This window comes from Pantherophis guttatus, chromosome 1, assembly GCF_059756535.1.
Source record: "Pantherophis guttatus breed Tessera chromosome 1, ASM5975653v1, whole genome shotgun sequence".
NCBI lineage: Eukaryota > Metazoa > Chordata > Lepidosauria > Squamata > Colubridae > Pantherophis > Pantherophis guttatus.
Window position 1 is genome coordinate 12,497,273 of NC_142063.1, and position 144,179 is coordinate 12,641,451.

The following is a 144,179-nucleotide window of genomic DNA, read 5'->3' on the forward strand; positions in this document are numbered from 1 at the left end:
GTGTGGGTTCACTGAATCCAGAGGAGCACTGAATGCGAAGAACAGGAAGAGGGGAAAAAAAAAAAAAAGAAATATATTTCTCGGACAGTCCTAAAAGGGATTTTTCATCCCTGCTAAGCTGCAAGGAAACCCCCAATTGTAGGACATTGAGTTCTCAGCTCAACCAACCAAGCATCGCTGCTTGATTCGCTCCGTCCACCACCCGGCGCTGGTCCCTAAAAGCAGATCCGGCCATCTTGTCATCACCGCTTCATTTTGGAGCTGGTTTTCCTTCCCTGTGACCTGGCGCCTCGCCTCTGCAAGCTCTCTTTTTTCCAGAGAGGCTCTCCAAGGTCTGTGGTGGGAGAGGCGTGAGACAACCATTGACCTTCCCCTTCAAAAGAAGCCGGGGAGGATGAAGGACGATTAACTCTGCGACTGGATCCAGAATGATTAAAAAAAATAAAAATAAAAACACTTCTGGCTTTCCCTCCTGCACCCATCTTCACTTCCCCCCAAAACATCTGGGGCAGAAACAGCCCCCAAACCAGCAGTGAAATCCAGTGAAGCCTGCTACCAGTTCGGTGAATCTGCTACCGACAGCGAGAGGGGGAGAATCCGCTGTGCCACATGATTTAGATTAGCTAGAAAGCAGGAAATCCAACGATTCTAGCTAATATAAATCGCGCGTCACAGCTGATCGTCGCCCAGCTGATTGTCGGAAATACTGATTCGCCCGAACCGGTAGCATTTTTTTTACTACCGGTTCGCCTGAACCTGTCCGAACCGGTAGCATTTCACCCCTGCCAGAAACGATGCGGTGATTGGATGGAAGCAAGGTAGGGGATTATGGGGCAAGGTGGTGTCCTCATTTCCCGTTTGTTTCCATTTTTACCTGTTCTAAGGCTCCAGTTGTACAAAATTGGGGAGAACGCAAAGCTTGGGCTGTCTCTTATCTCGTTGAATCGGGAGGGGAGTTCGGGTGTGGGTGGGGATGTTCTCTTTTGAGAGTATAAATGCAATACCCCCCCCTCTTTGGGACTTCGCGGTTTAAAAATTTTTAAAGGAAAAGGATCTGAAATGCAATCTGGAAACATTGTGGAGAAAAGAGCTGCGTGTATGGCACTGTCTTTGTCCTTGCTAATCCTGCCAACGTTTCGGAGTGGTCAGAACAACCAAGCTTGGAGAGGGTGGGTGGGTGAGAGAACTCCTCATGCTCCCCTTCCCTCTCTTACTCCTCTCTGCACTCCCCTCACCCACCCTCCAAGTCTCAGTTTGGCACACCGAAGAAGCAGCAGTGGTAGAACTGCTGCGAATGGAGTGGTAGGTCGTGAAAAATATCTCTCTTTAGCAAAAATAAAAGACAATAAAATCAGAGGGTGGGGTTTCCCTCCCCCCATCTTTCCCTTGCCTGAAATCACTCTGCTAAACATGGAATGTATGTTTTTGGGGTGTGTGGGTGTGTGTGAAGGGGGATGTAGATGCTGCTAGGCCGAATTCTCTCTCCTTACTCTTTTGTCTCCCTACTTGCACCGATTCTGCACTAAATGTGACTTTATCAGAAGTGGGAAAAATAAACCTCGTGAGCAATTCCTGTAGGGCAGTGTTCCTGAACTAGGGCAACTTTTAAGATGGGTGAACTTCAACTCCCAGAATTCCTCAGCCAGCATGGATGTCTGGGGGAATTCTGGGAGTTGAAGTCCACAAAAAGCCAGCTTGGGAATTCTGGGAGTTGAAGTTGCCAGGGTTGAGAAACATGAGGATCAGAGAGACGTGCCCCCCCCCGGACTGTTTTCTGCACCTGACTTCGAGGAAGTCCCCCCCTCCCCACCAGATAGAGGTCACAGGGAGGAGAAAACAGGACCCAACAGGGTTTCCACTCGCTCTAACCACACAGGGTCACAAAATTTGGCAACAAGTCGTCCCACGTACGCACGTGCCCGTGTGCGCATGTATAGCAACACACTCGGACGCTCTCACCCACCCACACCGAATCAGGTGTACGGAAAAGACCTGAACTAGCGGGAGGTACCAGTCCTGACATTGATGAAACTAAAATTCAGGTATTCTCTACCCTATTTTGCTCCGGTGATTAGGAACCCGATGCATTTTTACGCCTAGTTCCCGCGCTCCAGGAAACCTTGCATTCTACCCCCGTCCAGCCCCCTCCCTCTTCAAAGTGCTCGCGGCCAGCCTTCCTCCCTGCAGAGTGTCCGTTCTGGGGCCAAAGCGCCTTCCCCTGGCAATCTGAGGGGTTTGGCTGAATGTGGAGACGGCGGGTGGGGGGGAAGACTCGGTCTGTCCCGCATGGCTTTGAGGGGGTCCCCGTCCGTGATGACCCCATGGGGGTCACAGTTCCCTTCGGCCAGCTCCTGCGATAGGTGCACAGGAGATTGTGACGGAGGTGTTTGGTTTTGCTGGAGAGACACTGGAACTGCCAGGGGTGGGGTTGGCTGGCGGGGAACCGGCGCTCCTCGGATTTCGGAAGGGGAGAAGCAGCAGGTTTGTCACCGAGGACCAGGAAAAGATCATCATCGAGCCAAGATTTCTGATCTCTCGTCCCCTCGTCTCCCCCAGAATACGAGTCAGCTCCTGGCCTATAAAAGACCTCTTGATGGCCGCTGTCACTGAGACACTGAGTCTGAATGGGCTACGGGTGCCGGACAGGATTGTGGAGTGGTCAGGAGGCTATTGACTTCTCCAAGACCCAGGAGGCTGAAATCGGGGACAGCTAAGGACACTTGCGCAGGGGCCACCAACGTCTCTGGATCTCCCTCCAGTCCCGCGTGGCTGGAAATTAAAGGTAACCTTTCCGTGACGCTCTCGGGGAGTGGGGTGAAGTCCACGGTGATAGCTTCTCCCGAGCACTGCAAGGGCTCTTCCTGCTTGTCCGTCGCAGCCATCTGGTAGAATCCGGCTTCGGAGGGATTTGGTGGGTGCTGAAGGTACGTTGGGACACGGCTGGCGGGGGGCACCTCCTCGGGGGGGTCAAAGGAACAGTTTGTTTCTGAAGGCGTGCTGCACTCGTAGCCATGCCCGGATTCACTGGTGCTGCCGAGACTGCAGGCTGCGCTTTCAATGCTCAATGGATCTGCAGGGGATTGGGGGTGTAAGGAGGAGGGGAAAAATCCCAATTCATTCAATACCACTCATTAACTTGCATTTCATAAACTACCTTAAGCTTTTTCGGTCTGGTAGTTAAGCAATATAGATATGGCACTGGGCCAAGTTATCTGCGGGACCACATTAACAGTCCTTTGGGTCGGAGATGGAGAACACAATTCTTGTCCCTTTCCCTGAAACGTCTCAACAGTAGTAACTGTGAGAGGAATCTCGGACTCCTGGTATACAATCACTTAAATATGAGCCAGCAGTGTGTTGCAGCAGCCAAAAAAGCCAACACAGTCCTAGGTTGCATTAACAGAGGGATAGAATCAAGATCACGTGAAGTGTTAATACTGCTTTATAATGCCTTGGTAAGGCCACACTTGGAATTCTGCATCCAATTTTGGTCACCATGATGTAAAAAAGATGTTGAGACTCTAGAAAGAGTGCAGAGAAGAGCAACCAAGATGGTTAAGGGCCTGGAGACTGAAACATTTGAAGGACAGTTGCAGGAACTGGGTTATCTAGTGTAGTGAAAAGAAGAACTGGGGTGACATGATAGCAGTGTTTCAATATCTAAGAGGCTGCCAAGAGGAAGAGGGGTGGGTGGGGTGTCAACCTATTTTATTATTTATTTATTTATTTATTAGTTCAATTTATATGCCGCCCTTCTCCGAAGACTTAGAGCAGCTTACAATGCACTTATAGCAATAGCCTTCATTCTTTTGTATATACCTGCTTATTAGGGCTTTGGCCCCCCATAAGCGGTGTTTCTACAAAGTCAGCTGATTGCCCCCACAATCCAGCTCCTCAATTTACCTACCTTGGAAGGATGGAAGGCTGAGTCAAACTTGAGCCTGGTGAGATTTGAACTTGGACTAATTGCAGGCAGCTAAGTGCTACATAACAGCACTTAGTCCGCTGCACCACCAAGGCTCCTAAATTTTCCAAAGCAACTGAAGACCGAACAAGAAGCAATGGATGGAAACTAATATATTCAACCAAGAACTAAGGAGAAATTTCCTGACAGTGAGGACAAGTAATCAGTGGAACAACTTGCCTCCAGAAGTTGTAAATGCCCCAACATTGGAAGTTTATATATATATATATATATGTTTTTCTTCTAGCCAGGTTTTACTTGGTTCTGGGCTTTTTTCCTTTCTAACAGCTAGCAAGCTCTAACTGCTAGGTGGGAGACCTAAATAGATCCATTTCTAGCTCGTTTGCTTTCTTCAATAGGCCACACCCATATCTTATGTATCCTCCCTGTAAAGGTACAGTATCAATTTTCTTACTTCTTCATAGGGTTTATGTGTGTTTTTCTTCTAGCCAGGTTTTCCCTACGTAACCAAGGTTTTTTGTAGCTCCAGCTCAGTAGAATCACATCTACTCGGTTCTGGGCTTTTTTCCTTTCTAACAGCTAGCAAGCTCTAACTGCTAGGTGGGAGACCTAAATAGATCCATTTCTAGCTCGTTTGCTTTCTTCAGTAGGCCATACCCATATCTTATGTATCCTCCCTGTAAAGGTACAGTATCAATTTTCTTACTTCTTCGTAGGGTTTATGTGTTTTTTGTAGGTTACGTAGGGAAAACCTGGCTAGAAGAAAAACACACATAAACCCTACGAAGAAGTAAGAAAATGTAGAGAACACCAGCCTGAAGATGACGAATGAGACTTCGTCGAAACGTCGCCAAGACACTTCCAATTTTACGTGGGAGAAGACCCGAATAACCAAAGACCTACATACAAACACCCGCGAAAACCTGAGAAAACAAATATATATATATATATATATATATATATATAGATAGATAGATAGATAGATAGATAGATATAGATAGATATAGATATAGATATATAGATATATATAGATATAGATATATATATAGCTACAGTGTTTTCCCGAAAATAAGCCCTCCCCAAAAAATATTTAAACGCACGTGCAGCCGGTCCCCACCATTTCCTCTGCTTAGAGTTAGGGAGACAGAGCTGGATGCATCCACACGCAGGACTAACCAACCCCGTTTACTGGGATCGAGAAGACGTGCAAACCTTGTAAAAACGTACCTGCCGTCTCCATTGTTAAATGATCCGGATTGAAACAGGAGTCCAGGCAGCCAGCGGCCGACGCAATGGGCGGAGAGCTTCGCGCGCGGCTGGCGCTTTCCACTTCCCCGCCATCTAAAAAGTTATCCACGTAATCCCTACGGAGTTGGGAGAGACGGAAGGAGACAAAAGAGGGGCAAACATGTCGGTGGTTTTTCCATATGAACAAAGCAGTCTTCAGGTAGTTCTCGACTTACGACCACAATTGACTCGCCCCAAATTTATGTTGTTAAGTGAGACATCAATGAAGCGAGCTTTGCCCCATTTTACGACCTTTCTTGCCACAGTTGTTAAGTGAATCACTGCAGTTAATAATAAGTTAGTAACACGGTGGTTAAGTGAATCTGGCTTCCCCCGTTGATTTTACTTGACAGAAGGTCCGTAAAAAGGGATTGCAGAGACCGTCATAAATACGATCCAGCTGCCAAGCATCTGGATTTAGATCATGTTATTGTGCCTCTGCTGCGAAGATCATAACTGTGAAAGACGGTCGTAAGTCACTTTTTTCAGTGCCGCTGTAGACTTTGAATGGTCACTAAACGAAGCGTTGTAAGTCGAGGACTACCTGCAGTTTTCAGAGTCTTCCACACTCTGCAATCCTAGGAGACTTTGTAGGATTAAACCAAAGATTAAAAATTTCCATCTATGGCCATTTGATGCCCCCACATCCTTGTCCTTTGGCTGTCTCTGTCTGGCATGAGGTCAATTGGAAATTAGAAATCAAATGCAAATCACAGCAGTGCTTAGACTTATATACCGCTTCACAGTGCTTTTACAGCCCTCTCTAAGCGGTTTATAGAGTCATCCTCTTGCCCCCCAACAACCTGGGTCCTCATTCTACTGACCTCGGAAGGGTGGAAGGCTGAGCCAACCTTGAGCTGGTGAGGATCGAACTCCTGGCAGTGGGCAGAGCCACCCTGCAATAGTGCACTCTCACTACTGTGCCACCATGGTCCGTCCGTCCTTCCTTCCTTCCTTCCTTCCTTCCTTTCCTCCCTCCCTCCCTTCTCCCCTCATATTCCTTCCTTCTTTCCTCCCTCCTTTCCTTCCTTCTTCCCTCCTACTCCTTCCTTCCTCCTATTCTTTCCTTCCCTCCCTCCCTCCCTCCCTCTCTTCCCTCATACTCCTTTCCTTTCCTTTCTTTCTTTTTCTTTTCTTTTTTTCTTTCCTCCCTCCTTTCCTTCCTTTTTCCCTCCTACTCCTTCCTTCCCTCCCTCCCTTCCCTCATACTCCTTTCCTTTCCTTCTTTCTTTCTTTTTTTCTTTTTTTTTCTTTCCTCCCTCCTTTCCTTCCTTCTTCCCTCCTACTCCTTCCTTCCTCCTATTCTTTCCTTCCCTCCCTCCCTCTCTTCCCTCATACTCCTTTCCTTTCCTTTCTCTTTTTTTCTTTTCTTTCCTCCCTCCTTTCCTTCCTTCTTCCCTCCTACTCCTTCCTTCCTCCTATCTTTCCTTCCCTCCCTCCCTCCCTCCCTTCATACTCCTTTCCTTTCCTTTCCTTCTTTCTTTTTCTTTTTTTTTCTTTCCTCCCTCCTTTCCTTCCTTCTTCCCTCCTACTCCTTCCTTCCTCCTATTCTTTCCTTCCCTCCCTCCCTCTCTTCCCTCATACTCCTTTCCTTTCCTTTCTCTTTCTTTTTCTTTTCTTTCCTCCCTCCTTTCCTTCCTTCTTCCCTCCTACTCCTTCCTTCCTCCTATCTTTCCTTCCCTCCCTCTCTCCCTCCCTCCCGTTTAGTAACTTTAAAAGGTCACTAAACGGATGGTTGTAAGTCAAGGGCTACCTGTATTCTACCAAATTCTGACTTTACCAAGGGTGTGGGTGTGTTAATTTCCAGCTTTCAAATGCCCATATGCAGATTTCTGGACTCAAGCCACCTAAGGATTAGGGTCAAAAGCTCTGGGCGCAATTCCATGGGGATTCAATGCTTCGCCAACTACGGCCAGTGGCACCAGACATTACTCTCTAGCCAGCAAGTGGCTTCAGGAGGTAGGACGTACTTCTTCCTTCCAAACCGCGTCTGTTGGGTGAAGTAGTCGTACCGCTCCGATTTCTTCCATATGTAATAGTATTCCACGCATTCACCTACCGACCTGGTCCGGACCTACAAAAACCGGTAAAAAGGTGAAGCGTTATTTGAAAAGACGGGACAGCCACTTGTCTGAAATGGTATAGGGCAGGGGTGAAATCCAGCAGGTTCTGGAGAACCGGTAGCGGAAAGTTAGAGCAGTTCGGAGAACCGGTAGCGGAAAGTTAGAGCAGTTCGGAGAACCGGTAGTGGAAAGTTAGAGCAGTTCGGAGAACCGGTAGCGGAAAGTTTGAGTCCATGGCTGACTGGGGAATTCTGGGAGTTGAAGGCCACAAGTCTTAAACTTGCCAAGGTTGGGCAACCTTCGTCTAAATCAGGGGTCGGCAACCTTAAACACTCAAAGAGCCACAAAGGTCCTAACCGGAAGCCCCCCATTCAATTCTGGAGCCGACCGGAGGTCCAGTTCCACAACCATAGAGTCTCCTCCTAGCACGGCGTCCTTTTTCTTCTACCTGTCCTAACCGAAAACCCTATCAATTGTGAAGCCGACTGGCGACAGGGAGCCACAGCAGAGGGATGAAAGAGCCACATGCGGCTCCAGAGCTGCGGGTTGCTGACCTCTGGTCTCTAAATTGTCATCATGATGCCCAAACTTGCCAGGCCCTGCAAGAAGGTAAGAAGGGGAGTCAGCCTCCTGCCACCTAGACTTTTCCTCTGCACCTTTGCAATGGAGCCACAATCCTGCTTAGGATTCCCAGAGGACATTACAGGTACCTGGCTGGTTTTGAAAGTGGGTGACTTTAAAATTACCTTGTTGGCTTGAATAAGGTGGAAGTTTTTTCCATGCACCCGGAATCCATGTTCGAAGTTCCTGCATTCTTCTTCGCTCCAGGCACAGAGCTCATCTGTAAGGGGGAGAGAAGCAATCAGGAACAGAATGTCAGCCCTGCAAGGTAGGACAGGCCAGGTCAGGATATAAAGGCTACCAAAAATACTAGAATTCGACTTTATTGCTATAGGTTGTTAAGAGCAGAATCTTAAAAGCCATAAAAAAAAGAATCAAAGTAGGACAAACAAGCTTTTTTCTCTTATTTTCTTGTCCTAAAGTCACATTTTACTGACAGTAGATGCAGTCTGTCTCTATGGTCGTCTTCGTACAGGTAGTTCTCGACTTAGAACAGGTTTTTTTAGTGACCGTTCAAAGTTACGTCGGCACTGATAGAAGTGACTTATGGCCATTGTTCACACAACCATTGCAGCCTCCCCAGGGTCACGGGATCAAAAATTCAGACACTTGGCAAGTGACTCCTATTGCAGTGCCCTGGGGATCACGTGATCCCCTTTTGCGACCTTCTGACAAGCAAAGTCAATGGGGAAATGGATTAATTTAACAAGAATTCATTAATTAATTTAACAGCTGCAGTGATTCACTTAACAACTGGGGCCAGAAAGGTGATCAAATGCGGGCAAAACTCACTTAACAACTGTCTCTCTTAGGAAAAGAAATTCTGGGTTTAACTGTGGCCCTACTAGAAAGAAAGAAAGAAAGAAAGAAAGAAAGAAAGAAAGAAAGAAAGAAAGGAAGGCGGGAGGGAGGGAGGAAGGAAAGAGGGAGGGAGGGTGGAAGGAAGGAAAGAAAGAAAGAAAGAAAGAAAGAAAGAAAGGAAGGAAGGAAGGTGGAAGGAAGGAAGGGAAGAAGGAAGGAAGGAAAGTAAGAAAGTAAGAAAGGAGGGAGGGTGGAAGGAAGGAAGGAAAGAAGGAAGGAAGGAAGGAAGAAAGGAGGGAGGGAGGAAGGAAGTAAAGAAAGAAAGAAAGAAAAAGAAAGAAAGAGGGAGGATAGAAGGAAGGATATAAATATACATACATACATATATATCTTAGATAGATAGGTAGGTAGGTATAGATTGAAAGATAGATAGATAAGATAGATAAGATAGATAGATAGATAGATAGATAGATAGATAGATAGATAGATAATGAATGGATGATGGACGGATGGATGGATATCCTCTATAAATAAAAAATATTTTTCCTAAACTTTTAGAAATTAGAGCACTCCATGTAGATTTTTTTTAAGCTGTTCAATAACTGAAGCAGATTTTTTTTTTAAAAAAAAATTAAAGGAGAAATATGCTTCAATCTCCAAGCACTGACAGATATTTTTATCTGGTCTTGCCGGATCGTTCTGCAACGAGATCCTGACTTTATTGGAAGTGACTGCATTTAATTGTTGCATCGATCGCTGATCCACGATTCTTTCTTTCAAGGCAGGAGACGTAGGACTGCCTTGGAAACGCTCTGTTCTCTGACTTTCGCACAGAGTGCACGAGCTACGCAGGAACTGCTTAGCAAGACCTACTAAGAGGGAGAGGAGAGGGTGCGAGAATTCTAGCAACCGCATTACAGCAAGTCCTCGATTTACGACAAGCCCAAAATGTCTGTTGTTAAGCGAGACGCTTGTTTAGTTTTGCCCCATTTTACAACTTTTCTTGCCACAGTGGTTAAGTGAATCACTGCGGCTGTTAAGTTGGTAAGACGGTTGTTGAGTGAATCCAGCTTCCCCAATGACTTTGCTCGTCAGAAGGTCACAAAAGGGGGGGATCATGTGACTCCAGGACACTGCAACCGTCGTAAATATGAGCCGGTAGCCCAGGGTTCTGAATTTTGATCACGTGATCATGGGGAGGCGGCAATGGTCGTAAATGTGTAAATCGGTCATAGGTCGTTCTTTTCAATACTGTTGTACCTTTCAACATTCACTAACTGTTTTAAGTACACGTAGTCCTCGACTTGCAACAGTTTGCTTAGTGACCCTTTAAAGTTACAACGGCACTGAAAAAAGTGACTTATGATCATTTTTCACACTTATGACCGTTGCAGCATCCCCATAGTCATGTGATTTACATTCGGATGCTTGGCAACTGACTCACAGTTATGACGGTTGCAGTGTCCCGGGATCATGTGTTCCTCTTTTGCGACCTTCTGACGAGCAATGTTCATGGGGAAACCATATTCATTTAACAACCGTGTTACTAATTTAACAACTGCAGCGATTCACTTAACAAAGGTGGCAAGAAAAGTCGTAAAAAATGATTAAATATTTAATTTGATTAAATAATTTTATGGTACTACTCCCCATAAAAAAGGGGGTGTTATTAGCTAGTTTTTAGAAAATGCACTTTTCCCAAAAGGTTTCCACAATTTTGGCCACTACTGTATAAGTCTTCTTGCTATTAAGGGACTGGAGGCTTAAACAAAGAATGGTTTCTGGAATTGGGAATTCTAGTGGGGTCAAAAAGGAGAATTAGGGGGTGACATGATAGCAGTGTTCCAAAGTTTGAGGGGCGGCCAGAAAGAAGAGCAGGTCAAGCTATTGTTGTGGCCCGTCAGCGGCCTGTGAGGATTGTAGCTGATTCTGACAGTGAGGAGGCTGGTGTGGTGTTGTGCCAGCAGCTTGTGCAGCTAGCACTCGAGTCAGACAATGAGGAGGCTGGAGAAGATGTGGTGCCAGAGGTGGGGATTCAGCCAGGGCCTTCAGCACTTCCAGAAGCTCCCTTAAGTGAAGAGGACGAAGAGGAGAAGCCTCTTCTCGATGCACGGGCGCGCAGAGCTGCCAAAAGGCAGGAGTGTCTCCTCAGGAGGAGGTCTCCTCGAGAGTAAGGCTGGGGGCTAATTGGCCACTCCCTTAGCCTATTTAAGGAGGAACGCTAACTGAAGCAATTTGCAGGGAACAACTTTAGTTCATTCTCCTTCGCGTCTGGATTCTCTGCAAATTGCTTCTGGGCTTTCTGTCAACCTTAGTAAGATTGTGATTACTTTATCTTTGGCTTCTTGTAGGCTGTTAAGAAAGTTTATTAACAGCCTTTGTTTTGAAAAAGACTGAGTTATTTTAGTAAATTAAGTTTTGTACAAACTTTGTGCGTGCTGTGTTCTTTGGGATCCATAGCTGGGGCAGAACAGCTATTCTCCAAAGCACCCGAGGGCAAGGCAGGACAAGAAGCAACGGATGGAAACTAATCGAGGGGAGAAACAACCTAGAACTAAGGAGAAATTTCCTGACAGAACAATTCATCAATGGAACGACTTGCCACCAGAGGTTGTGGGTGCTCCAACACAGGAGGATTTTAAGAAGAGATTGGACAACCATTTGTCTGAAATGGTATAGGACCGTGATGGCGAACCTATGGCACGCCTGCCACAGGTGGCACACATAGCCATATCAGTGGGCATGAGAGCTCAGCTCCGGCGCTTCTTTCTGACCTGCTCCAGGGCCTCTCTAGGAGTCTGGGGAGGGCAAAAACGGCCTTCTCCACCCCCCCGGGATGTCCTACACAGGCCGAAAACGGCCCGAAAATGGTCCCACCAGAAGTTATCAAATGGGCCGTTTTCGTCCTCTGGAGGTCCTCCAGGGAGATGGGGAAGGCCGTTTTCACCCTCCCCAGACTCCTAGAGAGGCCCTGGAGCCAGGTGAGAAAGAAAAACAGGCCTACCGGGCCATCGCGTGCCAGGAGCTGGGGGAGGGGTCGCACGCGCGCACACACATGGCGCATAGAATTATGGGTGTGGCCATGTGCGCCCCCCCTCCTGGCACGTGATGGCAAAAAGATTAGCCATCACTGGTATAGGATTTCCTGCTTGAGCAGGGGGTTGGACTAGAAGACCTCCAAGCCCCTTCCAACTCTGTTATTCTGTCATATAGAAGCTGGAAGAGGAAATGGATAGCTGGAAGGGGGACGAGCCGCCGCCTCCTTTGCCCGCCCGGACCTCCGTCCTTCTCAGCCCTGCCTTCCGTGGGGGCTCCGGGGGCCCCGCGGTCGTCCAGCCGAGGGGAGCCTGGCACTAGCCTGCCAAGCGGAGTCCTCCTTCAGGCGGGGCAAGAAGACTTCCCGTTGGGATGAATGGATTTCCTCTGAGCGGGATGAAGATGGAGAAGCTGCCCGAGAGAGCGCTGGAAAGCACAATGGAGCCTGGATAGCTCAACAGACAGAGCTCTGTAATTTAACACCAGCTGTCTGCAATTAAAGTAAGATTGAATCTCGCCAGGCTCAAGGTTGACTCAGCCTTCCATCCTTTCTAAGGTAGGTAAAATGAGGACCCTGATTGTGGGGGCAATAAACTGACTTTGTATAAATATACAAAAGTATGAAGGCTATTGCTTAACGCACTGTAAGCAGCCCTCAGTCTCCAGAGAAGGACGGCATATAAATCAAAAAATTTTTTAAAAAAAATGTAAGTGCGGATTGAGCCTCCTTCAGACGTACACGATGATTTAGAGCAGTGTTTCTCAACCTTGGAAGCTTGAAGATGGGTGGACTTCAACTCCCAGAATCCCCCAGCCAGCAGCGCTGGCTGGGGATTCTGGGAGTTGAAGTCCACCCATCTTCAAGCTACCAAGGTTGAGAAACACTGATTTAGACGCTCTAAATCTAACACAAAGCATGGCTTGATAACGTGGCCAACATTCTCCATCTTAATCACTTTATCCTGGTTCGGATGACATCTCAGAGCTAAGTGTAATAAGGCTCCTTGAGATGTTCAAACCCTCCCTTAATTAATTCTTCATTAACTCTTGTCCCTGAATCCACTTGGATATTGGGGTTGTTAATCCAGCAGCCCTTCTCTTCACATTAAGGGCCGAGATTAAACTGGAGAGACCCAGGTTTAAAACTCTGCTCAGGGGTGAAATTGATCCATGGGTAACCTTTACCTTTAATCAACCTTTTTCTTTTCTTTTTTTCAATTCCCCTCCTCCCCCCCCATTTCCTTTCTATTTCTTTTCCTTTTAAAGGAATAGGTGGTAGTCCTCTACTTACAACAGTTCATTTAACGACCATTCGAAGTTACAGCATCACTGAAAAAAGTGACTTACATTGGTTTTTTTCCCCACACTATCATCATTGCAATATCCCCGTGGGTCAGGTGATCAAAGTTCAGACGCTTGTCAACTGACTCATATTTATGACGGTTGCAGCGTCCCAGGTGATTCCCCTTCTGACAAGCAAAGACAATGGGGAAGCCGGATTCACTTAACAACCGCGTGACTAACTTAACGACTGCAGTGATTTGCTTAAGAACTATGGCAAGAAAGGTCGTAAAATGGGGGCAAAACTCATTTAACGAATGTCTCACTTTAGCAACAGAAATGTCGGGCTCCAATGTGGGCATAAGTCGAGGACTACCTGTACCAATAGTAGTGTTACCAAGGAGCCTTGGTAGTACAGTGGTTTAATGCACCCTGTTATTAAACCTGTTATTAACACAGCTGCCTGCAATTACTGTAAGTTCGAATCTCTCCAAGGATCAAGGTTGACTCAGCCTTCCATCCTTTCTAAGGTAGATGAAATGAGGACCCAGTTTGTGGGGGCAATAAACTGACTTTCTATAAATATACAAAAGTATGAAGGCTATTGCTTAACGCATTGTAAGCTGCCCTGAGTCTCCGGAGAAGGGCGGCATATAAATCAAATAAATTTTTTTTTTAAAAAAAATTATTTATTTATTTAGTGTATGGCATAACGTACATGGACTAGCAATAGATATTAACATTTAATCCAGATTAACAGAACCCAATGCAAGTATAAATGCAAGCAACTATCAACTGCCTAGACAAATACAAATGTTCTTATAATATTAATAACTAGAGATTTCTAGCTAAAACCCAGAGATACGTACAATATCAGACCTCTGGACTTTTCGTCGGGCCCTGAAAACTTATTTATTTCACCTAGCCGGGCTGGCTTGATCCCATAGTTTTGGTTAATTTTAATTGATTTTAATTGGGTTTGTTTTAAATTATAGCCAAAAATATTTAATTATTTTTAAACTGTTTTTAAATTTTGTATGTTCTGTTTTATTCTGGCTGTTCACCGCCGTGAGTCCTGCTGGAGAAGGGCGGTATACAAATTAAAACAAATAAAATAAATAAAAATAAATAAAATGCCGCAGGAAACCGAGTTCTTTACATTTCAATAATCAATTCATGAGATAAGGAAATTCAAATTTGGTGGTATTTGCAAACACTTTGTTCATTTAGCGGCATTTTATTCTTTATCTACCAAGTCTCTTTACATCTTTTTTTTTTATTTCTTTTATGCTACTGTTCTTTAAATGTTGTAATAAGTACAGATAGTCCTCGACTTACGACCACAACGAAGCCCAAAATTTCTGTTGCTAAGCGAGACAGTTGCTAAGTGAGTTTTGCTCCATTTTACAACCTTTCTTGCTGCCGTTGTTAAGTGAATCCCTGCAGCTGTTAAGTTACGAACACGAGTAGTTGAAGGAATCAGGCTTCCCCATTGACCAGGTTTGAAAAGGTGAGCTTGGGGAATCTGGAGGGGAGAGAGGTTTTTTTCCAAGTGGGACTACAGAACTTCTGCCAAACAACAGAAAGGAGAGAAAGAAGAGAAAGATAGAAAGAAGAGAAAGGATAGAAAGAAGAGAAAGGAAGAAGAGAAAGATAGAAAGAAGAGAAAGGATAGAAAGAAGAGAAAGAAAGAAGAGAAAGATAGAAAGAAGAGAAAGGATAGAAAGAAGAGAAAGATAGAAAGAAGAGAAAGGATAGAAAGAAGAGAAAGATAGAAAGAAGAGAAAGGATAGAAAGAAGAGAAAGAAAGAAGAGAAAGGATAGAAAGAAGAGAAAGATAGAAAGAAGAGAAAGGATAGAAAGAAGAGAAATATAGAAAGAAGAGAAAGGATAGAAAGAAGAGAAAGATAGAAAGAAGAGAAAGATAGAAAGAAGAGAAAGGATAGAAAGAAGAGAAAGGATAGAAAGAAGAGAAAGATAGAAAGAAGAGAAAGGATAGAAAGAAGAGAAAGGATAGAAAGAAGAGAAATATAGAAAGAAGAGAAAGATGGAAAGAAGAGAAAGGATAGAAAGAAGAGAAAGGATAGAAAGAAGAGAAATATAGAAAGAAGAGAAAGGATAGAAAGAAGAGAAAGAAAGAAGAGAAAGATAGAAAGGATAGAAAGAAGAGAAAGAAAGAAGAGAAAGAAAGAAGAGAAAGGATAGAAAGAAGAGAAAGATAGAAAGAAGAGAAATATAGAAAGAAGAGAAAGGATAGAAAGAAGAGAAAGATAGAAAGAAGAGAAAGATGGAAAGAAGAGAAAGGATAGAAAGAAGAGAAAGGATAGAAAGAAGAGAAAGATAGAAAGAAGAGAAAGGATAGAAAGAAGAGAAAGGATAGAAAGAAGAGAAATATAGAAAGAAGAGAAAGATGGAAAGAAGAGAAAGGATAGAAAGAAGAGAAAGGATAGAAAGAAGAGAAATATAGAAAGAAGAGAAAGGATAGAAAGAAGAGAAAGAAAGAAGAGAAAGATAGAAAGAAGAGAAAGGATCGAAAGAAGAGAAAGAAAGAAGAGAAAGATAGAAAGAAGAGAAAGATAGAAAGAAGAGAAAGGATAGAAAGAAGAGAAAGGATAGAAAGAAGAGAAAGATAGAAAGAAGAGAAAGGATAGAAAGAAGAGAAAGGATAGAAAGAAGAGAAATATAGAAAGAAGAGAAAGATGGAAAGAAGAGAAAGGATAGAAAGAAGAGAAAGGATAGAAAGAAGAGAAATATAGAAAGAAGAGAAAGGATAGAAAGAAGAGAAAGAAAGAAGAGAAAGATAGAAAGGATAGAAAGAAGAGAAAGAAAGAAGAGAAAGAAAGAAGAGAAAGGATAGAAAGAAGAGAAAGATAGAAAGAAGAGAAATATAGAAAGAAGAGAAAGGATAGAAAGAAGAGAAAGATAGAAAGAAGAGAAAGAAAGAAGAGAAAGATAGAAAGAAGAGAAAGGATAGAAAGAAGAGAAAGGATAGAAAGAAGAGAAATATAGAAAGAAGAGAAAGATGGAAAGAAGAGAAAGGATAGAAAGAAGAGAAAGGATAGAAAGAAGAGAAATATAGAAAGAAGAGAAAGAAAGAAGAGAAAGATAGAAAGAAGAGAAAGGATCGAAAGAAGAGAAAGAAAGAAGAGAAAGATAGAAAGAAGAGAAAGATAGAAAGAAGAGAAAGGATAGAAAGAAGAGAAAGATAGAAAGAAGAGAAAGATAGAAAGGATAGAAAGAAGAGAAAGAAAGAAGAGAAAGATAGAAAGAAGAGAAAGGATAGAAAGAAGAGAAAGATAGAAAGAAGAGAAATATAGAAAGAAGAGAAAGATAGAAAGAAGAGAAATATAGAAAGAAGAGAAAGGATAGAAAGAAGAGAAAGAAAGAAGAGAAAGATAGAAAGAAGAGAAAGGATAGAAAGAAGAGAAAGGTAGAAAGAAGAGAAGAGAAAGATAGAAAGAAGAGAAAGGATAGAAAGAAAAGAAAGATAGAAAGAAGAGAAAGGATAGAAAGAAGAGAAATATAGAAAGAAGAGAAAGGATAGAAAGAAGAGAAATATAGAAAGAAGAGAAAGATAGAAAGAAGAGAAAGAAAGAAGAGAAAGATAGAAAGGATAGAAAGAAGAGAAAGAAAGAAGAGAAAGATAGAAAGAAGAGAAAGGATAGAAAGAAGAGAAAGAAAGAAGAGAAAGATAGAAAGAAGAGAAAGATAGAAAGAAGAGAAAGGATAGAAAGAACTGCCTTCTGACTCACCTCGAATGACCTTCACGTTGAACCGGAGTCGCCGCAAAGCTTCTTCTGCATTGAAGTTACATTTCACCAATTCGTAGAGGGCCTGTGGGAGACAGAAGCGCACAGGGAGGCGGATGATCAGAAAAGCAGCTTTGGCTACGGGGACAAGAAAGAGGAACCTGAGCAGGGAAAAGGGATGGGAAGAAGAAGCGAGACCTTGCCACTGTCTGTCACCGTGCACATAAGCTATGGGGTAACAATGGCTGAGGAGGGACCCAGCTCAGCTGCAGCGCGTTGTGAAGCAACGTGTGCAAGAAAACAACCAAGTTCAGGGAGCATCAAGGACCTCACAGTCGTTCTCCTCCATGTTCTCCTCTCCCTCTTCTCCACTCCCTCCTCCTCTCCTTCTCCATGTCCTCCTCTTCCACCACCACCTCCTCCTCTCCATGTCCTCCACCTCCTCCATGTCCTCCTCTCCATGTCCTCCTTCTCCACCACCTCCTTCTCTTCTCCATGTCCTTCACCACCTCTTCTCCTTCTCCATGTCCTCCTTCTCCACCACCTCCTCCTCCTCTCCATGTCATCCTCCTCCTCCATGTTCTCCACTTCCTCTCCTCCTCCATGTCCTCCTTTTTCACCTCCTCCTTCTCCTCCATGCCCTGCTTCTCCACCACCACCTCCTCCTCTCCATGTCCTCCACCTCCTCCACCTCCTTCTCCACCACCTCCTCCTCCTCTCCATGTCCTCCTTTTTCACCTCCTCCTCCTCCTCCATGCCCTGTTTCTCCACCACCACCTCCTCCTCCTCTCCATGTTCTCTACCACCTCCTCTCCTCCTCCATGTCCTCCTTCTCCACCACCTCCTCCTCTTCCCCATGTCCTTCACCACCTCTTCTCCTTCTCCATGTCCTCCTTCTCCACCACCTCCTCCTCCTCTCCATGTCCTCCACCTCCTCCTCTTCTCCTCCATGTCCTCCTTTTTCACCTCCTCCTCTCCATGTCCTCCACCTCCTCCTCTTCTCCTCCATGTCCTCCTTTTTCACCTCCTCCTCCTCCATGCCCTGTTTCTCCACCTCCACCTCCTCCTCTCCATGTCCTCCTCCATGTCCTCCACCTCCTTCTCCACCACCACCTCCACCTCTCCATGTCCTCCTCCTCCTCGTTCTCCACCTCCTCCTCTCCTCCTCCATGTCCTCCTTCTGCACCTCCTCACTTCCTCCTCCATGTTCTCCACCTCCTTCTCGTCCTCTCCATGTCGTCCTCCATGTCTTCCACCTCCTCCTCCTCCACCACCTCCCATTCCCTTCTAGCACTGATATCTTTGGGTAATGAAACATCTGCACGAAAACAAGCAAGCTGAGAGAGCACCATTGGCATCGTGATACTCAATGCTGAAGACCTTGACATGGCTTGGAACCATCCTTCTCTCCAAGAGAAGGGAATATATGTAGCTCAGGGTTAATCTGTGCAGTCCCTGGTGCTCTCTGAACTAGTTTATCTTTTTTTTTTGTTCTTTCCACTACCCAACTAGGTTAACATCTTCCCCAGCCAAGCACCTGCCAACTTTAGCATCCAGTAGCTAAAGCTTTGTCTGACCTGGGCATGTCTTTTGCACAAAGAAGTTAAGTTAAGAATCACTGTTAGGGCCGAAACACTTTTGCAAACAGGCTAATCTATTTTTTTTGGGGGGGGGGGGGTTGTTGCCCTAGTATCCTTCTCTGCTGAGGGGAGGTTTGAGGTGGCATCAGAATTTTTAAATTACCGTGTTTTTCAGAGTATAAGACACACTTTTTTTCCCCTCTAAGAGGGTGAAAATTTGGATGCGTCTTATACACTGAATGTAGCCAAAAACATGAGGCACAGAGGAGGCGATGGTCTATGGCAATCCCTGTACCCTGGACCAGCTGATTGGGGTATTCCGGGAGGCCGATCCACCCACCAATCAGCTGCTCGTGTTGAATCAGGCTGCAATAATGTCCTGAAGCTGACTTGGCTGTTCGCTATTTGCTGCAAGGAGTCTCAGAGTTTGCAGCAGCAAGCAAAACACAAGCAGAGGAGAGGAGTTTCAGTTTCAGTTTCAGAGATCAGCACAACATGCAGCTTTAGAACAATTGACCTAAGCCATGCCCAGGCTCCTTGCTGTTTCCTTCCTTGTTGCTCACATAGCAAATACTGTTTCAGTTTCCAAACAGTCTCACACACTGACAGGACGCTAGCCAGATGAATACCGATGGATGCTGGTAGGCAGAGGCAGATTTTTTTTTTCTTATTTTCCTCCCCCAAAACTAAGGTGCGTCTTATACTCCGGAGCGTCTTATACTCCAAAAAATACAGCAACTCATTAATTAATCTTCCTACCGTTCATAAGCATCTTCCTTGCAGCAATCTCACTCGTGATGGGGGAGCCTTAGCCACACAGAACTCACTTGTTCGTTATCCTTCACCATCTCTCCTTCAGGAAGCCTGGCGTTGGAGACTTCATCCCATCTCCTCTTGATAGCTCGGAAGAGGAATTCTTCCACCTCCCTCTCCGGAAGGATGTTTGGATCCCACAGCAACTGGTCATCATTTTCATAGACTAGGTGAAAAAAGAAAGAGTGAGTGAGTGTGAGAGAGAGAGAGACAGAGAGAAAGAGAGAGACTAAACCCAGAGTTTAGTGTGATGGTTAAAGTCCTGGCCTAGAAACCAGGAGATTGTGATTTCTAGTCCCACTTTAAGTATGAAAGCCGGCTGGGTGATGTCGGGCCAATCACAAGAGGTGATTGAGATCTAGTTCCACCATAGGCATGAAAATTGGCTGGATGATTTTAGGATCAATTACCAGGAGACGATGAATTCTAATCGCAGCTTAGGTATAGAAGCAGACTGGGAGACTTTGGGCCAATCACCAGGAGATTGCAAGCTCTAGTCCTGCCTTAGGCATGAAAGCCAATTGGGTGACTTTGGGCCAATCACCAGGAGACAATGAGTTTTAGTCCCGCCTTAGGCATGAAAGCCAACTGGGTGACTTTGGGCCAATCACCAGGAGACAATGAGTTCTAGTCCCGCCTTAGGCATGAAAGCAACTGGGTGACTTTGGGCCAATCACCAGGAGACGGTGAGTTCTAGTCCCACCTTAGGCATGAAAGCAACTGGGTGACTTTGGGCCAATCACCAGGAGACGGTGAGTTCTAGTCCCACCTTAGGCATGAAAGCAACTGGGTGACTTTGGGCCAATCACCAGGAGACGGTGAGTTCTAGTCCCACCTTAGGCATGAAAGCAACTGGGTGACTTTGGGCCAATCACCAGGAGACGGTGAGTTCTAGTCCCACCTTAGGCATGAAAGCAACTGGGTGACTTTGGGCCAATCACCAGGAGACGGTGAGTTCTAGTCCCACCTTAGGCATGAAAGACAGCTGGGTGACTTTAGGCCAACCACCAGGAGACTATGAATTCTAATCCCACTTTAGGCATAAAAACTGGCTGGGAGTGACTTTGGGCCAGTCCTTCTCTCTTAGCCCAACCCATCTCACAGGATTGTTGTGGGGAAAACAGGAGGAGGACGGAGTATTAAATATGCTTGCTGCCTTGAGTTATTTATAAGGTAAAAAAGGAGGGGTAAAAGTCTAATAAATAAGGAAATAAGCAAGCAAGCAATTTCTCCATTCCCATTACAAGGAATCTAGGAAACTGGGCTCAACCAAACTCACTCCTAGGCCCTGGTTGCACACATGACAATTGTGAGACCAACGTTCTGGTTGCACCCATCACAATTGTGTGACAAATGTTCAGCATTTTAACTCTGAGGTGAGAACCTCAATGAAAAACTCAAATACTGTAGGAGATTTGTGAAGAAGAAGACAAGGTGTTCAAGCAACAAGGCTTGTTCTTTTCATTGTCTGCAAAACACGGCAAATTTTCACTTTTTTTCCCCTCAGGGGCTATTTCTTTGTTTTTCCAAAACTCCGAAATCCTCAACTGGTGTTGTCTAAGGACAGCCCGATTTGCACAGCTCCTGGCCCTGAAGGTTAACTTCTAGAATGAGAAGATTAAAGACACCCATACAGCACTGCCGAAGGCTAAAACAACAAGGCTCCTCAGGAGAAAAATTGCTCACCTTTTTCGCCCTGCCGGTTCAAGTCCAAGAGAGGGACAATGGCCTGGTACTGAGGTCCCACCATGATCTCCTAAAAAAAGGGGGGGGGGGAGTAAAATGTGTAGATATTATAAGCGGAAGGACGCCATCTTTGAGGGCAGAGTGGCTAAATTCCATCTGCAAAAGGGATACTTGTTTCCTTGACTGAAATCTCTGCCTAAGAAGCTTCAAGGGTACAGGTAATCCTCAATTTACAATCCCAATTGAGCTCCAAATTTCTTTCTTTTTTTTTTTTTTGCAGTTTTTTTAATACAATTTTTAAAACACACAGACAAACATACAATACATCTTTTCGGAACACAGCATTGATCCGGTCATAAGTTTGTTCAGCTTTTTGTTTCATTTTTAACACAATTTTGTATGTTCTATTTTTGCCATAACATTTATTTCTTAATCTTGGCTCACATATCTCAACTATTACCATTTTATAGTAAGCTTACGCATATTAAGATAATCAAAACTATTACCCTTCTATTAATCCACCTTAAATCTTAATTCAAATAATACCTCATAATACATTTCACAATTCTTACCCTAAATTCTCACTATTAACAGTACAGTTCAAACATATTTATGCTTCTGAATCTTATTTCAATTTCTAAAACTTCCCTACATTTTATTATTACTTCATATACTATTCATTAATTCTTTATTTAATTATTACTTCATCAAATTTAAATCTTATCTCTGATCTTAAAAATATACCAATTGAGCTCCAAATTCCTGTTGCTAAGCAAGGCAATTGTTAAACAAGCCTCGTTCCTTTTTTTTTTTTTTTAAATTTGATTTATATGCCGCCCTTCTCCGGAGACTCAGGGTGGCTTACAGTGCGTTAAGCAAGAGCCTTCATCCTTTTGTATATTTATACAAAGTCACCTTATTGCCTCCACAACTGGGTCCTCAATTTACCTACCTTAGAAAGGATGGAAGGCTGAGTCAACCTTGAGCCTGGCGAGATTCAAACCTGCAGTAATTGCAGGCAGCTGTTCTTAATAACATTTTAACATTTTAGGACCTTTGTTGCCACAGCTGTTGCGCAAATCACTGCAGTTGTTCAGGGAATCATGTAGTTTTTAAGCGAATCTGGTGTCAACCGTGAAGTGGCCTAACTGTGGCCATTTGCTGCCCTTGTAGCCTTTCCTATGAGAGTTTTAGTTTTCACATTGCTGCAGGGCTGACACAGCCTGGAGCTGAGGGGCAGGGAGGGGGGGTATAGAGCAGTGGTGGGATTCAGCCGGTTCTCTCCGGATCACACAAACCGGTAGCAGTGACTGCGGGAGGCTTCACCCACCCGCCCGCACGTAATGCACGACTACTGTGCGTGCGCAGAAGGCCGTGCGCATGTGCAGAGACGGCGTGTGCGCTCACATTTGAGGACTGGTAGGGAAGGTAAGTGAATACCACCTCTGGTATAGATAGCTGGGGTGCTGTAGCCAAAATAAAATTCTTTCCCCTGGGAATCAAGGACGTTTCTGCAGGTGATCAGAAGGTGGAGACTGAGGTCACCTAGCAACTGGACTGTATGCTGATTGGGTCATGTGACTGGTGACTTATTTGAATTGGATGCAAAACCGGCGGGAATTTAAGAGCTGGTTTTCCACCAAGCTTGTGCCAATATGATATGTCCCAATAAAATGTTCTTTGAGGAATATGCCTGCCTCTGAGTTCTTATTGTTGGGGATGTATTACTTGGAACCTGTTGTGGCCCACCAGCGGATCTGGAAGCAGATTCGGACAGTGAGGAGGTTGGGGAGGAACATGGGCCAGTCCTGGAGCCTGGGGATGGCTCTGATGAGGGCTCTGCATCGGAGGCAGAGAGGGGGCCAGGGCCATATGCCAGTTATCATTTGCCTTCGGAGTCAGACATCAGTGAGGCAGACGAACAGCTGGGGCCTGTTCCCAGTGTGTGCATGCGCAGAGCTGCCAGGCAAAGGGAACAGCTAAGGAAGAAGGGTCGACTCAGGAGTAAAGCCACAGGTGGACAGTGAATGGGCCCCTCCCAGAGGGAATAAAAGGGGAGCAAAAGAGGAGGGGAATTTGCAGGAGACAATTAGTTCATTATTGCATTCTTGCCAAGTATTGTGGAGTCTGAAAGATATCGGCCTGGCCACTCTCCAAGCCTGATAAAGATCGGTAATTGTGAACTATCTTGAAAGACTTTGCTGGAGAGGAATTCACTGTCAATTAAATAAAAGTGGTTTATCGGGACGAGGATTTGGCTTCGTGCTGCAGGGGAAGCCTAGGTCAGGACAGAACCTTGACATCTGGCTTCTCCCACTGACTTTGCTTGTCGGAAGCCGGCTGGGAAGGTCGCAAATGGCGATCAGGTGACCTTGGGACAGTACAACCGTCACAAATTCATGCCAGTTGCCAAGCGGCCGAGTTTGGATCACGTGACTACGAGGAGGCTGCAACGGTCGTAAGGGTGAAAAACGGCTGTAAGTCACTTTTTCAAGTCTAAGTCAACACCGAGCCTGGTGAGATTTGAACTACCAAATTGCAGTCAGCCGGCAGTCAGCAGAAGTAGCCTGCAGTACCGCACTCTAACCACTACACCAATGCAGCTCATAGTTAGAATGCAATATTGCAGGCTATTTCTGCCGACTGCCAGCAGTTTAGCAGTTCGAATCTCACCTGGCTCAAGGTTGACTCAGCAGCCTTCCATCCTTCTGAGGTCTGTAAAATGAGGACCCAGATTGTTGGGGGCAAGATGCTGACTCTGTAAAACCGCTTAGAGAGGGCTGTGAAGCACTGTGAAGCGGTATATAAGTCTAAGCGTTATTCTTATTGCTATTCTGACGAGCAAAGTCACTGGAGAAGCCAGATTCACTTAATGACCATGTTACTATCTTAACAACTGCAGTGGTTCACTTAACAACTGAGGCAAGAAAGGTTGTAAAATGGGGCAAAATTCACTTAACAAATGTCTCACTTAATAACAGAAATTTTGGGCTGAATTGTGGTCGGACGTCGAGGACTACCTGTAATACAGACTTCCAACCCTAACCATAGTCAGAAGTCACCTCGCTCTGAAAAGGGGAACTTAAATCATGTGATATCACTTGCAGGATTTCCACTGTGACCATCCATGAATAGAATAGAAATAGAAATAGAAATAGAAATAGAAATAGAAATAGAAATAGAAATAGAAATAGAAATAGAAATAGAATAGAATAGAATAGAATAGAATAACAGAGTTGGAAGGGACCTTGGAGGTCTTCTAGTCCAACCCCCTGCTTAGGCAGGAAACCCTACACCACTTCAGACAAATGGTTGTCCAATCTCTTCTCAAAAACTTCCAGTGTTGGAGCATTCACAACTTCTGGAGGCAGGCAGTTCCACTGGTTAATTGTTCTAATTGTCAGGAAATTTCTCCTGTCTCTTTTACGGCTTCCTTCTGAGCTACCTGGGGATACCTGGCTGTCAGGAACAGAGATAGATGGGCCTCTTAAGCCAACTTCTGCTGGCTCCTGAAAACACCAACAGCTTGAGCCTCAAATCTTCTGCGTGGAGTCTAAGCCAGAAAGCAGAATTTGCTGGGCGCCTGTGCTAATAAGGGAGGACAATTATGGGATGCCAAAGCCTTACCTTCTTGCAGTCATTAGGAGCGATGGAATCTTCTTCGGAGTCTTCAGCTGAGAAGGAAGCACAAGGGGAGGAACAAGGAGCCTTGTCTCCATCTGCCACAAAATTAGCTTCGGGGGAAAGAAAAGACAAATGACCTCTTTCCGATTTAAATTGAGAAAATTGGTTTTTTGGGGGGTGGGGGTGGGGTCCTTGGTGGTCTCTGAGCTTGGTTGCTTTTTTTTTATTTTTATACAGATGTTTCATGACCCAACTAGGGTCATGAAGTGAGTGGGGTTTGCTGAGAGCATGGGAGCTGAGAACAAATCTTACTGCTTTCTAGCACTGATGATGTTACCTAATTGGGTTATGAGACGTCTGCAGGAAAACAACCAAGCTCAGAGACCACCAAGGACCTCACAGTTCAGCCCTGAGCTACACATTCGGTTTTGTCAACAATAAAGCAGAGAACAAGCAGAGGACACTTAACAACTGTTCTAAAGCCGATTAGCACAATTTGGAGTCAAACTGGATAATTATTTTGTCTACCGATGAAGTCACAAATATCGACTCTCTTTAGGTAGATATTATCTCTTTTTTTTAAAATCTTGATTTAGTCAGTTTGCAACTTGATGTTTCTTCCAATAACTTTCACCCTTGATTCTGTAACAGTTCTATAGCTAACTGTATTTATGGTACAGTTTTTATGTTTTAATATTTTACTTGCAGATTGCACACAGAGTTGCTTTGGGAAGGAAATGGGCTGTTTTTAACACATGCACACATAAACACACACAGCACACACACAAAACTGTAAGCAGCTGTAATATTTTCTGCTACATCCTAGAACTGTGATGGTGAACACGTGCTACAGGTTGCACGCGGAGCCATATCTCAGCTCCAGCGCACATGCGCGCCCTGGCCAGCTGATTTTTGGGCCTTCCAGGCCCACTGGATATCAGGAGGCCGTTTTTGTCCTCCCCAGGCTCTTAGAAAGGCTCTGGAGCCTGGGGAGGGCGAAAAATGGACCTTCCGGTCCCACCGTGTGCCAATAGCGGGGGTCGCGGGGTGTGTGTGTGTGTGTGTGTTGCACTCACATGCATGGGGGGGCGGGGCACATTGAATTATGGGCGCCGGCATGCATGTGTGTGACCCCCCCCTGCGTTCCCCCCGCTTTTGGCACACGATGGCAAAAAGGTTAGCCCTCACTGTCCTAGAATATAGAATATTCTACATACAGACGTATATTGAATTAACACTATAAAAAGGCAGATGAAGAAGTATATATCCAAAGCGTTCATCGTTTTTCTTTTATTAAAAAAAAAAGAGTATGCATCCCACTTTTAAAGCTTCCTCAACCCCAAATTTGCAAATTGTAGTTTTGGACTACAATTCCCATCCAACCGGCCACACAGGTTGGATATTCCTTGGAAAAGTGGTCCAATTCAGAAAACTTTGTCAGCGCCGTTTCTGTCAATGTTCTGCAATCTGGGTGACTTTCTTTCTATTATGTCTCATCCGTTACACATCTATAGGAGCACTTGGTTTGAAGCCTGCATATTACAGGTCTTTTCTCTCAAAGTACATGAAATCCTCAACTTACGACAGTTCGTTTAGTGACCGTTCAAAGTTACAACGGTGCTGGAAAAAAAAAAGGGACTTGTGGCTGTTTCCCACACTTACGTCCATCGCAGCATCCCCCAATGGTCACATGATCAAATTTCAGCTGCTTGACAACTGGTTCATATTTATGACGGTTGAAGTATCCCGGGGTCATGTTATATCCCCTTTGGTGACCTTCTGACAAGCAAAGTCAATGGGGGGAAAGCCAGATTTACTTAACAAGAGTGTTACAAGAGCCACGGTGGCCCAGTGGTTAGAATGCAGTACTGCAGGCTACTTTTGCTGACTGCCAGCTGCCTGCAGTTTGATTCTGACCAGCTCAAGGTTGACTCAGCCTTCCGTCCTTCCGAGGTGGGTAAAATGAGGACCCAGATTGTTGGGGGCAAGAGGCTGACTCTGTATACCGCTTAAAGAGGGCTGTAAAGCACTGTGAAGTGGTATATAAGTCTCCTTCCTTCCTCTCTCAAGAGTCCTGGTGGCACAGTGGTAAGAATGCAGCATTGCAGGCTGATTCTGCCCACTGCTAGCAGTTTGATCCTGACCGGCTCAAGGTGGACTCAGCCTTCCATCCTTCCGAGGTGGGTAAAATGAGGACCCGGATTGTTGGAAGGGCAAGAGGCTGACTCTGTAAACCGCTTAGAGAGGGCTGTAAAGCACCGTAAAGCGGTATATAAGTCTCCTTCCTTCCTTCCTTCCTCTCTCAAGAGTCCTGGTGGCACAGTGGTAAGAATGCAACATTGCAGGCTGATTCTGCCCACTGCTAGCAGTTTGATCCTGCACTACCTGCCTCTGTGGTCTCTTCCCCAAACCCCCCATAACTTTAACCTTAAACTGTCTACTGTTGACCTCAGCCCATTCCTAAGAGGTCTGTAAGGCAGCGTGCCTACCGTCCCTGTCCTAATATTCCTTTTTTACTTGCTCTTTTCATGTATCCAATCCATGTTTATACTTTTTTTTTTTTTTAATTTGATTTATATGCCGCCCTTCTCCAGAGACTCAGGGCGGCTTACAATGCGCTAAGCAATAGCCTTCCTACTTTTGTATATTTATACAAAGTCAGCTTATTGCCCCCACAAACTGGGTCCTCATTTTACCTACCTGTTGTGGCCCCGCCCTCTGAGCCTGTCCCATCGGAGGAAGAAAGCTCCGAGCATGAGGAAGAGGAGTCAGCCAGGCCTCCCTCTCCAGGCCCCTCCCCTCTGGCACTGTCTCAGGTGCCGGCCGAGGGAGAGGAGATTAGCAGGGAGATAGGTGGCTCGGATGAGAGCGAGGGAGAGACATCATTCCTGGACGCACGCCTCCAAAGGTGTGATAAACGATTGCAGCAGCTCAGGAGGCGTGCTAGGGATTAGAACTGAGTCACTGGACCACACCCCAGAGACTATATAAGAGAGGGTGGTGGCCAGTGATCCCTGTGACGAACAAAACTAACCTTGGATAGTCACTAAAGCCTCGTTTGGAACTGCTGGGAGGAATATTTATTGTTGTTGGACGTTTGGAAGCTGAGTATATTATCTTTCTGTTTTCTGTGGAAATAAAAGCACTTGGCAGACGGCGTGTATATCGCTGCCAAGTTGGAGATAAAGAGCTGGGTGTGTTCCAAGTGCTTCCTTAACCCTCGGCTGGCTGTGTTTGTGTGTGTGTGTGGACGGGGACAGATCACTACCTTAGAAAGGATGGAAGGCTGAGTCAACCTTGAGCCTGGTGAGAATTGAACTTGCAGTAATTGCAGGCAGCTGGTCTTAATAACAGGGTGCTTTAGACCCTGTTATACTTTATACTTATTACCTAATATGTTCTTGACAAATAAATAAATAAATAAATAAATAAATAAATAAATAAATAAATAAATAAATAAATAAATCGTGAGTATCTTGAGGGTCATTTGATCCCCTTTTGTGACCGTCTGACGAGCAAATTCAATGGGGGAAGCCAGATTAATTTAACAACCGTGTTACGTCCTTAGCAGTTGCGGTGATTCACTTAACAATCATGGTGGCAAGAAAGGTAATACAATGGAGCAACGGAACAAATGTTTCGCTTAGCAACGAAAATTTTGCTTGTTGGAAACTAGCCGGGAAGGTTGCCAGTGACATCTGGACAGTGCAACTGTCCTAATTATGGATAAATACGGATGAGGAGCAAAACGTCTTCAAAGAAAAGCGAAGGAAGTCCAGTTGCCTCTTGAAAAAGCACCTTACGTGAGCGTTGAGCTTTGTATTGCTTGTGTATTTTGTTACCTGTCCAGGATTTCTTTTATATAAGGTATAAATCTGTATGGAGATTCTCAGCCATCCAGGTCATGGTTGTCCGGAAGGTGCTTTTTTCAAGAGGCAACTGGACTTTCTGGTTTTTCTTTGAAGATGTTTCGCTTCTCCTCCAAGAAGCCTCTTCAGCTCTGACTGGATTGGGGTGGGGTGGGGAAACGGAAGGATTTAGATCCCTTTGCAGACAGTTGGTCATTTGCATCGTTTTAGAGAATCAGTGAGGCCACTTGGAGATTTATCTGTGTCTTCAGGGTCATCTGAGTGGTAGACTGGATACAGATGTCTACCCCCGACCACCCCAACGATGCCCTTGAAGTGATGTCCCAGTGCCTGGAGGCCGTACGGATCTGGATGGGGAGAAACAGGCTCAGGCTCAACCCATCCAAGACTGAGTGGCTGTGGTTTCCGACGTCCCGATATAGTCAGCTGGTGCCATTGCTGACTATTGGGGGCGAATCATTGGCCCCCACGGAGAGGGCTCGCAACTTGGGTGTCCTCCTGGACTCACGGCTGTCTTTAGAAGAGCATTTGACGGCTGTGACCGGGAGGATTTTTCATCAGGTTCGCCTAATTCGCCAGTTGCGTCCCTTTCTAGATCGGGACTCCTTACCACGGTCACTTATGCCCTCGTCACCTCCCGTCTGGACTATTGTAACGCTCTCTACATGGGGCTCCCCTTGAGGAGCACTCGGAGGCTCCAACTGGTGCAGAGTGCGGCTGCGCGGGTGGTGACGGGAGCGACGTGGCGCTCCCATGTAACACCTCTCCTGCGCGAGCTGCACTGGCTCCCGGTGGTCTTCCGGATGCGCTTCAAGGTTTTGGTTATCACCTTTAGAGCGCTCCATGGCTTAGGACCTGGTTATTTACAGGACCGCCTGCTACCACCAACCCCCTCCCACCGATCAGTACGCTCCCATAGACAGGGGCTCCTCCGGGTGCCGTCGGCCAAACAATGTCGACTGGTGGCCCCCAGGGGGAGGGCCTTCTCTGTGGGGGCACCTACTATCTGGAACGAGCTCCCACCGGAGATACGGAGGATCCCGGATCTGCGTACCTTCCGTCGCACGCTCAAGACCTTCCTATTTCATCAAGCCGGCCTGACCTAAGTCTTTCCCCTTTTTAAATGGAAATTTTAAATCTGGTTTTAAATTATTGGGGTTTTAAATTTGTTCAGCCAAATTATTTAATTCGTTTTAATCTATTTTAAATTTTGTATTTATATGTTTTATTCCATGGCTGTTCACCGCCCTGAGTCCTTCGGGAGTAGGGCGGTATACAAATTCAATAAAATAAAATAAAAATAAAAAAAGATGTCGTATCCCACCCCTCTGTTGAGAGAGGGTTGTTCAGTTTTGACATAGATGGCCTCTTCGATCCCTCTTTCAAACCAATCTCCAGATGGCCTCAACAACTCTCTAAAAAGGATGCAAATGACCAGCTGTCTGCAAGGAGTATCAATCCTTCCGTTCCCCACCATCCAGTCAGAGCTGAAGAAGCTTCTTGGATGAGAAACGAAACATCTTCAAAAGAAAAAACCAGAAAAGTCCAGTTGCCTCTTGAAAAAAGCACTTTTGTAACATATAAAATTTTCAGTTTAAAAAAAAAAAATCACAGCTGAAAGAAAAAAAAAAGATTTGTTTTTTCGGCTGAAGTAGAAACGAAACGGGAGGCATGCTGGAGACGTAAAGACGATTAATCCCAGGAAAGACGGAAACGGCCAATTTAGGCGAGATCATGAAGGGTAAGGATATTTCTATGACAACTGGGATCAGAAGAGTGAAAGCAATGGGTCTCCCTAGGAGCAACGCGTGGCTGCGAAAGCTGGACATTTAAGAAAGAATTAGAGGAGGAAGAAGACAGAACATCTCTGAATTATGGGTTACTAAGTTACCATGGACTTCAAGAAGAATCAATCAATGGGGCCAAGAGGAAATAAAGGCTGACCGTTATCCTGAGGAGACAATTAGCAAGCAGAATCTCACATATTATGGACATGTAATGCGAACAGATAACAGAAAATCTGCATCCAGTTTTGGTCGCCACGATGTAAAAAAGTTGTTGAGACTCTAGAAAGAGTGCAGAGAAGAGCAACCAAGATGCTTAGGGGACTGGAGGCTAAAACGTAGGAAGAATGGTTGCAGAAACTGGGAATGGCTAGTTTAATGAAAAGAAGGACCAGGGGAGACATGATAGCAGTCTTCCAATATCTCAGAGGCTGCCACAAAGAAGAGGGAGTCAAGCTATTCTCCAATAGGGTAGGACAAGAAGCAATGGGTGGAAACTAATCAAGGAGAGAAGCAACTTAGAACTAAGGAGAAATTTCCTGACAGTGAGAGCAATTAATCAGTGGAACAACTTGCCTCCAGAAGTTGTGAATGCTCCAACACTGGAAGTTTTTAAGAAGATGTTGGATAACCATTCGTCTGAAGTGGTGTAAGGTTTCCTGCCTAAGCAGGGGGTTGGACTAGAAGACCTCCAAGGTCCCTTCCGACTCTGTTATTCTATTCTATTCTATTCTATTCTATTCTATTCTATTCTATTCTATTCTATTCTATTCTATTCTATTCTATTCTATTCTACTCTACTCTACTCTACTCTACTCTACTCTACTCTACTCTATTCTAAAAACAGAGTTGGAAGGGACTTTGGAGGTCTTCTAGTCCAACTGCCAGCTCAGGAAGGAGACCTTACCATTCCAGATAAGCGCCTGTCCAATCTCTTCTTAAAAACCTCCAGTGTTGGAGCACCCATAACTTCTGGAGGAAAGCTGTTCCACTGAGTAGTTAGCTTCCACCCATTGCTTCTTCAGGTCCTTTGGAGAACAGGCTGACCTCCTCTTCTTTGTGGCAGCCCCTTAGATATTGGGTGGGTTAGAAAAATACAGCGGTGATTAACATGCTTGAATGAAGGAGAAAGAAGGACAAGACACTAAATAAGATGGGTGAAGAAGATCAGAGATTTCTCTGGAACGTTTTTCTGTCGTTGAGCGAGACAGTCGTTAAGTGAGTTTTGCGACTTGTCTTGCCACAGTTGTGAAGTGAATCAGTGCAGTTGAGAAGTGAGTAACCTGGTTGTTAAGCGAACCTGGCTTCCCCATTGACTTTGCTTGTTAGGAGGTCGCAAAAGCGGATCGCGTGACCCTGGGACACTGCAACCGTCACAAATATGAGTCAGTTGCCAAGCCGCCGAATTTTGCTCATGTGACCATAGGGATGTTGTAACTTTGAACGGTCACTAAATGAACTGTTGTAAGTCAAGGACTACCTGTTAAGACTACCGGAACAATCTTTGAGCCTGTTAAATAAGTTGCATGAATAAGGCCAGTACGGGTAGTCCTCGACCTACGACCACAAAATTCCTGTTACTAAACAAAGTACTTGTTAAGTGAGTTTCGCCTGATTTTATGACCAATTTTTATGACCTTAATCCAGTTACGCCACAGCAAATTACTGAATGACTGCAGTTGTTAAGTGAATCACATGGTCATTAAGCTAATCCAACTTCTCTCATTGATTTTGCCTGATGGAAGCCTGCAGGGAAAGTTGCAAATAGTGATCATGTGTCCCCCAGGATGCTGCAACCGTCATAAATGTCTATGGAGATTCTCAGTCATCCAGGACATGAATAGAATAGAATAGAATTGAATCGAATCGAATAAGAATAGAATAGAAGAATAGAATAGAATAGAATAGAATAAGAATAGAATAATAGAATAGAATCGAATAAGAATAGAATAGAAGAATAGAATAGAATAGAATAAAATAGAATAAGAATAGAAGAATAGAATAGAATAGAATAGAATTAGAATAGAATAATAGAATAGAATAAGAATAGAATAGAAAATGAATAGAATAGAATAGAATAGAAAATAGAATAGAATAGAAAATAGAAGAATAGAATAGAATAAGAAGAATAGAATAGAATAAGAATAGAATAGAAGAATAGAATAGAATAGAATTAGAATAGAATAGAATAAGAATAGAAAATAGAATAGAAAATGAATAGAATAGAATAGAAAATAGAATAGAATAGAAAATAGAATAATAGAATAGAATAGAAAATAGAATAGAATAGAATAGAATAGAATAGAATAGAATAGAATAGAATAGAATAGAATAGAATAACAGAGTTGAAAGGGACCTTGGAGATCTTCTAGTCCAGCCCCTTGCTCAAGCAGGAGAACCTATACCAGTGATGGGCAACCTTTTCCGGACTGAGTGCTCAAAGTATGTGTGTGTGTGCCCAAACCCCCAATGCACGCGCCCCTCCCCTCCGCGCATGCATGTACCCCCTGCACATGCCCCGCACCGCTGCACATGCGCGTGTGCCCCCCCACATGCCATCCACCCCCCCGCACAGCAGAGACCAGACAACCAGCTGGCTGGCGGGAGGCGCATGCGCAGCAAAGCTGAACTGGGGCGATGGCTGGCGTGCCCATAGACAGGGCGCTGCCATCACAGACCTATGCCATTTCAGACAAGAGAACTGTTAATAGTCTCTTCTTAAAAACCTCCAGGTTGTCCCAAAGGTGCTAGGCCCTTTGGGATGAACACCCTTCCAATGGTGTGGGAGTATGAACGGATTTCCAGAAAAACTGCAGAATACAGGAACCATCAGTTTGAGATGCAGCCAACAGAGGCTCATCCCCAACAGCCTGTTGTGGTCTGCCAGGAGCCTGCAGAGCTGGTAGTGGAGTTGGACAGTGAGGAGGCTGGGGAGGAACATGGGCCAGTCCTGGAGTCTGGGGAAGGTCTGGATGAGGGCTCTGCGTCAGAGGCAGAGATGGGGCCAGGGCCATCTGGGAGTGATGCACGGACTCTGGAGCCTCCAGAGTCAGATAGCAGAAAGGCAGAGGAACAGGAGGAGCCTGTTCCTAGGGCATGCATGCACAGAGCTGCCAGAAGGCACGAACAGTTAAAACAAAAGGGACGACTTGGGAGTAAGACCTGGAGATGATTGGCCCCTCCCATAAGGCTTAAAAGAGGAGCAAAGGCATGTGGGCCCTTTGCAGGAAAGCAACGTTGTTAATTCTGTTCCCAGTCGGCATCTCTGTTTGATTCTGGACTCTGTGTGGCTTTGCCAAGTAGTCTTTGGCAGAGTGTCAAGGGAGATAAAGGTTGGTGATTATCCCAAAGGACTTTTTGCAACTAATTGGGACCCAGCTGTGAATGAACATAATTCACAGCTGTTGCAATAAAAGAGGTTTGGGGACTATTCGTGTGTTTTAAAGACTCAGGAAGCCTAGGTCACAACACAGCCTCCGCCTGTCTTCAACAGTGAAGGGACATAGGGCAGAAAATATCCTGCAGCCAAGAAGGCTCCACACCCATTTGCACTACTCAGGTGACCCTGAGGACACAGATAAACCTCTAAGTGGCCTCAGCGGCTCTCTAAAAAGGATGCAAATGATCAGCTGTCTGCAAGGAATATAAATCCTTCCATTCCCCACTATCCTGTTGTGGAAGCTTCTTGGATGAGAAGCGAAACATCTTCAAAAGAAAAACAAGTAGCCTCCTGAAAAAGCACTTTTTGGGACAACCGTCATAAATTACACGCTGGTTGCCAGCGCCCAAATTTTGATCACATGACCATGGGGATGCTGCAATGAATGTAAATGTTGACGACTGGTTGTCAATCACTTCTTTGCAGGGCCTGCTCTAACTTCGAACAGTCGCTAAACGGATGGTTGTAAATCGAGGACGACCTGTGTGAAGAAGCGTGCTGGGGACAATCTCTTTTTTCGTGGTGTTGCAGCCGCCAATCTGCAGGCCTGACGTACCACAAAGAGCCGAACGACTCCATCTTTCCTTTTGCCCACCTCTGCAAGTGTAAGAGATGCTCTTAATCAAACTTACAGCCGGTCTGATTGGGGAAGAGGTCTGATGCATCGTGAGAAGTGACCGAAGGCGTCAGGTCATCTGCCGAAGATTGCGTCTCCTCCTCTTCTTCTCCAGAAAGTAGATCCTTTGCTATCTGCTCCTTCATTCAACAATCAGAAAAAGAGATTTATTTTTTTTAAAAAAAGCCAAGATTATGTAGAGTCAAAGATTGGGGTTGACGAGACTTAAAATCAAGGAGAAGGATGACACCGAATACTTTTTAACATGGGATTTGTTTTAGAATAGAATAGAATAGGAATACTTTATTGGCCAAGTGTGATTGGACACACCAGGAATTTGTCTTTGGTGCATATGCTCTCAGTGTACATAAAAGAAAAGATATATTCGTCAAGAATCATAAGGTACAACACTTAATGATAGTCATAGGGTACAAATAAGCAATCAAACCATACTAGGAAATGGTCAATATAAATCGTAAGGAGACCAGCAACAAGGTTACAGTCGTACAGTCATAAGTGGGAGGAGATGGGTGGTGGGAACGATGAGAAGATTAATAGTAGTGCAGACTTAGTCACTAGTTTGACAGTTTTGAGGGAATTATTTGTTTAGCAGAGTGATGCCGTTCGGGGAAAAACTGCAGCTATAGTTCCCTGCACCCGGAAACACGTGACAGAAAGTTCAGCTTTGAGGAATTTATCTCTTTGAATGGCCTGTGTATAAGGAAACCGTTCATTTGGTGATGGGGGATTTGACCAAATACAGGTAGTCCTCAACTTACAACAGTTCGCTTAGTGGCCGTTTGAAGTTACGACGGCACTGAAAAAAGTGACTTCTGACCACTTTTCACTTATGACCGTTGCAGCATGTATGATTTACGTTTGGATGCTTGACAATTGATTCAGATTTATGACGGTCGCAGGGTCCTGAGGTCACGTGGGATCCCCTTCTGACAAGCAAAGTCCATGGAGGAACCCAGATTCGCTTAACAACCCTGTTACTAATTTAACAACTGCAGTGATTCCCTTAACAAATGTGGCAAGATAAGTTGTAAATTGGGGCAAGATTCACTTAACAAATTTCTCACTTAACAACTTGTTTGTTTGTTTTGTTTTATTAAATTTATATAAACTTAAACTTTGGGCTCAACTGCGGTCATAAATTGAGGACTACTTGTAATTCTGCAGACCTAACAAGGTTAATCAAATCAGGCAGAACTGGTGCACGTTGGGTCTCCTTAATTAAACCAGGCCATCGGAAAGTCAGCCTTCTAAGTGATGGCAGGAGCCATGGTGACGCAGTGGTGAGAATGCAGTATTGCAGGCTAACTCTGCTCACTGCCAGGAGTTCGATCCTGACTGGCTGAAGGTTGACTCAGCCTTCCATCCTTCCAAAGTCGGTAAAATGAGGAGCCAGGTTGTTGGGGAGGCAAGATGCTGACTCTGTAAACTGCTAAGAGAGGGCTGTAAAGCACCGTGTAGCGATATATAAAGCCTAAGAGCTATTGCTATTGGTGGCACCTGCATTCCGGAGTATTTCCTCAGAAATCTTTATAGCATCCACCTTAAGGTCTTTAAGAGATGTGGTTGCTCAGTGGCTAAGACGCTGAGCTTGTCAATCAAAAGGTTGGCAGTTCAGCAGTTCGAATCCCTAGTGCCGCGTAACAGGGTGAGCTCCTGTTACTTGTCCAGCTTTTGCCAACCTAGCAGTTGCAAAAAATGCAAGTGGAAAAATAGAGACCACTTTTGGTGGGAAGGTAACAGAGTTCCGTGCGCCTTTGGCATTTAGTCATGCCGGCCACATGACCACGGAGACGTCTTCAGACAACGCTGGCTATTCGGCTTTGAAACGGAGATGAACACCGCCCCCTAGAGTCGGGAATGACTAGCACATATGTGCGAGGGGAACCTTTACTTTTACCTTACTAAGGTCTTTAAAAATTTGGGTGTTCTCCCAATCCTTGGAGTAGGCTGGTGGTGGACCTCAGTTGTTTGTTTATGATGATGTAGGTTTTTTTCTTTGTAATATTTTTTGCTTCTAGGTGTAAGCCGCCCAGAATTATTCTGGAGTCAGCCAGTCCCTAAATCTGTGTTTTTCAATCTTGGCAACTTTAAGACATGTGGACATGAGAACCGATGAAGCTTCTTGGATGAGAAACATCTTTATTTTATTTTCTTCCTTAAGAGGGAAACAAATCACAGTCCAATTGTCTTTTGAAAAAGCACTTTTGAGACAACTATGACCTGGATGATTGAGAATCTCCAGAGACAAGTGTGGACTTCAACTCCTAGAATTCCCCAGCCAGCACGGTTGACTGTGGAGTTCCGGGTATAAAACTGCACGCATCTTAAAATTGCCAAGGTTGCAAAACACTGATCTAAATACTTATATATTTATACTTTGTTTACTTGGCCAAGTGTGGTTAGACATAGAAGGAATTTTGTCTCTGGTACAGAAGCACTCGGCATACTTGCAAAATAACAGAATATAACACTAATACTAAAATGTACAACCAATAAAAGAGAGAGGTAAAAAATAACAAAAGGGATAAATAATAATACTGCAGTCATCCCCTAAAGATAAATATACATATGCATTAGACAAAAAACGTAGCAGTCACTGTATTTTATCAGCTGCGAAAGATTTAGCACGTAATAATAAATCTAAATCTAGCACATAACCATAAATGATAATACTGTAACAGACTACAGACAATGGCAGTGCAAAGTAGCAACAATTGGTGCATTGAAAGATCTGCAAGAAATACCATTTGCCTGCAAGCAAGAAGTGGTGGGACCATAAAACAGAGAAATAGAAAATGAAGACGCTAAAGTACTTTAGAATTCAGACTGAGAGACACCTGCCACAACAATACCCCAGACTTATCAACTGTCAATAAGAAAGTTTGAAAAGTGGACGTGGCAGTGCCTGGGGACAGCAGAAAAGTAGAGAACACCTGGAGAAGATAACAAAATACGAAGACCTGCAAATAGAAGCAGGGCAACTGTGGAAAAAGAAAGCAAAGGTAGGACCAATAGCGATAGGCATCTTGGGTGCAATCCCAAAACATCTGAAGCAGTATTTGAATACCATTGGCATTGATAAAATCTCCATCAGTCAACTGCAAAAGGCAGCTTGACTCGAACAGCTGACATCCTGCGAAGAGTCCTTTAAGACCATCAAATATCCACATCTGCCTATCTCAGGTCCTTGGGAAGGACTTGATAGGTGAATAAAAAATGCCAAGTCCAATATGAACATCTGGCTGACTGTGTGATGAACCATACTAATACTAATACTTACTGACTACTGGAGAGACCAAAACGGCCTACAAGAAAAACCAAATGAAGAACAGAATGGAGGCAAGAATGGAGACATTTAAAAAAAAAAACAGCAAGAAAAGCAGATAATAACAAGACCTGGCAATGGCTAAGAGCAGGGAAGTTGAAGAAAGAGACTTGAGGGAGTAATTTGGCTGCAGAAGACCAAGCCTTTTTTTTTTTTTTTTAAATATTTTTAAACAAACAATTCATCATTAATCAATCATTGAAACATCTTGGTACAAACTTTTTTGTGTCATCATATTCAACATTTATCATCATTTTCTTAGTCAGTACATATTTATCTTTCCTCTTACATTTAAATTTAATGTATTACAACATATTTTTTCCCATATTTCTTATTTTTACATTGCATATATTCTATTGTCTATATTCAGTCTCTATCCATTGATAAAATTGCCCCCCATATGTTGTAATATTCCGATTCTTCCTTCCCTCTAATTGCTAATGTTAATCTACTCATTTCTGCACATTCTAATATTTTCTTAATTAGCTCTCCCTTTGTAGGAATTTTTTTTTGCTTTCCAATTTTGTGCAAATACCATTCTTGCTGCCGTTATTACATGTATAATCAAATATGTATTTTTCTTTACACGTGAAAATAAAAATGACACAGCAACACATTGATCTTAAACTGGAACTGTTCCTGTTGAGGATCTTGCCGGAGAAATTTAGTAAAGACCGAGCCTTAAGGAGACAGGAATACAAAGCCAGAATGGAGAAGACAGCAACAGACAGCAAGTGCTGCCTATGCAAAGAAGCTGTGGACCACCTGGTAAGCTGCTGTAAGAAGATCGCACAGACCGACTACAAGCAGCGGCATGACAAAGTAGCAACAATGGTGCATTGGAAGATCTGCAAGAAATATCGTTTGCCTGCAAGCAAGAACTGGTGGGGCCATAAAATAGAGAAAGTCATAGAAAATGAAGAAGTTAGAATTGTTCTGGGACTTTAGAATTCAAACAGACCTGCCACATAACACCCCAGACTTAACAATTGTCGATAAGAAAGACAAAAAAGCTTGGATAGTGGACGTAAGAGACAGCAGAGTAGAAGAGAAATACAAAGACCTACAAATAGGAATAGAACAATTGTGGCAAAGGCAAGCAAGGGTAATGCCAATAGTAATAGGCGCCTTGGGTGCAATCCCAAAACAACTGGAGCACCCCTTGAACACCATTGGCATTGACAAATTTGCCATTAGTCAATTGCAGAAAGCGGTTTTACTTGGAAGAGCTTCCATCCTGCGATGATATCTGTAACACTGTCAAACACCCAGATCTGCCTATCCCAGGTCCATGGTAAGGATTCAATAGGTAGACAAAAATGCCCAACCCAGTCTGAACAGAATGTGCGATGATCAATAACAACAACAACAATAATAATAATAATAATTGAAGTTGAGCGATTGCGGAGGAAGAAATCAATGGTTTTACAATAGTAATAGGAGCCCTTGGAGCAATACCCAAAGGGCAGCCTAGATACATGAAAATTTTGAATTTATCATACCTGAATATCCTGACTTTGCAAAAAAAAAACCCACCTTACATGGAACTGCCTATATAGCCAGACGTTACCTTAACTGCTCTTCGGTTCTTGGTTAGGACTTGAACTGTTAAGTTTTTACCAGTCCCAGACTGTGAATCGAATTGAAGATTAAATCTTAAATAATAATAATAATAAAGTGCAGGCTTTTTTGTGCTCAAGTCTGCAAGTTATTCAAAACTATTAAGGAACACGTAAGCCTCGCCTACAAAAAGCAGAGACACCTCTTTACTGCTGGAGGACCGGCTTCTGAGTGCAGCAAATCCCAGTTTTCTTCTTGGCATCTCCGGGGAGCAAGTATCAGTTAGCAATCCACGAGAAAGATTTCCTCTTTATGAAATAACTGGAAAAAAAATTCTGCTTGTCTTTCGCTTTAACAAAGAAGCGATAGACTCAAGAATGTCAAAGGCAGACAGATGGCCCTGGAAGTTCATAACATTCAGTGAGGTGCTGGTGGGTTGGACCAACATGCTAGCCTAAGCTCAAATGGCTTTAAAGTAATCGGCAGCTCGGTGTATTGCGAGAAGCAGCTATGATGTTAAGCCACACTAACGGTTTACTACTTTGGGCACTGCATGCCATGTGAACACAGCAACTGTGTTGAGATAAGTTTAGGACGACTATTTAAGGAAGAGAGAGTCAGTCTGGTGTAGTGATTAAGGCACGAGGCTAGAAGCGGGAGACTGGAAGTTCTAGTCGCATCCTAGCCATGAAAGTCAACTGGGTGACTTTGGCCCAATCACCAGGAGACAGTGAGTTCCAGTCCTGCCTTAACCAGGAATGCCAGCTAGGTGACTTTGTGCAATATGAGTTCTAGTACTACCTTAGCCATGAAAGCTGGCTGGGTGACTTTGGGCCAATCACCAGGAGACAGTGAGTTCTAGTCCCACTGTAGCCAGGATAGCCAGCTAGGTGACTTTAGGCCAACCACCAGGAGGCGGTGAGTTCTAGTCCCACCGTAGCCACGAAAGTCAGCTAGGTGACGTTAGGCCAATCACCAGGAGATGGTGAGTTCTAGTCCCACCTTAGCCAGGAAAGCCAGCTGGGTGACTTTGGGCCAATCACCAGGAGACAGTGAGTTCTAGTCCCACCTTAGCCAGGAAAGCCAGCTGGGTGACTTTGGGCCAATCACCAGGAGACAGTGAGTTCTAGTCCCACCTTAGCCAGGATAGCCAGCTAGGTGACTTTAGGCCAATCACCAGGAGATGGTGAGTTCTAGTCCTACCTTAGCCAGGAAAGCCAACTGGGTGACTTTGGGCCAATCACCAGGAGACAGTGAGTTCTAGTCCCACCTTAGCCAGGAAAGCCAGTCGGGTGACTTTAGGCCAATCACCAGGAGTCAGTGAGTTCTAGTCCCACCTTAGCCAGGAAAGCCAGCTGGGGGACTTTGGGCCAATCACCAGGAGACAGTGAGTTCTAGTCCCACCTTAACCATGAAAGCTGGCTGGGAGACTTTGGGCCAATCACCAGGAGACAGTGAGTTCTAGTCCCACCTTAGCCAGGAAAGCCAGCTAGGTGACGTTAGGCCAATTACCAGGAGACAGTGAGTTCTAGTCCCACCTTAGCCAGGAAAGCCAGCTGGGTGACAGTGGGTCAGTCACACTCTCTCTCAATCCAACTTGCTTCACAGGGTTGTTGTTGTGGGGGAAATAGGAGGAGGACAGTCTGGTAGGTATGTTTGCCATCTTGAGTTATTTGTAAAAATAATAAAACGGGATAGAAATGACATAACAAATTAAAATCCAGGAGAATCAAATTCTACCACATCCGTCTCAACCTGGGCGCCCCACCGGACAAGTGTGGATCATCCCTTACCTTATCCAGGGTCATGTCTGGAAGGTTGGGCGTAGCATCGTTGCTCTCACTCTCCTGCTCAGAGATGGCGTCAGAAGCCTCATAGCCGTACAGGGCCAGCAGCTCTTCAAAGGGCATCTCACTGTTCTGAGCCACAAGACAAGAGTAATAATACTTACCTTCAGTTCTGGCAATGGGGAACTTGCAAATCAGCAGCACGACATATAGGAACATAAGAGGTAGCTCTTGATTTACAACCATTCGTTTAGTGACAGAAACTTTGGGCTCGATTGTGGTCGTAGGCCGAGGACTGCTTGTATTCAAATTATAGAAGATTATCTGAATTACCCGTGCTCTGTTACAAAACTATATGATCGGGCTTGATAAATCGACACTTAAGAATCCAGTCTCTCCTTGAAGGGTGATATAAAGCTCCCACAACTTCTGAAGGCAACTTCTGTTCCACTGGTTGATTGTTCTCGCTGTCAGAAAATTTCTCCTTATTTCCAGGTTGAATCTCTCCTTGATCAGTTTCCATTCATTATTCCTTGTCTGGCCTTCGGGTGCTTTGGAAAATAGCTTGACCCCCTTCCTCTCTGTGGCAGCCCCTCAAATATTGGAAGACTGCTATCCTGTCTCCCCTGGTCCTTCTCTTCACTAGACTAGCCATGCCCAGTTCCTGCAACCATTCTTCGTATGTTTTAGTCTCCAGTCCCCTCATCATCCTGGTTGCTCTTCTCTGCACTTTTTCTAGAGTCTCAACATCTTTTTTATAGTGTGGTGACCAAAACTGGATGCAGTACTCTAGGTGTAGTCTTACTAAGGCTTTATAGAGTGCTATTAGTACCTTACTTGATCTTGATTGTATCCCTCTGTTAATGCAATTTTAGGATTGTATTGGCTTTTTTGGCTGCCGCCACACACTGCTGCCTCATATTTAGCTGGTTATCCACTAAGACTCCAAGATCTCTCTCACAGTTACTGCTATTCAGTTACTGGCCTGAATAGGTTTTATGGGTTAGTTTTTTTAATTGTATAGCTTGGGGTTTTAAATTGGGAGGCCGATTAATTTAATTTATTTTTAGTTATCTTAACGTTTATATTGTATGTTATTTTAATTATCGGCTGTTCACCGCCCTGAGTCCCTTCGGGGAGAAGGGCGGGATATAAATTCAATAAATAATAAATAATAATAATATTCAGCCTGGTTTCTCCTAATCTATATTTGTACTTTTGGTTTTTCTTGCCTAACTGTAAGACTTTACTTTTCTCTACATTGAATTTCATTTTGTTAGTTAGGGCCCACTGTTCGAGTCTGTGTCAAGATCCATCTGGATCTTGAGTCTGTCATCTAGGGCCGTGATGGCGAGCCTATGGCACGCGTGCCCAAGGTGGCACACAGAGCCATCTTTCCAGGCACGCGAGCTGTCGCCCACTTCACCTGCAGCTGCGCATGTGCGCACGCCCCAGCTGGTGTCCAGGCCTCCGGTGCGCATGTGTGCAATTCAGGAGACCCAGTTGGTCTTCAGAGCTCTCCTGCGCATGAATTTGCGCATGCACATGAGAGTACTTGCACACAGCACGCACATGCGTAAATGGCGTTCACACGTGTGCATTGCCATGTGTGAAAACCACATGCATGCGCAGATGGTGCAATTGCGCGCAGAGCACACGGAGGGAGCCACGTGAAAGCCACACGCATGTGCAGATGGTGTGGTTGCGCACGCAGCGCAGGGGGCCGTGAAACCTGTGTGCAGGTGTAGATGGTGCGGTTGTGTGTGCAGCACACGGGGAGAAGCCGTGTGTTAGTGTGGGTAGCACGCGTGCGTGCGAAACACCTGAAGCGAGTATCTGTTCGGCACTTGGTGAGTAAAAGATTCGCCACCACTGATCTAGGGTGTGGGCTATTCCTGCCAGCTTAGTACCATCTGCAAATTTGGTAAGTTCCCCGTCTATTCCCTCGTCTAAGTCGTTTATGAAGAAGTTATTGAAGAGTAATGGGCGTCAACTCTGAAAACGACTCTAGCTGAAGCCATATTTCATTGCAGATGACGCTGAAGTCATTGCAGATGTCACCAAGCTGGCAGGAATAGCCAACACTCCAGAGGATAGGCTCAAGATACAGAAGGATCTTGACAGACTTGAACATTGGGCGCTATCTAACAACAGAGCCTGTAGTACAGTGGACTAAAGCACTGTTATTAACATCTATTAACATCAGCTGCCTGCAATTATTGGAAGTTCAAATCTCACCAGGCTCAAGGTTGACTCAGCCTTCCATCCTTTTGAAGGTAGGTAAAATGAGGACCCAGATTGTGGGGGCAATAAGCTGACTTTGTATAAATATACAAAAAGTATGAAGGCTATTGCTTAATGCATTGTAAGCCTCCCTGAGTCTCCGGAGAAGGGCGGCATATAAATTAAAGCCAAAAATAAAAATTAAAAAAAAAATGAAATTCAACGGTGAAAAAAGGAAGGTTCTACATTTAGGCAAGAAAAACAAAATGCACAGGTACTGTATATGTGGTACCTTGCTCAACAGTAATAACTGTGAAAGGGATCTTGGAGTCCTAGTGGACAACCATTTAGATATGAGCCAGCCGTGTGCTGCAGCTGCCAAAAAAGCCAACACAGTTCTGGGCTGCATCAACAGAGGGATAGAATCAAGATCAGGTGAAGTGTTAATACCACTTTATACTGGCTTGGTAAGGCCACACTTGGAATACTGCATTCAGTTTTGGTCGCCACGATGTAAAAAAGATGCTGAGACTTTAGAAAGAGTGCAGAGAAGAGCAGCGAAGAGTATTAGGGGACTGGAGGCTAAAACATATGAAGAACGGTTGCAGGAACTGGGTATGTCTAGTTTGATGAAGAGAAGGACCAGGGGAGACATGATAGCAGTGTTCCAATATCTCAGGGGCTGCCACAAAGAAGAGGGAGTCTAGCTATTCTCCAAAACACCCGAAGGCAGGACAAGAAGCAACTGGTGGAAACTAATCAAGGAGAGAAGCAATTTAGAACTAAGGAGAAATTTCTTGACAATTAGAACAATTAATAAGTGGAACAACTTGCCTGCAGAGGTTGTGAATGCCCCAACGTTGGAAGTTTTCAAGAAGATGTTGGATAACCATTTGTCTGAAGTGGTGTAGGGTTTCCTGCCTGGGCAGGGGGTTGGACTAGAAGACCTCCAAGGTCCCTTCCAACTCTGTTATTCTATTCTATTCATATTTTTCTTGCTTCGTTTCTGAGTTGCCATACATGGGGAGGGTTTGGGGGGGGGGAAGGAGGACTTATGGAATGTAGGATGCTTTCCTCCAACGTGCCAGACATAACAAAGATAAGGCTCCTGAGAACCAAGGTCAGATCGATGTGCCCTAGCAACAGCAGGAGGGAGTGCTGAGAAGTTCATCACCCGCTTGGTTGGCTTACGTGTGTGTGGACAGTATCTATTCTTTAATTATACCAAAAAAGCGGGAATTATTCAGTGTTGGTTTTACATTTGACCGTGCCGATATGATGTACCCAATAAACAGGGTTTTGGAGGTCTCAGAATCTCGAATTGGCATTACTCGGAACCACGACATTGGGCCTAAGACAGAACCTTGTGGTACCCTCCTTGCAGTCACATGACCACATTTTGAACACTTGGCAACCCTGTTGTGGTGGAATCCCCTGGCTAAAGAGAAAGGGGAATAAAGAGGTGGTCTACTTTACAGTCACTCATGGAAGAAAACAGCAGAGGCCAGACTACAGGTAGTCCTCAACTTATAACTACAACTGAGCCCAACATTTCTGTTGCTAATGGAAACATTGAATTTTGCCACCATTTCCCGACCTTTCTTTTCCACAGTTGTTAACTGAATCACTTTTCAGTTCAATCTAAAGTGGTATTCGAGCAGCCCCAATTTCCTAATTATCTTTATTCTCATTTTTTTCTGAGAAAAAATGATTTACGTCCATTTTTCAGAGTTACAACCTTTGTAGCATCCCCATGATCACGTGATCAAAATTCAGATGCTTGGCAACCGATTCATATTTACGACGGTTGCAGTGACCTGGGGTCATGGGATCCCCTTTTTGCGACCTTCTGATAAACAACGTCAATGGGGAAGCCGGATTCACTTTACAACTGAACCGACTTCAGGGTCGTAAAATGGGGCAAAACTCACTTAACAAATGTCTCACTTAACCCCAGAAATATTGAGGCTCAATTGTGGTCGTAAGTCGAGGACTACTTGCATACTATTGTGCAAAAGTAAAAAAGTCGAGGTTGTAAATATTATTATTGTCAGGGTTCCAAGTAACACACCGAACGAAAGAAGACTCCGAGGCTAGAAGTTCCTCAAAGTTTATTAGAGATGTCATATTGGCACATCTGGGAAAACCCGAATCTGAAAGCTTCCAGGTTTTCCCCACCCAAAGGAAAGTCCAAGTCCCTTCCCCCTGCACCCACATCTCCATCACGTGGCCCAATCGAAGCACCCTCCCAACTGGAGATGCCTCCCAGTCACACCACTCCAGATGGAGGGCAAGCTGTCCTTGACTCTCAAAGAAAAGAATGTTATTATGGCTAGATATCACTTCACTCCATACAATCCCCCCTCCCAGTTTCCCACAGCACTAAATGTAGCAGCCCTGAAGATCCAAAGAAAAAGATGGCTTCCAGGACTGACAATTATATTTTACTGTGCTATAAAGAGTTGAAAATTAATGCTTTTTTTTCCCCCTTCCTACCCCACATCGTCTCTTCTTCCCTTGGTCTCTCCCCTAGTTTTCCATAACTTTTGATTTTCCTTTGTATTTTATATTTTGATAAGCTAATAAAATTTGAAAAAACCGAAAGAAGATCATCACGGCTTATGGCGTTAATTGCCAGGCTCAATTATGGTCAGTTCGCCTATCTGAATAAGTCAGTAGGGCTACCTGTATAAGAACACACGTATGTTTTTGGAGGCTAAAACATACAATGTTTTCAACATGTTCAAAAACCTAAATCCTCTTGAAAAAAGCACCTTTGGGACAACCTTGACCTGGATGACTGAGAATCTCCATAGACCTTCCCTGGGTAAGCAAAGAATAGACCTCCAAGCCCCTTACCTGGGCGGCATTGAAACTCTTCTCTATCTCTTCCAAAGGCTTCGCTTTCTCCTCTGCGTGGTCTGGCTCCTCGTCGGCCTCCTCCGTTTTTTCCTGTACTCCGTAGTTCTGGGACAGGATCTCAGCCAGGTTGAATCGATGGTCAGCTGAGCCCATAGACACCACTGTGTGGATTTTGGGGTGGGGAGGGAGAGAAAGGGGAAAAAAGGCTACCGTTAGCCACTTGAGAACTGAATTTGATTTGCTTTTTTTTTTAAAATAAAGTTTATTTTCATTTTTAAAAATACAATACTTTACATATATACATACAAGGTTATTGCAACTAACGTACACAAATCTGCGCCTATAGCACTAATACAATCCATTGATTTGGAAAATTACAGAATGCGCAGAGGCAGACCGGTTAACGAAATTACTTAGGAACCAAAAAGATTCTGATTATTACAAATGTTGGAATTTATGGTATAATTGGGTGAAAGAAAAGAGACAGAAATGAAATGGATTGATTTGCTTATTTATAAAATTTATAGGGCGCACATCTTACCTCAAAGTGTAAACACCTGAATACACCTGAGATCCACCTAGATTTCATCACTTTATACCGGTAGCCTATGATCAAAATTTCCATTGCTAACGAAGACATTTGTTAAGTGAATTTTCTGCCATTTTCCGACCTTCCTTGCCACAGTTGTTAAGTGAATCGCTGCAGTTATTAAGATATTAACATGGCTGTTAAGTGAATCTGGCTTCCCCATTGACTTGGCTTTGTCACATGGGGATCACATGACACTGGGACATGCAACCGTCATAAATACATGCCAGTTGCTGAATTTTGATCACTTGACCATGGAGATGCTGCAATGGTCATAAGGGTGAGAAACATTGTAAGTCCCTTTTTTCAGTGCCACTGTAACTTTGAACGGTCACTAAAGGAATGGTTGTTAGTCGAGGACTAGCTGTAGAAGGATCATGAGGATGAAGCTAAACACAGCAATTGATAAAATACAGAAAGTATCTCATAAGTGATTACCAAAGATGGTGTAAGGGAAATTATGCATCTCTGGTAGATGGGAATCCTAAATTTGGGAGGCCACCAACAAAGATTATGTTTTTCTTGCTATCTATCAATCAACAGGTAGTCCTCAACTTACAACCATTCATTTAGCAACCATTCAAAGCTGCAAGAGTTTAGGACTGGTCCTCACACCTATGACCACAGCAGCATCCCGATGGACACGTGATTGCAATTTGCAACCTTCCCGGCTAGCTTCCAATGAGCAAAGTCAGTGGGGGAAGCCGGATTCGCTTAATGGCCATGTGATGCACTTAACAACTGCAACTGGTGTGCTTAAAAACTGTGGTTCAAAAAGGTCATAAAATCGGCTGTGACTCACTTAGCGAACACAATGCTTAGCAATGGAAATTCTGGTCTCCCAACTGTGGTCATAAGTCAAGGACTACCTGTAATTCTTACTTTTGGTGGAGATAAAAGCTGATTCTCTTTGGTTGGGCAGCTCCAAAGTAGATCAGCCCACATTTACAGCTAGCTCTAAAGGTACAAACCAGTAATTGCAGCAGATGTAGATTTGGTCTATAGCAGGGGTCTCCAACCTTGGCAACTTTAAGCCTGGAGGACTTCAACTCCTAGAATTCCCCAGCCAGCTTCTGAGAGTTGAAGTTTAATTTAATTTAATTTAATTAATTCAATTTATATGCCGCCCCTCTCCGAAGACTCAGGGCGGCTCACAATACATTTTAAAAATTCATTATAAAAAACGCTTAAAAATTAAAAACATTAAAAACTCATTTTTAAAGTCTGCCAAGCTTAAAGTTGCCAAGGCTGGAGACCCCTGGTCTATAGTGTTTTGGTATTTTTGGGTGGATTCACAGCAAGTTGGTTGCAGAGATGGAGAACCAAAGCATTTATCAGGAGAAGTATTAATGAACAATCGTAATTCAAAATTAATGAAGAACAATGATTCAAAAAAGACCAGCCTTAAGACTGGAAGGAGACCTCCTTACCTGCCGTGGTATGAAGATTGGATCGCCCAGAACATAAGTTATGTGCAGGATAAGACACGATCCTGGGGCTTTGCCTCCCAATCGAGGCCTTTAAAGGAAAAAAAAAAAAGAGTCATTTCACGAATCATATTTATATGATGTAGATTTACACTTTGCCTTTCTGTTAAAGAAAGAGATTGAGATTGTTTCCTAGCTCATGCTGTACTACATTTCTCAGCTGTGCTAGTCTTCATCTTCAAGATCAAAGCCTTAGTAAGACCACACTTGGAATTCAGCATCCAGTTTTGGTCACCACAATATAAAAAAAAGATGCAGAGACTTTGGAAAGAGTGCAGAGAAGAGCAACAAAGGAGACTACAGGCTAAAACATAGAAAGAACAATTGAAGGAATTGGGTGTGTCTAATTTTTTTTATTTTTATTTTTTAAATTAGATTTATATGCCGCCCTTCTCCGGAGACTCAGGGAGGCTTACAATGCGTTAAGCAATAGCCTTCATACTTTTGTATATTTATACAAAGTCAGCTTATTGCTCCCACAAACTGGGTCCTCATTTCACCTACCTTAGAAAGGATGGAAGGCTGAGTCAACCTTGAGCCTGGGGAGATTCGAACATGCAATAATTGCAGACAACTGAATGTTAATAACAGGCTTTTTTAGTCTGTTGAGCTATCCAGGCTCCTAATTTAATGAAAAGAAGGACCAGGGGCGACATGATAGCCGTCTTCCAGTATTTGAGGGACTGCCACAAAGAAGAGGGGGACAATCTATTCTCCAAAGCACCTGAAGCAATGGATGGAAAGTAATCGAGAGATCCAACCTAGAATTAAAGAGGAACTTCCTAAGGGTGAGGAGAATTAATCTGTGGAACTGCTTGCCTCCAGAAGTTGTGGGTGCTCCATCACTGGAGGTTTTTAAGAAGAGACTGGACAGCCACATGTCTGAAATGGTGTAGGGCAGTGATGGCTAATCTTTTTGCCGTCGTGTGCCAAAAGCAGGGGGAGCAGGGGGGTGTTGCGTGTGTGTGTGTGCCCCATAATTCAATGCCCCACCCGCGCTCCCCCAGCTTTTGGCACGTGATGGCAAAAAGGTTATCGGTGGGCCCAGCAGGCCTGTTTTTTGCCCTGAGGCTTTCTTGGAGCCTGGGGAGGGTGAAAACAGCCTTCCCCACCCAGCCTGGAGGCCGGAAACGGCCCATTTCCTGACTTCCGGTGGGCCTGGAAGGCCCGAAAATCAGCTGGCCAGCGCGCGCATGTGCACTGGAGCTGAGCTAGGGCAATGCTCGCGTGCCCACAGATACGGCTCCACGTGCCACCTGTGGCACGCGTGCCATAGGTTCGCCATCACGGGTATAGGGTCTCCTGCTTGAGCGGCGGGTTAGACTAGAAGACCTCCAAGGTCCCTTCCAATTCTTTTTATTTGTCTGGTGGACTATTGTTTTTCAATGGCATTCATCTAAATCTGAAGACCTCCGGATGATTTAAACTAAAGCAGGGATGTCAAACTAAAGGCCTGTGGTCTGGATTGGCCCTCGGGTTGATTAGTTCTGGCCGGTGGGGCTGCCCCGGAAACAGCAAAGGACTGGCCCGCGGTGCCTCTGGCAGCGAAAACAGAGCTTGGGGCGGGGGCACACGAGGAGGAGGTAAGCGCAGCCGGGCACCCCCTCAGGGAAGCGGGGCTGGGCTGTGGGGGTCCCATTGCCTTGGGAGCTCAAAGGCCAGGCCGGGTGCTTGCCCCCTCCTGCCTAGGGCTCTGGACGGCCTGCACCGCCATCCAAGGATCCTCCGCATGGCCTAAGAGGCATGGCGAAGCTCTTCTGGAGTACAAGGGATTGGCCCTGTCCCTGATTTCACCTTCCTCTACTGGAGACAATGGACCCGTCCCAGGCCACCACAGGCGCCCCTCCCCGACATGAGTGACGTCATGCCGACCACACCCATCCTGCCCACACCCACCATTGCCCCCCCCCCTCCGGAGGTCAAACACAACCCTGATGCGGCCCTCAATGAAATCGAGTTTGACACCCCCGAACTAGAGCTACCATCATTCCCAGCCACACAGCAGCCTCGGTGGTGCAGCGGACTAGAGTGCTGTTAAGTGCTAGCACTTAGCTGCCAGCTGCCTGCAATTAGTGCAAGTTCGAATCTCACCAGGCTCAAGGTTGACTCAGCCTTCCATCCTTCCGAGGTAGGTAAATTGAGGACCCGGATTGTGGGGGCAATAAGCCAAATTTGTATAGAACAAGACCGCTGGGGGGGGGGGGGGCGAAAGCCCTAATAAGCAGGTATATACAAAAAAGTATGCAGGCTATTGCTATAATGCAGTGTTTCCCAAACTTTTGACATATGTGTACCCTTTCTATAATTTTCGTAACGCTGAGTACCCCTCATAAAAAACATATGCTTTAATAAAAATCAAAATATATTTATTTTTTCTTTTTTTGGTACATACACAAAATAAACGAAAGTTATATTATAAAGAACATTTATTTGATTCAATGAGAAGGATGAAATTGTTTATGTTGAGATGACAGATCACGGTGCAGTGGATATTCCCATGTGATCCCCACCAAACTCCGGTGCAACGCGTACCCCCACCAAACTCTTCCCATACCCCTGGGGGTACGCGTACCACACTTTGGGAAACACTGCTATAATGCATTGTAAGCCGACCTGAGTCTACGGAGAAGGGCGGCATATAAATTGGACTAATAAAATAAATAAATGATAGGAACTGTGGTGCAATGTATTTATTTGGACCAGTTAATCTTTCTCAGCCCAACCCACCTCACAGGATTGTGGTTGTGGGGAAAATAGAAGGATGAAGGTGGATTGCTGCCTTTTGAGTTACACGTAAATATAATAAAGGCGAGGGTGCTCGCCCTCGTCTTACGACCCCAATTGGAGTCCAACACTTCTGTTGTTAAGTGAGACATTCGTTAAGTGAGTTTCCCCCCCCCCCATTTTACAACCTTTTTTTTTTGCCAGAGTTGTTCAGTGAACCACTGCAGTTGTTAAGATAGCCACACGGTTGTTAAGTGAATCTGGCTTCCCCCGTTGACTTTATTTATTTATTTATTTATTTATTTTGACATATTTATATGCTGCCCTTCTCCCGTAGGGCTCGTGGCGGCTCACAACAATAGAAAAACCCGACAATAAGTAAAAATTAAATAGTATTAAAACCAAATTAAAAATCCCCAGATACCCAAATTAAAATCCGCTGCAGATCAGGGAAGTTAATGGAAGAACCATGTCTTTAGGTCGGCGCAGAAGGTGCGGAAGTCGGGGGCCGTCCGGAGCTCGGTGGGCAACCCATTCCAGAGGGTCGGGCTTTGCTGGTCAGACGGTCGCAAAAGGGGATCATGTGACCCCGGGACACTGCGACCGTCATAAATATGAACCGGCTGCCAAGCGGCTGAATTTGATCATGTGATCATGAGGATGCTGCCAAGTGTAAAAAAATGGTCATAAGTCACTTTTTTCAGTGCCGCTGCAACTTTGAACGGTCACTAAATGAACTGTTGTAAGTTGAGGACTACCCAAGCTCATGGGTCTTTTAGGAAAATCTTTGTGAGGAAGATGCCTTCAACCTGTAGGCAGGAGCGCATGTGTTGTAATGCGTTATTCCCACGGGATTTACTGATTAGTAAATTGCGGATGTGCCCTCATTAGAGACTGCTTGTTAGCTTGGGAAAAGAATCTACTAAATGCCAGAAATGGAGGACAGAACCAATTCAAAATCCTCCACCAGTGGTTTAACGCGCCTACAGGGAGTCCTCGATTTACGACAGTTCATTTAGTGACGGTTCCAAATTCACAACGGCACTGAAAACACAGACTTGCGACCGTTTTTCACAGTTACGACCTTTGCAGCATCCCCGTTGGTTACGTGTTCGAAATTCAGGCGCTTGGCAACTGGTTCCTACTTATGACCGTTGCGGAGTCCCATAATCACGCGATCACCCTTTTGCGACCTTCTGACAAGCAAAGTCAATGGGGAAGCCGGATTCACTTAACGACTTATCCACCGCAGTGATTCGCTTAACGACTCTGGCAGGAAAGGTCGTAAAACGGGGCAAAGCCCACTTGACAAACTGCCTCACCTGACCACAGAAATTTTGCCCTGAATTGTGGTCGTAAATCGAGGACCGCCTGTACGCATATACATTTTGCCTTCCAATTTCTTTTGAATGGCAGCAAAGGCGATAGATGCCCAGAAACAGAGAATTTGGATGCCAATTCCTAGAAATCTTAAATAACCTTTTCAGATCGGTGCCAAAAAGAATTTTAAAAGCTGGCTCAGTTATTGTGGAGCGTAAAAGAAATCCGGAGCCAGAGCAGTTCAAATGAATGCAGGGTTATTGCATGCTAACAACTCTCTATAAGAATCTGAACTAATGACGGTCGAAGCAAATTGGGGATAGATAAGGGTCAAGGGAATTCAAGTTCTCCTATACGACACCAGCTGATCCTATACAGGTAGTCCTCGACATACAACAGTTCGTTTAGTGACCATTTAAAGTTGCAAGGGCACTGAAAAAAAAGTGATTTATGACCTTTTTTCAGAGTTACGACCTTTGCAGCATCCTCGTGGTCGTGCCTCAGTTGTTAAGTGAATCACAGCAGTGGATAAGTTAGTAACCCGGCTGTTAAGTGAATCTGCCTTCCCCCCCTTGACTTTGCTTGTCAGAAGGTCGCAAAAGGGGATGACCTCAGGACACAGCAACCGTCATAAATAGGAGTCAGTTGCCAACTGTCTGAATTCTGATGACATGACCACCACGACGAAACGCAATTAGTTCATATTTAGGACGGTTGGTGTGTCCTGAGGTCATGCGATCGCGTTTTGCGACCTTCTGACAAGCAAAGTCAAGGGGGAAGCCGGATTCACGTAATAACTGGGTTACTAACTTATGAACCGTGGTGGTTCACTTAACAACCGAGGCAAGAAAGTTCATAAAATGCGGCAAAACTCACTTAACAGATGTGTCACTTAAGCACAGAAAGTTTGGGCTCAATTGTGGTTGTAGGCCGAGGACTGCTTATATTCAAATGATAGAAGATGTCCAACTAAGGTAAAGGTAAAGGTTCCCCTCGCACATATGTTCTAGTCGTTCCCGACTCTAGGGGGCGGTGCTCATTTATGTTTCAAAGCCGAAGAGCCAGCACTGTCCAAAGACGTCTCCATGGTCATGTGGCTGACATGACTCAACACCAAAGGCGCACGGAACACTGTTACCTTCCCACCAAAGGTGGTCCCTATTTTTCTACTTGCCTTTTTTACGTGCTTTCGAACTGCTAGGTTGGCAGATGCTGGGACAAGTAATGGGAGCTCACCCTGTTACGCGGCACCAGGGATTCGAACTGCTGAACTGCTGACCTTTAGATCGACAAGCTCCGCGTCTTAGCCACTGAGCCACCACGTTGAATAGCTGCCCCCTAATGCACCCTTCTGAAGTCAGAGCTGTATTCCCCATACTGGCTGGGGAATTCTGGGAGTTGAAGCCCACCCGTCTTAAAGTTGCTGAAAGTTGGATACCTCCTGCTCTAAAGCTACTATTCTCTCAATGAGAATGAATTCTTTTTAAAACAGAAATAGGTGTTTTATTTTATTTTATTTATTTATTTATTTATTATTCTAATTTCTATACCGCCCTTCTCCTTTCGGACTCAGGGCGGTGAACAGCCAAAATAAAAACATTTATACATAAGTACGATTAAAAATAGATTTAAAATAATTAAATTTGGCCCATAGTTTAAAATTTATCAATTTAAAATCCATATCAAAATTTAAAACCAACCATAAAATCATAAAATCAAGAGAGACCGGCTAACTGAAAGAGATGAGTTTTTAGGGCCCGACAAAAAGTCCGGAGGTCGGAGATCACTCGTATCTCTGGGGGTAGATTGTTCCAAAGGGTAGGTGCCACCACAGAGAAGGCTCTCCTACTGGGGGTCGCCAGCCGGCATTGTCTGGCCGACGGCACCCTGAGGAGGCCCTCTCTGTGGGAGCGAACCGGCCGGTGGGAGGCTATTGGTGGCAGAAGGCGGTCCCGTAAGTACCCTGGCCCTAAGCCATGGAGCACTTTAAAGGTGATCACCAACACCTTGAAGCGCACCCGGAAGTCCACCGGAAGCCAATGCAGCTCGCGCAGGAGAGGAGTCACATGGGAGCGCCCAGTCGCTCCCATAATCTCCCGCGCGGCCGCATTCTGCACCAGTTGGAGCCTCCGGGTGTACCCCAAGGGGAGCCCCATGTAGAGAGCGTTACAATAGTCCAGACAAAAGGTGACGAGTGCTTGAGTGACTGTGCATAGGGTTTTGACTGCAGATTCTTACACCCTCATCCATTCCTGATTAAAATCCCTTTCTCGCCACCGCGTCCCTCTAATGTCTTAGTAGGTGGTAGCAACTAGCCAGCTGACCTTGCCTGGGGTTACAAGCTAATCAAGAGTTAGGCCTAGTCATACTTGGATGGGAGACCACTGAGAAATACAAGGCGTCAGTAGGTAGTCCTCAAGTTACAATAGTTCTTTAGTGACGGTTCAAAGCTACAAGGGCATGGAAAAAAGTGAGTTGTGACCGTTTGTCACAATTACAACCATTGCAGCATCCCCATAGTCATGTGATCAAAACTCAGATGCTTGGCACCGGACTCGTATTTATGACGGTTGCATTGCCCTGGGGTCACGTGATCCCCTTTTGCGACCCTCTGACAAGCAAAATCATTGGGGAAGCCCAATTCACTTAACAACCGTGTTACTAACTTAACAATTGCAGTGGTTCACTTACCGACTCAGGCAAGAAATGTCGTAAAACGGGGCAAAAATCCTTTAACAACTGTCTGTTTTAGCAACAGGAACTTTGGGCTCAATTTGTGGTCGTAAGATGAGGATTACCTGTATTAAGAAGAGACTGGATGTCTTCTAACAAAAATGCTATACTCAAATCCTAAAGATTCGCTATTTTAGAATAGAATAATAGAGTTGGAAGGGACCATGGAGGTCTTCTAGTCCAACCCCCTGCTTAGGCAGGAAACCCTACACCACTTCAGACAAATGATTATCCAATCTCTTCTTAAAAACTTCCAGTGTTGGAGCATTCACAACTTCTGGAGGCAAGTTGTTCCACTGGTTAATTGTTCTAAATGTCAGGACATTTCTGCTTAGTTCTAGGTTGCTTCTCTCCTTGATTTGTTTGCTTCTTGTCCTGCCCTCAGGGGCTTTGGAGAATAGCTTGACTCCCTCTTCTTTGTGGCAGCCCCTCAGATATTGGAAGACTGCTATCACGTCTCCCCTGGTCCTTCTCTTCATTAAACTAGACATACCCAATTCCTGCAACCGTTCTTCATATGTTTTAGCCTCCAGTCCCCTAATCATCTTGGTTGCTCTTCTCTGCACTCTTTCTAGAGTCTAGTTTTTGACCATGTTACTAATGAAGAAGTGCTCCAAAACAGTTTCTCTTGCAAATTCTAGGTAGTCCTCAACTTATGACCACAATTGAGCCCAGAATTTTTGCATGGTGGCCGAATCACCGCGGGACAACTGTGTCAAGAAAGGTCTAAAGTGGGGCAAAATTCACTTAACAAATGTCTCACATAGCAATAGAAAATTTGGGTTCCATTGTGATCGTAAGTCGAGGACTAGCTGGGGTGCTGTTGGAGATGGCAATGGCAACCAGTTTCCACACTGTTGACAAGAAGAAGAAAAATACAAGGGTACCCACAGCCTCAACAGCAACTGAACTTTACTTTACTTGTAAAGAAAATAATACGGTAGCATCGCTCTATATATCAAAGAGACCATAATATCAAACAAATCCATAAATCTCAAAAGGGATCAAATTCTTCACAGAATAAATAGGAGTGGCAATACCTCATAATGATTTATTATCAGGGACGTGTGACTGTAACCAAAACACCTTTATATGCGGAAGGAAACTAGGGAAGTATCCAAAGGAGGAAATGACACGGTCATGGGTGACTAGTTACAGATAGTACTCGACTTACGACCACAACTTAGCCCCAATTATTTTGTTTAATGAGACATTTGTTAAGTGTACTCCAGTAATATTGTACTGCAAACTAGGGCATACAAAACCTTTGCTAGACCAATTCTCAAATAAAGCTCATCTGCCTGGAACCCACACTGCATATCGGACATTAATACAATTGAGTGAGTCCAGAGATATTTCACGAGAAGAGTCCTCCACTCCTCCGCTCGCAACAGAATACCTTATGCCACCAGACTTGAAATTTTGGGCTTAGACAACTTAGAACTACGCCGCCTTCGGTCCAACCTAAGCGTAGTACACAAAATTATCTGCTACAACGTCCTACCTGTCAAGGACTACTTCAGCTTCAACCGCAATAATACATGAGCACACTATAGATACAAACTCAAGGCAAACCGCTCCAAACTCGATTGCAGGAAATACGACTTCAGCAACAGAGCGGTCAATGCCTGGAATGCACTACCTGCCTCTGTGGTCTCTTCCCCAAACACCCATAATTTTAATCTTAGACTGTCTACTGTTATTATTATTATTATTATTATTATTAATTTAATTTATATACCGCCCTTCTCCCAGAGGGACTCAGGGCGGTGTACAGCCAACTTAAAACACACAAATATAAAATTTAAAAGCAATGTTAAAAGATATTAAATATTTTGGCCCACATCAGATTAAAATGAAACTACCCCATTAAAACATTTAAAATTACGAATTAACAATTAAAATTAAAAAAATTGAAAAATTTGAAAAATTAGGCCAGCCCGGCTCGATGAAATAAAAGCATCTTGAGGTCCCGGCGGAAGGTGCGCAAGTCGGGAATCCTCCGTATCTTGGGGGGGCAATTCGTTCCAGAGGGCAGGAGCCCCCACAGAGAAGGCTCTCCCCCTGGGGGTTGCCAGCCGACATTGCTTGGCCGACGGCACTCGGAGGAGCCCCTCTCTGTGGGAGCGAATTGGCCAGTGGGAGGCTATTGGTAACAGTAGGCGGTCTTGTAAATACCCAGGTCCTAAGCCATGGAGCGCTCTAAAGGTGGTAACCAATACCTTGAATTGCACCCGGAGGACCACCGGGAGCCAGTGCAGCTCGCGCAGGAGAGATGTTACATGGGAGCGCCATGACGCTCCCATAACCACCCGCGCGGCCGCATTCTGGACCAGTTGGAGCCTCCGGGTGCTCTTCAAGGGGAGCCCCATGTAGAGAGCATTACAATAGACCTCACCCCATTCCTAAGAGGTCTGTAGGGGGCATGCATAAGTGCACCAGCATGCTTACCGTCCCTGTCCTACTGTCCCCATTTATTCGTATCTATTTCTTGTATTCATAATCATGTTTATACTTATTTATTTATCTTATACGTGTTTGACAAATAAATAAATAAATAAAAATAAAAGCTTCAAGGTGTTGGTTATCACCTTTAAAGCGCTCCATGGCATAGGGCCTAGCTATCTGCGAGACCGCCTGCTGCTACCGACGACCTCCCAGCGACCCGTGCGCTCCCACAGAGAGGGCCTCCTCGGGGTGCCATCAGCCAAACAATGTAGGCTGGTGACCCCCAGGGGGAGGGCCTTCTCTGTGGGGGCACCTACCCTCTGGAATCAGCTGCCCCCGAGATAAGGAGAATCCAAGACCTCGGTGCCTTCCGCCGTGCCCTTAAAACCCATTTTTTCCAGCAAGCCAGGCTGGTTTAGGAAGAAATTTTTACATTTTTAAAATGTTTTAATTAGTTTGTGATTTTTAAATTTTTGGGCCAAATTTATATATATTTTAATTGTTTTTAATATTTGTATTTCATGTTCTTAATTCTGGCTGTGCACCGCCCTGAGTCCTCAGGGAGAAGGGCGGTATATAAATTGAAAAATAAAATAAAATAAATAAAAATAAAAGTGAAACTTCCCCATTTTATTATATTTATTAAGTGAATCACTTGCAGTTCTTTAAGTTAGTAACACGGTTGTCAATCCTGAAGTGTACCTGGCTGAGGCCATCTTGGAAGTTTCAGGGTTGCCACAAAGCAGAAGAAGGGACCAGTGGGAGGGGGGGAATAGCTAGATGGGGTTTTGTAGCCAAAACAAAAAAATAAGTTTCCTGTGGGAACCAAGGACATTCTCACCGGCGGCTGGCCAGAGGAGGAGTGAAGTAACCAAGCAACCAGCCAGCACCTTGATTGGACAGTATGACCAGTGACCTGGAGGGAAAGGGGGAACTTTTACTTTTTAATTAAGTGAACGCTGCGGGAACTTTCAGAGTCGGCTTTCACCAGTTGTGTCAATAGGATGTATCCAATAAATTGTTTTTAAGGAATCTACCTGCATCAGAGTTCTGCTTTCTATGGGTGCATTACTTGGACAACGATTGTTAAGTGATTCCCCGTTTTAATACATTTGTTAAGTGAATCACTGCAGTTCTTAAGTTAGTCACACGGCTGTTAAGTGAATCTGGCTTCCCCATTGGCTTTGCTTGTCAGGTCGTCGCAAAAGGGGATCACATGACCCCGGGACATTGCAACCGTCATAAATATGAATCGGTTGCCAAGCATCTGAATTTTGATCACATGATCACAGGAATACTGCAACGATTGTAAGTATGAAAAATGGACATAAGTGACTTTTTTCACTGCTGTTGTAACTTCGAACGGCCACCGAACGAACCGTTGTAAGTCAAGGAGTAACTCTATATGTTCAAGGATGGGATGAATCCACATTCCACTCACGAGACAGAAGTAAGTACCAGTTTTACAGAGTTGAAGCCTTAAATCTCGCCTGAGAGACCCAGGTGTCACTGATCCAACTGGAAGTGTTGACACAGAGCCAACCGGATTCAATTTATGCACAAGTGGAAATTTATTTTTCAGGAAGCCCAATCCGCTCCCATCCCTTCTAGGCAGGAGTAGAAAGCTCCCGAAATTGAGGGGACTGCTTTAAAAGCAGTTGAAAAGGAAAGTTGAAGGGATCAAATCACTTCAGGATGCTTGAGGGTGGGGGGGGGGGGAGGTGTTCCTGAAAAAAATCACATTCATAGACCATTTACTGCAGGTCAAGTAAGGTACTTGAGTTCAAGAGCTCTCTCCAAAATGATTAATTAGCATTGTCAAAGAAGCTATTAGAGAAAATGGAAAAGTTGCCAAAATGAACAAGAAAGGAAGGAAGGAAGGAAGGAAGGAAGGAAGGAAGGAAGGAAGGAAGGAAGGAAAGGAAAGGAAAGGAAAGGAAAGGAAGGAAGGAAGGAAGGAAGGAAGGAAGGAAGAAAGAAAGAAAGAAAGAAAGAAAGAAAGAAAGAAAGAATCCATACGTGTGCTAAACAAAAAATCCAAAAATCTAAACTAATAATGAGGGGGAGGAATTATTATTATTTTTTTTAGCAACCTCAAGCACTAATACTGTATAAGGATAATTATCCAGCATGGTGGAAAGCATTTACTAAGACAAAATGATAAAGTCTATGCAAAGGCAATTCTTCTTTTTAAAAAAAAACAAAAAACACCACCACCAACAACCACGGAATAAACATATCTTCCCAATGAAACTCAGGAACAGGAAGTGTTTATGAATCAATAAAAACAAAAGAAGAAATAGAACGTTCTTGCACCCAAAGGTGCTTTTTCAAAAGCCAACTGGACTTCTTGGATGAGAAGCAAAATGTTCTCAAAGAAAAATAAAAACCCAAAGGAAGTCCAGTTGCCTTTTGGAAAAACACATTTGGGACAACTGTGACCCGGATGACTGAGAATCTCCATAGACAATACAGAACCTTCTTACAATACTGTACAGCAACCCAAAACAGTGAAGTCTGCAGTTAAACATATTTAAAACGGATGCTTTTCAACTTGTTCATAAATTGCCTAAGTTGAGGGGATTCATTGGCTGATGGCACCCAGTTATTTATGAAAGTTAAAAGAAGTTAATTTGATGAACATTGGAATGAAATAGCTTAGCTTCAAAGAGACCTTAACAGGAACCGTGCTAATAGTAATCAGACTGGATGGGAATATTGGAAAGGGGATAAAGGGCTTCATGAAAATATCAACGGGAAACCTGCTTTTAAAAAGGCCTATTGTACAAATCGGATCACTGGGAAAAAAAAAGAACGACCAGGAAAGGACCAATATATTACCGTAACCTACTCTGTATGGGGATGTCTTGGAAAAAAGATTCAGGTGCTTTCATTGGTCGAAAATGCAACAGCTTGTCTTGCTAAACAAAAATACAGGCTTAGTAGCTATATTACACCTAAAGATGCTACGTTGGTTTTAAAAGAGTCCAGTCTCTCATCCAATTCAAAATATAAATGCTGGTAAAAAATATAAACATGTGCCTTTGAGTCAGTCTTTCTGGTAGCTACCTGAACCAGCCCATGAACTGTAACCATTAACTTTAAAGCCAGTATATGGTTTGGTGCCTGAAAAATTGCAAGAAGATTATTTCCCACCCAGGTTTGACCTGTCCTATACAGGGGGAGGGGGCATGCTGAAGTATCTCACTCCTTGTGCTTCCCTGGTATATCAATAGGTGGTTAGTAAGAGGATCAAGAGAGACAGCCTGGTATAGTGGTAATGCCTGGGAATTCTAGTCCTGCCTCAGGAATGAAAGTCAATAGGATGACTTTGGTCCAATCACCAGGAGACTGTGACTTCTAGTCCTGCCTTAGGCATGAAAGCTGGCAGGGTAATTTTGAGCCAATCACCAGGAGCCTGTGAGTTGTAGTCCTGCCTTAGGAATAAGAGGCAGCTGGGTGACATTGGTCCAATCACCAAGAGACTGAGAGTGTATTTATTATTTATTACAGTAGTTCCCAACCTGTGGTCCGTGCACCACTGGGGGAGGCCCCCGATGTCATCACAAGGGGCCCCGTGAAGGCTTTAAGAAATGTTGATTTAAATCTTGAGTTAAACCTTGGGGGTGCGTGGCCATGGTCCGGGGCCACAAAAGGTATTTAAAGGTCCGTGGTGAAGAAAAGGTTGATTTATCTGATTTATCACATTTCTATAAATACATAAATACATGATAAATAAAAATAATAAAGCCTTCTTGGTTACTTTGGGCCAGAGTAACTGGGGACTGAGAGTTCTAGTTCTGCCTTGGATACGAAGCCAGCTTGGTGACCTTGGGCCAGTCACTTTGTCTCAACCCTAGGAAGGAGGCAATGGCAAACCACTTCTGAAAAGCCTTGCCAAGAAAACTGCAGGGACTTGACCAGGCGCCTCCAACAACCTGACACTACTGAAGGGAAGCAAAAAAAAACAAAAAACCCCCACCAAAAATTGAGTCAAGAATCACATCCTAACAAACCTAAATAGAGCGGCTACAGTAAATATATCTAGTTATCCAAACTAATGCCAAGCCCCTAGCAGCTAATCATCATGAAGAAATTGAGACTGTCAAAAGAGACTTTTAAATCAAATTTAATTGGAAGGGGGTGGGGGTTAGGTTACAAAGTCTTGGCCTCTTGATAAGTTTACTTTAGCACTCCATTTATCTGCAAGTTCTCTGGAGCCAGTGCTTGGATTCCTCAATCCTCTTGATGACCATCTACAGTGGTTATCCATTTTCTTGATAAAGGATGTATACAGATGTTTTCAACCAGCGTTTTCCCAGGTAATTTCTTCAACAAGGCATTGTTCTAATGTTAAGGTTCTACATTTAGGCAAGAAAAACCAAATGCACGGCTACAGTATATGTGGTACCTGACTCAATAGGTAGTAGTAACTGTGAGAGAGTCCTAGTGGACAATCACTTAAAAATGAGCCAGCCGTGTGCTGCAGCTGCCAAAAAAGCCAACACAGTTCTAGGCTGCATCAACAGAGAGATAGAATCAAGATCACACAAAGTGTTAGTACCACTTTATAATGCTTTTGTAAGGCCACACTTGGAATACTGCATTCAGTTTTGGTCGCCATGATGTAAAAAAAGATGTGGAGACTCTAGAAAGAGTGCAAAGAAGAGCAACAAAGATGATTAGGGGATTGGAGGCTAAAACATATGAAGAATAGTTGCTGGAATTGAGTATGTCTAGTTTAATGAAAAGAAGGACTAGGGGTGACAAGATAGCAGTGTTCCGGTATCTCAGAGGTTGCCACAAAAAAGAGGGGGACAATCTATTCTCCAAAGCACCTGATTAGATTTGGTTTCATATAGAAACAGATGAAATATATAACATGATAGCAGTGTTCCAATATTTGAGGGGCTGCCACAAAGAAGAGGGGCTTTGACTTATTCTCCAAAGCACCTGAAGGCAGGACAAGAAGCAACGGGTGGAAACTAATCAAGGAGAGAAGCAACCTAAAACTAAGGAGAAACTTCCTGACAAATCTGATGGCTAGAGAACATAGGAAATACAGGTGAGTCCTTCCTTTTCTCAAAAGTGCCTCCAATCCCCTGAGTTACTGTATAATAATTCACAACTAAAAAATAAATAAATCACCCTCTGCTTTTTGCTACCCAAATGAAAGAAGCCAATATTTCAGAAATTCTATTACACAACAAATTACAGACAGGAAGACTTCATAATATTATTAACCACACTTTTATATTGCTGGAGTATAAACCTTACATTTATAAAGCACCTAAGGGTACGCTTGATGCGTTATTACTCGGTAATTCTGCATGGTTAAAAGTCTTTGAGGCTTACAAGGAAAATACAGATGAACCAAACATGGGAGTTAGACTCTGAATTTAGAGGCAAGACTTTAAATTTTACTGGACAACCCTTTGGTGCAAATCAGATGGAAAGTATGACTTGGCTACCTCGCCACTCGTTTGCATGCTTCAGAGCAACCTGGAATTATGGAGAAACTTCCTAACAGTGAGAACAATTAACCAGTGTATCAGCTTGCCTGCAGAAGTTGTGGGTGCTTCATCACTGGAGGTTTTTAAGAAGAAACTGGACAGTCATTTCTCTGAAACACCCTAGGGTCTCCTGCTTGAGCAGGGGGTTGGACTAGAAGACCTTCAAGATCCCTTCCAGTTCTATTCTGATTAATAATCAAGGAAGAACAGGAACATTAGGAATTCTTCTAACAGTATTAAGTCGTAGCAGACATCCATATCTTAATGCATATTTTAGTTAAACCTTGGAGCTCACAGCTGCTAACTAAACTCAAGGATTTTGTCCTTGAGAAGATAGTTCAGCTATTGGGGGGGGGGGAACCCAAATAAATTACTCCTTATCCCAGTTTTCAGACTGCACCCAGAAGTGCTCCAAGCAAAGAAACTTATGCCATTGGTTTGAGCTCCGAGCTTGGCAATTTGTCAGCGACGATGTCTCCTCGAATGGTGGCGAAACGTTTGCAGCCAAATTGCCAAGCTCGGAGCTCAAACCAACAGCCTAGCTACCAACCCAAGCTACTAATAGTCAAACACATTTCAAAGAAACTTATTCTGGATCTTCCAAACTATATTTCGGACAACTGTGTGAACACTATCATTGAGTCCGATAGCGATCTACATGTTGTTCGCCGTGAATTCTCCGTAGAATCTGGTATGGTTGACCACAAAATGTGAATAACTTTAAGGGGAAGTAGTCTACTTCAGAAAGCTGTGCTGTTTTAAAAATTTTGTTGACTTCCATTAATCTAGAAGGGTGCTTGATCATTGTCACCACTGAACATCTAAAATTGGCAGCAAAAACGAACTAAAGATTATTTCCAATTTTTGGAACTTCTTTTCAAGGGAAGACCAAGCTAAATCCATTTTTGTTATTCTTTCCCCCGTTTTAATCTCTTTATTGAAAAGAAATCAGACAAGTTTTGGCAGCTCAACCTGACTTTTTTAAAAAAAACTGAAACACATTTTAATCAGTGTTTATTTATTTTTGGTGCTGTCCTATTTTAAACAGATTTTGTCTGCATGTATATAAAATATAAAACCTATTTTACTCGTTATTTTATTACCGTGGGCTTCCTGAGCATTGCATTTGATGGAAAAAGAGCATACATTTAATATAAATAAGTAAAATCAAGGAGGCATTGAGAAGCCCGAGGATGGTTCTCAAAGTCTATTTTCCTATTCAGAGCTGTCTCAAAAACGGCAGCTGCTTCCTTAAACAAATTACCAACATCGGGTCAGCAATGGATAATATTGAAAAAGCAGAGTTGGGAGTGGGGACAAAATAGGCAGCGATACTCTACTTCATATCCTCAATTTCATGCCTCCAGAAGTGCTGGACATCACCTTTCATCATTCAACAGGCAATTTCAGCAATGCCCCTTGAGAATTCTATGAGTTCAACACACCTCGGAACCAAGTTGCGGAAAAATGTGTTCTAGAATGAGGTCATACTTCATGAGACACCAAGACCTGATGCCTCTGGTTTCCTTGGGGACATCAAATTTCAGTCGAAAACTGATAATTTAAATCAGGATTTGATATATTCGCCCTAAGACGCTAACCCAAACAAAAGGCAGCACAAGAGTGTTTCAAATAAAATAAATAAAATGATTATCCGCCCACAGTACCGCTTCACAGTCACAATCCAATTTCACAGTCCATACAGAACCTGACAGCTGTGAACATGTGAATTTCCCCCCTTAAATTGGCACACCGATCTTTCTTCTTTATAGCCTAGAGGTTACACGCATTAACATCTGGAACAAGGATAGACTTATTCATTATTTATTTATTTTAAATATTCCTAGTTTCCCATCTACCTAGGAGGACTAGGGGTGACATGATAGCAGTCTTCCGATATCTCAGGGGTTGCCACAAAGAAGAGGGAGTCAAGCTATTCTCCAAAGCACCTGAGGGTAGGACAAGAAGCAACGGATGGAAACTAACCAGGGAGAAAAGCAACCTAGAACTAAGGAGAAATTTCCTGACAGTGAGAACAATTAACCAGTGGAACGACTGGCCTCCAGAAGTTGTGGATGCTCCAACACTGGAAGTTTTTAAGGAGAGATTGGACAACCATTTGTCTGAAATAGTATAGGGTTTGCTGCTTTGAGCAGGCATTTGGTCCCTTCCAACTCTTTGTTATTCTGTTAGCCACGCTCATGGAAATTATAATTTAAAATGCAATAAAAACACAAAAAGCAATAAAAAGGTATACATACTAAAATATAAACCAGCAACCATGAATAATGTTGTTTTACCATTCTGACATTTCAAAAGTCAAAATGTTGAGGGGTTTCAGGATTAAGTCATGAATTGACTCCATAAAGTAATTGATGTCTATTTTTGGTACCATGCAGAAGCTGGAAGAAAGTTGGGATGGTTTAAGAAACAGCAGAGAGGTATTGCTGCACTTGTGTGAGATCTAAAATCTTTCCTCCAAACCATCCTTGAAGTATACACATATTTAATTGACAACATCTGAAATAAAATAACTACATTTGACACACCCAGAGGTCTATTTCCTATTTTTAAAATTCAGATCCTACACTCCTACATAATCTCACCAAATTCAAAAAAAGCTCAAGGTAAAGACTAAAACATTAATGAACAATCTCATCGAAGGAGCAACTGGAAGGAACTAGAAGACCTCCAAGGTCCCTTCTGACTTTGTTATTCTGTTAAGTTAGATGCACAAATGTTACAGAAATGAAGACCTCCTTTTCACCAGTTCTCTTTTTCTCTCTCTCGTTTCCAAGTTCTTCTTTTCACATTCCCTCACACAGCTCCTTATCTTCTTGTCCTTCATCTTCAGCCCACCCAAATTCCAGCTGCCTCCACCTTATCTCACTCGTTTCCAATTATTTTTCTTTATTCAAAACCTCTACCAAGGCCATCATGAAGCAGATGTAATCTTTAAAGAATTCCCTTACTTTAACTCCCCAATGGTCTGTGGACATGCATCATCCCCTTTCAGAAAATCACAACTTTTCATTTTGGCCATTGGATGACTCAAGATTTTGGTGTGAGTTTTTTTGGTCTCTTCAAATGGCCAAAAAATCCCCCAAACTGACCCTCTCGAGATCTTTAGATGGGATGTTCAAACCTTCTGCATGTCTCCAATATTTGTCAGATTTAAAGCTTGTTGCTCTCCAAAGCCAGATGTTAGTTTCTAAACAAATACAGCTACATCATCTCTTTCCTTCCAAGTGCAGTCATTTCCACCAAGTGTAACCTTGAACATGGACTACACCAATTTGTCAGCAGCTCCAAGTCCTTCTCCCCAAATATCCTAAATGTATTTTTCCAATATTCCCTACTCTTTTATCATTCCCTGAAACCTGAATCAAGCTTCTTAGAATTTCTGGCTTTTTTCCCCTCAGTGGATACACCATTTCTAGCTCGATTTTCCAAATTTCAGTTGTGCTCCCGTGTCCATAGAAGGTCACCCCTTCCTCCATTTTGCAAATTCAAAACATAACCCTCCAGGTACTTTATATTTATCACGCCAAAACCTTACACCCTTGGAGATGAACTCTCCCAATTAGAAGCATGCCAACCACACCACTTCCCACCTGTACCATTTGACACACAACATTCACATCCATTCCCCGGACTCCTTAATTTTGGGAGCGACTTCATCCTGAGAACACCCCCATTCATTTGTGGCCATCAAGAGGCAAACCTGAAGCGATTCCCATCTCCCCCCAAAAATAACCCCCAACTCTGCAGAAGTGCCCTAACCCCCAATTTTTCTCAAATTCCTTGAAACACAACTGTTTCCCAATGAAACACCCCCAACCCTCAACATTTAAACCCCTGGAAAAAGTCACAAACCGAGCATCCACAAACCCCCTCAAAAGACGTATTTATAAAATAATCCCCTCCCCAAATCTTTGCAAACGCCAAAGAATCCCAGTTGTTTTGCAACACCTGCCCCCTAAATCAATAATCCTGCACCCCCCCATTCTAAGGGCAACCACTCCTGCGGCACACTCCCCCCTGCACCCCAAATCTTCGCAGAGAGCCCCACCTCAGGCCAATCCCTCATCAGCTCCCTGCCCCTCCCCACCCAGAAGGCCTCAGCACTCCCACCTTCAGCTCTGCACCCCCAAATCCTCCTCCTCCTCCTCCGCTCCCCAAGTTTGACCCCCCTCCATCCCCATGGTATGAACCTGCCCATCCTTGCTGAGCGCCCCCCAAAAAGTCCCTCCAGAAGTTTTAGAGACCCTCCCGAAGTCCCCCCACCCTCGGCCACACCTTCCCACCTGCCCTGCCCCCCCCCCATAACTCTGACCCCTTGGAGACTCCTCCGCCCTGCCCCTCCGACCCCTGGCGCTGCACCCCCAGCGAAGTCCCAACTCCTCCATCCTCGCCTCTCCGGCCCGTTCATCCCCCCACCACCACCACACACGGGACCCCCCCCCACCCCACATCCCCCCCCCACCCAGGAACTCTCACCTGCCGCCCTGTAAGTCCCACCTGCTCCCCCCCTCCTCCCCCCAAAAAGCCCCTCGCCTGGCTCCCCACTTCCTGCTACCCCCCAAAAAACCCCCGCAAGCCCCGCCCCCCATAGGGTGCCCCCTTCTCTTCGGAGGGGGGGAGGGGAGGAGGGGGGAGGGGGACTTTCTCCTCCCCCCACCACTCTCTCTCTCTCTCTCTCACACACACACTCACCTCCGCCATAGCCGAGAGTGAGAACGGCGGCGGGGGGGGGGGCTGGGGGAGGCAGGAGAGCCCCGGATGTGGAGGCGCGCGCGGATTGGCTGCCGCGCACGGGAGCGGAGCGGGAGGGGACGGCCGCGCGTGAGAGAGGGAGAGAGGTGGTGGTGGGGGGGGAAAGACTGCGAGGCGGAGAGGGAGGGGGGGGTTCGCGCGCGTGCGGGGGGTCGTCGATGCGGGGGGGGGGGCGACCCGAGTCGCGCGAGGAGGGCTCTGAGGTAAAATGTTTGGGGGGGGGGGAGGAAAGAAGGGCGTGGAAAGCTGAGGGGGGGGGGGAAACGTCGAAGGGCGGCGGAGAGGAAAAGGGGACAGGTGAGGCAGGTGAGGGGCTCGGAGCTCAGGGACAACCTGGAGGGAGCGGGGAGGCAGCGCTGGCGACCCGCTGGGGAGGGAGAGAAACGCGGGCGAAGGGAGAAGCTGAGGTAAAAAAAATAATAATAGGGGGTGGGGGGGAGCGGAGGGAATTGGGGAGAGGAGGACGCCGGGGTGAGGGCGGGCAGTGATGCTAAAGGGGAGAGCTGAGGGGGGCTTCCTGGGGAAGGAAAGGGTGAAGTCGGGGGAGAGGGCTGAGGCAAGTGGAGTGCAAGGAAGTGAACCTGGGTGGGGGGTGGAAAGGGAAAGAATTAGAATTAGAATTAGAATGAATAGAATAGAATAGAATAGAATAGAATAGAATAGAATAAAATAGAATAAATATAGGGAATGGAATGGAATGGAATAGAAAATAGAAATAATAGAAATAGAAATAGAAATAGAACAGAACAGAAAGAATAGAATAAACAGAGTTGGAAGGGACCTTGGAGGTCTTCTAGTCCAACCCCCTGCTTAGGCAGGAGACCCTGTAGTACCACTTCAGACAAACCGTTGTCCAACCTCTGCTTAAAAATTCCCAGTGTTGGAGCATTCACAACTTCTGGAGGCAAGTTGTTCCACTGGTTAATTGTTAAAAAAAAAAAAAGAACGGAGGTAAACCGGTAAAAGAGTTCACATAACATAGAATAACTATGGTGTGAATGAGTTTTAATGTTTTTGATTCTTAGATGTTTTCTATAATGGTTTTAAAAGCATTGTGAGCCGCCCTGAGTCTTCGGAGAGAGGCGGCATACAAATTGAATGAATGAATGAAGGAATGAAGGAATGAATGAATAAATAAACTAGAGTTGGAAGGGACCTTAGAGGTCATCTAGTTAGTCCAAACCTCCTGCTCAAGCAGGAAACCCTAAACCATTTCAGATAACAGATAATCCTCGATTTACGATGGCCCATTTAGCGACCTTTCAAAGTTAACAACTGAAAAAAAGTGACTTGGGACCGTTTTTTCACATGTATGACATGTATTGGGACATCCCCGTGGTCCTGCGATCAAAATTCGGACTCTTGGCAACGGACTCATATTTGTGACAGCTGCGGTGTCTCCGAGAGGTGGGTGGTGGGTGGGATGGTGATCCCCTTTTGCAACCTTCTGACCAGCAAAGTCGATGGGGAAACTAGATTTGGCTGTGTTACTAACGTAACACCTGCAGCGATTCACTTAACAACTATGGCAATAAAAGTCATAAAACGGAGTAAAACTCACTTAGCAAATGTCTCACTTAGCAACAAATTTTGGGCTCAAGTGGGGTCGTAAGTCAAGGACTACCTGTAAATGCCTGTCCAGTCTTTTTTTTAAAAAGCCTCCAGTGATGGAGCACCCACAATTTCTGGAGACAAGTCGTTCCACTGATTAATTGTTCTAACTGTCAGGAAATTTCTCCTTAGTTCTAAATTGGTCCTCTCCTTTCCATCCATTGCTTCTTGTCCTGCCCTCAGGTGCTTTGGAGAATAAGTTGACTCCCTCTTCTTTGTGGCAACCCCTGAGATATTGGAAGACTGATATCATGTCCTCCCTGGTCCTTCTTTTCATTAAACTAGACATATCCAATTCCTACAACTGTTCTTTATATGTTTTAGCCTCCAGCCCCCTAATCATTTCAATCATTTGCTCTTCTCTGCACTCTTTCCAGAGTCTCAGCACCTTTTTTATATTGGGGTGACCAAAACTGGATGCAGTTTTCCAAGTGTCGAAAGGAGACATGGGAGGGCATCCTGGAGCAGGGATAGGTAGCCTATGAGGGTATCAGTCTCTGGGGAAGCTAAAGCGGGAGGAATGGGACTGGGGGAGAAATGTGGGGTGTTAATGTTAGGTGATGTGGGGGGCTAGGAAGATCTGACCATCCTTAGCTCCTGGTGACTTTGGGGTGTGTAGCCATCCTTGCACTTCTTGAGATGGCAAATTTGAGGAAAACTGGGATGGGAATGTAACTAGATTTAAGAATTATTTATATCCTACCCTTATTTTTACAAATAACTTAAAGTGATGAACATATCCAACATATCTTCCTCCTCCTATTTTCTCCACAACAACAATCCTGTGGGGTGAGTTGGGCTGATTGGGAGTGATTGGCCCATTATCACCCAGCCAGTTTTCATGCCTAAGGTGGAACTAGAATTCACAATCAACTGGTAATTGACTCAAAGTCACCCAGCCAACTTTCACACCTAAGGTGGGACTATAACTCACGGTCTCCTGGTGAGTGACCCAAAGACACCGGGCTGGCTTTTGTGGCTAAGGGCAGGACTGGAACTTACCATCTCCTAGTAATTGGCCCAAAATTACCTAGCCAGCTTTCACAGCTAAGGTGGGACTAGAAGTTATAGTCTCCTGCTTTCTAGCCTGGCAGTTTCCTGCTTTCTAGCCTTAACCACTATACCCAACTGACTCTCTTTTTCTTAATAGTCATCCTAAACTTGGATTAACTCAACACTGTTCACATGCAAATGCCCAAAGTAGTAAACCAGGCAGGACTACAACTCACGGGGTCCTGGTTTCCAGCCTGGTGCCTTCACCATTAGACCAAGCTATGCTAAAAATACGGTTAGACAGTTTGTGAGTCCACATATTGCAGGATCTCTAATTTTGCTTCAGCATTTTATGTCACCTGCTCCATCATCTTAAGACAGAGTTTTTCAAATTTAGGAACTTTTAAGATATGTGGAGTTGAATTCCACATATTTTTGGAAAACACTGGCTTATTCCAGAAAGTGGCTTATTTTCCTGGACATCACTTTTTATTTAATAATTTAATTTTTTAATAGTGCCATATTCGAAAGACACTCCCAACAGTTTATACATAAACTAAAATACCACCAACCAATTGTTTAAAAGGTTAAAGCATAAATTAATAGACAAGAGCCACTTGTGCCCAATCCCAATAATAACAGTCACATATCACATCTCATCAGGTCAAGTGGCAACTGAATCTCTAGTGGGAGTCTGCTTCAAATGGAAGGATCTTCAAAAGTGAAAATGCCTTCAACCCCCCAATCCCTTAAATGGATACCTTAAGAATCCCTTCCCAGTATGAGTTTATAGGACAGACTATTTCCATTTGAAGGAGATACTTGGTGGTGGTGGGGTATTTTGAAATTTACCCAGAAACTTACTGATAACCTACGCAGCACCTGCAAATCTGTTTTATTTTGTTATAACAGCTCTCAAGAGGAGAAAGGAATCTGTATTTAGTACCAATTGCAGTTTCAAAGTAGCTTTCAAAGGCAGCCCCATAAATGAACACTGAAATGTAATCCAGTTTTAATGCATAAGAATGTGAATTATTGTGAATACCCAGTGGAGAAAAGAATGGCTATGAGGATTAAATTAAAAAAATAGGCAAATTGTAGGCCACTTAAGAGAAATAATGATAAAGGACAAAATGAAAAGTGAATACCAAAAAAGTAAGTGGAATAGAACATAAGGCAGAATTTTAACAGGCAGGAGAATAAGGAACATCACTGGGCAACATTAAAGTATGTTGAGTGTGCAAAATGTGATGCAGTTCACATGATCAAAGTTGAATGTGGGAAAATTAGTATGTATGATATATGAAAGTAGTCAAAATCCAGATCTATCTATCTATCTGGACCCATACCAGTTGGGCTTCAGGCAGGGGTACAGCACTGAAACGGCATTGGTCGCGTTGGTGGATGATCTCTGGAGGGCTCGGGACAGGGGTTGCTCCTCTGTCCTGGTCCTGTTAGATCTCTCAGCGGCTTTTGATATCATCGACCATGGTATCATGCTGCAGCGGTTGAGGGGGTTGGGAATAGGGGACACCGTTTTGTGGTGGTTCTCCTTCCTCTCCGACTGCTCATTCGTGTTGATGGGGGCAGAGGTTGACTTCGAGGCACCTTGCATGGGGAGTGCCGCAGGGGTCGGTCCTCTCACCCTTTCTGTTCAACATTTATGTGAAGCCGCTGGGTGAGATCATCCGTGGTTTTGGGGTGAGAGTCCATCTGTATGCTGGTGATACTCAGCTGGACATCTCCACCCCAGACCACCCCAACAATGCCCTTGATGTGATGTCTCGCTGCCTGGAGGCCATGCGGGTCTGAATGGGGAGAAATAGGCTCAGACTCAACCTCTCAAGACTGAGTGGCTATGGTTCCCAGCGTCGTGATATAGTCAGCTGGTGCCATCGCTGACTATTGGGGGTGAGTCTTTACCCCCCACAGAGAGGGCTCGCAATCTGGGTGTCCTCCTGGACGCACAACTGTCTTTAGAAGAACATATGATGACCGTGGCCAGGGGGGCTTTTTATCAGGTTCGCCTGATCCACCAGTTGCAGCCCTTTCTGGATCGCAACGCCTTGCGCACAGTCACTCACGCCCTTGTCACCTCCTGACTGGACTACTGCAATGCTCTCTACATGGGACTCCCCTTGAAAAGCACCCGGAGGCTCCAACTGGTCCAGAATGCGGCCGTGCGGGTGGTTATGGGCGCATCTCGTTGTGCCCACGTGACACCCCTCCTGCGCGAGCTGCACTGGCTCCCAGTGGTCTTCCGGGTGCGATTCAAGGTGTTGGTTACCACCTTTAAAGCGCTCCATGGCATTGGACCTGGGTACCTTCGAGACCGTCTTCTGCCACCAGTAGCCTCCCACCGGCCAGTCCGCTCCCACAGAGAGGGTCTCCTCAGGGTGCCATCGGCCAAATTATGTCGGCTGGCGACACCCAGGGGGAGGGCCTTCTCTGTGGGAACCCCTGCCCTTTGGAATGAACTGCCCCAGAAATTCGTAAAATCTCTGATCTCCGTGTATTTCGCTGTGCCCTCAAAACCTTGTTGTTCTGCCAGGCTGGGTTATCAAGGTAAAGATTTTAATTGGTTTTTAAAAATGGGATTTTAAATTTGGGGTTTTAAATTGAGCCTATCATTTAATAATTTTAATTATTTTTAAATTTTGTCTGTCTTTGTGCTTTTAATCAGGCTGTACACCGCCCTGAGTCCTTCGGGAGAAGGGCGGTATAGAAATAAAATAAATAAATAAATAAATAAATAAAAAATAAAATGAGCTAGGGGTTAAAAGAATGTAGTGAAAGAACAGGGACAAGAAATGAATAGTGGAGTAAAGAGTGAAAGAACTGTAAAAATTAACAGGAAAGAGTACAAAGAGGACTAAGTAATGTAAAGGATGAATATCATGACATGATGTTTCCAGGTATCTATAGGCTTTTTTCATCGAGAATCTCATAGAGCCAGACTGCCTGGTATTTTTGTGATTCAATTTATCATCTTTAGTCTATGAGATATTATTTGGGTTCATCCATGGTTTAATTTGGTTATGAATTCACTTATTATATTTTATTTAATGCATAAACCATACAATGCAATATGTGAAATCAGTCGCTGTATTGTGCTGAAAAGGAGCAAGCAATGAAGCAAAAGTTAAGATTCTAAGATTAAAAAATTGGAGATACAGAAATAGTGATAGAAGTATCTGAATGGAAAAGTTTCATTGTCCACACACAATTCAGCAAAATAAGGTATAAAATAATTGAATAAATCATTTCATAATTTACTTTGGAGCAGGGACAGGTAGACTTCAAGCTTATAGAACCTAATTTATTAATAGAGAAAATCCTGAGGTCCTTCAACAAACGGAAAAAATAGTGTAGTTCTAATGGTTCATCAGAGGAATTTGTTTTAAATATAGGTAAATACACTTCTTTTTCACACAAAAATTATTCCCATTTTCTTTATTTCAGCAGCTGGATTCAACAAGTAAAAGACTATTTTGGTAATTTTTATTATATTAGTTGAAATTAATTATTAACAAGTCACATGCTGAGATGGGCAGCACTATAAATTGAATGAATGAATGCATAAATAAATAACATTAAAAACGCTGTTTGATCTACCCGAAATCATCCATCTTCTGCTTATCTTTGGTTTAAAGTTTGCTGTGTTGACTACATTGACTGCATAAGATCATGCCTGCCCGAAGCATACTTTCTGATATATGTCCTTTTCCCCAAACTGTCCATATGTGGTCCCCAGGCTCTCTTACACAATTTGTAGAACTGTCAAAGTGGATGGAACCAAACATTTCGACTCATATTTTTTTGTATTTTATGAATTTGGGAAAGTTAAGGAGCAAAACTGGTTTTCTAAGCTTTATAGATACTAAAAGCATTCTTTCCATCCTTTAAATCCTTCTCTGCACTTCTTCCAAATTGATCGTTGTGCAGTTCACTTTGGAGAGAACAGTTCTAGATAAGTTGCATCAAGCCTAGGGTAGCCTTCAAAAGTTGCACACTTGAACCTAAACTAAGAATTAATGTTATTCAGGAATGAAGGAATGGCACTTGTAAGTTGCTCACAGGTATTTAACTGTCTACTGTTTAAAGTTAATAGAAACAATGTTCTTATTTCTTACCAGTATTACCTGAGCTGTTGGAAAATTTCAAATTTGATTCTAAACATAAACGTAAACCAACGTATCATTGTAAATATGGCATTTTGAAACAGAATACACAGAACTGTTAAGTTTATATGATGTATATATTAATCAGCTATTAGATAAAAAGGACATCATGAGAGGCACTATTCCTAAAAGCACTAATATGTTTAGTAAAAGAAAGGAAATAGTGTTAATGGAAATTTCAAATATTTAAAAACATATCTGATGTAACAAAACACAAATGTGTTTGCTTTGTTCAAGTGTAGGACAAGAAAGAATACAATTTTAAATTCTGGGGGTGTAGGTTCTGTTTGTTTTAGTGCAGTATGAAAGATTTGGATTTTAATGCTTTTGTAATAGAGTCTAGGCCTAATATGTTTTTTCTTGCTTGCTTATCTTTAGTTGTAAAAATAAATTGCCCATATATAATAGTTGGAGGATTTGTTATGTTCTTAACAAGTGGAAAAAAATATAATTTGTGCATATTCTACATTTCAAGATAAGGTATTGAAACATGTATCTCAGCCAGAATCTGATTGGCTTAAGCAAGGATTTTTGTGATCTATGATGTTACTTGATTCCAAAGAACCAGCAATGTTTCCGGGAGATGGAATTGTGCTGGAAATCAAGATGAGCAGAATCTGTTTGAGTTAAGGTCATCAGGCAGAAATAGCAGAGGACTAACCAGAGATTCACTGATGCTGTATATGATATGAGGTTTACAGTTGCAAAATCCTTTAATTGGTTTCCCAAATAATACAGAAGCGAGGAAAACCAACATCTACATAATTCAAATTATTTTTCCTCGTACTCTTGCTGGACGACTAATTTCAATAATGCGAGGAGAAGGATTGTAATTGAGAGCAGCCTTGGAAACTTTGTATGGGTCGTGCTCTTCAAAAATATAGATCCGGGGTCTGGAGAGTTGTGTTAATTTTTCTGCTGTAGGAAGAGAACGGCGTCTTTTATGTGACTCTGCAAAAAGAAACCCAGGAGAAGGAAGCGTTAAAGGCTAAACTGACCATGATCAATGTTTCTAAAAAAATACAAAGATAAACTAAAATTCCTCAAATAAGATTTCAAATTCCTCAAATAAGATTTCAAATATTCAGTAGTTTTAAGGAATTGACTTTATACCCTGTTTCCCCTAAAATAAGACATCCCCTGATAATAAGCCCAATCAGGCTTTTGAGCGCATGCACTAAAATAAGCCCCCCCCAAATAAGCCTTCCCTGAAAACCCTCCTCGAAAATATTTAAACGCATGCGTAGCCAGTCCCTGCCATTTCCTCTGGTTAGGATTAGGGAGACTTAGATGGAAATCAAGTAAGATGGCAAGAGTGGCCCCATCTTGCTCCATGCGCCCCAAAATAATAAGACATCCCTGAAAATAAGGCCAAACGCTTATTTTAGGGTTCAAAAAAATATAAGACGGTCTTATTTTCGGGGAAACACGGTAAATGCAACTTTCCTCTCATGAGGTACCTTAGATGCTAGAAAGAGTTGGATCGAAGGGTTTACATCTGTCCAGCAGTTTAGCAAAGAAAGCAACTCTGCTGTTTTCTCCCACTTCATTATATAGATTACAAGTCAAGAAGAGGTGGGGTTTTTTGCATGCTTGCTCTTATGTGTGAGTTGGGCGCCAACTTTTTGGCTATTGGATTTCAACATTATGAGATGAATTAATAATATCAAGGTTTTAGTCAAAATTTTAGAAATTGCAATACACTACAGGTCTCCTGCATGAGCAAGGGATTGGATTAGATGACCTCCAAGGTTCCTTCCAACTCTGTTACTGTTACTAAAGGGTATACTTAATACCAAGGAAGCAGAATGAGAGAGCAAATCATTATAATAAGTCATATTGAATTGTCCCGGTACTAGTGATTTTGTTAAGGATGCAGTCAGACATGCATCTTCCAGGATACCTTCATTCTGGTCCCTGTCCCACCCTAACGGCTTGCTGCAGCACTGTTCTATGGACCTTCCCACTGCTATGGTAAAGTGTTCATTCATCCTTGAAATCAACAAAAAATGTACTAGTAGGAAATTTACTGTCCCTAGTATGCCTCTCTCACCTCTGTTTCAGGTCATTGCATTTACAAATGGGGAAAGCCCCTATGTCCACTGAGAGTGGACCCTTTGGGTTTAATCACTGAACCACCTCTGGAAGACGGACCAATATTATATCAGAGCCAAGAATGAGAGAATCCTTGGCTTAAAGTTGGATACTGTAGGTTATGGCTATAATGATCAGAATTGAAGACTTTCAAAACCAAGCTGGCAAGTTATTGTTCTTTAAAAATGTTGCAGTAAGAATGTTAGAAGAATTATTTCTTATGATACCGACATTTATTTAACCTCATCTTGGCTTTGGATCAAACTATTTTATCAAGGATTTATTCAGTTAGCACTTTGCAATCAATTACATTCTTAACAGTTGCAATGTATATGATACAAGTGCAATAAAACAATGACAAAGAATAGATAAGTAGTTATATCAAGTAGCTTTACAAATTACAGTGAAAAAAACAAACCAGAGCTCATCTGAGTTACCGTAAGCATTCTGTGGTTAGCAGATTTCAGAATGTTAATATTAGTGGACAAGTTTGCAGGAAGATTGTTCCACCACATATTGGTGATTGCTGAAAAACAAACCCTTGTAAATCATCCATGTGATCATCCACAGCAGTGGGTCACAAGCAGTTTTCCTGACATGCATGAATCAGATGAGTCAGTTATAACTGAGTAGCCAAGCTATGTAAAGCCAAGCACCTTGAATTGCACCTAGAAGAAAATAGGTTAGTCCAAATCCTGAAGCATCAGTGCAACACACTGATGGCGATGAACACGCCCCCCCCAATTAATCCACTGCCTTTTGAAATGAAATTTGGGGTGGTGTTCAAAGGCAGCGCTGTGTTGAATGAAGTCTGATAGTCCATGCACTTAGTGTTGAAAAAGTGAATTACTGTCACTAGGGTCTCTTGTTTTAGGAAGGACTACAGCTAGTGAACTAGCTAGATTGGCAAAAGCCTTCTGCACACAGCTTCCATCTGAAGCTATGTAGCAGTAACTATGAGCCTCAATTTGCAGTCTGCTCCTCTGGGATTGTACCACTCAGTCAATAGGCGACACCAGAGCTATCAGAGCATCTTTTACAAATAAGGAACTCTGGCTTGCTGAAGTTCTACTTCCGTGTATTTCATCCTGACCAGACCTAGGCAGCCTTTTAGAAATAAATAAAAGACATTAACAGCATCTCTTGCATTATTGAAGTTAGTAATGTTCAATCTATATTCTGATAACACCTTACTCTGAGTCACATCCAAAGATTGACTTTCCTCAGCAGTTTCATGTAAGGCACCTTATTTCCATCAAGATCCCAACAAAGACTATCGACAAGAGCAATCAGTGCTGTCTTTGTCCCATACACTGGCCTGCCCCTTTTGAAACAGACACAGATTATCTGCTTTCTCTGAAGGTGCTTCTAAAAGCTAAACCGTATCCAGCAAGGTTGAACATTTGGTCCCTTACATGTGTTGGTTTGAGATTACCTGGACCACCTTCATGGCTACTATGGAATCCATAAATTCCTGAGTTCTTCCTCATGAGATTGGAGGCACCCAACAATAAAAGAGGACTACAAAACCAGCTCGGAGATTAAGGTGAGTAACCCAGAAAGGGATCCTGCGAGGTATACAATAGGATGGAAGGTACATCAACAGGATACCCAGATTGCCCAATGTAATATATCTTGTCCTTTTAAAGTGCAGAGTCCATGATCACTTCACAGGTGAAGTGTCTTTAAAGACCAAGAACATTATTTCTCTCTGGTTTTTAGGTCCTGAAAGATTAAAAACCAAGGAGGACAGATTTCTGGCAAGATATCATCTCTACTTACGGATCTGGCTATCTGAGACTCTAGAAAGAGTGCAGAGAAGAGCAACAAAGATGATTAGGGGACTGGAGGCTAAAACATGAAGAATGGTTGCTGGAACTGGGTATGTCTAGTTTAATGAAAAGAAGGACTAGGGGAGACATGATGTCAGGGGCTGCCACAAAGCACCTGAGGGCAGGACAAGAAGCAACGGGTGGCAACTAATCAAGGAGAGAAGCAACCTAGAACTAAGGAGAAATTTCCTGACAGTTAGAACAATTAATCAGTGGAACAACAGAAGTTGTGAATGCTCCAACACTGGAAGTTTTTTAGAAGATGTTGGATAATCATTTGTAGGGTTTCCTGCCTAAGCAGGGGGTTGGACTAGAAGATCTCCAAAGTCCCTTCCAACTCTGTTATTCTATTCTATATCCACCCACTACTAAATCATAGATGATTGAGGTTTTACTAGATATGGTGTTCACCATTAGCATCTAAAAGTAACCCAACTGAAAATGGAGATTAGATTTTTAAATCTAATTTATCAGATTTTTAATCCTTCCATAATGGTCATACTAACCTGCTATAATCCCCTTGACTTTTCACAACCAGGATACACCTGCCAACCCTCTTAATTACATGATACATATTTCCCAACATATTAAACAACTGCAATTTGGTGCAGCCAATTCCATTTCCAAATTCTCAGAAAGCCCTGAAACTCCCAAGTACTCATTCTAATCTCAATACCTTCAGAGGTTTAATCTTGAGCTGTCCCACCTGTTCCTCAACTGGCCTGCCTCATAGTAGTGGAAACTGCTTATGTCCTGGCACTCAGCCAGTCAGTGAAGATCTATTGGGGGTCCTCTGCATCACACAGACAGGTCTAAACCAGTGGTTCTCAACCTTCCTAATGCCGCGACCCTTTAATACAGTTCCTCATGTTGTGGTGACCCCCAACCATAAAATTATTCCTAAAACCATTGAAAATATGTCTTTTCCGATGGTCTTAGGCGACCCCTGTGAAAAGGGGTTGCAGCCCACAGGTTGAGAACCACCGATCTAAACTGTCAAAGAAGAGGATTTGGTAGCAGTGATCTGTTCTACTGAGCCTACTACTTTCTTCCTCCTAGCTCTTTCAAGTAAAGGGTATATGGGGTACTGAGTAACTGGATTCCTTTTTGAGGGTTTTTGCCAGATATTTTGATGGAGAAGATGATGTGGCTTTTCTTGAAGTGATCTAGCTGTTTTGGATGACTTTCTTTTAGGGAAGGTTGTTGAGAAGCTAATGGGCCTTCAGTCGGAACTGAAGCAGCTTTTTGGAGGAAAAAACGAACCATCTTCAAGAAAGTCCTATTGCCTTTTGAGAAAACACTTTTGGGATAACCATGTCCTGGATGACTGAGAATCTCCATACTCTCTTGAATTGATGGCATTCTATATGCTCAACAATAGTGTTAAGATAGAAAGTGCTGTTCTGCAATGATTCTACTTCTCTCTCTTAAGTGAGTGATGCTAGTCAGTTTTGGGGAGGAAGAGGGATTGGCCTGATTGATATTCCCAGGGGTGGGCCACAGAGTTTGTTTGACTTACGGTACCTCTGTTTTATAACACTGCAGGGTTATAAATGTCAATTTAGGATACAGTATCATTAGTATGCTGATGATGTCCAGATGAATATCTATAGCTTGAGTTAGGCCAAAGATGCTGTAGAATTCTTGACTTACAAGAATTGTGAGACGACACAGAAACAGTCCTACCAAGACATTGTTTCTGCTTGTGCAGTAATGGTTTCTTTTTATGTTCCAGTCAGCTCTAGAGTGGGTTTTGCTCTCCAGCGAGTTTACAACTTGATAGTCCTGGAGTAAGTTCCTGCTGGTTTCACAGATAGAAACAGGGTATGGCCAGAGGAACTTTTTCTCAAATTCAGCCAGTGTAGCAGTTCCTACTTGCAGCAAAAGGTCTTGATGACATGATTCAAAATCTTCTCATTAATGGATTAAACAGATGCAACAGGTTTGACATCAAACTGCCTTTGAATTCTATTCTGAAATATAACTGGCGTAAAATGTAGCAAACCAGCCTAGTTGGCAGGAACAAACAAATCCCTTCTTTTCAAAGTTTGTTTACATAAATCAGCAATCAACCTAGTTTATATAATTTGTAATTTGCATCAGTTTACATGTTTTGTGTAATGTAATGCTCTATTTTTATTTGGAGCAATTTAATTTGGAATTAATAGACATTCAGATTTAATGGACACCTTTCTCCCAAAATGGTGTACTAAATCAAGATTTTACAGGTAGCCCTTAACAATGTTAACAACTGTTAACAATAGTATGATGGCTTCAAAAATAGTGACCTGTCTTCAGAGTAATGACTGTCCCATCATCCCCATGATCACAATTGGGGCCATTGCCAACTGACTCCCATTTATGACTTGTAGACTATCTTGTAGTCATGCGATTGTGATTTGTGACCTTCCCATCCAGCTTATGAGAGGCAAAATCAATTGGGGAAGCCAGAGTCATTTAATGACTGCATGATTCACTTAACCATGCAATTTGCTTAATAACCACAGTAAAAATAATTGTAAAATTGGGTCCACTCATATGATGACTCGCTTAATAACTACATCACTTGGCAACTTAAAATCCAATCCTAATTGTCATAAGTCGAGGACAACCTGTACAGTATTAGCTGAAGATATAGTTGAGCGTTTTACATGCAGTTGACACATTGTAAGACTACATTTCCAGTTTTCTTTCCTTAATATAAAATTTAAGCACCATATTTAGTTATTCTCACTATTGTAGATATGATAAAATCTCCAGCTAGTGTGTGTATGTGTGTGTGTGAAGAGAGGGCACAGAAAGTGGCACAGACAGGCCTTACCTCTCTCAAATTCCCTGAAGCTTTTATCTGACCGTTCCCAAGAGAATCATTCTGGCCAGATTCTTGTAACTACAACAATATTTACAGTTATTCTTCATTGTTGTAATGCCTGACAGGGAGCCTAGTTCCTTATGCCTTGACAGTAAATAAAATTGGAAGCCACTGGATTGAAATAGTGGTAAGTTAAGGGCTTGAGGTTTCAGATGGCATCTAGCAATCTTTGTTTTGACGAAATTGACTGTAGTCAGTTTTTTTTCCCAATCAGTTAATTTAAATTCTAGAAAGTGGCTTGCAATTGGCACAGATTTGAGACAGTGGTTTAGAATTTCTAAGAGCAGTAGTCAGCAATCCTTTCAGGCAACAAATGCCAAAAGTTAAAAACAATTGCAATCTCATGGAATTTCAATGACCGGTTCCCCAAGATCTTACACATTCATGCTTAAAATTGCAAATGGCTTCAATATGCTTGCCTCAAATTGACATCCTTCTGGGAGTTCAGCCATTTTTAATAATGATAAAAAAGATTAATATAATTTTGAGGTTCCATGAGATGTTATAAACACCCTGGTAGTCATAAGTGCCGCATAGCTTACCCAGCCTTAGAGTATCCAAAATTAAGTGAATGTCATTAAAATTGAGTTATAAAGTAGTTCTCCCCATTTTTATTGCATCATAATACACTATTCAAAAAAGTCAATGGCAAGGACATCTAAATGAGTTTTTCAATACTCAAATTCCAATTAACTATTGGGAAATATGGGTTTAATTTTCTATTGCTTTCATTGGAATATATTTGGTTTTGATAATTGGCTGGAATAAAAAGTTTTAAAATTCAGTTCCTTTTTGGGGGCTAAATCTGTAGATAATTATTTGACCACTAAAAGCTAAGCAGTGAGGATTTTTATTTGTTTGGAGATCTATTTCATTATAGTTGTATATTAATTATTATATTAATCTATTGAATTATAGTTAATCCTTCTATAGTTGGATAGTGACTCAAAGCCATAGCTTTAATTCTTTTACTCTCAAGAAGCTTAGTTTAAAAATAATTTAGAAAACTTTGGGGTAGCCTTTGGACTTCACATTGAGTCATTGTCACCATGACTCAATGTATCTTAACTTTTTAATACTTAATAGCTGAGTTTAATTAACTTCAAAGTATTTTGTGAGAATACATTTATTTCAACACTAATTATCTAAACATTTGGTCTTGATGCCAAAAGTGGTTTTAATAGTTACATTATGGCATTTCAAAATATTTATTGTAAACACTGAAAAATCTTTTGTTTGATCTTAAAATGAAATCAATGTTAACAAAAATGTGCTTAACATCTACAAGTAATCCTTGATTTATAACTGTAATTGAGCCCAGGCTGCATAATATCTTGGTTTACGTAGGTAGAACCTGGCTAAAGAGAAATACACATAAAACCTACCAAAAAGAAAGAAAAACAAATATTGTACCTTTACAGGGAGGATACATGAGATGAGGGTGTGGCTAACTGATGAGGCCTTATAAGGCCGAAATAGATCTATCTTAGTCTCCCAATGGGCGGCAAAGGGTCTGCTGGCTGCCAGAAGAAGAAAAAACGCCCAGAAACTAGTGAATTGTGATTTCACTGAACTAGGGCTGCATAATATCTTGGTTTACGTAGGTAGAACCTGGCTAAAGATATATATATATATATATATATATATATATATATATATATATTTGTCTTCTTAAGTTTTCGCGGGTGTGCATATGTCAGCAGCAGCAAATATAGATAAACTACAGCTCCGACCTCGCAACAGAAAACCCATAGCTTCTAAACGAAACAAGAGCCTGAAGATGACAGGGTTGTGAGCCTGTCGAAATGTTGCTATAAAAAAAAACTTTTAAAGTCACTGGTAGGATTTTAGCTGAGGTTTTAAAGGACCTTGCAGAGTGCTCTGTAAGGATTTTTAGAAGATTTTAAGCTGGGATTTTAACCAGAATTTTAAACATTTTAACCAACTTATTTACAATGACGCGGGAAAACACCCGAGATTTTAATTTTTTGCGTGTGTGTGTGTGTGTGTGTGTGTGTGTGTGTGTGTAGGTCGGTCTTTGGTTATTCACGTTTTCTCCCACGTAAAATTGGAAGTGTCTTGGCGACATTTCGATGAAGTCTCATTCGTCATCTTCAGGCTGGTGTTTTCGGCTTTGTCCTTCTAGGAGCAATGTGTGATCGCAGCTGTTTCTTCCTTTTAACTACCAGTGGGGGTGTGAACTGATTGGGTGGGAGCTTGGCTGTGTTCCCACCCAATCAGTTCACACCCCCACTGGCAGTTAAAAGGAAGAAACAGCTGCGATCACACATTGCTCCTAGAAGCACGAAGCCGAAAACACCAGCCTGAAGATGACGAATGAGACTTCGTCGAAACGTCGCCAAGACACTTCCAATTTTACGCGGGAGAAAACCCGAATAACCAAAGACCTACATACAAATACCCGCGAAAACCTCAGAAAACATATATATAAGCAGTTTCTAACTTGTGAGCTGTGTTTGTAAGAGGTATTATTTTTCATTTGATATATGGCCAGGATATGCTGAAATATGGATCAGAATAGTCATTTCTTTATATATATTCTTTATATATGTTCCTTTTCTTTTCCTTAATCAAGAAAAATGTTTGTAGAGGAGAGGGAATTGATGTCTGTGATTTGATCATCTTCATCCAGCTTTCCTTATGGGAAAGTGGGGGACCATTCCTGCACTGTAGAGCTGTGGGAAGGGAATCTCAGGAGCTATAGGGAGTAATTCAGCCAATGCACAGAGGCACCTATGTTTGTACAGCTCTATTCTCCTGTTACTAATCTTCTAAAAATTGGAAGGAGATTTATTATTTAGTAAGCAGTGTAACACAACTCCCCCTCCCCTGTAACTAAGAGCCCCCAGAGGATATGCAACTAAACTGGTGCAAAGAGCAAGCTTATCTTGTCAGTAAAAGGAAGGGTAGGAGCAGATTACATAACCCCGCACCTGGAATACTGCATCCAGTTTTGGTTACCACGTTACAAAACAGATGTTGAGACTTTGGAAAAAGTGCGAAGAGCAACTAAGACAATTAAAGACCCGGAGACTAAAACATATGAAGAACTGTCACAGGAACTGAGTACGCCTACCCTAGAGAAAAGAAGGACTGGGGGAGGGTGGGCGACATGATAGCAGTATTCCAGTATTTGAGGGGCTGCCACAAAAAAGAGGGGGTCAATTTATTTTCCAAAGCAGGCAAGATAAGAAACAATGGATGGGAATTAATCAAGGAGAGAAGCAACCTGGAATTAAGGAGAAACTTGCTAACAGTGAGAACAATTAATCGGTGGAAAGCTTGCCTTCAGAAGTTGTGGGAGCTTCATCACTGGAGGTTTTTAACAAGAGACTGGATAGCTACCTGTCTGAAATGGTAAAGAGTCTCCTGCTTGAGCAGGGGGTTGGACTAGAAGACCTCCAAGGTCCCTTCCAGCTCTAGTCTGATTACTTACTCTCTGAAGTTGTGGGAATGCACTTTGGTTTGGCTAGAGCAATTATCCGTGGTGTGGGAACTGCAGTTAAGGCTCCTTTTCTCACCTAAAGAGAAGAAACAAAACTGTTCTTTTCCACGAATGAATTTAAATGTCCCCTATCACCGTGTCCAAACTGGGAACAAGTACAAATTAGCATGAAGATGCTGCCAATCAAATTTCACCACAGCTTAACCATCACTCTTCTGGATCAGATTAAAAACCCATGAGCTGCGTTTACAGGCTTAACCATCAAAGATCTATGAACTGTGTTCCTACCACATGCTTAACCTCAGTGGTGGGTTTCAAATTTTTTTTACTACCAGTTCTGTGGGTGTGGCTTGGTGGGCATGGCATGGGAAGGATACTGTAAAATCTCCATTCCCTCCCCAATCCAGGGGAAGGTTACTGCAAAATCCCAATTTCCTCCCGATCAGCTGGGACTCAGGAGGCAGAGAATAGATGGGGACGGGACCAGTCAGAATGTTTACTACTGGTTCTCCAAACTATTCAAAATTTCCGCTACCAGTTCTCCAGAACTGGTCAGAACCTACTGAAACCCACCTTTGCTTAAACTGATGCACCCCCACATGAGGGGGGGGGGGGAAAGTCCATTCACATAATAAGGGATACAAGACAAGCAACGTAAATTTACACATTTTTCAAGACAAAGTTCCCACAATTTGAGCAGTCACAACTGACCTAGCCTGTTGTGTCTGCTCTTGGAGACAGCCTGTCATTATTAGAAACTGCTGATGTTCCCACTCGCCATGAGCTCGTCCCATGCCACTTTTCAAGCCATGTCACTCTATAATTATAACTTGTGGCAGCCACTGTGTAGGTTTAGTATGTGAAAACAGCTTCCTTTTTGGGGATCTAAATCTTCTATTGTTCAACATTGTTGGATGACCCAGGATGTTATACAGATAGTCCTTGACTCACAACAATTCGTTTAGTGACCGGTTAAAGTAGCCTCGGTACTGAAAAAAGTGACATGACCATTTTTCACACAACCTTTGTAGCATCACCATGATCATGTGATCAAAATTCAGATGCTGGGCAACTGTTCATACTTGTGACCGTTTTTGTGTCCCAAGGTCACGTGATCCCCTTTTGTAATCTTTTGACAAGCAAAGTCAGTGGGGAAGCCATAGTCATTTAATAACCATGTTACTAACTTATCAACAACTGTAGGAAGAAAGGACATAAAATGGGGCAAAACTCACTAAACAAATTCCTCGCTTAACAACAGAAATGTTAGGCTCAATTGTAGTCTTAAATTGACGATTACCTGTACTATTTTGAGGCAGAAAAGTTTTGCCTAATTCCATGTTTTTAAGTCATGGTTGTGACTCTCCCTCCTTTACATTTTTCTGCACCCTTCCCTTTACCCTTTTGGCACTTCTAAATCCTTTCATTTAGCCATTTTTGAAGTTGGTTTCCTGTTTCTGAAGCATGTAAAGAGACCTTGTTGGTTTTGATAGTTTTCAGGGTGTGTTCAAGATTTTTATTTTTTGTATGCTGGGTGAATCTTATGTTCATTTATTTATTAAATTTATATGCTGCCCATCGCACTATCGAGCGACTCTGGATGGCTTACAAGGGTGTTCCTTTGTGTTCTCATTTGGACACCTTCTCTTGCAGTGCCTTAGCAAAATGGATTTTGCTCCTCCTTAGGAACTGACTGTTCTGTTTAAGAATGTACAAGGAATTATTGCGAAACTAGTGGGAAAATAACTACAATTCAGCTTCTGTCTTGAAAGTAACAACAACATTTTTAGAAGAGCCTGTAGTGCAGTGGACTAAGCACTGTGATTAACATCTGCTGCTTGCAATTACTGTAAGTTCGAAACTCACCAGGCTCAAGGTTGACTCAGCCATCCATCCTTTCAAAGGTAGGTGAAATGAGGACCCAGATTGTGGGGGCAATAAGCTGACTTTGTATAAATATACAAAAGTATGAAGGCTATTGCTTAACGCATTGTAAGCCACCCTGAGTCTCCGGAGAAGGGTGGCATATAAATTAAAAAAAAGCAAAAGCAATTTAAGATCTGTCTAACTTATTTTCAGGTCTGTGAATGCTGCATGGCAGCTTAGTTCTATGGGGAATATATTCTCTTGGGGTATAAGTGAACAAGAAAGTAAGGACGGAGAGAAGAGAACAAAGGAGACTAACACGCTACAAAAACCCTGGAAGCAGGTATGGGGAGACAGAGGGCCACATACATAGAACACACTTGACTGAGGGTACTAATTTCTGGGGTTCACAATAAATTAAATTGCATTAGGACTGACTTCACATAAATTGGTAAACTGCTAGAAAACCCTGACCTGGGTTAAAACTCACCTACAGCAGCATAAAAAAGCCAACAAAGGATGGTGTGATGCATATCAGGGGCATATCATGTTGTGGCCCATCAGCGGCCTGTGCAGCTAGTAGCTGATTCCGACAGCAAGGAGGCTGGTGTGGTGCTGCGCCAGCAGCCTGTGCAGCTGGCGCTCAAGTTGGACAGTGAGGAGGCTGGAGATGTGGTGCCAGAGGCAGGGATTCAGCCAGGGCCTTCAGAACCTCCAGAAGCTCCTTTAAGTGAAGAGGACGAAGAGGAGGAGCCTCTTCTCGATGCACGGGCGCGCAGAGCTGCCAAAAGGCAGGAGTGGCTCCTCAGGAGGAGGTCTCCTTGAGAGTAAGGCTTGGGGCTAATTGGCCACTCCCTTAGCCTATTTAAGGAGGAACACCGCTTGCAGCAAGCTGTAGGGAACAACTTTAGTTCACTCTCCTTCTGGGCTTTCTGTCAACTCTAGCAAGACTGTGATTACCTTATCTTAGAATTCTTGTAGGCTGTTAAGACAGTTTATTAACAGCCTTCGGTTGAGAAAGACTGAATTATTTGAATAAAATAAGCTTTGTATAGAGTTTGTGTGTGCTGCGTTCTTTGGGATCTGTAGCTGGGACAGAACATATCAAGGACCATACTCCAAAAGAATAGATAAGATCACAATGAAAAAATACATTAGATTCTGTTCAATCTATATCTTTCAAATATAGCTAGGAGTTTGCAGAACTGTTCAAAATCAATGCAGTCACTTTGAATTCAAAATGTATTGTTCCACCCTACGCTGTTTCAACCACTACAGAAAGGTGTTAAGTTTGAAATTGGTGTTTTGTACTTGACCCAACCATTTTGCACTCAGAACATTTCCACAACGGTCGAAACCGTGTCAAAACACTTCTGGTAAAGTGCTCTAAAGCCCAGCAGTTTTGAGCCTAGAATATTGAACAGGATATTATAATCTTGAAAGGAATGTTTGAGTGCGAAACATTTTGAATTCAAAATGTTGTGCACCGTTAATTAATATGCCGTCCTTTGGGGGAGACAGACAGCTACATAAATTTGAGTAATAAATAAATAAGAAATAAATGTAATATGTCATCTTAAAAGTAGTTTTGTGACATTGCTAAGGAAAGCTGTCATGGTGAGTGCATTCATACAATAAGTTAGATGAGTCTAATATGGAATCATTTGTGGTTCACTGTGTTGTGGCCAGAACTCAACTACAGGTAGTCCTCGTATTATGACTACAATTGAACTCAGAATTTATGCTTCTAAGCAAGACAATTGTTAAGTGAGTTGTGCTCCATTTTACGACCTTTCTTTCCACAACTGTTAAGTGAATCGCTGCAGTTGTTAAGTCAATCTGGCTTCCCCATTGACTTGGCTTGTCAGAAGATCGCCAAAGGTGATCACATGACCTTGGACACTTGAAACGTCATAAATATGAGTCAGTTGCAAAGCGTCCAATTTTGATCATGTGGGGATGCTGCAACAGTCATAAGTATGAAAATGGTCATAAGTGACTTTTTTCAGTGCCATGTAACTTTGAATAATCACTAAGCAAATTGTTGTAAATCAAGGACTTTCTGTATGGTCTCAGCATGTCATGCGGTCGAGGCTCTTATATTAAGTCACAATTTATTTGTTTAGGTTCAGCGTGTTCTCTGAACACGGCGGTTATTTTCAGGATTTAACTTGTGTGAACCTGCTATTAAATCATTCTGTTGCTCCATCTGCTTCTATGCTGGCTGTACTGACTGATAGTGGACTTTCAGGTTCTGGAAAAAAAATTCTACCAGTCTATTCTGAAGTTGCAGAGACCACATCAGAAGAGAAACAAACATCTTGAGGTGTCCTTCAGAACACATAAGCACATACATACGTTCCACGTTGTAGTATCATCAGATTGAATTAATTTATCCTGACAAGTCATGATGGGCTTTGACTTAGAACATTGTATAAAACTAGCTATTCAGGTTCATAAACTATGGTTAATATGGATCCGGCTGTTTTGGCTAACTACCGTCCGGTCTCCAACCTTCCCTTCGTGGCGAAGGTTGTTGAGAGTCTGATGGCGCGACAGCTTCCTGGGTACCTGGATGAAGCTGTCTATCTGGATCCGCTCCAGTCCGGCTTCAGACCTGGACACAGCACGAAACGGCATTGGTTGCGTTAGTGGATGATCTCTGGAGGGCTCGGGATAGGGGTTGTTCCTCTATCCTGGTCCTGTTAGATCTCTCAGCGGCTTTTGAAACCATCGACCATGATATCATGCTGCGCCGGTTGGAGGGGTTGGGAGTGGGGGGCACCGTTCTGCGGTGGTTTTCTTCCTATCTCTCCGACCGGATGCAGTCGGTGTTGGCAGGGGGGCAGAGGTCGACCCCGAGGCGCCTTGTTTGTGGAGTGCCGCAGGGGCGGTCCTCTTGCCCCTTCTGTTCAACATTTATGTGAAGCCACTGGGCGAGATCATCCGTGGCTTTGGGGTGGAGTTCCATCAGTAGGCTGACGATACTCAGTTGTACATCTCCACCCCAGACCATCCCAATGATGCCTTTGAAGTAATGTCCCGGTGCCTGGAGGCCGTGCGGATCTGGATGGGGAGTTACAGGCTTCGACTCAACCCTTCCAAGACCGAGTGGCTGTGGCTTCCGGTGTCCCGATATAGCCAGCTAGTGCCATCGCTGGCTCTTGGGGGCGAGTTATTGGCCCCCACGGAGAGGGTTCGCAACTTGGGCGTCCTCCTGGATGCATGTCTGTCTTTAGAAGAGCATATGACGGCCGTGGCCAAGGGGGCTTTTCATCAGGTTTGCCTGATTCGCCAGTTGCGTCCCTTTCTGGGTGGGGGATTATGGGAGCGATGGGCCGCTCCCATGTGACTCCTCTCCTGCGTGAGCTGCATTGGCTTCCGGTGGTCTTCCGGGTGCGCTTCAAGGTGTTGATTACCACCTTGCTGTTATAATTGTTTTCAATTATTTTGGATTGTTGGTGTTGATTTTAAATCTACTTTAAACCCATTCGCAAGATGGGCATCCACCTTAATTGTTTAAATATGGTAGCTAAATAAATACTGGCTAGAGCTAAACACCAATCTTTCCAAATTGTCCATCCAACTGATGGATATGAGATGGAAAATTCCCCCAAATTTCTCCAGGGATGAAAAGGAGATTCTTTAATAATTTCTCAAGGGCAAGAGTCCCCTTAGAGTGACAACTGTAGCATCATTGTTTTAAAAAAAATCGCATGGGAAGAGTTCCCTCTTCAGGGATTGAAAGGAAGCTTGTAGAGCTAAGAAAGCTGTAGAATATTGGCAAGATTACTGAACGATTAAAGACAGGATATTTACACAAGGTCCTTGGCCACCTCATTGCTAATTAGATGCATTCCCAAACCCTGAGAAAATCCTCTTCTCCTTGGAGGGAAAAAGCAAATCCTCTTTCTTTTTTTCTATCTATGGATGGATAGAAAAAATACAGTAGTACCTGAGCATTGGTAGGGTAAGGCTATGACTTAATAAAAGATGTACTAGATCTTCTGATCCCACTATGGCAAATATATATATTATGTGAACAGGAATGGAAGCAGTTTGGTAAAAGTTGTCCATACCATAAACCAGTTAAGATTATTTAACTCCGAGATATCCGTTACGGGCCGTGGCTGTGACAAATTTGTTAATCTGGGCGATGCCACCACATTCAGAGCTGTGGGTGTTACTGGCGTCTCAGCAAAAAATCTAGTTTGGCATAAAAAAAGAAGTAAGAAGAAAGAAAAACCAATTAAGAAAACCAAAAAGAAAACATGCAAAGTTCATTGTGCCAATCCTATTCTAATCATAGTGTAATTTATTTGACTGATTGTTACTTGTTTATGGTATAACTTATTTGACAGTGTGAATTTATTAATTTGACGTGTGTTACAAATCCAATCACTGTCAATTGAATTCTATTCCATTGCATTCCATTCTCTTCCCATTCCATTTATTATTATATCTCATCTCAGTCACTTTGCTATAGCAGTGATAGAAATCACTACTGAATTCTAATCCTGACAGCTGGATGACTGAGCCAGTCCTTTTCTCACAGTCTTAGGAAGAAGGCAGTGACCAACGAAATCCAAAAACGTTGCCAAAAACACCACATGGATTTGTCCTGGCAATCCACCAGGAGTAAAGAATGATTCAAAACTCACACACACTCACACATTCACACTCACACACACACATTCAAGCAATATAGATGGCTGCTTATCTCACAGCAGTAACTCTGGGTGGTGTATAAATTTAAGAAGACAGGAGCCTTGGTAGTACAAGGGTTTAAGGCACCCTGTTATTAAGCTTATTAAGACCAGCTGCCTGCAATTACTGCAGAGTTCGAATCTCGCCAAGGCTCAAGGTTGACTCAGCCTTCCATCCTTTCTAAGGTAGGTGAAATGAGGACCCAGTTTGTGGGGGCAATAAGCTGACTTTGTATAAATATACAAAAGGATGAAGGCTATTGCTGAGCACATTGTAAGCCACCCTGAGTCTTCGGAGAAGGGCGGCATATAAATCAAATAAAAAAAAAAATCAGAGATAAACCATCCAAATAATAAATGCCCCAGGTCACAAACAGCGAATTCCAACTTACACTAAAACCAACATGAGCTGACCAAGTTCACTTAAACTCCTAACCCAAATGTCTGGGGAAGAGCCATGCCATGCATGCCTTATGAAAACAAGCAGGACTTTATGTTGTTAAAGCAGCCAATTGTTATTTAATAAGAAGCCATGATGAAACCAACCATGGTTTAGGAAGGGCAGAGTTTCACTCCTCATCACCCTAGTTTTCAGCCTCAGGGGAATATGGTGATGTCAACGAGGTTCCTATGCCTGATTTTTATTTAGCCTGCTTTTATTTTTTTAAATTAAAATTTATAGATTGGAGAGACTTTGAAATAAAATAGAAGGTTGTGAAAACTATGTGGCCAGGTCTGAATACCCTACTGGGAGTAAAATGGACAATCACAGGCACCATGGGAATTTTTTAATAACCTGTAAATTATCCACCTGATATGTAGATCATACAGGAAAGATACAAATACCAGAACTGGGATGCAAATTTCTACGCAGCTGCTAGATGACAGGTTTGATGTTTCTATATATCTCTTTGCCATCAACTTGTCATCTAGAGTTTTACAGATTGGTTATATTTTGTTTATGCATTTATTAATTTATATCCCGCCTTTATTACTTTTTACAAATAACTGAAGGCAGCGAACACACACCTTCTCCTATTTTCTCCACAACAACTCTGAGTTGGGATGGGCTGAGAGGAGAGGAACTGGCCCAAAGTCACCCAGTTGGCTTTCATGCCTAAGGCAGGACTAGAACTTGCCATCTCCTGGTGATTAGCCCAAAGTCATTGAGCCCAGAGTCATTCCTAAGGGAGGACTAGAACTCAAAGTCTCCTGGTCTGTAGTCCAGCATCTTTATCTACACCAAACTGGTTCTATGAATCCAGTCAACTCCACGTTGTTCAGGGAGATCTGGCTAATTAAACAATGACCATTAAAAGTGCTTGAATAAAATCCACTATTAAACAGTTTATTTCCCCAAACTATAACAGAATAACATAGTTGGAAGGGACCTTGGAGGTCTTCTAGTCCAACCCCCTGCTAAGGCATGAAACCTTATACCCTTTCAAACAAATAGTACTCCAATCTCTTCTTAAAAACCTCCAGTGTTGGAGCATCCACAACTTCTGGAGGCAAGCTGTTCCACTGATTAATTGTTCTAACTTGTCAGGAAATGCCTCCTTAGTTCCATGTTGCTTCTCTCCTTGATTAGTTTCCATCCATTCCTTCTTGTCCTGCCTTCAGCTGCTTTGGAGAATAACTTGACTCCCTCTTCTTTATGGCAGTTCCTCAAATACTGCTATCATGTCATCCCTAGTCCTTCTTTTCATTAAACTAGACGTACCCAATCCCAGCAACCATTCTTTGTATGTTTTAGCCTCCAGTCCCCTAATCATCTTTGTTGTTCTTCTCTGTACTCTTTCTAGAGTCTCAACATCAACTACACATGACCAAATTAATTTTCTCTTTTCCCACCAAGTCAATGCTTGGCAGAGTCTTCAGATTAGCTCACTTCCCCCCCACCTGTTATATTGGTAGCCTGGATGGACCATCTTGAATTCAGACAACTCTTCCTGCCTGGAAGTCATAACTGCAAAAGAGAGTCAGGAGGGGAAGTGAGAAACAGTGCAGGTTAGACTAACATTCCCAGGATGTGATGCCCTTCATTTATATTCACTGCAGTCATTCCTACTAAAAATGTTTGTGATTTCAATTCATTTTTTAAAAAAATTCTGAATGTTTCACTGTATTTCTTTCTAGTACTTTTGACATTTTTTTATGACCATCACGTCTGACATAATGTTCCTTCTTTGTTATGGCAATTCCAATGTTTATTATTACAATATATGATTTATCATTTTGGCAGCTGGTGAAGTTATATATCATTTATGTCAATTTAGCTTGGAGTAAATTTAATTGGCTTTTTCTGTAACTCTTCTCATTGATCCATCGTGATTACATCTTTGAAATTTTCCTTCCCTTTTATTACACAATTTTTTAATTTGCTCTGTCTTTATATTTCAGTAAAGATTTTATAGATACAGCCTAATAAACGAACTCAGTTTTGTATGTATTGAGATTCACCTTTGGCAAGATGAGTACTATATAAGTTTAATACACAAATAAGTATATAAATAATTTTACCATCTTTTTCAAGGTCCTTCCTTTTTTTTGATCCCTTTTTATATGTTAAAAGTTAAAGTTAAAACTTTATCTTTCTAAGTATTTGCTGATACATTAGCTATGATAGATTCCTTCTCTCATGGGTTCTTGTTGTGTTGTTTATCTGTTTCTTAAATCCAAAAGCGTCATGTTGACACATCTCATTAAATCTTTCTTACTTAGAGAAAGTAAGAAAGTAGATGCCTTTAGAATAACAAGCTTTTGGCAGCCATGCTGATGGTGAAATGCTGGCTGGGGAATTCTGGGAGTTGAAGTCCACACAATTTAGAATTGCTAACGCTGAGAAACACTGTCCTAGTGAAACCTAATGCTCAGTAGGTGTGGTGGACTTGAGTTCCCATAACTGTGGGAAATTATCATCTACATAGGGTTGAGGAAAATGAGCAATATTCTTGTGTCCGCTTAAAAATAAACGAGATTGCTGGATAAATTATTGAGGATCCGGATTGTGGGGGCAATAAGCCAGCTTTGTATAGAACAACACCACTTAGTGGGGGTCCGAAAGCCATAATAAGCAGGTATATACATAAAAGTATGCAGGTTATTGCTATAATGCATTGTAAGCCGCCCTGAGTCTACGGAGAAGGGCGGCATATAAATTGGACTAATACTAATATTAATACTAATAAATGGCCAATGATATATCACGATGCCATGAAGTCACTAGAAAGAGCCGGGGGCAAAACTTTCAGCCCCCATTGTGTCCTTCATAAAGGATTGAAAATGTTGGCCCATCAGGTATATTATATACCCTACAGGTATTTTACGAGCTGTCAAAAGGGTGCAGATCACAATCCGGGCACTTTTGCTCTGGAACATAAATTCTGACTAACTTGCCTGGAATTGTGTATCTTGGCTGCTCTTTGGGTATTTTATCTACCCAGTATACAGAAGGTCTGCAGGGAGAAAAAAGAGAAACCAAATTAATCTAAATTAATCCTCAGAATTTCTATCTCCATAGCCTTCTTCTGACTCCTAACCTATTGGCAGTCTCAAGGATTATTCATCTCTTTTGTCCTCATCACAGGATATCACAAGAAAAGCCCTGAAAATGCTAAATGTTAAAAGGAGATATATTTATCTAGTCCAAGATCTGTTGTCTTAAGAAGGCTTGAGCTGCAAACGTGGCTCAATCTGTGGCTTGCTAAATTTCACGGCAGTATAAAGCAACACCTTTATAGATGAGGGCAGACATTTCATTCATTACCCAAACTAGGTAACGTTCATTAGTGCACTGATGATGAGCATGACTGATAGATAGATGCATGACTGATTCAGACAGGTTTCATCCTGTAAAAAGGTCAACCTTCAAAATTAAGAAAAATCCTGAATGCTGCCAGCAAATTTCATAACTATAGCAAAAAGGAAATTTATTTACAGGAAGTGATTTATGAGGAAAGGCAATTAAACCTGAACGATATGCCCTCTGTTGCCCCTTGTGGTCAGGAGATGCCATTGCATTTGGATCTCCAACACCTCGGTTTTGCTCAGATCAAGATACAGAATAACAGGAGTTGGAAGGTGAAGCGCGCCCACAAAGAGAACCGGTAGTAAAGCTGGTTAGAACCCACTCCTGGACCTCTTAGTGACTTAGTCCAACCCCCCACCCAAGCACAAGACCCTATCCCATTTCTGACAGATGGCAGTCCGGTCTCTTCTTGAAAGCTTCCAGTGATGAAGCTCCCACAACTTCTGAAGGCAACGTCTGTTCCATGGGTTGATTGCTCTCGCTGTCAGAAAATTTCTCCTTATTTCCAGGTTGAATATCTCTCTTTATTCAGTTTCCACCCATTATTCCTTGTCTGACCTTCAGGTGCTTTGGAAAATAGGTTGACCCCTTCCTTTCTGTGGCAGCCCCTCAAATATTGGAAGACTGCTATCATGTCTCCCCGGTCCTTTTCTTCACTAGACTAGCCATGTCCAGTTCCTGCAACCGTTTTTCATGTTTTAGCCTCCAGTCCCCTAATCATCTTTGTTGCTCTTCTCTGCACTCTTTCTAGAGTCTCAACATCTTTTTTATAGTGTGGTGACCAAAACTGGATGCAGTATTCTAGGTGTGGTCTTACTAAGGCTTTATAGAGTGGTATCAACAGCTCATGTGATCTTGATTGAATCCCTCTGATAATGCAATTTAGGATTGCATTGGCTTTTTGGCTGCCGCCGCACACTGTTGGCTCATATTTAATTAGTTGCCCACTAAGACTCCTCTCATATTGACTGCTATTAAGCCTGGTTTCTCCCAATCTGCATCTACAGTACACATACACACATTCTATAAGCCAGCTGTGCACAGCAAGGCTGAGAAAAATGCACCCAATGGATGAATTCAGAAGACTGGCATAGGTTGCCTCACCTCTTCCCATACTCAAGGCAGAGAAACAGAGATATTTTCACTGCCTCTTCATTTCACCTGTGAAATATGCTTTAAATCCAGGGAGTTTTGAGAAAATAGGAATTCTGACCTGGAGAGTAGAACTTGGTGGTTGACTTTTGGCCGGGCAAGGATGCTGAGCCGATTCTGCATGGGCCCCCATTCTGAAGACATCAGTTACCAGAACAGCCAGCTGTGCAGGCTTATGGAGGAGAGGCAAACTGAAGTGATGCTTCCAAGTGAGCAAATGGTGATGAAAACTCACATCTGTTGAATAGGACCTAGATGTCTCAGAGATGTTCTGGCAACAGGAAAAACATGTGAGGGTTAGGAGTGGTCACTTCGAATGGTCACTAAATGAACTGTTGTAAGTTGAGGACTACCTGTTTAGGTAGTTCTTGACTTACAACTATTCATTTAGTGACCAAAGTTACAATGGCACTGAAAAAAGTGACAACCAGCCCTTGCGTTTCCAACCATTGCAGCTGTCAGGCCTGGAAGCCATCTTTTTCCAGCCTGCCACATTTATGACTGTGGGAAAATGGGAGGGGGGATTGTATGGAGCCAGGGTGATATGTAGTCATAATAACATTCCTTTCTCAGAAAGTCAAGGACATCTTGCCCTGCACCTGGATGGCTGGAACTGGGAGGCATCTCCAGTTGGGACGGTGCTGGGATTGGACCATGTGATGGACTTGTGGGTGTTGGGCAGGGATTTGAACTTTCCTTTGGGTGGGGAAAACCTGGAAACTTTCAGATTCGGGTTTTCCCAGATGTGCCAATGTGACATCTCTAATAAAATGGAACTTTGAGGAAACTCAAGCCTCGGAGTTTTCTTTCATTAGAGGTGACAGCAGCATCCCCACAGTCACGTGATCAAAATTCAGTCACTTGGCAACCAGCATTTAACAACGGATTCACTTAAGAACCGCATGATGCCCTTAACTGCAGTTATTTGCTTAACAAACGTGGCAAAAATAGTTGTAAAAAAACGTATAGCTGCCTTGATTAACCACAGAAATTCCAATTATGATTATAGGTTAAGCACTGATTGATTCTACCCATATCCATTTCTTTCTTGGATTCTGTATTCAGTTCCCAACCAAGTCCAGATTTCTGCCCAATTTGTTTGTTTCCTATCTTTCATTGCCCTAATTAGTTTCCACCCCAACCAACCTGTTATTGTACTTCAGAAGGGACTTTTGTTCTCTTAAAGCCCAGTGAGTCAGATAATTAGTTGGGTCTATTTTCTAAAATTTATAATTCACCATTTCTTCAGAAAGAAATCAAGGCAGCCTGAATTCCTCTCCTTTCTCCAGATTTTACCACCACAAGAAGTTTGTGAGGTAGGCTTGGTTGAGGGGCAAGGACCAGGCCAAAACTGAGCTTCTATGATTGTTGGGAACTTCCTAATCTAGCTCCTTCAGTACTCAGTCATGCTATCTTTTATTTTACTTGTATTGCCTACTTGTATTGACACAGACTTGTATTGCCTACTTGTATTGACTCAGACACAGACTTCAGAGGATAGTTAGAACTGCAGAAAAAACAATGGCTACCAACCTGCCTTCCATTGAGGACTTGTATACTGCACGAGTCAAGAAGAGGGCTGCGAAAATATTTACAGACCCCTCACATCCTGGACATAAACTGTTTCAACTCCTACCTTCAAAACGAAACTATAGAGCACTGCACACCAGAACAACTAGACACAAGAACAATTTTTTCCCAAACGCCATCACTCTGCTAAACAAATAATTCCCTCAACACTGTCAAACTATTCACTAAGTCTGCATTACTATTACTATTAATCTTCTCATCGTTCCCATCACCCATCTCCTCCCACTTATGGCTGTATGACTGTAACCTTGTTGCTGGTATCCTTACGATTTATATTGACTGTTTCTTAATATGATTTGATTGCTTATTTGTACCCTATGACTATCATTAAGTGTTGTACCTTATGATTCTTGATGAACGTATCTTTTATGTACACTGAGAGCATATGCACCAAGACAAATTCCTTGTGTGTCCAATCACACTTGGTCAATAAAATTCTATTGTATTCTATTGTATTCTATTGTATTCTATTGTATTCTATTGTATTCTATTCTATTCTATTCTATTCTATTTCATGACATTTCTTGACACAATTCTTAAGTGAATTATTGCAGTTGTTAAGTTAGTAATGCAGTTGTTAAGTGAATCTGGCTTCCCCATTGACTTGTCAGAAGTTTGCAAAAAATGATCACATGACCCCCAGGACACTGTAACCGTCACAAATATGAACCGGTTGCCAAGCAACTGAATGTAAATCACGTAACCATAGGGATTCTGCAACAGTGTGAAAAATAGTCATAAGTAGCTTTTTTTCAGTGCTGTTGTAACTTTGAATGGTCACTAAACTAACTGTTGTCAGTCAAGGATTACCTGTACTAAGGTACAGCTCCAGAAATCATATTGACATCATTTTTGGGGGGGATTTTTTTTTAAACCAACATAAAACCATCTTCAATTACAAACAAAGAAACAGTGTGTCCGTTGGTTTCAAGTCATTTGTGCATCTTCACCATATTCATAGCTTACAGTTTACCTAATTTCTCATATTTATCGATCTAATATAACAAAATAATCTAAGATTTGAGTTAATTTAGATTATAACATTCATTTCATCATCCTAAATCACTCCAATAATAATACATCTTTATGTTATATTTTATATAATTCTAGAATTCTTGTATTATAAACATCTCAACCATATTTCATTTCCATATTTTTTTATCTAGCCATTGGTAAAATAGGTCCCATATCTTATAATATTGTTTATCTTCTTGTTCTCTGATTTCAAATGTCAATTTGCTCATTTCAGCACATTCCATTATTTTCTTAATAACTTGATCTTGCATTGGTATTTTCTCATCTTTTCAATTTTTAGCAGACATCATTTTTTAAAAAAAAGATAATATCAATTGTCACCACATGAGGGTAGCCTTGCTTCAGAAAATGGTGATATTTACTTATGTGAAAGTTTGAAGAGAAAGTGGAAATAGAGACACCTGAACAATTAGAGGTGCTTCAGGAAATAAATAGATAGATAGATAGATAGATAGATAGATAGATAGATAGATAGATAGGGTTAGAGTTAGAGTTAAGAGTTAGATTTTTTTATTGGCCAAGTGTGATTGGACACACAAGGAATTTGTCTTTGGTGCATATGCTCTCAGTGTACATATAAAGAAAAGATACATTTGTTAAGAATCATAAGGTACAACACTTAATGATAGTCATAGGGTACAAATAAGTAATCAAATTGTACTAGGAAACAATATAAATTGTAAGAATTCAAGGAACAAAGTTGCAGTCATACAGTCATAAGTGGGAGGAGATGGGTGATAGGAACAATGAGAAGACTAATAGTAATGCAGACTTAGTGAATAGATAGATAGATAGATAGATAGATAGATAGATAGATATATGATAGAAAGAAAGATAGAATCAAATTGATACATTTGGGGTGACATGATAGCTGTCTTCAAGTACTTGAGGGGCTGCTACAGAGAAGAAGGAATTGACTTAGTCTCTAGGGCACCAGAGGGGAGGACAAGAAGTAATGGACGGAAGCTTGTTAAAGAGAGATCCAATCTGGAACTAAGAAGAAATTGTCTCACAGAATCAGGTGAAAAGTTTGAACAGACAGGACAACATTTGAGCAGGTAGATAGAAGGTCTCCTGTTTTGAGCAAGGTGTTGGACTAGAAGACTCTATTTCAGGGGTGTCAAACTCACGTTGTCATGACGGTGTCATGTGACATATCGGGACTTTTCCACCCTTTGCTAAACCAGGCAGGGCCGGGGCCAGCCTGCGGGCCGCGAATTTGACACCCCTGCTCTAGTTGGACCAGATGCAAAAAAGTTATTGAGACTCTAGAAAGAGTGCAGAGAAGAGCAACAAAGATGATTAGGGGACTGGAGACTAAAACATACAAAGAATGGTTGCTGGAATTGGGTAGGTTGGATTTGATGAAAAGGAAGACTGTGGGTGACATGATAGCAGGGTTCCAAATTCCAATATCTCAAGGGTTGCTACAAAGAAGAGGGAGTCAAGCTATTTTCCAAAGCACCTGAAGGCAAGATGAGAAACAATGGGTGGAAACTAATTAAGGAGAGAAACAACCTGGAACTAAGGAGAAATTTCCTGACTGTTAGAACAATTAATCGGTGGAACAACTTGCTTCCAGAAGTTGTGAATGCTTCAACACTCACTGGAGGTTTTTAAGAAGAGATTGGATAACTATTTGTCTGAAATGGTATAGAGCAGGAGTCAGCAACCTGCGGCTCTGGAGCCGCATGTGGCTCTTTCACCTCTCTGCTGTGGCTCCCCATGACTCAAAATATGTGTCACCCACCGACATGTGATTTATTGAGCTTTTTAACCCCTGGAAGGCCAACCATGGATAAATGCAAGAAAAGAAAAGTTTCAGAAGAAAACAGAACATTTAATTCAACTACATATGCTAGTTTTGTGGCCACTCAAGATATAGTCAGTCACAGGAAGGGTTTTGTGGCTCCCGGTGTTTTCTTTTCTGTGGGAAACGGGTCCAAATGGCTCTTTGAGTGTTTAAGGTTGCAGACCCCTGGTATAGATTTTCCTGCCTAAACAGGGGATTGGACTAGAAGACCTCAAAAGTCCCTTCCAACTCTGTTATTCTATACTTCCATGGTCCCTTCCAGGTTCCAGCCCTATGATTCTATGTTCTATTTCATATTATTGTTCACTAGAATCTAATGTATGACTGGCTCAGGAATTCTGGGAGTTGAAGTCCACAAGCATAAAGAGGCCATAGTTGCTCACCCATGCTCCATTAACTGAAAATTAAAGGAATTTGTTTAAACATGTGGACCCAATATATTTAATCAGAGGCCAGTTTGGGGAAAAATACTAAAATGTGATTTCAGCAGTGAATGGCTAGAATTCTTCATCCTTTTCTAGACTACTTAAAACAGCTAATGGGCGATTTGGAATTTAGATACTTTGTGTGTGAGAAAGCTGAATAATTGCTTCGAGACCAGGTGATGTTTTCTCCAATCTGCTACCACCTTCCCAAATTTTGCAATCAAGAAGTGCAAAATTGTTGCCATAGCATCCTTGCTGCTATGTGGACAAAATCCATGCTTAGTTAGTGTGTTTTGGTGCCCGGGAGCAGAAACAGAAGCAAATAGTACCCACAGAAGTTGTATCCACAAAACTAACAGGTCTAGATTAAATTGGGAGCAGGTCTTTTGTAGGTCAGCAAATTTTGGCAACTTAGCTGTTGGTTGATTCTCACCTTCAACATTCTTTACTAAGTTTGGTAGTTGTCATGAAAGAGGCTGAATAATTCTTTTTTTCCCCCCCCACAATGAAGATTTCCTGCAAGTCCCTAAACCAACACGGAACTTGGGCAGCATATAAATCTGATAAATTATTATTATACATACTTAAGCTTCTTAAAAATGTATTTTAAGCCCCTTAAAATACAGCCCAGTTATGGAGACACAATTGCTAAGAATGTCTGTTTTGTGTCATTTTGAGGAATGGACCCCTAAGATAGGCTTCATGTAATTGAAATAAGCAAGTCTTACAGAATACAGAATAACAGAGTTGGAAGGGATCTTGGAGGTCTTCTAGTCCAACCTCCTGCCAAGCAGGAGACTCAATAACATTCTGAACAAATGGCTGTTCAGCCTTTTCTTAAAAATTTCCAGTGATGAAGCATCCACAACTTCTGGAGGCAAGCTGATGCACTGGTTAATTAGTTCTCAGTGTCAGGAAATTTCTCCTTAGTTCTAGGAACTTAAAAAGGTAAAGGTAAAGGTTCCCCTCGCACATATGTGCTAGTTGTTCCTGACTCTAGGGGGCGGTGCTCAACTCCGTTTCAAAGCCGAAGAGCCAGCGCTGTCCGAAGACGCCTCCGTGGTCATGTGGCCGGCATGACTCAACGTCAAAGGCACACGGAGCACTGTTACCTTCCAAAGGTGGTCCCTATTTTCTACTTGCATTTTTTACGTGCTTTCAAACTGCTAGGTTGGCAGAAGCTGGGACAAGTCACGGGAGCTCACCCCATTACGTGGCACTAGGGATTCGAACCGCTGAACTGCCAACCTTTCAATCGACAAGCTCAGTGTCTTAACCACTGAGCCACCGTGTCCCACGGAACTTAAATACCACCTTAAAAAGATGGGACTGGCCAATTCTACCTGCCTCTGTGTTATTTTTCCCACCACTTTGCTTCCTTCCCCAATCCCCTGTCTTCCCAAAGTAACTCATCCTGGTTCTATCAACAGCCAGCCTGAAGCCCTAGAAATTTTCCTGACTGGATAAAAAAGTAGAGACACCTTCAAGTTGAGTCACCTTGAGTGATTTCATACCCAGTTGTCTTGGCAATAGTTTGGTGAGGTGTGATCAACAAAGTCAAAATAATGGCTACAGCTAGTCCTTGACTTACAACCACTTGTTTAGCGACTGACGTTATATAACATCACTGAAAAAAAAAGACTTATGACCAGTTCTTGCACTTACAACCATCACAGCATTTCAATGGTCAAATTTGGGCACTTGGCAACGAGCATGCATTTATGATGGTTGCAGTGTCCCGGAGTCATGTGACCCCCCCATTTGTGACCTTCCCAGCTGGTTTCCGACAAGCAAAATCAATGGGGGAAGCCAGATTCACTTAATGACCATGTGATTTGCTTAATGAACAAAGTGATTCGCCTAACTGTGACAAAAAGGTTGTAAAATGGGGCAAAACTCATTTAACAACTGCCTTGCTTAGGGATGGAAATTCTGATTCGAATTGTGTTTGTGAGTTGAGGACAATCTTTGATCAAAACTCTGCCTGTTATTTGCAGATCAAAACAGGCAGAGCTGTGATGCACTATCATGGCCCAATATTAAAACCCTCTGCAGATATTTCTGTTCCAGGATTTTTGTTTTACTTCCCTATTCATCTAGTTACGAGACCCATGATACCACTTTATAATGCCTTGGTAAGACCACACCAGGAATATTCCATCCAGTTTTGGACACCATGATATAAAACAGAGGTTGAGACTCTAGAAAGACTGTAGAAAAGAGCAGCAAAATGATTAAGGGGCTGGAGGCCAAAACATATGAAGAACGGTTCCAGGAACTGGGTATGTCTAGTTTAATGAAAAGAACGACCAGAGGTGACATGAAAGCAATCTTCCAATATCTCGGGTTGCCACAAAAAAGAGGGAGTCCAGCTATTTTCTAAAGCACATGAGAGCAGGACAAGAAACTATGGATGGAAACTAATCAAGGAGAGAAGCAACCTGGAATTAAGGAGGAATTTCCTGACAGTGAGAACAATAAACCAGTGGAATGGTTCACCTTCAGAAATTGTGGATGCTCCAACACTGGAGGCTTTTAAAAGAGCCTGGACAGCTACTTGTCTGGAATGGCATAGGGTGCCATTGAGCAGGGGGTTGGACTAGAAGACCTCCAAGGTCCCTTCCGATTCTGTTATTCTGTTATCCTAGTGCTCTTCCACTCATTGACTTTACTTGGATATTGAGAATGAGACAAGGCTTATTACTGCTGCCTGGAAGTATGCCAATGTGCATAGCACAAGAAGACATTATTATTATATTTTCTAGAAATTTAAAATTTGGTAAACTAAACTGGGGGTAGTATGCAATTAACATCCTTAATTGTGTGTAGGAGGAGCTCAGCTCACCTAGTTCTCCTGACTCTTTGAGTCTTGTTGGTGATGAGGTTTCATCCTCTACAGTTGGGTGTGTTTAAACACACTTAACTCCTGCAATTAATCCATTTTTTTTTCTAACTTTGGACACTACACTGAGCTTTAAATGAGCCAAAAGAGATTTGCACAACGTGCTAAGACACCCATCCATACACGCCCACAGAACCTAGCCATGGTGTGTGAATCTGGTTGACTGATCAGTAAATTGTCTAGTAGTTGAACTTGTGTGAACTCAGCTACTATATAAACTATACTATACTATATTGTTCCATTAGGTGGGATTATTTGCCCAAATAGCTTCCTTGAGAGCTCTGACCAAAGACATTTATGGATGGGCAACCGTGAAGACTAGGTGGAAAAAAACCTCAACCAGAAACAACTCTACTTGAGTCAGTACTTGGAGCCAGCGGGAGCAGCTTCCTAAGCTCCTGTGCCTTGAGTTATTTTCCTTCCTGGACCTTTTCCTAATGTCGCTCTTACCCCCTGTGGGTACCAACCTGTCTTGAGTCTCTGCATGGCTTAAGCAATCAGAGTAAAGCGAGCGATGTTGCCAGGGAGACTATGACCGCATCTTCCGTTGCCTGGGGAACCTCTTTGGACCGAACGCCTCGGATGCATTCCGAGAAAGGCCAGTGGGACAGAAGAACATTCGAAGGGATCTGTTGGGTACGATAACATCAAACTCCTGGCTTAGAAGACCCTTTCGCTCTTTTAAGGGCCATGCCACCTTCATCCAAACCTTTCAGTGTTTGTAAGCAATGCAGATTTTTACTTTCAGCACATACTGTGTGTCCTGAACTCTTTGTTTTGGCAATAGTTGGGGCCCCATCCCCACCCAGCAGTTAACTAAAATCGGAGGCATAGTCTGCTGGCTTCCCAAAGTTGGAACACACAAAAAAGTGTTGTGTAATAAACCTTAAAATGAGATTGAGGTGGTTATTTTTAAAGAAAAGCCGACAAACACTCAAAAACACACCATAAATTCGAGGGGCGGGAGGGAAGCCGAACATCTGGACTGCAGCTATGTGTGCGACATGGCAGTCCCTCCTCTATATTTTTATATCCTTCTCCTCCTCAAATACGAGGGAAATGTTGACTCTTCCAGGCACCATCACAGCACTGCCTTGCCTCAGTTTGTACAAGATTACGGACAATCCTTGACTTACGGCCACAATTAGGATCAGAATTGCTGTTGCTAAGCAAAAGTGGGTGGAGCCTGCTGCTGGTTTTACTACCGGTTCTTATGAACCGGTCCGAACCGGGAGCAACCCACCACTGCATAATACTCTTTACTCCTTCCATTTCCCCCACAATAACAACGCTGAGAGATGGGGTAGGCTGAGAGAGAGAGAGACTGGCCCAAAGTCACCCAGCCGGCTTTCATGTCTAAGGCAGGACTAGAACTGACCATCTCCTGGTAATTGGCCCAAAGTCACCTAGACAGATTTCAGGCCTAAGGCAGGACTAGAACTCAGTTTCCTGGTGATTGGTCCAAAATCACCCATCCGGCTTTCATGGCGAAAGCGGGACCAGAACTCAGAGCTTCCCGCTGACTGGCTCATAGCCACCCAATGGGCTTTCATGCCTGAAGTGGGACTAGAACTCCTGGTTTCCAGGCTACCACCTTAACTACTGCACCAAACTGGCTTTTAAAGTAATAGACACTACATTTTATGTGATAACCTATGATTGCTTTAAATGAGATATACCTTCTTGGCTTTGTAATAGCGTTTGGAGGGAGAGAGCGAGAGCAAGAGAGATATGCATAATGGTTATCTTTTGAGAGCTGAATGCAATGAAATTGCATTTTAATGTATGCTGATTAGTGTACATTTAGTGATAATAAAGTTTTCTCTTCTCTTCTCTCCTCTCCTCTCCTCTCCTCTCCTCTCCTCTCCTCTCCTCTCCTCTCCTCTCCTCTCCTCTCCTCTCCTCTCCTCTCCCCTTCCCTTCCCTTCCCTTCCATTCCATGTCAGATATTTAAAGCAGCATTGCAAGACCCTTTTCTATAGGCCCACACAAACGGCGAACATGTCCAAATGCAAAACTTGCAGATTGCATGGTGGCTTTATCATAAATGGGAAACACATGTTGCTGCAGCCCCACGCAATTTATTGTATTGCCTTAGAAAACACTGGCATCCTCTTAGACGAAATTTTCTGTCCTGTGAGGAGGGGAGGGAAGGCGAGGAGTACCGTTTTGAGATTATGCCATTCTAAAACACATGGTTGCCATCTCGGAAGAGGCATTCTCTCCTTTCCCAACGCAAAAGATGGGGATGCTTTTTTCTAATCAAGGTGATACTTGGCGTGATCTACTCGTGCACGTCTGTGAGATACAGGAGGCATCAAACCTATCTGAGAAGAAGCATTCTCTCCTCCATGAAAAAGCTGAGGAAAGCCTCTTCTAAGACGACGTAGCAAATGGATATACACGAGAAAGCTTTCGTACCGTTAGACCAGGGCAGTGGTGAAATCCAAATCTTTTTACTATTGATTCTGTGGGCGTGGCTTGGTGGGCTTGGTGGGCGTGGCAGGGGAAGGATACTGCAAACTCCCCATCCCCACCCCACTCCAGGGGAAGGGTTATTGCAAAATCTCCATTCCTACCCCACTCTGAGGCCAGCCAGATGTGGTTTTTGCTGGTTCTCCAAACTACTCAAAATTTCTGCTACCGGTTCTCCAGAACCTGTCAGAACCTGCTGGATTTCACCCCTGGACCAGGGGTGTCAAACTCAAGGCCCACAGGCCAAATCCGGCCCGTGGGGTGCTTAGATCTGGCCCGCGGGGCCGCTCTGGAAACAGCAAAGGACCGGCCCGTGGTGCTTGGCCAGCACAGCTGTCCCAGGTTCCATTTTGGCTGTGACGGCCTCCTTGTTCTGTCCCCGTACCACGCACACACCTCCACAGACAGCCCGGAGTTAATAAGCCACACGACAAAACTCTTTGATGATAAAGCTGGCAGCAACCCAGTAGCTAGCTGCCAATTCAGACTTTACTCACTCAAAACAAAGATTAGTCCAAATGCAGTCCGATAAAGCAGGCAAAATCCAGTAAAGCAGAGATCATGGAGTATTTCCAGTTTTTGCTCGTCACAAACTGAACCGGCCACCACACCCACATTTATACCCTGTGGGGTGTGGTCCAGTGACTCACTAATCTCTGGCACACCTTCCCCTCTGCTGTGCACGCTTCTCCCTGCGCCTCTGTCGAGGGTCCAGCCAGCACTTATCTCCTTCGTCGCTGTCCACCTGTGGCTGCGGGGACGTGCTTGGCTCTGAGCCTATCGCTTGGCCTTCGGTGTCCTCCGGAGGCATTGCCAGAGAGGAGGGTCCTGGAGAGGGAGGCCTTGCCAACTCCTCCCCCTCACTCTCAGAGTCTGGATCTGTCGATAGCCCAGGCTCAGGCAACGGAGCCACAACACTCCTGTAGCTCTCTACCAGTGAAAAAGGAGCTGTGGGGCACCGTGTTTTTGTTGGTAGAGGACTGCAGGAAGCCGCCACGGCCGAAAACTGGGCCCAGGAGCCCGTTTTCCCTGGTAGAGCACTAGTGCCACCACAGGCGCTGCCGACACGAGTGACATCATTCTGGCCACACTGACCCCGCCCTCCCAAGGTCAAACACTGACCCCGCCCTCCCAAGGTCAAACACTGACCCTGCCCTCCCACGGTCAAAGACAACCCTGATGCGTCCCTCAGTGAAATCAAACTCGACACCCCTGCATTAGACAATCAGAATTACAGAATCGGAAAGGACCTTGGAGGTCTTCCAACCCCCTACTCAAGCAGAAGACCCTCTACCATTTCAGACAAGTCCAATTTCTTAAAAACCTCCAGTGGTGGAGCACCCACAGCTTCCGAAGGCAACTTGTTTCACTGATTAATTGTTCTCACTGTCAGGAAAGAGGCATTCCCTCCACCCTTTAATAAGAGTAAAAAGAATGCGTATTAGGCACCGTTTTAGACAAAGAATGTTTCTATTCTTCTCCTCTCCCGTACATCTACTACAAAAATACACCCAGAATTCATTGATTGTTTGAATAAACCTAACACAATTAATTGCCTACGCTTTTTCGGCATATATATATATGCCAGCGGCAGTATATGTAACATGTAATTAAAATAGATCTGTAAATCATCGCAGCCAAGGGAACTGCAGATGACAAAGGGGCCAAGAAGAGATTGGAAGAGGGGAAGAAATGACTCTTTGAATCATAGAATCATAGGGCCAGAAGGGACCTTGGAGGCCTTCTAGTCCAACCCCATCCCCAAGGCAGGAGTCCTTATACGATCCCAAACAAGTGGTCGTCCAGCCTCTGTTGTGACCCTGACTCCCGAGCCTGTCATAACAGAGGAAGAAGACTCAGAAGGTGATGGGGAGGAACTGATAAGGCCTCCCTCTCCAGGACCCTCCTCTCTGGCAATGCCTCAGGTTCCATCCAAAGGCCAGGAGGAACAGCCTGGGATATGCCAGGAGGAAAGCATATCGGAACAACAACAGATAGGGAGCGAGGATGATGAATCATGGCTTGATCCCAGGCAGCATCGGAGGGAGAAGCATGTGCAGCAACGAAAGAGGCATGGGAGGGCCAGAGATTGAGCTGAGTCACTGAGCCACACCCCACAAGGAATCAAAGTGGGTGTGATTGCTCTTCAGGCTTTGTGACGATCAAAGTTAAAAACCTGAGAGTCACATTGTGTTACCTGAAATCTGGCTTGTGCATATTTGGATTGGACCTTGGCTAACTATTGCTTCATGGATTACTTTTTGCTACTGAACCGGACCGAGGATAAACTCTCTCTTGCTTACTGTGAGTGAAAACTGACTTGGCAGGCATTTCGCAGTTTACTGCCAAAACTCTTATCTGCAAGGGTTTCTAGTCTGATTGCTTAATAAACTCTTGGCAGGCGTGCCTGGTTGTGTGTTTGCCTGTGTGGGGAAGGGAGACAGAACAGCCTCTTTTTAAAAACCTCCAGTGATGGAGGACCCACAATTCCAGGAAACAAAGTTCCACTGATTATTCGTTCTTATTCATCGTTCTCTTACAAGGGACAGGTGTCCACTACTGGAGAAAGAAGGTCTCCGGCTGGATCAGAGCAGTGATGCATTTGTAAATATAATGTGAGTGTCTCGAAAGTGCTTTTTTTCAAGAGGCAACTGGACTTCCTTGTTTTTTCTTTGAAGACATTTCACTTCTCCTCCAAGAAGCTGCTTCAGCTTTGACTGGATGGTAAGGAATGGAAGGATTTCTATTCCTTGCAGACAGCTGGTCATTTGCATCCTTTTAGAGAGTCGTTGAGGCCACTTGGAGGTTTATCTGTGTCCTCAGGTCCTGTTGTGATCCGCCAGCAGCCTGCAGAGCTGGCAGCAGAGTCGGACAGTGAGGAGGCTGGGGAGGAACATGGGCCAGTCCTGGAGTCTGGGGAAGGCCTGGATGAGGGCTTTGCGTCGGAGGCAGAGATGGGGCCAGGGCCATCTGGAGTGATGCATGGACTCTGGAACCCCCAGAGTCGGACAGCAGAGAGGCAGAGGAACAGGAGGAGCCTGTTCCTAGTGCACGCATGCGCAGAACTGCCAGAAGGCAAGAGCAGCTAAAGCAAAAGGGACGACTTGGGAGTAATGCCAGGAGATGACTGGCCCCTCCCATAAGGCTTAAAAGAGAAACAAAGGCACTTGGGGCCTTTTGCAGGAAAGCAACGTTGCTAACTCTGTTTCCAGTCGGCATCTCTTGTTTGCTTCTGAACTCCATGGGGCTTTGCCAAGTAAGGCCTTTGGCAGGGTGTCAAAGAAGATAAAGGTTGGTGATTATCCCGAAGGACTTCTTCCGAAGGACTTGTTTTGCAGCTAATTGGGACTCAGCTGGGAATGAACGTAATTCTCAGCTGTTACAATAAAATAGGGTTTTTTTGGGACTAATTGTGTCTTGTAATGACTCCGTAACCCTAGGTCACAACAGGTTCACCTGCATGGTGCAAATGGGTGTTGAGCCTCCTTGGAACTGCTAAAAGGACTGTGTTGTAGACTGGAGACAGATGGTGTCACACTCTTTCCCAGTGTTGAAATCCTCTGAGGTCTGTTACCGATTTGCTGCACGTGTGCATGCGTGGTGCGTGCCAAATGCGTGCTTCGTGCGCATGCACGGTGTGTGCCAAATGCATGCTTTGCACGCATGTGCACCACAGGTACTACCGCATAGTGCTGAAAAAGACGGCTTAAGAAGCCTTTTCTAAGGTAAGTAGAACAGCGAGGGGGGAAACAGCTGTGCCGCGTGATTTAGATTAGCTAGAAAGCAGGATTTTTAAACTACCAGTTTGCCCAAACCGGTAGCTTTTATTACTACCGGTCTGAACCGGTAGCATTTCACCCCTGCCCTTCCCCCTCTGTTGAGAGAGGGCTATTCAATTTTGACATAGATGGCCTCTTTGACCCTTCTTTCAAACCAACCTCCAAGTGGCCTCAATGACTCTCTAAAAGGATGCAAATGACCAGCTGTCTGCAAGGAGTATAAACCCTTCCGTTCTCCACTATCCAGTCAGAGCTGAAGAAGCTTCTTGGATCAGAAGCGAAACATCTTCAAAGAAAAAAAAACAAGAAAGTCCAATTGCCAAAAGCACTTTTGGGACAAGCATGACCTGGATGACTGAGACTCTCCGTAGACTTTTAACTGGCAAGCGGGCAACCCTTTTCCACCAGGTTCTCCTCCTTCCCTTTCCTCCAGATTAGTGGAGTTGAGACAGCACTGCTTGCAGGACCAGCCCCACCCATTGGGGTCCAGCTATCCGGAAGCCCTCTTGAGCTGAACCCCCCCCCTCCTAACTCAACAAGCATCCAAAGAGTTAATTCTTTTCTTACCCTTAATTCTCCTCGCAGGCCATCCCAGATCTGATGAATAAGCCTCGGACAATCGTCCTCTAAATTGCTTTCCACCTGTGGCTGGCTAAAAAACAAAACAAAAAACGTAAGCAGACTCATGCCCCGCTGAGATCTTTTCTCAGGAGGAAAGTCACCAGCCGTGTATGACTCCGTCTGCCTGTTAACCGTACCTAAACTGAGTATCATGGCTCCATTATAAAGTTGCTCTATCGCAGCAGTCTGCAACCTTAAACACTCAAAGAGCCATTTGGACCCGTTTCCCACAGAAAAGAAAACACCGGGAGCCACAAAAACTGGGTGGGCGTGGCCAACTCGACGTCACTCACTTCCACCAGTCACACGACTCCTGCTCTGTATCTCTCTATGTCTCTCTCTCTCCCCCCTCTCTCTGTATCTCTCTGTCTCTGCCCCAGCCGCTTCTCCATCACCCACTGTCGCCCTTACTTTTTCAGGCCAGGCGAGGAGTGACTGGGAGGGAAGGGCGAGGGACGGGCTCAGCCAGTGGTGGGATCATCCAACAGGGAGCTACAGCAGAGGGCCCAAAGAGCTGCATGAAGCTCCGGAGCCGCAGGTTGCTGACACCTGCTCTATCGGAAGGCCTTTATCTACAGCAGAGGTCTTCAAACTTGGCAGCTTTAAGACTTGTGGACTTCAACTCCCAGAATTCTCCAGCTAGCTGGCTGGAGAATTCTGGGAGTTGAAGTCCACAAGTCTTAAAGCTGCCAAGTTTGAAGACCTCTGATCTACAGGCTTCAGAGAAGAGAAGTGTTATTTTAGCTCCTGCCCACTAGATGTTGCTGGGCTCAGAGATTACGCCCCACGGTGGATTGGAAAAAGAAGAGGAGCGAAGAAAAACATACGTTTTCTGCAAGGCAAAAGATGCGGTGGGATTTAGAGTTGCTTGAAATCTCCAAGATCTCAAGAGCAAAGCTGAGTAGAAGGACGGTGGGGGGGGTGTTGAAAAATAACCTTGTCTAAATCTCCCTCTGTTCTCAGTCTCTTTGACAAACAAGTTTCTTTCAAAGGCAACTTTTTTTGGAGTGTTATGTTTTTACACTGCATATAGCGGTGTTTTTCATTCTTGGCAGCTCTACAGATGTGTGGACTTCAATTCCCAGAATTCCTCAGTTGGGGAATTCTGAGTGTTGAAGTCCACATACATCTTAAGAGTTACAGTTGGGGAATTCTGGGAGTTGGAAGTCCACACATCTTAGGATGAGAAACACTGCTATATATATAAAAATCTTGCTATTAAAAAAAATTAAAAGATCACCACAACTCCTCACCAGCAATCAACATCCAGATAAGCAGAGATTAACTCTAAGATTAACACTAGGCCAGTGGTGGATTCCTCCCGTTCGGCCCGGTTCCGCCGAGCCGGTAGCGGTGACAATATGACATCACCAAACCGGTTCTGCCCCCCGCCCCCCCATCCACCCCGTGTTATTCTTACCTTTTATTTGGCCCCACCCCCAATCTATTGCTGCCTCCTGAGTCCCAGCTGATGGCTAGAGGGAAAAAAACTGTTTAAACTCTTGCCAAGGGGCTTCAAAGGGCCGCCCTACAGCTGATCAGTGTTAAAAGAAAACAAATGAATAGACCGGTGCCAGCAAAAATACATGAGTAGACCAGTGCCAGCAAAAATAAATTGGTAGCTCGGTAGAGCTCTGCAAGCAGTTAAAAGCCTGGTAAACCAGTACCTCTGCTAAATCCTAAATGATTGTCACATGACCATCAAGCCATGCCCACAAAATAAGCCACGCCCACAGAACCGGTAGTAAAAAATTTTTAGAACCCACCCCTGCACTAGACCAATTCAATCAGTAAACAATACCCCAAATAAGAAACTATTAACTAGGACAAACAATCCAACAATGAACAGCAGCCTAATCAAGGAACTACCAAGAATATTCCCACCAACACTAACAGGGCAAGCCACTAGTATATAAGTAGAGAGCAAACCCACTCACTTCTAGCACTGCTGATGTTACCTAGTTAGGTAATGAAATGTCTGGAAGAAAACAGACAGCACCAAGGACCCCACAATTCCACAAACATCCTCTTCTACTGGTACTGCGATAGAATTACCATATTTTTTGCAGTATAAGATGCTCCAGAAAATAAGACTCGCCTAGAGGAAAAGAACAAATTAAAAATCTGTCTCTGCCTCCCAGCATCTATCGAGTATTCATCTGGCTAGTATCCTTGCAGCAAACAGCAAACAGCCTGGTCAGCTTCAGCAAACAGCTGGGGAACACTGGAGACTTTGCTGCTGAGCAGCTGATTAGCAGTTGGATCAGCCTCCCGGAATACCGCTGATCAGCTGCTAGGCAGTGGGGATCACTGCTACCATTCGCTATTCACCGCCACCGCCATTTGCCGCCACCACCACTGATCGCTGCCAATTGCTGCCAGCAGCGAATGGTGGCAACTGTGAACAGTGGCGATTGGTGGCGATAGGCAGTGGCGATCCCCGTCGCCTAGAACAGCTGATCAGCGGTATTCCGGGAGACCAATCCAACTGCCAATCAGCTGCTCGGCAGAGAAGGCTCCAGTGTTCTCAGGCGGCGGCGAATGGAGGAGAATGGCGGCAAATGACGGCAGCGGTGACAGGCATCTGTGAATGCCACTGCCACAGCAACCCCCCACCGCAAATATTTGCTCTGAGATGTACAGACATTTACACCCACTCTTTTTTTGGGGGGAGGAAACGTGTTTTATAGTGTGAAAAATATGGTACCTGGAGTGCTGATCTCCTGTCTTTTACACTATGGTATCGCCATCCCGCCAATTCACCCCCAAGGGATAAGCTAACCTCAAAACAGCAAAATCAATGAAGGGAAATGGCAAATGAATTCTGAAGCTTCTGTAAAACGAATTTGGAAAACAGGAGTCTGTTCTTTGTCAGGGGAAAAAAAAAAAGTCCAACACTTGATACGGTATCAAATGAGTTTTGGGAACCGTATCGATCCATACCATAATTTAGTCAGATTGAAACAATCCTTCTCAAATCGGCACTCAGTGGAGAACGGCTGATCTCAAAAACGATAAGCAGGTCAGGTCAGGTCAGATTACAGGTTAGACTGGCGAGGACTAACAAATCCCAGAGCTGGTTGGAAGAAGATCCTGAAGAAGGCAATGTTTTTTTTTATTTATCTATTGGCCACCTAACTCTCATGGATTCCCTCTGATAAGGAAGAATGTTTTCATTTAGAGAGCCATTGGCTGTGGCTACGCCTGTTTTTTTTTTTTACAGTTTTCTTTTTCTTTTTCCCCTGTGGATTTGCTGGATTGTTATCGATTATATTGTTACTGTTAACAGTTTTGTTTTTGTGTTTTGTTTTTTCATTTGAAACACAAGGGTGGAAATTGCACCTATACCGCTCCGTTTTTTTTTTAAAAAAGAGCAGACGTCGCGAGGACAACAAGCATAAGGATGGCCTAATCCGAAAATAACATGTTGGCGATTTAAAAGATTGTTTTCCAAACCAGTGGCGTATCGAAGCCAGAGTCCCCTGCTGCCTAGTGAATATATATTCTTCGCTATTTTCTTGCAAAATTTTGTAGCACCAGATAGCTGTCTCACCGCTGCCTCGAAGCTCATTTGCTCTTCAATTCAGACTCCCATTTGGTCCAATAGCTCCTGGATCCCATTTCTGGGGGGTGGGGGGGTGAGGGTGGGGGTTTCTCAATTATTTCCCATGGCCCAGCTTTGATTTCAGTTGAAAACAAATGAGAGAAAACACCATCCTGTCTTCCATTCCTTTGCCGTGCCTTTGGGAAAAAAGAAGAAGAAGAAAAAAAAAATCCTGAAGGGCGTCCGTCTTCTAGTCTACTCTGAATATTCATTTAGTCACAATGAATATTCAGCTAATGAATTTGTCAGTGCAAAGAGTTGCAGAGGGGAATTCATTAGACCGATGGAGCCCCACGTTAGAGCTAATTATATCCCGTGGAAGCAAGATTTTGTCACTAGCTTCTGCAGATACAGAGATAACATAGGAGGAAAACCAGGAGTGAAATCCAGCAGATTCTGACAGATTCTGGAGAACTGTATCAAGGTGGCAATTAATCCCATTCTGCTTTTTTTTTTTTTAATTTGATTTATATGCTGCCCTTCTCCGGAGACTCAGGGCGGCTTACAATGCGCTAAGCAATAGCCTTCATCCTTTTGTATATTTATACAAAGTCAGCTTATTGCCCCCACAAACTGGGTCCTCAATTTACCTACCTTAGAAAGGATGGAAGGCTGAGTCAACCTTGAGCCTGGTGAGATTCGAACCTGCAGTAATTGCAGGCAGCTGGTCTTAATAACAGGGTGCTTTAGACCACTGTACTACCAAGGCATCCTACCAAGGTGCAATTTTGGGTAATTGCACCTTGATTAGAGAATGGATCGTGACCATTTCCTTGAAGTATACTTTAAGAAAATAAACCCGAAGATATATTTTCTAAAAGAAAAAACTCATTTATTTGTTATAAAGAAAATAAAACATCTTACTAATCTAATTAGTTACATCTTGGCAAAGCTTTCCCGGCCACCTCTCCTGGCCGGAGAACAAAGAAAAGAAGAAGAAAATGAAAGAATGTGGACATGCGCAGTTAGCTTAGAGATAAGAACTTGGCAAGCTACAGTAAGTCTGAAAGTTCAAAAATAAGAGCTCATCTGGTAAATACAAAAATGCAGTGACAAACCGGTAGCGGAAATTTTGAGTAGTTCGGAGAACCGGCAAATACCACCTCTGGCTGTCCCCAGAGTGGGGTGGGAATGGGGATTTTGCAGTATCCTTCCCCTGCCACGCCCAGCAAGCCACATCCACAGAACCGGTAGGGAAAATTTTTTGAATTTCACTCCTGAGGAAAACTCCTGGTTTCTGTGAGCAACATGCATTTGAGAGGCCGGGGCAGAAAATAACAGAATAGAACTGAAAGGGATCTTGGAGGTCTTCCAGCCCAACCCCCTGCTTAAGCAGGAGATCCTATATCATTTCAGACAAATGGCTTTCCAGTCTCTTCTTAAAAGCCTCCAGGGATGGATCCCCCACAACTTCTGAATCGAAGAACAAATTGTTCTACTGGTTTATTGTTCTCACTGTCAGGAAATTCCTCCTTAGTTTTAGGTTGAATCTCTCCTTGATTAGTTTCCATCCATTGCTTCTTGTCCTGCCTTCAGGTCAGGGGTGAAATGCTCCCGGTTCGGACCGGATCGCCCGATCCGATAGCGATAGAGGCGGGTGGTTCAGAGAACCGGTAGCAAAAATCCCTGCCCCCCCCGCACATTGCCCAGCTGAGCCGCGCAATCATCAGAGGCTTTTTAAAAAAAATTTAAAAGCATTTTTTCTACAACCTCTTTGGCCAAAAAAATGCTTTTAAAAGTTTTAAAAAAAAGCCTCTGATGATCGCGCGGCTCAGCTGGGATCATCAGAGGCTTTTAAAAGCATTTTTTCTACAACCTCTTCGGCCGAAGAGGTTATAGAAAAATGTTTTTAAAAGGAAAAAATGCCACTGCCGATCAGCAATTCAGCTGGGATCGTCAGAGGCTTTAAAAGCATTTTTTTTACAACCTCTTCAGCCGAAGAGGTTGTAGAAAAAATGGTTTTAAAAGTTAAAAAAAAAAAAGTTGGCCACACCCACTCAGTCATATTAACCCCCCCCACCAAGCCACGCCCACAAAACCGGTAATAACAAATTTTACATTTCACCACTCTTTCAGGTGCTTTGGAGAATAGATTGAGCCCCTCTTCTTTGTGGAAGCCCCTCAAATATTGGAAAACTGCTATCATGTCACTCACAGAGGGCATGAAAGGTGGCACCCTCAGTTCCTGAAATCAAAAACAGCCTCTTCCCTGTCACTTCCTCAAAAGCTGTGTTTATTTTCAGTGTGGTTTGCTTCCAGTCAGTGAACATATAGGATTAATTGGTTTAATCACGTTTTTCAAGTTTTGACAGACTAAAAAAAATGTGGCTTTATTAGATGCCACAAAATGTAGTACTAACAACCGCAAAGATCAGTGTTAAAAGGCCTGCAATTAATGAGGGTGGGAGATTTACAGTGTATCATTTTAACTGAAGTACTTATAACACTGCAAATGGAAATAGACACCGCAGATTTTTGTTTCCCAAGAATTCTAAGTCGGTGAATGTACAATATAAAAGAGGAAAAAAAATGTCTTCAACAATTGTTTTCCCATTTGCAAACATACACAGACTTAAATCAGCGGAGATTTTCTTGAACCAAATCCTATGCCAAACAAATGTAAAATATTCTGTGGGTTGGTGGGTTTTTGTTTACTTCAGATCACAATGTCGCCTACAATGGAATGCTTAAAAGGACAGGAAAATAAAAAAATTAAGTATGCCTAAAGCATTTTCAGAGATAAATAACAGGTATTCTTTTGACGTCAACCAAAATTTGCTTGAAAAGAACGAATTTGCATTGTGATACAGTGCATGTAGCTATATGTATTTATACAAACTTCAGGATGGATGGATGGATGGAAGATAAATAGTATCTAAAATATTTGATTGAAAACCTAACTCTGATGATAGATAGATGGATGGATGGATGGATGGATGGATAGATATAGATAGATATAGATAAGGTATGTAGATAGATAGATAGATAGATAGATAGATAGATAGATAGATAGATAGATGGATGGATGATAGGTAGTAGCTAGATAGATAAGGTATGTAGATAGGTAGGTAGGTAGATGGTAGGTAGGTAGATAGATGATAGGTAGGTAGATAGGTAGGTAGATAGATAAGGTAGGGAGGGAGATAGGTAGATAGGTAGATGATAAGTAGGTAGATAAGGTATGTAGATAGGTAGGTAAGTAGGTAGATGATAGATAGATGATAGGTAGGTAGATACATTAGGTAGGTAGGTAGGTAGATGATAGGTAAGGTAGGCAGGTAGGTGGGTTGGTCGGTAGGTAGGTTGGTAGATGGATAGATGATAGGTAGGTAGATAATGTATGTATGTATGTAGGTAGATAGATGGATGATAGGTAGGTAGGTAAGATATATAGGTAGGTAGATGATAGGTAGGTAGATAAGGTAGGCAGGTAGGTGGGTAGGTAGGTAGGTAGATATAGATAGATAGATAGATAGATAGATAGATAGATAGATAGATAGATAGATGATAGGTAGGTAGGTAGGTTATGTATGTGGGTAGATAGATGGATGATAGGTAGGCAGGTAAGGTATATAGGTAGGTAGGTAGATAGATGAATGATAGGTAGATAAGGTATATAGGTAGGCAGGTAGGCAGGTAGGTAGGTAGGTAGGTAGATGGCTGACTGGGTGGCTGGGTGGCTGGATGATAGGTAGGTAGGTAAGGTATATAGGTAGGTAGGTAGGTAGGTAGATAAGGGAGAGAGAGAGGGAGTCTTACAATTTCAACAATTGTAAGTCATCAGAGACTAAATTCCCACGTAGATTCAGTCTAATTGGGAGAAAGACACACATAAAACTTGGCTGGTGTTAACCTGGATTATGCTTCATGGCTTAGCATGTTGTGCAAACTCTGACGCTTTGATCAGTTTACAATGCAAAGAGCTGCTCTGATCCATCAAACAAGCGAAGGAAGTGACAAAATCAGGGGTGTCCACAGGGTGTGATGAAAAACGTCAAAACGGCAACTGTGACAGTGCGATTGAAGCTTCGCCTGGGTTTTTTTTTTTTAATGCACGATGCATAAATCACGATGCAGACCGTCACAGCCGCCCTCTTGACTTTTTTTAACCACACCCTGTGGACACACCAGACCACATTAAATGTATTGTGTGAACATAGTCAATCAATCAGAATAGAGCTGGAAGGAACCTTGGAGGTCTTCTAGTCCAACCCCCTGCTCAAGCAGGACACCCTATACCATTTCAGACAGATGGCTGTCCAGTCTCTTCTTAAAAACCTCCAGTGATGAAGCACCTACAACTTCTGGAAGCAAGTTGTTCCACTGGTTAATTGTCCTCACTGTTAGGAAGTTTCTCCTCAATTCCAGGTTGCTTCTCTCCTTGATGAGTTTCCATCCATCGTTTCTTGTCTTTCTTTTGTTTCTTTCTGGTGCTTTGGAGAAATAGCTTGACCCCCTCCTCTTTGTGGCAGCCCCTCAAATACTGGAATACTGCTATCATGTCCCCCCTAGTCCTTCTTTTCTCTAGACTGGCACAAACCCAATTCCTGCAACCCTTCTTCAGATGTTTTAGTCTCCAGGCCTTTAATCATCTTAGCTGCTCTTCTTTGCACTTTTTCCAAAGTCTCAACAGTGCCGTTTTCAGTGCCATTGTAATTTCAAATGGTCACTAAACAAATAGTTGTAAGTTGAGGACTACCTGCCTATTCAGACCAAGGCCTTGCAGTGTTGTTCTTGAGCAGCCAGTGTTTGAGCTAATTTAAATTCAGCCTCCTGCTGCAGGAACAGTCTATCCAGGATTCAGCAAGACACAGTGCATGGCTATGGGGACTGCATCGTCTCTGGAGATCCTCAGTTATCCAGGTCAGGGTTGTCCCAAAGGTGCTTTTTCAAAAGGCAACTGGACTTTCTTTCTTTCTTTTTTTCCTTGAAGACATTTCACTTCACATCCAAGAAGCTTCTTCAGTTCTTTAGAACTGCATGTTTGCTTCTCACAATCAGGATGGTGCAATTGTTTCTTTGCTTGGGAAACACAACCATTCTTTTGTGTTGTAACAGCGTCATTGTCAGCACTTCAAACTGCATTTACTCTAGTGCTGACATAAGAAGGAGAAGCGGAGGCATCTGGAAAGGGACGTTTGACTTTTCACCTACTTATTTTCCCTGGAGATAACATCCCCTAGGAGATGGGATGGGAGGGGGGAAATTCCTTTGAGCTGGAGCAGTAGATTAAGGGTAGAGTGACTTGGAAGATGGCCAATGAGTGCAGGGGAGTGGGGAACGGAAAGGGAGAGTTTTATGGTCTGGAAGTCAGTGTTGGCTGCAATGAAGTCGGATTCAGAATGTCGTGCTTAATAAATGGGAGTTTTTTCTTCAAAGACTTTGTTTGAAATGCAATTTATTTGAGACGACCTCGAAACCTGACACTCATCTTTGTTTGAATGCAGGTACTCCTTGACTTAAAGCCATTCTTGAGTGGGAGGGGTTGGATTAGATGACCTCCAAGGTCCCTTCCAACTCTGTTAATCTGTTAAATAATGTACAGTGTTCCAATCCGGGCATCACAGTTGAAAAACTGTGCAGTTATGCTCTTACATAACTTTCTCCCTGCAAGCAAGGATATTCAAAATTCCAAGGTTTTTTTTTTATGTTTTGTTTTGTTTTGTTTGTGGTTTGGACTATTTTGAATTCAAAACTCCAGTTCAAGAGAAACGTAGCAAAGAATGAAACAAACCTCCACTCTCAAGTGTATTCTTGAAAGGTTTTGGACCAGGCATGCTCCTTGGAGCTGTGCTTGCAAAAACTTTTTTAAAAAAAAAGAAATGCAAAGAGCACAGCTCAGGTCTTTTTGGAAGGAGGCCCACCTGTCAGCCCACAGAAAAAGACAGGAATAAGCTTAGGTGGTAAAAAAGCACTTTGTGAAGCTACAATAACAGGTGGTGAGAGGCAATTTTCCGGGTTTACCTCTTTGGATATTGGCATTTTCCCAGCTGGCTGGCAGTTCCTAGCCAAACTTGGCTCATCTTGGAAAACTAAAGAGGATTCAAACTAATCTCTCCACTGTAGACAGAACAGAATAACGGAAGGGACTTTGGAGGCCTTCTAGTCCAGCTGTCACCAACTGGTGGTCCATGGACCACTGGTGGTCCGCGAGAACATTTTGATGGTCCACAGAAAAATTATTTGCATTTTTTATATTGCACTAAATCAGGGGTCCTCAAACTACGGCCCCTGGGACAGATATGCGCAATAAATGTTTGTGTTGCTGCAGAGTCTCCCCCTTCGGGGTCTTCTTATGTGGGTTGGAGGGGGGCAGAAATTCAGAATTGGGGTCTGCTTCCCCCCTGCCTTTGGGTGAAGGCAGGGGGAAGTGCCGCTGGTGGCGAAGAGCCGGAGGGTCTCGTTCCAGTGGGACTGCCTCATGGCCTGGAACTGGCTGACCATCTCAGCCCGCTGAGCCTCCAGGCGCCGGTACGTGGCCTTGCATTCCTGCAGGTCTTCTCTCTGCTTGGAAAGCCTATGCTCCTAGTCCTCAGTGAGGTCCTTCTGCTGAGCCTCCTTCTCGGCCAGATCCAATTTGAACTGAGCTGTTTTGCCAACTCTTTCTCGTGGTGGCTGCTTAGCTCCAACAACTGCTTCCTGTTGGGGCCCTAAGGAGCCCGGACGGGGAGGCGAGGAGGGGCTGGGAGGGGAGAGGTGAGTAGAGGCTGGTGAGGCACCCCTCAATGTGAGTGACATTGAGTTGGCCACGCCCAGGGGTGAAATCTAAAATTGGTTACTACTGGTTCTGTGAGCATGGCTTGGTGGGGGTGGGGTTTAATGTGACTGGGTGGGCGTGGCCAATTTTTTTTTTTTACTTTTAAAACCATTTTTTACATGTAAAACTATGTAAAAAAAATGCTTTCAAAAGGCTTTGATGATCCCAGCTGAGTTGCCTGATCAGCAGGCAACTCAGCTGGGATCGTCAGAGGCATTTAAAAGAAAAAAAAAAGGCTCTGATGATCGCGCAGCTCAGCTGGGCATGGGGGGCGGGGGCAGGGATTTTTGCTACCGGTTCTCCGAACTGCCCGCCGCCATCGCTACCTACTCGCCTGAGCCGGTCCGAACCGGGAGCATTTCACCCCTGGCCACGCCCACCCAGTCACATGACTACCTAGTCACGCCCACTCAGCCCATCATTAGGCAGATCATATTAGTGGTCCGCGGGATTTAAAATTATGAATTTAGTGGTCCCTGAGGTTGGTGTACCCCTGTTCTACTCCAACCCCTTGCTCAGGCAGGAAACCCTACACCACTTCAGACAAATGGTTATCCAATCTCTTCTTAAAAACTTCCAATGTTGGAGCATTCACAATTTTTGGAGGCAAGTTGTTCCACTGATTAATTTTTCTCTCTGTCAGGAAATTTCTCCTTAGTTCTAAGTTGCTTCTCTCCTTGACTAGTTTCCATCCGTTGCTTCTTGTCCTGCCCTCGGGTGCTTTGGAGAATAGCTCGACTCCCTCCTCTCTGTGGCAATCCCTGAGATATTGGGAGACTGCTTGTCAGAAGGTCGCAGAAGGGGATCACGTGATTTTGGGACCCAGCAACCGTCATAAGCATGAATCAGTTGCCAAGCTTCTGAATTTTAATCACGTGATCATGGGGATGCTGCAAAGATCGTAACTGTGAAAAAAGGTCATAAGTCACATTTTCCAGTGCCATTGTAAATTAGAATGGTCACTAAACGAACTGTTAACTGTTAAGTAGTCGAGGACTACTGGTCTTATAGTTGATGATTGGGGTAGCAAAATAGTGAAAAGAAATTAAATTCCTTCTATTGGAAATCTCTTCTGTTGGAAAGAAATAAGCCCCTTCTCCTCTGTTAATTCTGCCGACATAAACCTTCATTCATTAAAGGAAATTGTCTTTTTCTTTTCTCTACACTCTAACCTCCCCCCTCCTTCAAACAATATACAAGCGAGCCCAATTCTGATATTTCTTCCCCCCAGTTCATCATTGCCCAGCAGGTCCTTTAATATGAACCTTGGCGAAAAACAGCTGGTAGCAATCTTAATGGATTTTTTGTGAAGCTTTTACTGCAGACCTGGAAAAAAGGGGTTTTGAAGTCTCTTTTGCTTGGTCTCAAAAGATGCAGACCGGTTCAAGGTTCAAACGGATTTTGGATTGACTTGAACGTTGGGCCTCATCCTTTTTTTTTTTTTATAGAAAGTTTTTTTTAAACAAACAAACATACTTATTGAGTATTAAGCTAGAAGAAGAACAGGTGAAAGAAACAATGATAGCATGGGCTAAGAATTTTGGATATACAATTGAGTTAGATAAATGGCAGCAAATATGGGAAAGAAACTATAAATTAACCATGTCCACAAGAACCTTGGTGGCGCAGCAGACTAAAATGCTGTTAAAGTAGTACTTAGCTGCCAGCTGCCTGCAATTACTGCGAGTTCAAATCTCACCAGGCTCAAGCCTTCCATCCTTCCGAGGCAGGTAAAACGAGGACCCGGATTGTGGGGGCAATAAGCTGACTTTGTATAAAAAGAACACCGCTTAGGGGGGCCCCGAAAGCCCTACTAAGCAGCTATATACAAAAGTATGAAGGCTATTGCTTAACGCATTGTAAGCTGCCCTGAGTCTCCGGAGAAGGGCGGCATATAAATCGAACCAATAAATAAATAAATAAATAAATAAATAAATAAATAAATAAATAAATAAATAAATAAATAAAGGGAGCCTTGGTAGTACAGTGGTCTAAAGCACCCTGTTATTAAGAACAGCTGCCTGCAATTACTGCAGGTTTGAATCTCGCCAAGGCTCAAGGTTGACTCAGCCTTCCATCCTTTCTAAGGTAGGTGAAATGAGGAGCCAGTTTGTGGGGGCAATAAGCTGACTTTGTATAAATATACAAAAGGATGAAGGCTATTGCTTAGCGCATTGTAAGCCGCCCTGAGTCTCCGGAGAAGGGCGGCATATAAATCAAAAATAAAAAAAATAAATAAAAAAAAATACATACATACATACATACATACATACATAGAAAATCAATACAAAATGTTCTATAGATGGCATATGGCACCTGAAAAGTTGGCAAGAGTGTTTAAAGATAAATCAGCTAAATGCTGGAAATGCCATCAGATACCAGGATCGTATTATCATATGTGGTGGACGTGTCCAGAAGCAAGGAACTACTGGATTAAAATTAGAACATGGCTAGAGGAAATGATACAACAACTTATTGATTTAAAACATTGGGCCTCATCCTCGATGGTGCAGTTCACCAGTGAGAGTGTAAAGTTTTGCACTTAGGTAAGAGAAAGAAAAACAGATGCACAGGTACAAGTGGTAGCAGGCTCAGGAGTAGGATTTGAGTGGAGGGTTTGGGTGTCCAGGTAGGTCACAGATACGAAACATGAGCCACCTGTGTGCTGTCCCAAAAGGCACCTGGACTTTGAAGATGTTTTGTTTTTCATCCAAGAAGCTTCTTCAGTTCTGACTGGTGAGAATGGAAGGATTTATATTCCTCACAACCATCTGATCCTTAGCACTTGGAACCCACATCAGGAGGGTGTGCATCAGTGGTGGGTTCCTCCCGGTCCGGTCCGGTTCGGCTGAGCCAGTAGCGGTGACGATATGACGTCACCAAACCGGTTCTCCCCCCATCCACCCACGTTATTCTTAGCTTTTATTTGGTCCCACCCCCAATCTATTGCTGCCTCCTGAGTCCCAGCTGATGACTAGAGGGAAAAAAAACTGTTTAAACTCTTGCCGAGGGGCTTCAAAGGGCCGCCCTACAGCTGATCAGTGTTAAAAGCAAACAAATGAGTCGGGTCGTAAGTGCGAGGACTGGTCGTAAGTGCGAGGACCTTCCAGAAATGACTCTGACCAGCTAGCCACGCCCACCTAGTCACATGACCTCCAAGCCACACCCACAAAATAAGCCACGCCCACAGAACCGGTAGTAAAAAAAATTAGAACCTACCCCTGGTGTGCATCTAAATAGTGCAAATGGGTGTGGAACAGGGGTGAAATGCTCCCGGTTCGGATCGGCTCGGGCGAGTAGGTAGCAATGGCGGCGGGAAGTTCGGAGAACCGGTAGCAAAAATCCCTGCCCCCGCTCCCCATGCCCAACTGAGCCGCGCAATCATCAGAGGCTTTTTTTCTTTTAAATGCCTCTGACGATCCAAGCTCTGACGATCCCAGCTGAGTTGCCTGCCGATCAGGCAACTCAGCTGGGATCGTCAGAGCCTTTTGAAAGCATTTTTTTACATGGTTTTACATGTAAAAAATGGTTTTAAAAGTAAAAAAAAAAAATTGGCCACGCCCACCTAGTCATATTACCCCCCCCATCACCAAGCCACGCCCACAGAACCAGTAGTAACACATTTTAGATTTCACCACTGGTGTGGAACCTTCTTGGAACTACAGGTAAACCTCAACATACGACCACAATTGAGCCCAAAACTCAGCCAGGTTCACTTCATACTCTGCTCTCTTGGATCAAAAAGAGGAACAGATTCCACCCGATCACCCTCTCCGGCTCTCTCCATCTTAGACCTCCCTGGGATCCCACCATCTCCAGCAAATCCAGTTAACTGAAGAGGTTCCAAGTTCTCCTCATGAGAATATCCGCTTGAAATAGACGGTCAGCTTCTTTCACAGCTACCTAAGCCTAAAAGTGATCCTTTCTAAGCCCAATTCTCACAAATTCTCTTTAACAAGATTTATTGAGATGGCAGAGATGGAATCACAGCTGGTCACTCAATCAATCAGAATAGAGGCTGGAAGTGTTTTAAATGGTAACAGATCTTTTGGCTTGTAAGGCGCTATAGAAATGGAATCAGTCAATCAATAACACCCAACTTCTCCTATTAACTCTGCTTGTCAGAAGCCAGCTGGAAAAGTCATAAATCGCAATCACAGGATGCCAGGATCTTGCAACTATCATAAATACATGCCAAACGATCAGAATAGAGCTGGAAGGGACCTTGGAGGTCTTCTAGTCCAACCCCCTGCTCAAGCAGGAGATCCTATGCCTGTGATGGCGAACCTATGGCTGTTGTGGCCTGTCAGTGGCCTGTGCGGATTGTAGCTGATTGTGACAGCGAGGAGGCTGGTGTGGTGCTGTGCCAGCAGCCTGTGCAGCTGGCACTCGAGTCAGACAATGAGGAGGCTGGAGAAGATGTGGTGCCAGAGGCAGGGATTCAGCCAGGGCCTTCAGAACCTCCAGAAGCTTCTTTAAGAGAAGAGGAAGAAGAGGAGGAGCCTCTTCTCAATGCACGGGCGCACAGAGCTGCCAAAAGGCAGGAGTGGCTCCTCAGGAGGAGGTCTCCTCGAGAGTAAGACTTGGGGCTAATTGGCCACTCCCTTAGCTTATTTAAGGAAGAATGCCGACTGAAGCAATTTGTAGGGAACAACTTTAGTTCATTCTCCTTTGCATCTGGATTCTCTGCAAATTGCTTCTGGGCTTTCTGCCAACCTTCGTAAGATTGTGATTACTTTATCTTTGGTTTCTTGTAGGCTGTTAAGAAAGTTTATTAACAGCCTTTGTTTGGAAAAAACTGAGTTATTTTAGTAAATTTAAGTTTTGTACAAACTTTGTGTGTGCTGTGTTCTTTGGGGTCCGTAGCTGGGGCAGAACAATGGCACATGTGCCAGAAGTGTCACACAGAGCTATGTCTCCAGGCATTCCAGCTGTCGCCCGTTGCCCTTCTGGATTCTGGGGCACACATGCATGCTGGCCAGCTGGTATTGACGTGCATGGGAGTGCTGGAAACCGGAAGAGCAGCTCCCTAGCATGTATGCGCACGCAGGGAAGCTGAATGTCTGGTTTCCGGCACGCACATAGACACAAAGACCAGCTGGCCAGCACATATGTGCATGCCAGAAACTGGAACACCAGGTGACTGGTGTACATGCACATGCAGGGGAACTTCTGTTCCGGTTTCCGGTACTCCCCCGCACACGTGTGTGACAGTGGTGGGTTTTAAAAATTTTTACGGTTCTGTGGGTGTGCTTTGGTGGGCGTGGCATTGCTTGATGAGCATGGCAGGGGAAGGATACTATAAAATCTCCATTCCCTCCCCACTCCAGGGGAAGGATACTGCAAAATCCCCATTCCCACCCCACTCCAGGGAAAGGATACTGCAAAATCCCCATTCCTGCCCCACTCCAGGGGAAGGATACTGCAAAATCCCCATTCCCGCCCCACTCCAGGGGAAGGATACTGCAAAATCCCCATTCCTGCCCCACTCCAGGGGAAGGATACTGCAAAATCCCCATTCCCTCCCCACTCCAGGGGAAGGATACTGCAAAATCCCCATTCCCACCCCACTCCAGGGGAAGGATACTGCAAAATCCCCATTCCCTCCCCACTCCAGGGGAAGGATACTGCAAAATCCCCATTCCCGCCCCACTCCAGGGGAAGGATACTGCAAAATCCCCATTCCCGCCCCACTCCAGGGGAAGGATACTGCAAAATCCCCATTCTTGCCCCACTCCAGGGGAAGGATACTGCAAAATCCCCATTCCCGCCCCACTCCAGGGGAAGGATACTGCAATTTATATGCCGCCCTGGGTCTTTTTTTTTTTTTTTTTTAATTTGATTTATATGCCGTCCTTCTCTGGAGACTCAGGGCAGCTTACAATGCGCTAAGCAATAGCCTTCATCCTTTTTGTATATTTATACAAAGTCAGCTTATTGCCTCCACAATCTGGGTCCTCATTTCACCTACCTTTGAAAGGATGGAAGGCTGAGTCAACCTTGACCCTGGTGAGATTTGAACTTGCAGTAATTGCAGGCAGCTGATGTTAATAACAGTGCTTTAGACCACTGTACTACCAAGGCTCTTTGGAGAGGGATGGCATATAAATTGAATAAGTTGTGAAGCAAATCATTGCAGTTGTTAATTGAATCATGTGATCATTAAACAAATCCAGCCTCCCCTCATTGATTTCCTTGTTGATGCCAGCTGGGAAGATCACAAATGTTATTGTGTGTGATCCCAAGATGCTGCAACCATTGTAAATACTTGACAGTTGTGAAGTGCCTACATTTTGATCATGGGACCATTGAGATACTGGAACAGTCATAAATACGAGAACAGGTCGTAAGACACTTTCTTCAGGGTCATTGTAAGTTCAAATGAATTTACGGATCTGGTGGCTCAGCAGACTGATAGCATTGTGATTAACACCAGCTGTCTGCAATTACTGTAAGTTTGAATCTCACCAGGCTCAAGGTTGACTCAGCCTTCCATCCTTTCTAAGGTACGTAAATTGAGGACCCAGATTGTGGGGGCAATAAGCTGAGTTTGTATAAATATACAAAAGTATGAAGGCTCTTGCTTAACGCATTGTAAGCCGCCCTGAGTCTCCGGAGAAGGGCGGCATATAAATCAAATTTAAAAATAAAAAGGTTGTTAAATGATGGTGATAAGTTGAAGATTACCTGTACAGGATTTCCACCAACTGGACTGGTTCCCACCACATGGAACCATGTGCGTAAAGAGAGGGATAGAACCAAGACCGCGTGAAGTGTTAAAGACCACTTTATAAGGCCTTGGTAAGGCCACACTTGGAATATTGCATTCAGTTTTTGTCGCCACGCTGTAAAAAAGATGTGGAGGCTCTGCACCAAAAAGCCGGTTAATTTCCATCAAACGGCAACTTACCAGTCCAATTAATTTTTTACTTGACTGAATGTCAAATGCGCTATCTTGCAAGCGGATGAGAGACGGAAAGAGATAACAAATGCACACAGAGGAATTGTAGATGAGACAGAAATGGGGATTGCAGGAGGACAAAACAAGCCGGTGTATAATGACCCTCAATTTCACTATCAATCAGAATACGAGCTGGGAGGGACCTTGGAGGTCTTCTAGTCCAGCCCCTTGCTCAAGCAGGAGACCCTATAAGTCCATCTTAATATGCTGTTCCTGGTATGTGATGTTTTTGTATACATATAGAGAAAGAAGCACTCTTGTAATCTTTGACTTTTAGGCTTGCTGTCAAACATCAGTGTCAGGTGTAAATGCTCTGACTATACCAGGGATCAGCTATAGCTCAGTAGTGAAAGGGTTAACCCAGACACCCACCTGGTCAGCTCCTCCCATAGACTCCTCCTTACCTGATTCCCCGCCCACAGGTATAAAAGGTGGGCACACTCCTCCATGTTCCCCAGATCTTGATGTAACCAAATGATGATATGATGAACCTGCAAATAAAAGAAAGATATTTTATATAATGACTCAAGTCTCTTCATTGGGCCTGATCCACCAACCTTGTAACAAATTGGTAGCAGAGGATGGTTGGTAAGGCCCAGAGATCCCGAGACACAAGACAAGAACCCATACCCACCTGCAGGATGGCGACACCCCCGAAGCAACGGGAAGGCAACCCATCGGACTCACCAGGGAAAGCAGGAACCTCAACCACCCCCAAAGCCACCGCGATGGAAGAAAAGGGGGAGATCGAAAAAGGGAAAAGGGCCCACCACGACCAAGAAGAAGAGAAGCTGCGACTCGACGTCCTGCAGCTGTTGAAGGAGCGAGCCGGCGACAAGAACCTCCTCACCGACCTGCGGAGCTTCATAATCGACCGCGAGGTGGCAAGGGGCGAAGAAGACTCGGACTCCGAACTCGAAGAGCTGGACTCGGTGAGTGGATCGCCCAAAGGGGCACTTCCAACGGCCACCGAGCCCCAAAGCCCCGCTCAAATTTTGAAACGGCGGCCATCTTTGTCCACGTGGTCGGACAAGATGGCCGACCGCCAACCAATCGATGGACAGAATTCAAAATGGCCGGCGCGCGAAAAATGCCGGACCATGACCCACGATGAAAGTGACCAGGGGGAGGGGACCGAATCCGACTCCGACCCCTGGTACACCCCCAGCGAGCGGCAAGTGGATAGGGCCATGAAGACCCTTGCCGCCGCCTTCGGCCCAGGCCTCAAAATCACTAAGGAGAGGCCGGAGGGGCCAAAACAAAAGGGAAGACGGGGAGAGGGGCGACGAAGCGCCCACCCGAGAGCCACCGACGCCCGTGACTGCTCGCCAGCCCACCTACGCACCCCAGGGACACCGCGCCTCCGATCGCCCAGGCCGCACACCCCGGACCGCGTGGATTGGGGCAGCTACTTACAGCCGTCGCCGGAGCCCCAACGCCGCCAGGATCTTCGCTCCGGAGATACAGCCGCTGGACGACGACTTCCGGAGCACACCTGGACCCCCAAGGCCGAAGCCGAGGCCTACCCGACCGGCAGAGGCCTCTACAGCGGAGCTACGGCAAACAGGTCCTTCCTCGACGACGGCGGAGCTGAAATGGACTTCGCGCATGCGCTCTTCCGCCTAGAGGAAGAAAAAAGAAAAAAATTACAAAGCGGGACTTTTAAATTGCCGCCAAGCGTGCCCATGCCTTACTGTTCCTACAGGCACATAAGAAACCATGGACAGCAGCCAGCAGTAAGTAATTTTACTAGTGGTACTGGAAACTTACCCGTTGACTTTCCCAAGTTGAGGATGGATGGGGGTAATATCCTAGAGTGGTCACAGCAGCTCCAGGTTATTTTCCTGAAAGAAAATATGTCTCATTTTATTAATGACCCCCCAGAGAGACCATGGACTTTAGAACTGGATTGCATGCACCATAAGGCGTTCTACCTCTTAATTGCCAGTATATCCCCCACAATTTACCACTGTATAGGCCATAACCTAACCGTGTCAGAAATTATAGGAAAAATGTTTGGGTTGTTTTACAGTGAGAGTGTGTCCACCACCACCCAAATTTCCAAGGATTTCTTTTCCGCCAGGCTCAAGCCAGGGACCCCCATGAGTGAACACCTAGTGTCCTTGAGCGGTACCAGGGCAGAGCTGCACCTTAGGGGAGAAGTTATTTCCGACCAGATAATGAAAAGCGTAATAATCAACTCTTTAGATTATTCATGGAATAGCTTCTTAACACATTTAGACACCATCAGCCTAGGAATGTTATCAGTAGAGAAGCTATCCAACAAGCTCATAGCCGAAGACAATCTGAGGAGGAGCCGCCCCGGCCCTCCCAGAGAACATAAGAGTGAGAAGAGGGTAGTCTTCCAAGAGAAACAACACAACACACCAGAGTGCTACATCTGCGGGTCAAGGGGACACATCAAGAGGGACTGCCCCAAGAGCTATAGGGAGAGAGGCAGGCCAGAGCATAGGCACAAGCAGACGGAAAGACACACATCCGAAGAAAGATATAGGCGTAGAGACTCACCCATTCCCAGGGATAAGAGGGGGAACAGAGACAGCTCACACGACAGCAGGACAGGATCTCTATATGGGATAGGGGAACACACACACACCACACACCAAGACAAAGGCACCAGCTCATGGCTCCTGGACTCGGGAGCCTCCAACCATACCACCTACAACCAGAAACTACTCTCACATTTCAAGAGGGAGGAATTTTCTATCAAAGTCGCAGATCAAAACCAGGTCAGAGTAACGGGCAAAGGAACAGTCATGTTACCAGGCTTAGGGAAAATAGAGGGGGTACTGTTAGTCCCGGAGATACCCCACAACATCCTAGCCGCAATAAAACTTAGCAAGGAATCTGGGATTGAGGTGACCTTCACCAAGGGCAATGTCAAAGTTAGTAAGGATGGGGAAGACGTAGGAAGAGTAACAATTAACCAAGGGTTACCTTACATAACTTTCCATGAGAACAACACCCACAGTGTAAACACCAACTCAGAGAATACAGAGGGCACTGACCAAAACAGGACAGAGGGTGAACAGGTAGACGAGAGAAAGACAGATAGCGATGATAACACGACACTAGAAATACAACACAACAAACACACCCAAAGGAAACCCTCAATAGGCAGGCCAATGCATGATGACTGCGCCCATCTGCTGCACCGGAAGCTAGGACACGCCAGTTTTCCCGTTGTACAGAAAATGACCAATTGTACCGAGGGCGTCAAAATAAAAAACTGTAAAAACTACCTCGAGTGCTCGGTGTGCAAGTGTTCAAAACTAAAGGTGAAACCCAGACCCAAGAAGTCGTTACGTGCCACCAAACAAATATTCGACTTAGTACACATGGACCTGGTAGGGCCCCTAAGGCCATCCATAAACTATAAGAAAAGGTACTTTCTCACTATAGTGGACGACTATAGTCGATATGGCTTCGTCTACACCTTAAGAAAAAAGGATGAGGCCTTCCAAAAATTCAAGGAGTTTTATAAAAGAGTAGAAACCCAAAACAACAAACAGGTCAAACAAATCATGACCGACAGGGGGTCTGAGTTCCTATCCAAGGACTTCTCCCATTGGCTCAGATCCAAAGGCGTGATTCACTTTACGTCGTCCCCATTTTCCGCCTTTCAAAACGGGGTCGCAGAACGACGGAATTCCACGCTGCAAACGATGGTCAGGTGCGCCTTAGAGGACGCGGGCATTGGCCAACACTTCTGGTCTGAAGCCCTGGTCTACTCCAATTACACACTGAATAGAACATGGTCCAGTGTGATAGACAAAACACCATATGAGATCATGTATAATAAGAAGCCACAAATAGCACACTTGCATGTGTTCGGTGTAACTGCTGATGTACACATACCCAAGCAGCTACGCAAGAAAGGGGATAAGGTATCCAGAAGGCTGAGGTTTATGGGATACGAACCAGGAACCAAGGGCTTCAGGTTTGTGGACAACAATAATAGATTTGTGGTCTCTAGGACAGCGGCATTCCACGAACAAGCCAACTGGTCCAGAATACACTTAAACGAGGTACCCACCGAGCGAGAGGATAGTCCTGCTGAGCAAGCTCAAAGCAAAGACGAGACAGTGAATAGACAGGAAGAGGGCAGGCCCAAGCCCAATCTCCAAGGCGTTAGGGTTGAGGGATGGAAAGAAAACCATCCCAAGATAAGTATAGACTCACTGACACAAAGAGAGGCCAGACATCTACACGATACAGAACAGACAGTAGACAGGCCGGTCAGGTCAACCAGAAATCAGCTACCCAGGAGGTTAAATGATTACGTGATGCACGTGCATACGAATCATATCACACCAAACTCCTACGAGGAAGTGTTAAGGCTGCCCCAGGAAGAAAGGACAAAATGGGAGTTAGCCATGGCCAAAGAACTGGATAGCCTGAGGAAGCTAAAAGTCTACACCCCATCCAAGGTCCCAGAGGGCAAGAACGCAATAGGCACTCGATGGATCTTCAAGATCAAGAACCTAGAGGGTGGCCAAAGCCTATACAAAGCAAGATTAGTCGCCCAGGGGTTTGCTCAAAGGTTTCCTGAGGACTACACTGACACATATTCCCCCACCGTAAGAACAGAAAGCGTCAAAAGCGCCCTGGTCATTGCATCCCTGCTAGGGCTGGAGGTGCACCAGTTTGACGTGCAGACTGCCTACTTGCACGCCAACCTAGACAAAGAAATATACATCAAAGCGCCCCACAGCAAAGAAACCAGCAGGGGGGACACCTGGTTACTCCACAAGAGCCTGTACGGGCTAAAGCAATCGGGCAAACGCTGGTACGAATGCCTGGTAGAGGCCCTGAAGTCTATGGGATTCACAGCGACCATAGCTGACAACTGTTTCTTTACCAAGAAAGAAGGGGACTCACCAGAATACATCCTAGTTTACGTGGATGACATTCTATATATCAGTAAACACGAAGGAAACCGCAACAACTTTGCCAGCAGGCTGGGCAAACACTTCACCCTAAAATACCTTGGGAAGATTAATCGGTACCTGGGGGTACAAGTCAACCAAACGCCAAAAGGTTTCCAGCTGTCGCAGAGAGAGAAAATAGAGGAACTGCTCCACAAGTGCAACATGGCAGACGCCAAGGGATGTGATTCACCCATGCAGATGGACTTTCTGAAAAACATGCATGATGAATCACCCGGGTTTGAAGACAACACATTGTACAGGTCAGTCATAGGCTCCCTCCTATATATCGCTAACTGGACAAGACCGGACATTGCTCTTTCAGTTAATTTATTGTCCAGGCACGTAAGCAAACCCACCACATACCACTGGGACGCAGTGAAAAGAGTACTAAGATACCTCAAACAAAGTGCCAACGCATGTCTAACCCTAGAACCCGAAAAATCCGACGAACCCATCCTCTCCTGCTACGCCGATGCCGACTGGGCCGGAGATACCAAAGGCCGGAAAAGCACATCTGGGTACATATTCTACCTAAATAACAGTCCGGTGCATTGGTACACAGGCAAGCAAATTTTGGTGGCTACCTCGACTACTGAGGCTGAATACATATGCCTCTCCAAAGCTGCCAACAACCTCATCTGGTTCGACGACCTACTCGCCAGCGTGTGGAGAGAACCAGCTTACCCAATAAATATCTATGAAGATAACAAAGCCGCCATAGAGATATCCATGTCCGACGCTGTAGGGCAAAGATCAAGACACATAGACATAAAATATAAGCACGTCAGACAACTCTCCAGAATCGGTTTCATAAAGGCCATTCACTGCGACACAGAAGAACAGACCGCAGACATACTCACGAAACCACTACAGGGCAAACAACACTCACACTTAGTTTCCAAACTCAACATCCACCCAAGGGTGCCAACCAGCCAGTCAGGTCCACAGACACGGGTCAGGCATTTAGAGGGGGATTTGTCAGGTGTAAATGCTCTGACTATACCAGGGATCAGCTATAGCTCAGTAGTGAAAGGGTTAACCCAGACACCCACCTGGTCAGCTCCTCCCATAGACTCCTCCTTACCTGATTCCCCGCCCACAGGTATAAAAGGTGGGCACACTCCTCCATGTTCCCCAGATCTTGATGTAACCAAATGATGATATGATGAACCTGCAAATAAAAGAAAGATATTTTATATAATGACTCAAGTCTCTTCATTGGGCCTGATCCACCAACCTTGTAACAATCAGCCATCATACTACTGACTGTTTTGAACAATAGGCAGGTTGTATTACACGAATGGCTATTTTATATGTGAAATTATGACTGAGATATTTCTGCACCTATATTGGTTCACACTGTCAGGAAGTTTCTCCTTAGTTTTAGGTTGCTTCTCTCTTTGTTCAGTTTCCATCCGTTGCTTCTTGTTTTGCCTTCTGTGTCAGCGTCTCAGCGCTGACGTAGAAAAGGGAGATAAAGCCTGAACTTTTGCCTGCTAAATCCCTTTGAAGCTCGGTCTCCTTGGAAATGAAGAGGGGGGGGGAACATTCCTGTGAACTGACGAGAAAAGAAGTCAGGAGAGTGACTTGGAAGATAGCCAATGAGAAGCAGAGAATTGGGGATCGGAAAGGGAGGGATTGGGGGCAAAGGTCAGTCCTGACTGCACGAGCCATGATCCGGTTGCTGTACTTGAATAAAGAGAAAATTTCCTTAAATATTGGCAGTTTGGAAATGCATTTATTTTGAGATAGCATCAAAGTCTGACATTCTGGTGCTTTAGAAAATACATTGCCCCCCTCTACCTTCTTACTGGCAGCCCCTTAAAAGCCTGTTGCCTATCACACTCTTGGGCAAAGCATGTGAGCCATTTCCTCCTTTCAGTGGTCCATGAAAGTGCATCTATAGTACGTGGATAATAAAGTTGAAAAAAGGTGAACAACATTTTTACAGAACTATAAATATGTTGAGGCTGGGTGTGACAAGGAATGGCTGGGAGGGGAGGGGCCAGGCGAGGGACCCCTTGACGTGAGTGACATTGGGTTGGCCACATGACCATCAAGCCATACCCACAAAATAAGCCACGCCCACAGAACTGGTAGTAAAAATTTTTAGAACTCACCCCTGCCCTATACCATTTCAGACAAGTGCCTATCCAATCTCTTCTTAAAAGCCACAATGTTTGAAGGCAATCTGTTCCACTGGTTAATTGTTCTTGTCAAGTTTCGAGGTCGTCTCAAATAAATTGCATTTCAAACAAAGTCTTTGATGAAAAACTTCCATTTATTAAGCACGACATTCTAACTCCGACTCCATCGTAACCAACACTGACTTCCTGACCCAAAACTCACCTTTTCCTTTCCCCACTCCTCTGCACTCATTGGCCATCTTCCAAGTCACTCTACCCCTAATCTACTGCTCCAGCTCAAAGGAATTTCCCCTCTCCTGTCCATCTCCTAGGGGATATTATCTCCAGGGAAAATAAGTAGGTGAAAAGTCAAACGTCCCTTTCCAGACGCCTCCGCTTCTCCTTCTTATGTCAGCACTAAAGTAAATGCAGCTTGAAGTGCTGACAGTTCTTACTGTTAGGAAGTTTCTCCTTAATTTCTCTCCTTGATTAGGGTCCATCCATTGTTTCTTTGTCCTGCCATCAGGGGCTTTGGAGAATAGCTTGACTCCCTCTTCTTTGTGGCAGCCACTCAGATATTAGAAGACTGCTATCTTGTCATCCTTAATCCTTCTTTTCATTAAACTAGACGTACCCAATTCCTGCAACCGTCGTTCATACGTTTTAGCCTCCAGTCCCCTCATCGTCTTTGTTGCTCTTCTCTGCACTTTTTCTAGAGTCTCAACATCTTTTTTACATCGTGGCGACCAAATCTGGCAGTGTGCCAGTGGGGATGCTTCATGAGCCAGTGGGGATACTGCGATGGTCATAAGTGCGAGGACTGGTTATATGTTACTTTCTTTGATGCTATTGTACCTTTGAACGATAGCTGAATGAATGGTGGTAAGTAGAGCACTACCTGTATTGGAGAAATCGTGAGCCATGGGGGGGGGCAGTGGGAAGTCTCGAGTAGCAAACAACATCACTCACCTGTTTCCCCTGGCCAGGTAAACAGAAAAAGCCATCAAGATTACCTGTCCCCTTTTAACCTTTGCCTACCTCCCTCAGGCCATTTGAATGCTTGAAGCAAAACACCCAGGCTCCCTCTGTGCCCGGCTCAGAAGAAGGATGAGAAAAAAAAGTTTCTGCCGGCTCCTTGTTCCCATGGAAACAGATAATTTACTTCCTTTGAAGTTCAACCCAATGTCTTGGGTCATCTCTGGCTCGCATCAAAGGCCTCGCGCTAGGAAATCCCTGTTTGATAGGAAGAACAATGCTGAAATTCATCTCTTGGGCTACCATGCCGATAAGGAAGGAAAGAATCACAGGTCTGCTGCCTTCTCTTTCTCCAACGATGTGCAACGCCTTTGTAATTTGCAATTAAAGAAGAAGAAAAAAAAATCCAGAAATTAAACAGGTTACAAAGAATTTAAATTCTACATTCGTGAAAATGAAGGCCTGAGGAGACAGTGCATACAGGGCATTTTTCTATGTGTGTGTGTTTGTGTGTGTGTATTTTTGTTTACAAGGAGATGGAAATATAGCTAGAATTTCAACAAAAATGAAATCTTTTTTTTAAAAATAATCTTTATTTACATTTTCCATTAAAAAGAGAAAACAACACATCATATAAATAACACACAAAACACAAGACAATACAACACACACACACACACACAAAAGAAAACAGGCATACCTCTATGTAGTACCTTAATAACCTAATATTCGGTACTATGTTTCCATATTATATTCCGGAGAAGACAGAACAACTTATATACCTTTGTACGTCGATTAGGTCTATCCAACCTCACTTTACTTGTACAATATATGTTTCTCAATGAATACAATTCCTCATGGGTTATAAATTCCTGTTCTCTAACAACTTATAAAATTTTTCCCAGGATAAACATGTTTGTGTTTGGTCTCTGTCTTTTATTTTTTTAGTCAATTTATCTGCTTCCGCACATTCTAAGATCTTCTTTATAATTGTCTCCTCTGTTGGGATATTTTGATTTTTCCAAAATTGAGCATACGCCAATCTCGCCGCTGTGATAATATGTACAGCCAGATACCATAAGTCTCTTCTGATATTTTCCGGCTTATTGCCGAGCAGGCATGCCTCTGGTCGCCATTCAGTCTTTTGCATCAGAATCTCATTAAGCCATTTTTTTATTTCCCCCCAAAATTTTTCTGCTTTCGGGCACGTCCACCACTGATGGTAATAGGTGCCATGCTCCCACCCACATTTCCAACATTCAGGAGACTGACCCTTAAACATTTTAGCTAGTCTATTGGGGGGAAGGTGCCACCTGTATATCATCTTGTAAATATTTTCTTTATAAGCCGTAGACACTACTAAAATGAAATCTGTGTACTCCCCAAGCCCGGATTTCTTAATCTTGGCAATTTACGTGATAGCAGTGTTCCAATATCTGAGGGGCTGCCACAAAGAAGAGGGAGTCAAGCTATTCTCCAAAGCACCTGAAGGCAGGACAAGAAGCAATGGGTGGAAACTAATCAAGGAGAGAAGCAACCTAGAACTAAGGAGAAATTTCCTGACAGTTAAAACAATTAATCAGTGGAACTGCCTGCCTCCAGAAGTTGTGAATGCTCCAACACTGGAAGCTTTTAAGAAGAGATTGGACAACCATTTGTCTGAAATGGTAGAGGGCAGTGATGCCAAACCTTTTTTGACATCGCGTGCCAAAAGTGGGGGGAACGTGAGGGGGTCGTGCGCATGTGTGCCCAGACCCATAATTCAATGCGCCTCGCCCCCCACGCATGTGTACGCGACCCCTCTACACTTCCCCCCACTTTTGGCACGCAATGGCACGCTGGGCCCGGTAGGCCCGTTTTTCACCCTCCCCAGGCTCCAGAGGCTTTCTAGGAACCTGGGGAGGGCAAAAATGGCCTTCCCCACCCCCCGGAGGCTGGAAAAATCCCATTTCCCAACTTCTGGTGGGCCCAGAAGGCCCAAAAATCAGCTGGCCAGTGCATACATGCACTCTGGAGCTGAGCTTGGGCAATGCTCACACGCCCACAGATATGGCTCCACATGCCACCTGTGGCATGTATGCCATAGGTTTGCCATCACGGGTATAGGGTTTCCTGCCTGAGCTGGGGGTTGGAGTAGAAGACCTCCAAGGTCCTATCCAACTCTGCTACTCTACTCTACTCTACTCTACTCTACTCTACTCTACTCTACTCTACTCTACTCTACTCTACTCTTACTCTACTCTACTCTATTCTACTCTACTCTACCCTATTCTACCCTCTACCTCTACCCTACCCTACCCTACTCCACTCCACTCCACTCCACTGCCTGCTCAAACAGGAGACCCCATACCATTTCAGACATTTCAGACAAGACTGTCCAGTCTCTTCTTGAAAACCTCCAGTGAAGAAGCACCTGCAACTTCTGGTGGCAAGCTGTTCCACTGGTTAATTGTCCTCACTATTAGGAAGTTTTCTCCTTAATTCCAGGTTGCTTCTCTCTTTGATGAATTCCCGTCCATTGTTTCTGGTCTTGTCCTCTGGGGCTTGGGGAAAATAAATTGACACCCCCCCCCTCCTCTTTGTAGCAGCCTCTCAAATACAGGAATAAAACTAGACCTTAAAAAAAAAAAAATCCAGATAGGCCAGATGCCTTGAAGGCCTTGTGGGCGCCCTCATTGCCTACGTTTAAGTAACAATAGCATTAAAATGGCTACTTGCTGACTAATATAAAGGACCACTTCTGCCAAAAGAAAGTTTGCACATTCTGCTCTAGAATGCACAATTTTAAATTGGTCAGTAGCCGAGCGCGACATTGTATTCCTATCGCCTCATAAAAAGGCAGAACAGGACTTAACATTTAATATCTCCTATTTATCCCTGACCGTGGGCACAAAAAGCATTGTTCCATAGGTTATTTACAGACAGCAAAAATGAGTACCTTCTCTCTCTGCTTGCAGGCTTGTGTTTCAAAATTTGCAACCTCCTTTTTTCTCTTTTATAGCAATAGTAAATTGTCTCTTTAGTTACTGAGATGGAATTTTCCACCCGTGTCTTTTCTTCTTTTTTTCTTTTATGGATCAATAAATACAATCAGAATAGAGCTGGAAGGGACCTTGGAGGTCTTCTACTCCAACCCGCAGCTCAAGCAGGAGATCCTATACCAGGGATGGCTAACCTTTTTGCCATCGTGTGCCAAAACCGGGGGGAGCACAGTGGGGTCGCGCGTGCATGTGCCCACACCCATAATTCAATGCACGTGTGACACTCCCCCACTCCCCCTGCTTTTGGCACACAATGGCACGGTGGGCCCGGTAGGCCCGTTTTTCACCCTCGCGAGGCTCCAGAGGCTTTCTTGGAGCCTGGGGAGGACAAAAACAGCCTTCCCCACACTTCTGAGGCCCTTTGGAGGTGGGAAACAGCCCTTTCCCTGACTTCCGGTGGGACCAGAAGGCCCGAAAATCAGCTGGCTGGCACGCACATGCGCGCTGGAGCTGAGCTAGGGCAATGCTCACGTGCCCACAGATATGGCTCCACGTGCCACCTGGTCCTATACCATTTCAGACAAGTGGCTGTCCAGTCTCTCCTTAAAAACCTCCAGTGATGAAGCACCAACAACTTCTGGTGGCAAGTTGTTCCACTGGTTAATTGTTCTCACTGTCAGGAAATTTCTCCTTAGTTCTAGCTTGCTTCTCTCCTGGATTAGTTCCCATCCATCGTTTCTTGTCTTGCCTTCAGGTGCTTTGGAGAATAAATTGACCTCCTTTTTGTGGCAGCCTTTCAAATACTGGAATCCTGCTATCCTGTCCCCCCCATTCCTTCTTTTCCCTCAACTAGCCATACCCAATTCCTGCAACCCTTCTTCAGATGTTTTAGTCTCCAGGTCTTTAATCATCCTAGTTGTTCTTCTCTGCACTTTCTCCAAAGTCTCAACATCTTTTGTGTAATGCGGTGACCAAAACTGGATGCAGGATTACAGGTGTGGCCTTACTAAGGCCTTATAAAGCGGTACTAACACTTCATGTGATTTTGATTCTGTGCCTCTGTTTATACAACCAAGGATTGTATTAACCAGTGGTGAAATCCAAATTTTTTTACTACCGATTCTATGGGCGTGGCTTGGTGGGCGTAGTGTGGCTTGGTGGGCGTGGCAGAGGAAGGATACTGCAAAATCTCCATTCCCACCCCGCTGTGGGGCCAGCCAGAGGTGGTATTTGCCGGTTCTCCCAACTACTCAAAATTTCTGCTACCGGTTCTCCGAACCGCTACCGGTTCTCCTGTCAGAACCTGCTGGATTTCACCCCTGGTATTAAGTTTTTTTGGCTGCTGCCACACACGGCTGGCCCCTGTTGAAATGGAGGAACAAATTCACATTCTCTGCTCTTGGTCGAAGTAGGAAGTCTGATGGGCAAAGGAATTGAATGGGCAATACAGCTGGCACCCAGAAAGATGAGGGAGGCAATTCATTCAAGCTTTGTAGTTGCCTAGGTGCTCCCTTGATTCTTAGTTTGTGGGTCAAACCACCTCCAAGAAATAGCAGGACTGAGATGAAGGAAGAGCTGACTTCTTCTTCTTCTTCTTCTTCTTCTTCTTCTTCTTCTTATTATTATTATTATTATTATTATTGTTACTGTTGTTGTTGTTATTATTATTATTGGTTAATCTTTAGTGAGATTCACAGCCTTTGAGGCTAGTTAATAGCTCAGCAGCTCGAGTCCTAACCAAGGACCTAGGAACTGTTAAGGTATCGTCGGAGAATGTAAGCTGTTCTGAGTAAGGTGGTTTTTTGTAGAGTCAAAATGTTCAAGTCCGGCAAATTTAGAAGTTCTAAATAGCAGGGTAGCCCTTTGGGTATTGCTCCAAGGGCTCCAATTACAATCGGGGACAACACACGATTTCTTTTTCCACAGTCGCTCAACTTCAATTTGCAAGTCCCGGTACTTTGTGATTTTTTCTTGCTGCTTATCTTCAATCCGTGCATCACCAGGTATTGCAATGTCAATGAACCATACTTTTTTCTTTTCAACTATTGTTATGTCAGGTGTGTTGTGGACCAAGTGCCTGTCAGTCTGGATCCTAAAGTCCCACAAGATCTTGAGTTTCTCGTTCTCTAAAACTTTCTCAACCTGATGTTCCCAGTGGTTTTTGTTATTTATACTATACTATATTATGTTATATTATTATAATTATAATAACAATAATTGTTGTTGTTGTTATTATTGTTATTATTGTTGTTGTTATTGTTGTTGTTCATATTTCTATGCCGCCCACTCTCCGAGGACTCTGGGCAGTTTACACCAAAGACAGTATACTAAATAGCATATTGCCCCCCAACAATCTGGGTCCTCATTTTACCCACCTCGGAAGGATGGAAGGCTGAGTCAACCTTGAGCCTGGTGAGATTTGATCCGCTGATCTAGCGGTCAGCTGAAGTAGCTGCAGTACTGCACCCTAACCACTGCGCCCCCTCGGCTCTATACTGACTCAACTGACTCCCAAGAGGAACAAAAGGATTCAGGTGAGATAGCGGTGGGCCACTCATTAAAAAAAAAAAAGAGAGAGAGAGAGATGGAAAGAAGCAGTTGATAAGAAAGACTTCTCAGCTCCGTTGTAAACCAATGAACTTCTGCCGGATTGAGATCAGAGGAAAATTTCTGGCTTTCCTCCAAGCAGTTTCAGGAGACTTCATGTCTCCTCTCCTTTGGCAAGCTAATGCACGGTACAACGTACGTGATTAATGGAAATAAAAGCACCGTGCGCCCACGCACACACACTTGTCCCAGACATAGGATTTGGGAAAAGGCCACTTGGTAGAGATTCAAACTCAGCAAGAATTCAAATTACAGATCCCCCCACACTCTCTCTCTCTCCCCAGCAGACGGCTCGGTACCCCAAGGGCACTTGTAAGGCAGAGCCACCCTGCACCCAGAAGCAAGAACAAGAGTTGGGCTCAGCCTGGTCACCTTCCTTTCGATTCTTAGCCAACGAAGCCAGAATCTAACAGGTTCGTTATCCCAGGTTCAGTCACATATGAACCCCAAGATGTAGAATCCAACTTTCTCCTCTCTTCCTCTCTCATTTTGGGAGGTAGGAAGGTGTCTGATATTTTCAGGGAAAGCTGAAGGTGTCCTTTATAAGAAGCATTTATTCCCAGGACTCAAGGGAAGATGTCTTGGGGAACACGAACCAGAATTACAGAGTTGGAAGGGACCTTGGAGGTCTTCTAGTCCAACCCCTTGCTCAAGCAGGAGATCCTATACCATTCCAGACAAATGGCTCTCCAGTCTCTTCTTAAAACCTCCAGTGATGGAGTACCAACAACTTCTGGTGGCAAGTTGTTCCACGGATTAATTGTTCTCACTGTCAGGAAATTTCTCCTTAGTTCTAAGTTGCTTCTCTCCTTGGTTAGTTTCCACCCATTGCTTCTTGTCCTGCCCTCAGGGGCTTTGGAGAATAGCTTGATTCCCTCTTCTTTAGTTAGTTAGTTAGTTAGTTAGTTAGTTAGTTAGTTTATTATATTTGTATACTGCCCTTCTTCCAAGGGACTCAGGGCGGTGAACAGGCATGGTAAAAACAATGTACAACAAAAATTAAAAGCTTATTAAAATAATTCAATCATTCGGCCAAATTTAAAACATCCAACTAAGATCATTTAAAAACCCCTATCAAAACCCAATTTAAAAAACCTTTATCCTGTCAGACCAGCTTGATGGAATAATAGGGTCTTCAGAGTGTGACGGAAGGCACGGAGGTCGGGGATCCTTCGTATGTCCGGGGGCAGTTCATTCCATAGGGCCGGGGCCCCCACAGAGAAGGCTCTCCCCCTGGGGGTCGCCAGCCTCCACTGTTTGGCTGACGGCACCCTGAGGAGTCCCTCTCTGTGGGAGCGTATTTGTGGCAGTTCCTCAAATATTGGAAGACTGCGATCATGTCACCCCTAGTCCTTCTTTTCATTAGACTAGACATATCCAATTCCTGCAGCTCCCAATAAAACTGATCCCCAAAAACAGTTTTCTTGGCAAGGCTTTTCGGAAGTGGTTTGCCATTGCCTCCTTCCTGAGGCTGAGAAAAAGTGACTGGCTAATGGTTACCCTGCTGCCCCTTCATGCCTAAGGCAGGACTAGAACTCACATTCGGCTGGAGATTGGCCCAAAATCACCCAGCTAGCTTTCTTGCCAAAGGCAGGATTAGAACTCACAATTTCCCAGTTTCTAGCCTGAGTCTTTAACCCCTCCGCCAAGCTGGCTCTGTAGAATTGAGTAGAACTAAAGTACCACCTAATTAGAAGACAACGGTAGTTGGAAGGGAGCCGCGCCTGTTTCCTCCCCAGAAACGATTCCCTGGGGGGTTACAGGGGCTCGACCTGTGCCCTGCTATCTCTCCTCCAACAATCCTCAGGATTTTGAAGTTTTCGAGCCGCTTCTCGATCGCGAAGCGGCTCTACAGGCGGCGGGGCTGGCGGAGCTTCAAAGAGCGCCGCCGTCGCCGAAGACAAGGAAACCGGAAGTGATTTCTGTTTTTGTTTCAAATGATTCCGGTGCTTAAAAGTGATAAACAACTGAAAGTTTGGCAAACTGGACTTAATAAGTTTGTCTGGAACGAGAAAAAGCCGAGAGTGAAATTGAAAATTATGCAAGATGTTCCAGAAAGAGGAGGCCTTAAACTTCCAAACCTACAGTTATATTATGATGCAGCAGCTTTAACTTTAACAAGTGATTGGTTTGGAAGTAAAAAGGCTGGAATATTGAATGCAGAAAGTTTTGATCTTGAATTTGGATGGCATGCTTATCTATTTTATGATGACAAAGTTGATAAAGTATTTAAAAGTCATATACTTAGAGACTCTTTGATGAGAGTTTGGAAGAAGCACCGACTCAAATGGGATTATAAAATACCGCTATGGCTGGATCTTGGTCATACCTTGTGGAATACAAATATAATGTCACTCGGGGGGTTTTTATACAAAGAGGTTCTTTTTACAGATGCGGGCAGATGGCAGCTGAAGACATTGCAGACACTGTTGGACGAAGGGATTAATTTA

General features: G+C 43.9%; 2 protein-coding genes across 2 annotated transcripts; both read right to left on the bottom strand.

The window, feature by feature from the left end:
* Positions 1-2,010: 2,010 nt before the first annotated feature.
* On the bottom strand, positions 2,011-67,540 carry MIER2 (MIER family member 2). Its single transcript, XM_060688559.2, has 13 exons — positions 67,483-67,540; positions 47,972-48,059; positions 45,950-46,113; positions 40,874-40,999; positions 34,191-34,314; positions 24,470-24,576; positions 20,843-20,912; positions 19,171-19,322; positions 16,767-16,848; positions 8,022-8,116; positions 7,183-7,286; positions 5,153-5,289; positions 2,011-3,070 (listed from the first exon to the last, which is right to left on the bottom strand). The coding sequence occupies exons 1-13, from the start codon at positions 67,489-67,491 to the stop codon at positions 2,604-2,606; spliced, it is 1,725 nt and encodes a 574-aa protein (XP_060544542.2). The 5' UTR covers positions 67,492-67,540; the 3' UTR covers positions 2,011-2,603.
* A 6,044-nt stretch (positions 67,541-73,584) lies between these two features.
* On the bottom strand, positions 73,585-104,419 carry SPMAP2 (sperm microtubule associated protein 2). Its single transcript, XM_034422680.3, has 7 exons — positions 104,359-104,419; positions 96,188-96,397; positions 94,563-94,621; positions 93,066-93,132; positions 90,537-90,663; positions 84,583-84,667; positions 73,585-75,278 (listed from the first exon to the last, which is right to left on the bottom strand). Exons 2-7 carry the CDS (start codon positions 96,268-96,270, stop codon positions 75,094-75,096), a joined length of 606 nt encoding a protein of 201 aa, XP_034278571.2. The 5' UTR covers positions 96,271-96,397; positions 104,359-104,419; the 3' UTR covers positions 73,585-75,093.
* Between the last annotated feature and the right edge of the window lie 39,760 nt (positions 104,420-144,179).

Coding starts and splice junctions, on each gene's coding strand:
- MIER2 (XM_060688559.2), bottom strand. Junction 34,315..40,873: donor CAGACATGACCCTGGATAAG/GTAAGGGATGAT, acceptor TGTTGAATGAAG/GAGCAGATAGCAAAGGATCT. Junction 5,290..7,182: donor ACGCGGTTTGGAAGGAAGAA/GTACGTCCTACC, acceptor CCAACTCCGTAG/GGATTACGTGGATAACTTTT.
- SPMAP2 (XM_034422680.3), bottom strand. CDS start 96,270: ATGTCTTCAGAATGGGGGCCCATGCAGAATCGGCTCAGCATCCTTGCC. Junction 94,622..96,187: donor CACCAAGTTCTACTCTCCAG/GTCAGAATTCCT, acceptor TTCTCCCTGCAG/ACCTTCTGTATACTGGGTAG. Junction 84,668..90,536: donor ATAATCTTAACTGGTTTATG/GTATGGACAACT, acceptor TCTTCTCTTTAG/GTGAGAAAAGGAGCCTTAAC.